The 144,179-nt window shown below is 42.2% G+C and overlaps 1 long non-coding RNA gene across 1 annotated transcript; it reads left to right on the top strand.

Moving 5' to 3' along the window:
* The first annotated feature begins 34,824 nt into the window (after positions 1-34,824).
* On the top strand, positions 34,825-107,804 carry LOC133398017 (uncharacterized). The gene is made up of 4 exons (XR_009767738.1): positions 34,825-34,968; positions 35,076-35,186; positions 35,268-35,307; positions 107,776-107,804. It is a non-coding gene; the product is annotated as an uncharacterized LOC133398017 (long non-coding RNA).
* Positions 107,805-144,179: the final 36,375 nt, after the last annotated feature.

The following is a 144,179-nucleotide window of genomic DNA, read 5'->3' as shown; positions in this document are numbered from 1 at the left end:
TTTAACCAGCCACAAAAGCTCCGAAATAGTGACAGACAAGTGACCTTGGACGAAGCCCAACAGTCCTTTGGGAGTGCTCTCAATTACTGCAAAAAGAACAGAGGAATCCAGGTGTTGACCATGTAGAAAATCTCATGCAAAAGGTGGAGTAGCTTCACCTTTTGGGGACAAAAAATAAGGCAGGATTTTAAAAGGTGACCTTTTTTGAAGGCCTGTGGCGAGAGAAACGCCCGTCATTCGCTGGCTTTTAAGTCAATTATTATACACGGCGCCTGGAAGTGTTCCTCAGACGGCTTGCCGTTTTAGAGCATTTTGACAGATTTTTCAAGACTTAACGAATATATACGTAGGTGGCAGTAAACGGTTGTATTCCAGTTGACAAACATAAACATCCGCGGGAGAGAACGAGTTAATCACAATACACTGCACTGGCAATTGGTTGTGATGTCGTTCAGTCTTTATCCAAACCTCTGCCAGTCTCCATGTCATAAGTTGAAGCCCCTCGGTCCGACCAGCGCTACATTAAGTGCTTCGATTTTTAAGTGAAACACATACATAGGCAATATCAGCGTTCCTTTAATTAGACAGAGCTGTAATCGTACAGACGGAGGCAATGTGTACTTCGCTAACTTACGTGAAAATTCCCATGGGGACGCGCTCGTCGACTGCAAGGAACGGCGACACTAATTACATGAAACTATAAGACTAATTCCATTCCTGCGGGTGGCTTGGAATGGTTGGATGTCATTTGACAGTAACATCCAATACTCGTCAATATGAGATGCGTTTGCGTCACTGTCACACTGACTGTTTCCGTGCTCCTCTTTAGAAATGGATTGAGCAAAATGCTAGCTGACGTCTGTTGTGTGCGCGTCGCAGACAAGCAGATCATCCACCCGGAGTGATGTTGACGCCCGCGCTGTTTGTTCATCCATCGCATAGGAAAATGGGGAGTTGGGGGAGGGAGGGGCTGGGATCGTTTTCGCTTTCATTTTCCGCAGTGAGGGCCTTTATTATACCGGTTCTGCTGCATGACACTTTTGGGTTGCGTCCCGGTGGAGATCCTCGCAGAAACTGGGTCGAATGTTAAATCGGCTGTTGAATCAAGAGAAGAGCGGGAGGGTCTCAAAAGGAGGCTTCATGTTTTCCAAGCAAAAAAAAAAAAAAAGACATGGAAACAGCATTTCCTCCTCTTTTATTGACGCAGTCGAGTTGTCTTATGCCCACAGCTGACTTTTGAAACATGCTTATGTAAGAGCATTTGTCTTTAAATAATCCAGTGTACACATTTGACGGCAATGTTTTAATCGTAGTTTGGTTTTGATTGTTATAAAATTGGCTCGTGTTCCATTGCTTTTATTGTTGTTTTTGTTGTCGTCGTAAATTAGCGCGATTATGTCAAAGCAAAAATCTTCATTTGGATGTGGATACAGGATAAATGTTTCACTTTTGTAAATAATTCGTTTTTTTTTTTTTTTTACATTTTGCAAGTAATTCTCTTAGTTTTGTTTATATGTGCCCCGCGATAGGCGGGCGACCAGTTCAGGGTGTACCCCGCCTCCTGCCTGCAGTTAGCTGGGATAGGCTCCAGCATACCTGCGACCCTAGTGAGGATATGTGTAGAAAAGTGTAGAAAATGGATGGATATTTTTGGGGAATACCATTTTTGAGTTTTTTTGCTTAAAAAAATAAGACAAAATAAATAAAAAATAAATTTAAAAAAATCGCAGATGCCGTGGAATTGCTCTGCAAATTGTGAATTGTGTTGCTTTTTTATATTTAGCTATTGGTCACACCTTGGTCAATCTCTTTTTTTTTTTTTTTTTTTTTAATTAAATTATATACATCTTATTACATACTTCATGTACAGTATATATAAACAGCATTCTTTTTTAGTATTGTTTTCATTCTATGGAATGTCCATTATACCAAGTGTGTTTCAAGCAGGCTGTTTGATCATGAAAGCCCGAATTGATCCAGTGAATTAGCCAGCGAGGGCAGATCAAAGATTCCTGGCCAGATCCATCGGCAATTAGCTGGGAACATTCCTCCCTTCCCCACTCATTTTGCCGCACGCCTGGTGACGGAAGCGCTTACGCACGGCTTTATCGTACATCGGTGGGCTACAAAAACAACCCAAAATCGAACTTCGTCAGAGAAAAACGAGCTCCATTTCTTTGATTGTACCTATTTCGCTGCGCCGGCGAATCGCAGTTTGACCCATGCAAACGAACCTTCAGAGACGCGGCGTATCATTTTTTTCCCCCCCAAGCCACTTCAATTGGGACCATTTGGAAGTCTGGTTTAGGTTGCGGTGGGCTACTGATTGTGAAAGTGTCTTGCGTGGCAATCAGGCCGCATACCTCGCAACTCAGTATGTTGATATTTAGCCATAATAATAGTCACACTGAGGTTGGAACGCCGTCTGCCATCTGTCTCGTGTTTGGTATACACTTCCCATTCAAAGTGGGAAACGACTTGGAATCCACGCTTCACTCTTGGTATGGAGGCTGATGTTGTTTTGACACTCGCATTCCACAAACAATAGCCGGGGGCTGAAAAAAAATAGCATCTTCCCCGAGGATCGCTGGGGCTGATTGTGACACTGAGACGACGCCTATATTCGGTTGTCAAGCTGAAATTTACAAAAACAGCACTTGGTAATGCAAAAATAATCAGAATTTAAGAAAACATTTAAGACATAAATGGGCATTTTTAAGGCAAAAAGATGAGATGTGTTGAGGTTTGAGATGTGTTGAGGTTTGAGATGTGTTTTGGTTTGAGATGTGTTTTGGTTTGAGATGTGTTGAGGTTTGAGATGTGTTTTGGTTTGAGATGTGTTTGAGGTTTGAGATGTGTTTTGGTTTGAGATGTGTTTTGGTTTGAGATGTGTTTTGGTTTGAGATGTGTTGAGGTTTGAGATGTGTTGAGGTTTGAGATGTGTTGAGGTTTGAGATGTGTTGAGGTTTGTGATGTGTTTTGGTTTGAGATGTGTTTTGGTTTGAGATGTGTTTTGGTTTGAGATGTGTTTAGGTTTGAGATTTCACTCTACAACTTTTACTCCTGTTTTGCCTTTGCTTTTTTCCCCCTTGCAGCATTCTAGCCCTATGCTGGAAAAGCTTGTTTTTCCTTCTGAAGAAAGGAAGCGCTCGTAATAAACAACCTTTTTTCTTGTAATATTACAGCTTTATTTTTCATAGAATTACATCCTCATACTTGGAAAAATACTTTATTTTCCTTTTTTTTTTAAACTTTTTTCTTTTTTTAATTGAAAAATATAACTTTTTTCCATCTTGTCTTGAAAGTTTTTTTTTCCCCAGAAGGGGGGAAAAATGTGCAGAAAATGTACATCTTTTTTTTAATGTTACAGCTATATTCTTGGAAAATTAATATTTTAGACTCATAAAAATACTGCTTTCTGTTTTGAATTTTTTTTCTTTTTTTTCTTTTTTCCGGCTTCAAAAAGCCAGAAAGAAATCTTTATTTTCCGTGTGATATTACAGCTTTATTCTTCGAAAATGATGGAGTCACTCATAAAAAATTGCAACTTTATTCTCCCAAGATGACAACTTGTTTAGATTTTGAGATTTTCCCCAAAATAATAGTAATAATAATAATGTTTTTTTTCCCCTTTGAAAATTCTACATTCTGCACTCTGAAAGGTAAGAACCAGCTTGTTCGCCATTTCCCCACGCAACACAGGGACTACAAAGCAACTACGTCAGCAAGAAAAAAGGACCAACTCCAGGTGGGATATATAGGCGGGGAAAGGGGAAGGGGGTGAGTGGGGGCGCGGTGCAGATGCTAAGAAAAGAGACAGCGGTGGAAAGTGCTAATGAATGACTATTGCTGCGTTGAAATGCTTACTCGTCTGTGATTAATGACTACAAGGCTGCTATAATGGGGACCGCCGGGACCTCAGTCACTGGAACCTTGAATAGACTAGTCCCCAAAAGAAAGAAAGAAAGAAGAAAAAAAATAAAAAATAATAAAAAACATGAAGTCCCCACGACTGCGCCGCGGCGGTCGTATCCACAATGGATCTTTTCTTAACACAGCAAAGGGCTTCGGCAAAGCAATGGAACGGATGACGTTCGTGTCGCTTGTGTAAGCCTCTTAACCCTCCTGTTAGGTTTGCTTCTTTGGTACGCCCAAAATTTGATTTCTGCAAAATGAGACTCTTATGAGGTTTAGCGGAAGATACAATAAGCTAGCTAATTCGTATGTCGTATGATTTTTTTTTTTTTTTTTTAAAAACAATTTTAATTGTAGCATTATAGCTTTTTTTTTCTTTTCTAAATCTTCGGACTTTATTTAAGGCAGAAAAAATGTTTTACCCCCAAAAAATTAAGCAAACATTTGTTTTTTTTTTTCCCCTCTCATTAAGCCCATTTTAACTCGTGGGGTTCAATGAGGGCCTTTAAAACCTTTAATGCGCGGTGCTGAGCGAAGGCTCCCGACTGGCTTGACTTTGAAATCCTAACAATGTTTTGGTACAATTGTTTTTCTTATTATGTAACGTAATAATGCTGATAATGTACCATTGTATTTTTATTTTTTTTTACAAATGATAATGTAATGGTGTTTTTCTTGTAATGAAGCTTTGTTTGTCAAAAAAACCCCAAAAAACAAACAAACAAAAAAACCTTGCTTTTTTTCTGAATCAAATCAATCAAAAATAATCTTATATTCTCAGAAATGGTTTTGTTCAAGAACAAATCAGTTGTAGGACAAGTTGTTGTATCTAAAAATGCTAAGTCTAATTAACAGGCAACATAACGGAATGTTATGTTCCTAGAGCGATCCAGAAAGTAACCGCAGCGGATCAATTATTCATCTGCTCTTTTGTTCTACACGTGACCTCATCGGCGGCAACAGAGCGCAGGCTTCCGATTACAAACCATTTGACTTTAAAACAACTTTGACCCGCCACAGCGAGGGTGCAGGTACAAACCGCACAGGCTGAGTTACAGTGCTGTAAAAAAGTATTGGCCACCTTCTCAAATTCTTATATTTAAGACCATCAAACAAATGTAAATATCAGACAAATAGAACCCAGGTGAACTTAAAATGCTGTTTTTAAATGGTGATTTCATTTATTAAGAAAAAAAAAAAAAAACTATTCAAAGTTACCTGGCCCTGTGTGGAAAAAGTAATTACCCCCCCCCCCCCTTGTTAAATCATGAATTAATTGTGGCTAATCAAGATTTTTGGTTAATTTTCACTGATCACCTCCAAAACAAAGGACATTTGAATTGGATTCTTGACTTTGACAAGGCCGCTCCAAAACCTTCATTCTTAATTAGATTTTTTAAGCCATTCTTGACTTGCTGGTGTGTTTTGGATTGTTATCCTGGTGCACAACTCAAGTGGGCTTCAGCTTGAGGTCACAAACTGATGGCTGAAAATTGTCCTTCAGCATTTTCCGTTAAAGAGCAGAATTCCCGGTTCCATCAATCACAGCGAGTTGTCCAGCTCCTGAAGGAGCACAGCACACTACCACCACCATGTTGGACTTGTGGTGTTCTTTTTCGGAAATGCAGAGCTCCATTTATGCCAGAAGTCAAAAGACGCACACCTTCCCAAAAGCTAGGTAGGCCTGCGATTCTTTACAAGTTGTCCCGAGTTCTTTTGTGGCCTCCTGGATGAGTCGTTGCTGTTCTCTTGGGGTAATATTCATAGTCCGGTCACTCCTGGAAAGGTTCACTCACCACTGTTCCATGTTTTCCCCATGTGAGGATAATGGCTCTCCTGATGGTTCGCTGTAATCCTAAAGCTATAGAAATGGCTTTTTGTAACCCTTTCCAGACGGATAGATATAGATATTTCTTTGGATCGTGTCATTTTCTTGCAGCTTTTCTAGATCTTTTGTCCGACTTGATTTTGTCAGGACAGATTCTGCTCAAGTGATCTCTTGACTGAACAGGTTTGGAGGTGATCAGTGAAAATAAACCAAAAATCTTGATTAGCCACAATTAATTCATGATTTAACAAGGGGGGGGGGGGGGGGGTAATTACTTTTTCCACACAGGGCCAGGTAACTTTGAATAGTTTTTTTTTTCCTTAATAAATGAAATCACCATTTAAAAACAGCATTTTAAGTTCACCTGGGTTCTAGTTGGCTGATATTTACATTTGTTTGATGATCTTAAACATTAAAGTGGGGAAACTGCAAAAATCTAAAAATTTGAGAAGGGGGCCAATACATTTTCAGGGCACTGTATATTACTAACATTATGGTGTGTTTTTTTTTTTTTTTTTTCTGAACAAACATTCATCTTTGTGATTCTGCAAAATGTATAATTAATCTCCCCACCGTTTGCCGCATGCAGTCAGGCACAGAAATGAATTAATCACATGCGTGCATCTCCCAAGGTCGTTTCCAACTGAGGACTATTCCTTTTTTGAAAGCCAACTTTGAGCCAGGAAGTTTGAACTGAGTCGTGTTTTGCGATCATAAACAAGATTTTATTTCATTCCTTAATTTTAACTGTTTTGAACTTGACTTTTATTAACCTTGAGTTCATAAAACACTTGAAGTGAATCAAATTAAATTGAAATTCCAGCGTTATTCTGGTAAATTCTTTATTTATTTATTTATTTTTTCCCCCTAAAACACATATTTCTGTTAATGTTAATTTTTTTTTGTCTCGCAACATTACAACTACAGTATACACTATACACTCATTGATGTTATTTTTGGGGGGATTTTTATGAAAATAAATGTTACGACGCACAAAAGTTGTGAAGAGTTGGGGAAAAAACGTCAGAATTTGCAGTAAAAAAAAAAAAAAAAAAAAGTCATACGTTTCTCATAAAAAATAGGGACCAAATAAATAAAAAAAATGTAATAAAAAAATTATAAAAAAATAATAAAAAGTCCATCAGTCAAGAAGAATAAAGTTTGAATTTTAGGAGAACAATGCTGTAATTACTTTCAGTAAAATATGTATTTTTGCCTGTAAAAAGTCGTAAGATTACGAGAAAAAGAAGCATTTGGAGAAAAGAGAAAATTTCACATAAATAAAGCTATAATGTTACCATTAAAAGGTCATATGATCGCAAGTGGGAATGTTTTTTCCTGATAAAAATCTAAATCATCCGAGAATAACGTGTATGAATTGTCTCATAACGTAACATCATTTTGCATTTCAACGATAGTTAACGGTGGCTATTTGGGATTTCCAAAAAAGAATTTGAAGTAAATGACAAAAAAAAAAAAAAAGAGAGAAAAATCTTGACATGGAGGTCTTGTGTAGACATAATCAAGGTCTATTGTGCCTTGCACAAATAAGTTTCCACGAAGGCCTTTTCATCCTCAGCCGGCGAAGAAAGCAACCCAGTTGGAAAGCTTCTTTGAGCTCACTTTTAATGCGTTCCGTACACACACAAAAAAAAAAAAAAAAAAAAAAAAAGACTTCCTCCTCCAAGATTAATTGGAAAGGGACCTGAGCAAGAAATGAGCGAGTCACACTGCGATTGTCCGGAATGGGAGCCAGTTAATGGCATCTTGGCCGCGCCGATCCTCGGGAGGTGTCGCTAAGCCGCAAACAATGGGGGAGGAATCATCTTGCGTCGTCCCATCTTGACATCGGGCCCGCCCAGCACACATTGGCACCATTGTGCCACCGAGGCCATTCTAATTTATCTGGGTGTTGCTATCCAGACCATCGTATTGATCTTGCTCTTTTGTCTGTCTACTATTGGTTCAAGAAAAGACGCCGTTGGAGGTCACCCGGCCGTGAAAACGACCTTTTTTTTTTATTTTATTATTATTATTTTTTTTGCTTAACTCTACCTGTCTGTACGTCTACAGTTAACCCTTGCATATTCGTGGCCTATTTGCATGTTTTTTCAAAACTCGCATAGTCATCATATTTGTGCCCTGTCTCAAATAACACTATTGCTTTGGTGCCACCTGGTGGCATCTTGGTGCCAAGCATTTATGTTGAACAAAAGGGAGGAGCTTCATTTCGTCAGGCCACAGCTTTGTCTAATAGAAAGAACATGCTTTGCTGCCATCTTGTGGCGGTTCGCCGGGGTTCACTGCATTCACTTTGCATTTTGGTCGGCATGTCTATAAGGAGTAGAACCACGAAAAAGCCTTTCGAAACCATTGCTGAAAAACAGTATTTTTGCCATTTTAGTTTGAAAATGAGATTTTCTTTCCTCACTGCTACCAAATTTAAACCACACATACCAGAAGGACGACAATAAAGAATTTGAATTTAATGAAGGTCCATAAATTAGCGTCCAATTTAGCATTCTTAATTTTTTATTTGTCTGCATCTTAGCTATATATGAGCTTCTCAGCCAATCAGCTCTTTCCCCGCCCTTGTGTTCTGTTAATCAGTCCACGCCCATGTTTCCTTCAGTCTTAGATTTTGTGTGTTCTTGTATTCACGTGTACTATGTGCATGTCTACTAGGGAACAAGCCTGCCGTAAATAGCGAAAAGTAATGGACGCCCCCTAAAAAAACGTTTCACAATTGCCCATTTAATAGTTTAAGCCGTAAATATACCCTGAACTTGGATGCCAGAACAATTTATCTTTTTCTAGGTTACCTCACAACATTAGTCTCAGAAATAAATAGCCACTGAATGGTTTAAGTCCTGAATACATCAGAATCGTCTTGATTTGCCAAGTGTGTCAGAAACACACAAGGAATTTGTCTCCGGTAGTTGGAGGCACTCTTGTCCGACAAACAGACAGCCATTGTGACAAAGCATACTTTTGGGACCCAAGAACACACCACGGAGAGTCACTTAGCAATGAAGGGTTGCCAGTTACGTGGTAATGCTGATACAATGGACAATTGCACAAATGATGCAGAGTCCTCGAGCAATTTAGAGCAGTTTGAAATGACTAATAGAGCAATAATCTGGTCCAGTGTCAATCGTGGAAGTGACGTAGAGTTCTCAAGCAATACTAGAGCAGTTTGAAATGACGAACAGTGCGATAATCTGGCGCAGATACTTCTCAAGTATTGGTCAACAACAGATACACAAAGTGAGTGCGCGAATAATGTGTCCCAACAGAGATGTGCAAAATTGGCAGCATGTTACAATAAAATTGTCAGTTAAATGTTTAAGAAGTTCATGGCAAGAGGGTTTGGGTTTGCAATGCGCCTACCTGAGAGAGGGAGCTTGGACGAGGTGGTGACCAGGATGTGGAGGGTCAAAGAAGATTTTGCATGCACTTGTTCTAGTTCTCGCAGCGTGCAAGTCCTCAAAAGAGGGTAGGGGGTTACCACCGATTTTCTTCGGCACTCCTGACATGTCCGTTACAGGTCGGATTTTGTCCTTCTTTGTACCCGCACCAAACCAGACTGTGATGGATGAACACCTGATGAACTGAATCAATGACTGCTGTGTGGAACTGCTTCAATAGCTCCTGTGGCAGGCCACGCTTCCTCAGAAGCTACGTGAAGTACATTCTATGCTGGGCCTTTTTGAGGATGGAATTGATGTTGGTCTTCCCACTTCAGGTCTTGAACGACTGTAATTCCCAGGATCTTGAAGGTCTTGATGGTTGACACAGGGCAGTTGAGCTGCCTGAGTGGCAGCTCTGGCGAAGGATGCTTCCTGAAGTCCATGATCATTTCCACAGTCATGAGCGTGTTCAGCTCCAGGTTACGTGGGCCGCACCAAAACTCCAGTCGCTCCACTTCCTGTTGGTACGCAGACTCGTCACCGTCTTTGATGAGGCTGTTGACTGTGGCGTCGTCTGCAAACTTCAAGAATGTCGCAAAGTTTGACAAGTTTGCGTTGAAGTGCAGGCGCTTGGGGGGGGGGATGGTCGCTTGTAGTTAGTTAGCAATTGTAGACCACGCCAGACTGACGTAGAGTCATTTGCATTAAACTGGTTCTTCAGCTTTTCTCCATAATTTCTCTTTGCAATGTTAATTTCCTTTGTCAGGCTGTTTCGAGCCCAATTGTGCAGGGATAGGCTCTAATGCCGGGCGAAGTTGTCGAAGTTTGGTGGTGAACCAACGCTTGTTGTTACTGAACGTGCGAAATGCCTTTGTTGGTACACACACGTCTTCACAGAAGCTGATGCAGGATGTAATGGTATCCGTATCTTCATATACATTCAGTTGAAGTTTCAAAGACACTGCAATCTGTGCAGTCTGAACAGTCTTCGAGGTCCCTCTTTGCTTCATTGGTCCACTTCCCTGTTTTCACCACAGCCTTCGCATGACATTACTACGTTAAAGAAATGCTAATGGTTTGGAACCCCGTCTGACTCTGAGATCTGCAGACTCAGGTCAGGTAGTGGATTGTGTTCTGCCCGCCAGTCCACTCCAGTTTTCCTTACTTCTCACTTTCCATGTCCTTTAACTTTGTTTTTTTAAAGGTTATTTTATGTGCAAACCAGTACGCCGGTACCATGACAACCACTTCCTTCGGGCTAAACTGACTTTCCCGGAGTTCTTGCTTCAACATTTCCTTTTTCCACGCAGACTTCTTGAACAGCGTCTCACACTGAGATTTCAAGGTGGCCGTGTAATCCGAACTCAAGGCCGTAAGTCACGCCGCCGTGCATTTATTCCGTCTGCACCATCCCTCGTGGATCACGGGTCCTGTCATACATTCTTTATGATGCTCTGATAACCCGGCACAGGATTGGTCAGAAAATTGGGCTTGGAAGGGAAGGGAGCGGAGACAATCGCCGTCGATACATCACAGGGTGGCAGGGACGGATCTGACAACGGCGGCCTGACTGAGACGGCGTTAAGCGGCGGCATCAGCAATCTGTTCGCGGTGATCGTGACAGATAAGCAATCAGCCTGTAGGCCGAATGTGATTTGGCTTCAACGACACGTCAAACAGCAGCGTGAAGTGGGGGCAAGATGAAATCCATTTAGTCCGAGGGGATTTCCTGGGAGTGTGCATTCCCAGCTCTTTTGAGTATTCTGTAATAGAAACAGTGTAAATCAGGTGTTCCCAAACTGTTTTGGTTCAGGGACTCCTTACAGGGGGAAAGTTGTTCCGAAGACCTCCTCATGCAGTATTTCTGACAGCAATTAAACATAACTACCATGTATACTCCTAGTACAGGGGATGTCAAACCTATTTTTGTCACGGGCCACATTGAATTTATGGTTTCCGTCAGAGGGGCGTTATGACTTTGGAACTCTATAAATGTTGGCCTCATTATAATTAGTTTTGAAATCAGAATGCAATGTTATTTCAAAAAGATGTGGTAACAAAAAAGCTTGTAAAATACTGCATAATCTGCAATTTTGGTACAGAAAAAGATGAGGTAGATTTCGCAAACCATATGAAATAATGTGGCGGGCCAGATCTGGACCCCAGGCCTTGTGTTTGACATGTGTACCCTCGTCAGAGGAGTTAAAAATACAAAAACGCTACGCTTAAAAAAAAATGCATATTTCTTCGAAAAAATAGTTGTAATCTTACGAGAAGTTGTATTTTGTCCCCAAAAATAGAAAGATGTCATCGTTATAAGAACACAGATTGTCAGGATAGAAAGTAATGAGCTTACGAGAATAAAGTGGATTATTATTTTTTTTTTTTTTTATGAGATAAAGCCGTAATATTACGCTATTAAAGTCAGTAACCCTATCCCGGTAAAAATCATATCAGAACTTGTAACTCATTCACTGCAATAAAACCTTTATATTCGTAAATGTTTAATGCCACCGACAGATACATATCCTGTACGTCAAGTATCTTTTTCAATGACGAGTTGAGGAAGAAGGTCTCGCATAGCTAGTCTGTGAAATGCAGGTTCGTAAAAACCACTGTAAGAATGAACAGATCCCTGCAGATGGCGGCGTGGCATCGCTTTGGATCGAGATCAGGACAGCTTTTGAGTCGAAGATAAAGATTAGGGGACGAATCTCGGCTTGTCGTGGCAATTGAGAGAAATAGCAGATGGGAAGTCGGGAAAGTTTAGGCACCTGACACTTGAACAGTGTTTGTATACGTATGGTACAAACAGAAGACGTGTCAGAGTAGGTGGTCGGAGGTTTGTGTCGCGATCGCGGTCCCTGGACTCGAGTTTCACAAGCGCTGGTATGAAATCACACAAGGTCATGTTTCATCTTGGAAGTTTTTCCCGCAAAGCATCGGTCAGAGAGAGCGAGAGAGAGAGAGAGAGAGAGAGAGAGAGAGAGAGAGAGAGCTTTCAGTGTTACAGCCTCCTCTCCCCCGCTTCCCGTGTCCGCAGCTGCAGCGTGGCTCATGGCAGCTGTATGCTAATGTCCTCTTCTGAGTCAGCAAACGCCTTCCCAGGCCATGGCCCGGCGCCACGGCCCCTTCGCCGCCGACCCAAAATCGGGATGGTGCTGAATAGCTGGCAAGATTTCACTTGGATTGGGGGTGGGGGGGGGGGGGGGGGGGGGGGCATTGCGGATTTAGATGCGTAGAGGTATCAGTTTAAGGGCCTTTTCGAAAAACCACAGGCTTCTGGCGTTCAAAAATTCTCTGTCTAATGGAAAAAAAAAAAAAACCATTCAGTTAAGGTATAATTTTTCACGTGTTATCGCTGGCTAATTTACTATTTTTCTGTTTGGCGGCTCCAAACAGTGTGACTAAAATAGAAAAGCTAAGCGCGATAGAAGACGGATGGAAGAAAGCAAGTCATAAAATATAAAATTACAAGCAGTCAAAAAGAAACTGAACAAAGTTGCAATCTTAAAATAAAAAAAAGTCATAAAAATTACATGCACATAAAAACACACATATATATATATATATATATATATATTTTTTTTTTTTACAAGAATAATGCTGTGATGCTACAAGTAAAATAAAAGGTTACTCGAAAAAAAAGGAAGAAATAAGGATGGATGAAATTGAGCTAAGTTTTAGACACAGTCACCAGACGCATTTTTGTGCCTCTTTAATGAGCGACGCATTCGCAGGGGCTTGTAAAAGTTGCATGGGCGACCTTGTTATTCCTGCACAGAGTGTGCTTGTTTGCCCGAGGACGAGAAGACTTTGGGGTATTACTCTTAATCTGCCTGTCATGTCTGTTCAGCGCTACAGACGAGAGGCAGAATTAAAGCGTGCTCTAATTGAGCTCATTCAATTATGGAGACGAAACGTACACAGATCGTTGTTGGATATGACTAATTGTTAAGATAATACTACGCAGCGTGAAACACTGCGGGCTACTTGCGCTGAGTGGATTTAATTGCATTTTAAAGATTTCATGGCTTTATAAATAGCTCCGTTGTTTAATTGACACCCTGTAGTAACTTTCAATTGGGATTTGACATATGAGTGGACCTACTGTTGAGGATCTTTTTTTTTTTTTTTTTTTTCCCCTTCAATGTAGGCTTATTTTCAAATCTGCCAAGAACCTCACTGTGAAGCAGAGAGTGTCTGGAAATAGAAAGAAAAGGAAGCAGCACGTTTTTTTACCCGCTGTAGGAGCAAAAGTCCTCTCCTTATCCTCCTTCTTCCTCTGCTTGTTCTTCTTCTATGCGCCTTGAACATGACCGTCTCCGTTGTGTAATGGCATGGAGTCATTGCGCAATCGCGGGGAAAAAAAATTCTAAAAAATTGCGGCAGAAAAATTCCCTCTCCCGAGCGCCGCTCTAACAAACATCAAAATTTAAACTGTTTATATTTAGCTGCTTCATGACTGAATAATGCGCCCAACCCGCCTTTGCCTTGCATGCCAAAACCACTGCAGGGCGTCCGCCATGATAAAAAATAGATACACGTTCCATTCAAGAGTCCGCCCCACACCCCCCGTACCACAAAAAGAATGAAAAACAAAAGTACCTTTCGGGGAACAATGGCTTGTCCTTGGAGTGGTACCATCAAAAGTCTAGCTTCAGTCACTTAGTCAAGTTTTAGACCTCCTGTTGCTCATATAAAGACATTTTGATTATATTGCTGGTCAAATTCTGAAGTGAGATCACTGCCAGAGTACCAAATAGAGTCTTCAATCCTCAACACTACATTTATTTGTTAGCGTCCAATGAACCGATGGTAAAAGTATGTATTGCTATGAAATGCGCCACCACCAGATCTGAAAACTTGGCAAATTGCAAAATAGCTAAGCGATCTTGTGATTGGATGTCATTGTTGGACAGATCGTCCAATTAGACTCCATTCAAAAGATTTTCTGAGTCTTCTAATGTTTTCAAGCACTGAAAAATTCAGCGGGCTAATATGTTGGGAGTCAAGGAAGAGTAAAAACAAAAGTACCTTGCAACTTGTCATTATGGTTGTACCACCAAAAGTCAAGTTTCTGTCATTGACTTTTGAGCATATAAAGACATTTCAGGACTGCCTGACTATTCCCAGAGCGACAAATAGAATCTTTTTCTAGCAAAACTAGAGCTGCTTAGCTGTTGTTGGTTGTTTTTGTGAAATTGACAATAAAAACAGTTTGGGGAAATACCTGGACTTTTTTTTTTTTTTTTGCCCTTGGAAGCACCACCAAATCCAATATTTTGCTATATTTGGTACATTTGGACTACCAGCTAAATTCATTAGTAAACGCCAGAGGAGGGAGACTCGAGTCACGTGACTTGACTTGAGTCAGACTTAAGTCACAAACTGTATTATTAGGACTTGCTTGGCTAAAATGTATGAACGACTCGACTTGGCTTAGTCTGGCACTCCAAATCCCACAAAGACTGGTAAGCTACCAGTACGTCAATTTCACAATTTCGCTAAGATCTGGTCAAACATTGCCTTGGCAGATATACCAAAGAAACTTCATGTCGACCATTTAATTGAGAAGAAGCAATAGATAATCCAGAGACTATTAAAACTACGACTGTTGAACGTGTTATTACAGCTAACTGATACTGATATTGTGTAACTTGCTTAACTCGACGACATTCGCTCGCCGTCAAGTAGGGTCTCGACTTGCTTGAAACTTGACGGTTGGGACTTGAGGTTTATGAATTGCACGTGTGACTTACTCCCCCCTTTTGAAAAATTTGGGATGTGAAACAGCATCTTGAGCCAAGGCAAGTGACTTCTACTGGAAGCCCATTCCTCTAAATCCATCATTAGCCGCATAAAATCCATGAGACGTCAAACTAAATCCGCTTGCAATGATTCACGGATTCTTAATTAGCATCGAAAGGGATCGATGACAATAACGCTGTCCCCCGCTGAGCTAATCGGTTTAGCCGCACGTGTAAACAACACGGCAGCAAAGACAAAAGCATCGAGTTCTTTGCCCGACGTCTGTATACGTATTTGTATTGATAATCAGATTTGGGATTTATGTTAAACCTGCATCAGTCTGCGGTAGAGCAAACAGATAATATGTGCCACTCTCCCTCGGCGAGATAACGAGCAAGTGGTTGCCGGCATCTTAAGTCCCTCCTGATTGACACGCCGTCACAACTGGAGGTCTCGAGGTAGAAATACGATTGCGTGTCCTAGTTCCCTCCCTTAATTACCGGCCAAAATAATCTCAATCTGATCCGCCGACTCATTTTCCAGATTGACGTTCGTATGTTACCCAACGGCAGCTGTCTGCATTTACATATCACACGCAGTGTGATGTTGGTGTACAAGATGGAAGGCTGTTCGTTAAAACTTGGGTTTTTCCTACATTTTGACGGTGAACTGTTTTTGGGCCCCCAAATAACAAATGATAAGGCTCAAGGAGGGGTTCGACGTTTCACTGTCGAACAAATCTTTTTTTTAACACTTTTGCGATAGGTTTTTGCACCTTGAAATCATTAAAAATGGCAACCGCGCAACGGAAGCCAAGTTATTTCTGTTGGATATTGTACATTATGGTGCATGCAAGCGTCCTGGTTGGTCCACAGATTTCATAGACCCTATGAAAGCAGGCGAGCTGGGTCCACGCAAAGCAAGCATTTTGATCGGGATCCGACTCCATTCTGTGTCTTTAAACAGTGCAAGCTAAGCGGCCAGCAAAAACAAACAGACAGCACAATAAATTCTCACTTTGTTTTAAAAGGACTCTATGCACTCAATACCAACACATCAGCGTGAGCTGTGAAGGCGGCAGCACATTGAAGGTCACAACATGGGAGCCGAGGCTCCTCGGAGAGTTGAAAACGGGCACTCTTAGCATCCCTTGTCGGGTTCATTTGCCACAAACACAAGTGGCCACGTTGATGGCCTTCACTCATCGGCGCTTTCGCAGACCGCCGGCCGAGAGCAACGGGAAAATCAATAATCGGCTTCAAAAACCTCCAGAGCACGTGGTGGCGGGGAGGCGCCGTAATGTTTACCGCGCAGCAATGAAAACACAATCCATCATGGATTGTTCCAGCTGTCCCCTTCGACGCCTCTTGTGTTAAAGCAGCAGTAAGGTACAATTAGCCACTGGAAATATGGCAACAATGCACACAAAAACAGCACATACGTTGATAAACATGAAATTCACATCATTAAAAAAAAGTATTGATTCGATTCGGCGCTCGAGGAGTGTTCGACCTTGGCGGCTGAATACAGTTTTGTTGTCAATGTTACAAAAGCAAGACAAGACAGACATTTAGCAGCTGCAGCTGATTGGCAAAGATTGTATTCAGTGCTCAAGTGGTTCTCAAATTGGAGCTTCATTGAAAAAGATACGGTAAATATGGAGACAAAGTGAAAAAAAAATTAAAAGTATCTCTTCAAAATCCGGATGATATTTACATCGGAACTGTCGGAAAGTTTGCGCTATTTCTTACTTTTACACTTGTAGGACCGTTCAGAAAATGTAAATGATTATGGTTAACAAAGGTTTTACAATTCGGCGCTCGAGCAGTATTGGAATTCAAGGGGCAGGTTATCAGGTGCAGTTTTGAAAGAAGAGAATAAACACTATATATACAGTATCGGAAACATCCAATCATTTCTCAAGATTTATATGACTCATTTTTACACTTTGCTAAGAATTCTAAGCTAAGAATGTGAACGTAACTATTGAAGGTTTTGCGATTGGTTCTTTTCAGCGCTCGAGCAATGTTTGACCAAGTGTGGCAAAGAAAGCTTTATTGTCATTGTTACAAAGGCAACAAAAGGACAGGTCAGCAGCTGCTGTTTCGATAGAAAAAGAGTCTATCCGTCGCTCGTGCACTGTTCGACCTTGGAGGTCAGTGTCAACGTGACAAAAGCAGCTGTGTTTTGCTGTGAGCCCGTGTGAGATAACATTTCGTAATGGCGCCGATCTCAAAGCAAAGATGCGTCCCATTAGAGGCGATGTTCTCAAAGTTTGCTAGCCAGCGCCACTGAGCTTCGTGTATGGGTGGCGTTCGAGTTGTGGGGGAAGAGGAAGGGCGGGGGGTTCTGAGGGGGGATTGAAACGTAAGGAGCTGCCGCGGTGGCGCCACCGTGATCTGAGGGGTACCATGGAGACGCCTGTCATGAGAGCGGCGGTGAGGGAGGTGAGGGGTGGCAAGACTCCTGTGATGCCGATGCCGTGCTTCTTTCTGTTTGAGAAGTCTTCTGACGGGATGAATACCTTATGCACGACCTTGTTTATGCATTTTTATTTTTAGGGTGGGTAATTTGATGTGATTCACACAAAGGAGCTTTGCACCGCAGTGACTGGTTCAAAGGCATTCCACCCAATTAGGACAGGAAATGAAAAATTCTCGAGAAAAAGGAGTCCCAACGCATTAGCACAGTCAGCTTGCCAGTGCTTGAAAACAACATGACACTCGGAAAAGTGTGTTTACAGAGTCTAGCGAGCACAAATTGCTCGTTCCGCAGCATGTTGAGTATCTGTACAGTGATGACATTCAGCCACTCGATGGTAGTTAGTTTTCAAATGGACTATGAAGTAAGGCTGTCACAATCAAATCTTTTTACAATCGATTATCCTATCGGTATTTCGTCGAGTACAAAAAAACAAAACAAAAAAAAAACCCTGCTATTAATCTTTTTGTTTTTTTAAACAACTAACATGCATTCTATTCTCATTTCTAAGTGCTGGACTTCTATTCTTAAACTGCATATGTTGGTACTGAGTGTATGGTATAAACTCTGTTAAAAGTTAGCATTCACGATTAGCACTAGTGTGCTAGCAATTACCATTTTAGGTAAAAAAAAAAAAAAAAAAGCTAACTTCCAGTCCGCTCCCTCATACATCGTTTTACGGTATATTGTACATTACACATCTTATAGTGTCTTAAAATCACTTGCAGACATGACATTTTTGGCAAAGTTTATCAGTGGCCCAACACTGCGGTCGTCTGCAGTAAATGTCCATCTGAAACATAGGTTCTGGCGGTGCAAAAATGGTTTCGGGAGGAACTTTATTTTCTTTGGGTCCCGGCAGAGCTTCGAGACAAAAATTCCGCGCTGACCTATTTTTGGAGTCGACTTACCAGAGTTATCCCATTTTTTTCCCCCCAGCCATATTATGAATGCAGCGTTAGGGGTAAGAAGGCATGTCAACGTCCCGTTGCCAGGCAAACCTGTTGCAAACTCAAAACCGCACACCGCAGTGTTGGTTGGATGAGCAAACCTTTCGTTTTTAAAATGTAAAAAAACTGAAAAGTACCAACAACGGACTATTCCACATACCTATTCCACAACCCCCCTTTTATCACATATTCAATGAATGAGGTCAGGTGGCTCCCACTAGCTTGAAACATTTCGACAGCAGAAACGGGACCACCTCCTCACCTTATCACCGGAATGCTTCATGTGTTGCCGTGCGTATGATTCATTAGCAAAGTTTCCGCCTTTTAAAAGCTTGCCTAAAAGACCTCAAGCTTGTTTTTAAAACTTTACTGTCCCGATTCCGATCCCTTCGCACCCAGTCACTACTAAATATTGAAACAGCCGGCGATGGCATATTTATGAATGCACTGTAGCAACTCATTTTGATTGTAGCACAAGATAACATATGACAGCCCAATGTGGCCCACAAGTGACTTGCTTGCGTCACGCATTTGAATACGCTGCCATCCCTGGGATACGGCAAATGCAAAGCGCATAGAGTGTGTCTCTTATTAGTATTTACATTTTTTATGGTGGTGATGCCGAGTTTGTAAATATTTTTAAACTACAGTTGAAATTACATTGGAGTATGTGGTAATGTATGGGATTTAACTGGTCATTTCGGGTAAACAATACAAACTATGTATGAACATTTTGTTTCGTTAAAATTAAACATCCACTCAAACTATGATGAATTTCCCCAAAAATACATAACATTTATAAACAATGAAATGAATAACAACCACAGTTAAACCAATCAACAGAGAAAAAAACAACAACAACCAAACAGACCAACAAAAACAAGCCAATCAATCAACAAACTGCCAGACAAACCAAACAACTAACCGACAAATGAACCAATCCAAATTCATAAAAATTGAACGAATGGACCAGCTGATCAAAACAAACCAGTTAGCAGACAAACCGACCAACTGAAACAAACCAATCAACAACCAAGCTGGCAGACAAAGCAAACAACTAACGTAAAAACCAACCGAAAAAACTGGCAATTAAACAATTAAAAAAATGAAAAGGTAAACAATTAATGTACAAACCAAACAACATACATCCAAGCAAACCATTAACACATTCACTGCCATTGACGGCTTTAGAAGTCAAATATTCATGTTAACTGGGAAGGATGGCAGTGAATGTGTTAATGAAAAAACAACAACTAGCGTATTAAAGCAAACGTTAATGGCATGGCTTAATTGACAGTTGCAGCTTTTCAAAAAGATTCCCTGCTCTTCCCATTCATTTGGATGAATTGCCCACCCCAAATTGAGTCAATTTCCCCGGACCATTTCCAACTTTGATTATTCCAGACTTTTGCAACCCTACAAGAGCCAGTGTCGACCGTGTATGCAAACAATCCGTCCGACTTTCCGGAGATAACTTCATCAGGCTTTGATATGGAAGTCGCGTCTCCGCAAATAAACTCCAAACAGGTTCTTGGCGGCACGGTGTCAAATGCTAAAAAATTCTGAGGGCCTGACAAATCTGTACATCGCACGGGTGACGCACTCATCTGCATCTGTCAAAACCCTATGTTTACACACCCCGCGGCCATGTCACGCAGTCGTGTGAAATATTGCAGAGGAAAGAAGCGAGGCGGGAGAAAACTCCAACCTGCTGATGGAATGAAAAGAAGGCAGGAGGGAGAGGAAGTGTGTGTGTGTGTGTGTGTGTGTGTGTGGGGGGGGGGGCTAAACAAGGAGCAAAACAAAGAGAGCGGAAAAACAAAAGTCAGGTGGGGAGGCTGGAAAATAGAAGCGAGGAAAGACTGGAATTGTCATCTCACGGTTGTATAACTCCGCCGGTGTGAAGCACTGAAGTGTAATTCCACATACTCCGCATTCAAGACCCTTATCGTACAATGTTGTTCAAATTAAAATTTCAGAACTTGAGCAAAAAAAATTAAATGTGCCTTACATATACACCTTATGAGACAAGCTTCAATGTTAAATTAAACATTATACAATTCGGAATTCGTGTAAAACAAACAAATAAAAAAAAAAACACGTTTTTTAAAGTCATGCAACATTATTTTTCGATTCATTCAAAAACATGATTAAAACACAACGTCCCTTTTGATAACAAACACTTCTTTGGACGTCGGACAGCAACTGTATCATTAGCCATGTTGGTGTATCAATCAGGTATCGTTAGCGACAACATCAATATTGCGCAACACCTCTAATTCATATGCACATGACTCTTTCCAGGGGATTACTGCCGCTGATACTAATGATGATAAACCCAGAATCACCTCAGGATAAAGCCAGACTGTGCGCATGAAAGATTAAAAGAGTTCTCATTCATGATAAAAACATCAACACATAACAACGTGAGGTAACGTAAAAGCATAACAACATGGATTAGAATGCATGTATGTGCCTTTGATGGGGCAAAAAAAAAAACGAGATCTTTACAAGTTCAGAGTAGGAACGCAGTTAAGCAAGTCACAGAGGGAAATTTTCTTGTGTATAAAAAGTTTGTGCTAAGCATCATGTCACATAGATAAGTGCATCCAGCCCCCAAGGAGGGGATAAAAACGGGGCAAAATAAATTCTAATAAATCTCTGAACGTGACATGTCGGACACCCAGGGAAAGAAATAAATAGCATGCAAATACTGATACTGATGCCTTCCCTAGTGTGATGCATTTTCAAAATCAGTCTCCGCGTCTCCCAATAGTCTAGCGCTGCCGATAAAAGCAGATTAAATAGAATTTTACTGACAGTCCTTGGCTAATGAGACCATTATGTCACTGCTTCAAATGTGTACACTGGGGAGATCATTTTTTCCCCCCCCCAAGGTAAGAGAGAGAGAAATTTTGTGCTTATGTAAGATTGCGCTTGACTTTGCGAGTCATACAAGTTGTATATATTATATATGCTGTACAGTGGACCCCTACGAATAGTGAAAATCCGCGGATAATTGGCGGCCATTATCATTGCATTGTTGTTGTTTATTTTGAAACACAGAATTCGAGAATTAGTGGGGATAAACCGCCACGGTGTTTTTTGGTGTTGGCTCGCCCGAAAAAACAAACAAAAAGAAAGAGAAACAAAGATGTGATCGCATGAAGCAATGTGTTTGGTGAATTTCCATTCCATCATATTAATAGAAAATACTGGTCTTGGGATTCATGTCGCTTTTATGGAAACCATCAATACAGTATAATCCCATGGAAGGCAGCCGGATCGGACAACATTCCTGCAAAGCGTTGGAAGGAGTTGCCATGAATCCCAACCCATCTTGCAACAATGCTCATGATAAAACCCTCAAAATCACATGAAAAAAATCCTGAAAAAGTGAATAAAAATACATCAGACTTACCAGCGAAGCTAATAATTAGATGGATTCGCATGTGCTGATTGCTACAGATGTGTTTTGCTAGTTGAACAGTTTTGCTCTGACCGACCAATCAGACGTCAGAAAAATGTGGACATAATTGAGGGAAACACTACGAAATGAAGAAAACACCTCTAGACTATTGGGGATAAATTAATACAATTTCATGAAAGAAATATTAGAATTTAGCTTGTAAATGTAGATCAGTGCCTCGGGTTGCAGAGAAGTCCCTGACAGTCCGCCACTGGGTTTTAAGAGCAGGTATAAGCAAACAGGCCATGCCAGGCCATCATTGCTCTGCCACTTGAGAACACCTTTACAGAATGACTATGTTTAACCCTGGAGCGCAAATAATACATGCAACGCCCCGCATATGATAATCTCCCACCGACGGATAAAATGCTAATGCGACACATGCGTTTTTAAAATGTTTTTTTTTTTTTTTTTTTTTAAACAGTGCTCCGTTGTGCATACATAAAGAGTCGGGAGCTTAAGGTCAGATGGAGCCAGTAAAACGAGGCGGCATTGCCACAATAAACTTAATCCAATTCCACAGCTAAATGCACTGAGACAGCTTGGATGCTGACCCGGGGAGCGACGGTGCAATTTATCACATGCGCAAGAGCTCACGGACCTCTGCATTAACTTCAAATTAAGCATTTAAAATCCACCGATTTGCTCCGCAATGCAGAGACAAAAAGACAAGGGAAAAGCGGACCCAGGAACGTGCTGTTAAAAATAGCCCCAAGCTGAGCCCACAAGTATCCTCCTACTTGTAGACATGCACTTGCTGCAACTGACAAATAAAATAGAATACAATCAAGGACAAATATTTGGACATTATTTTATGCACTCTTTCGTCCTCTCTTTCTCTCTCTCTTTCTCACCCAGACAGGCATTGGGAGAACATACAAACTCCACACAGGCTAGGATTTGAACCCTGGTCCCGAGAACTGTGAGACAGATGTGCTAACCAGTTGTGACTTCAATCCTTAAACTGCATATGTTTGGTACCAAGTGTATGGCATTAAATTTGGTGTAAAGAATTTGCGATGTTAAATCCTAAATGGTTAGCAATCGCGATTAGCTTTAGCATGCTAGCGGTTACCATTTTAGGTAAAAAAAAAAAAAAGAAACGCTAACTACCATTGAGCTTATTTATACTTAGCATGTTAAATGTACGTTACATATCTAACACTGTCTTAAAAATCACTTAAAGATGTTCCTTTGTCGTTTTTGGCTAAGTTTATCATTGGCCCAACACTGCGTGTATCTGCAATAAATGTCCGTGTGAAACATGGATTCCTGCGGCGCAAACATGGTTCCGGGCGGAACCTTTTTTTGGGGGGTCTCGGCGGAGCTTCGAGGCAAATATTTTGTGCCAACCTATATTTAAAGTCAACTCGATTTTTTTCCCACCTTCAGGCCTAAGTGTGTCTAGCTCCGCCCATTTGGTACATTGTTGCCAAATGTGATGTGGACCTCGGTATCTGTGACAATTTGCGACAGAATAAAAAAGGCTTACTTCATTTTACTGACTTTCTTTCTTGAACACTAAAGTGGGCAATCCGGAGTCACCATGGCAACAGCAGAGCCACGATTCTCTTCATTACAAGCGTTGCATTGCAGCGTGGTCTTTCATGACCTAGATCAACTTCGACATTCTTCCTCTATACTTTCCCAAGTTTCCATCTCTCAAGTCAGCCGTTTCCCAAACACATGCCGACCCAGGGACATAGACCGTCTCGTTGACGCAGTTCTTCACGAGGCCACTCGGAGCCTAACATTTTCTCTCATAGTTCAGTGCGTGCCGTTCCCGAAGGGATCTATTAAGTTGCGGTAGTCGGCGGGCCAAGCAGAAGAAAGCGTAAGCTTCCAAATGGATGAGTTAGTCAATAAAATGGAGGGGAAGGCATTGATTCAATTCTATAGAATGGGAACATTCACGACTCTCCCCAAGGGTGGGTGGAATCGTTTTGCATGTTTTTTTTTTAAATGTTCTTGTTAAGTATTTTCTGAAGACCCCTTTAAAAAAATGTCTCCAGCTGTGATTTGTATACATTAACATTTTCCTGAGAACTTCATAAAAATGCACACAGATGCAGGAGTTTTGGACAGTACACTTAGATTAGCCTTAAGAACCCATTCAGAATGGTAGCAGATCTGGTATTTTAGCACATTGGCTTTAGATTTTCCCTAAAAACCAATCAAAATTGGTCCCAGACCCCAGATTTATATCTTTTTTTGCACTACCCGAATTGCATTAAGAACGGCTTAATAATGGCAGAAGTTACAATGTTTAAAAAAAAAAAATAAGTTTTTTAATTACACTAACCTTCCTTAACAACCCATTGGTCGTTAGTTGCCGATCCTGAGATCTTCCTTCAGACACAATCAATAACGTGCACAGATCTAGTACTTTTGGACAGTATCCTTAGATTTTCATGAATAACCCCCCCAAAATGGCTGCAGAGCCAATATTTCTTTTCTTTGTTTTACACTATCCTTATAGTTTTCTTTATAACCCCTTAAAATGACTCTATTATATCCTTAACAAGGCATTCAAAAAGGTTCCAGAGCCAATTTTTAAAATATTTGTTTTAATGATATCCTTATAGTTCCCTTAAGAAGCCATTCAAGATAGTCGTGGATCCATAATTTCCGGACGTTAACCTTTTTTTTTTTTTTTTTTTTTTTACACTAACCGTCGATTTTCCAAAAGAACCCTATTACAATCGGCGAAGAGCCATGATTTTTTTTTTTTTTTAACGTTACTCTTATGGTTTCCTTAAGAACCCTTACAAATGCACGATGAGTCGACATTTTTTGCCGTCATTATTTTTTCAGCAGTAACTCAACGGTCATTAAGAGCGCAATGACCACCAATCAGTTTTTTGTCCTCATGAAAATGATCCTTCCTTTAAGTCTCAAAGGAGCAAAATAAGAACCTGAGCTCGTTATTATGCAACTTTGCAGGCTTACTGCACCTAAGAACTAATTTTCTACCTTGGCGGAACAGCGGTACTTTGTACAGCCCGCACTTGTCCGACTCAACAAAAAGTCTCAAGGGAAGCTTAACAGCCCCTCAACTGGGACTACCCAAAAACGAGAGCTAAAATGACCTGATTTTATCAACTATTAAAAGAGACTAAATGCTTGTGACTTTATATACAGATAAACCAAAGTCCTGTATAAAAATGAATAAAACTACAAATCTCTAAAAGCAAAGAGGACACAAATGCTAAAGTGGCCTCTGTGATTATTTGTTTTTCTTTGTGTCCGGGCTATTTTAGACGCTCCACCTTTCGGGAGATTCAATAAACAGATATGAGAAGAAAGATGTAGTACAATAAAATAAAAGCGGATACTAAGAACTCGCAAATAAAACTCCCAAATAAATCCCCCCATCTGTCAAGCGTACTTGCTGTTTTCCTCTCTCTGGAATCATAATGACGCGCGCTGAAAAGTGGCGGCGACAAATATTTGTATGCTAATGCCTGCGTCCATCTGCTGCTTGAATGAAAGGTGGCCAGCGCTCATCTTCTCACAAGGCAAAGAACCGCAATAACCCATAAGCAGGGATGATAATACAAACAGACTCCCCAAATAACCTGCCAATGGAAAGCTCTCAGGCAACCTATTATTTAAAAAATTACAGCGACTCTGGTCTTTCAATAAATATAGTGCTTAGATTTTTCCTTCCTTTACCGAAACCCCTGATACATGTTGTTCGGTCCCTGTAGGACCAGTGTCAGTGTTGGTCCGCATTGCTGGCAGTAAGTCGGACTCGTTTCCGGTGTGGGTTGGACTCCGTCAAGGCTGCCCTGTGTCACCGATTCTGTTAATAACTTTTATGGACAGAATTTCTAGGTACAGCCGTGGCGTAGAGGGGGTCCGGTTTGGCGGCCTCGGTATTGCATCTCTGATTTTTGCAGACGATATGGTTCTGTTGGCGTCATCAAGCCGTGACCTCCAACTCTCACTGGAGCGGCTGGGATTAGAATCAGCACATCTAAATTTGAGACCATGGTCCTCAGTCGGAAAGGGCGGCGTGCCCTCTCTGGCTCGGGGATAAGATCCTGCCCCAAGTGGAGGAGTTCAAGTATCTTGGGGTCTTGTTCACGAGTGAGGGAAGAATGGAACAGGAGATCGACAGGCGGATCAGTGGAGCGTCTGCAGTGATTCGGACTTTGTATCGGTCCGTTGTGGTGAAGAAGGAGCCAAGCCAAAAGGCGAAGCGCTCAATTTACCGCTCGATCTACGTTCCTACCCTCACCTATGGTCACGAGCTGTGGGTCGTGACCAAAAGAACAAGATACAGATGACAAACGGCTGAAATTAGCTTTCTCCGCAGGGTATCCGAGGTCTCCCTTAGAGATAGGGTGAGAAGCTCGATCATCCGGGAGGGGTTCAGAGTAGAGCCGCTGCTCCTCCACATTGAGAGGAGCCAGATGAGGTGGCTCGGGCATCTGATTATGATGCCTTCTGTAGGCCTCCTGGTGGAAAAAAGTTAAACATACTTTCCTGTCAAAATCACCTTATTTAGCCTCCCCCAACCCTTGTCAAACCCACAGGCTATTCTATTTTTGTGTATTTTTTGGGGGAAAATATCCAGGCTAGTCACTGGCGATGGTATTGACATTTCTAATTTAGTTCACACTTGAGAAAGTGTGCCGTGCGGAGTATGTTTAGCGACACACACGCAGGCACGCACACACACACATGGTGTGAGGAGAAAAAAGAGGTATAATATGATCACTATTAGAGGAAACTGTTCGTATTTCGCCTCTCAGGTCTGCTCCAGTGGATCGTGAAAGCCGACAGATCGGACAGAGTGGGATGTTATTGAATTTTGGAAGACGGTAGCGGCTGCGCGGGAGTTATTGCTCGGACCAACACGGGGAAGCAACGGAAAGACAAAAAACAGAAAGACTGTTTCGACCGGAAAAGAAATCAAATGAAACTGGCTCGAATGTTCGATTTACCTCTGCCAAGGACATTTTTGTTAGCTTTTCGTGGGGTAGATTATTACAACAACTTCACTGGTTTTCAACCGTTATTTCAGTGCAGACTAATTAAAATGGAAAACACAGGTGCTTTAACATCCGGGTATACATCCCTGGGAAGAACTCCAACACTTTTTGTGTCAATATCACGGTCAAAGTTTCCAAACAACACTGGACAACGTGCGGACGCTGATGCTAAAGGACAACATAGCCGCTATCGACACTGTAAATTAGCCGAGTGTCTACTTACTTCTCCGGGGAATCCATAATGTCGACAGAAAAGGTGTCGCTGTTGTTAGGCTAGGTCAATCAGAAACACAGGCACAAAAGCTCATCACAAACTTTCAAACTCTAAAATATATTTTTTATACACATATACAACTATTGATCTTAATTTGATTTAGGTTCATTCTTGACGTGCTTAGATTTTCTTAGCAATCCTTCAAAAATTGTGCAGACCTGACATTATTTGACGCTATCCTTACATTTTTCTTTAGAACGCCTTAAAAAGTCCACACGTGCACTTGGCAGTAGGACACCCTAGGTCGCCGTTCGATTATCGACTTTGTGGTCGTGTCATCGGACTTGCGGCCGCATGTTTGGACACTCAGGTGAAGATAGGGGCGGAGCTATCAACTGATCACCACCAGGTGGTGGGGGAAGATGCAAGCCCAAACGTATTGTGAGGATCTGCTGGGGAACGTCTGGCAGAATCCCCTGTCAGAAGGAGTTTCAACTCCCACCTCCGGCAGAACTTCATCATCCACGTCTCAGGGGAGGCGGGGGACATTGAGTTCAAGTGGACCATGTTCCGCGCCTCTATTGCCGTAAGGTCGTCGGTGCCTGTCGTGGCGGTAATCCCCGAACCCGTTGGTGGACACCAGCGGTGTGGGATGCCGTCAAGCTGAAGAAGGAGTCCTATCGGGCCTTTTTGGCCTGTGGGACTCCTGAGGCAGCTGATGGGTACCGGCTGGCCAAGCGGAATTCAGCTTTGGTGGTCGCTGAGGCAAAAACTCGAGCATGGGAGGAGTTCGGTGAGGCCATGGAGAACGACTTCCGGATGGCTTTGGGAAAATTCTGGTCCACCATCCGGCGTCTCAGGAGGGGGAAGCAGTGCACCATCAACACTGTGTATAGTGGGGATGGGGTGCTGCTGCCCTCGACTCGGGACGTTGTGAGTCGGTGGAGAGAGTACTTCGAAAGTTGGGGTTGAGGTCATTGAGGTGGTTGAAAAGCTCCTCAGTGACAAGGCCCTGGATGATATTCGCCCGGAGTTCCTAAAGGCTCTGGTTGTTGTGGGGCTCTGCGACATCGCATGGACATCGGGGACAGTGCCTCTAGATTGGCAGACTCGGGTGGTGGGCCCCCTTTTTGAGAAGGGGGACCGGAGGATGTGTTCCAACTACAGGAGGATCACACTCCTCAGCCTCCCTGGTAAGGTCTATTCAGGGGTGATGGAGAGGAGGGTCCGTCGGGAAGTCGAATCTCAGATTCAGGAGGAGCAGTGTGGTTTTCGTCCTGGCCGTGGAACAGTGGACCAGCTCTTAACCCTCGGCAGGGTCCTCGAGCGTGCATGGGAGTTTGCCCAACCAGTCTACATGTGTTTTGTGGACTTGTAGAGCACGTTCGTGTCCCCCGTGGAGTCCTGTGGGGGTTGCTTCGGGAGTATGGGGTACCGAACCCCCTGATATGGGCTGTTGGGTTCCTGTACGACCAGTGTCAGAGTTTTGTCTGCATTGCCGGCAGTAAGTCGGACTCCTTTCCGGTTAGGTTTGGACTCCGCCAAGACTCCCCTTTGTCACCGACCCTGTTCATAACTTTTATGGACAGAATTTCTAGGCACAGCCGAGGCGTAGAGGGGATCCGGTTTGGTGGCCTCAGTATTGCATCTTTGCTTTTTGCAAATGATGTGGTTCTGTTGGTTTCATCAGGCCGTGATCTCCAACTCTCACTGGAGCGGTTCACAGTCGAGTGTGAAGCGGATGGGATGAGAATCAGCACCTGCAGATTTTGGTAAGGTCTATTCAGGGGTGATGGAGAGGAGGGTCCGTCGGGAAGTCGAATATCAGATTCAGGAGGAGCAGTGTGGTTTTCGTCCTGGCCGTGGAACAGTGGACCAGCTCTTCACCCTCGGCAGGGTCCTCGAGCGTGCATGGGAGTTCGCCCAACCAGTCTACATGTGTTTTGTGGACTTGTAGAGCACGTTCGTGTCCCCCGTGGAGTCCTGTGGGGGTTGCTTCGGGAGTATGGGGTACCGAACCCCCTGATATGGGCTGTTGGGTTCCTGTACGACCAGTGTCAGAGTTTGGTCTGCATTGCCGGCAGTAAGTCGGACTTCTTTCCGGTTAGGTTTGGACTCCGCCAAGACTCCCCTTTGTCACCGACCCTGTTCATAACTTTTATGGACAGAATTTCTAGGCACAGCCGAGGCGTAGAGGGGATCCGGTTTGGTGGCCTCAGTATTGCATCTTTGCTTTTTGCAAATGATGTGGTTCTGTTGGTTTCATCAGGCCGTGATCTCCAACTCTCACTGGAGCGGTTCACAGTCGAGTGTGAAGCGGATGGGATGAGAATCAGCACCTGCAGATTTTCTTTAAGTAATACTTGAAGGGGCATGGTTTCAGGACCTTCTGACCTTATCCTTGACACTTTCCTGAAGAATCCTCATATATTTTTTTTATTTTTTCACTGTGCTTAGACTTACAACGTCCGCCACAGTCAACCTGCGCCGGTGGAAATTCAACTAGTGTGGGTCGAAGTCGGAGAAGAAGAACAGGTGGAAAGCGGGTTCTTCGGCACAAAGACAAGAGGAAAGCACAGAGCCTAGAACTGAATGTGGGGACTTTGAATGTTGGGACTATGACAGGAAAATCTCAGGAGTTGGTTGACATGATGATTAGGAGAAAGGTTGATATATTGTGTGTCCAGGAGACCAGGTGGACAGGCAGTAAGGCTAGAAGTTTAGGGGCAGGGTTTAAATTATTTTACCATGGTGTAGATGGGAAGAGAAATGGAGTCGGGGCTATTTTAAAAGAAGAGTTGGCTAAGAATGTCTTGGAGGTGAAAAGAGTATCAGATCGAGTGATGAGGCTGAAACTTGAAATTGAGGGTGTTATGTATAATGTGATTAGTGGCTATGCCCCACAGGTAGAATGTGACCGAGAGGTGAAAGAGAAGTTCTGGAAGGCCTTGAGGATGTAGATGGAGTACAGAGAAGGTCAGAAGCAGCTACATTGTGTCTTTGTAGATCTAGAGAAAGCCTATGACAGAGTACCCAGAGAGGAACTGTGGTACTGGATGCGGAGGTCTGGAGTGGCAGAGAAGTATGTTAGAATAATACAGGACATATACGAGGGCAGCAGAACAGCGGTGAGGTGTGCTGTAGGTGTGACAGACGAATTTAAGGTGGAGGTGGGACTGCATCAGGGATCAGCCCTGAGCCCCCTTCCTGATGGATAGGCTGACAGATGAGGTGAGACTGGAATCCCCGTGGACCCTGATGTTTGCAGATGACATTGTGATCTGCAGTGAAAGCAGGGAGCAGGTGGAGGAACAGTTAGAAAGATGGAGGCATGCACTGGAAAGCAGAGGAATGAAGATTAGCCGAAGTCAAACAGAATATATGTGCATGAATGAGAGCCAAGGTGCAATGTTTTGGAGACAAAGTTAGAGAGAGCAGACGTCGATGGTTTGTTCCTCCCATGGCAGAACAAAAAAACGGTGCAGCCCAGTTGTCAACAATGGCGGAGGTCGGCATTCTTTTGATATGTTTGCGCATTGGATCCCATTAGATTCCGCCATTGTACTTAATGAAGTGTTTTTGTATGTACATAACTCATTCGATTTCTTTCACATTCCACCCCGTTTGGGATTAATTAGGAGCTAATCAAAGTGAAAAGGCCATTTTAGTGCACATTTTCCCTCTCTAACATCCACTCATGTAGATTTCCTTTAATGATCAGAGAGTTTTTCTTCAGATTCTTGTATCTTCACACTGATGCATATGTGAGTGCGGATTTAAAATTCACCTCATTCCATGCGGGCCTCTGTGGTATTTAAAGTTACAGGCAGTCGCCATCAAGCTTTCGTGCGAGCCAAGACATGAGGGGGTTTGGAACCATTTGGGTCCTGTTCCCAGTCATTTCCAGATAGAAACTCTCAGGACAGGACTCCATCAGTCCAACGTGATTGTTTGTGACAGGCTGCTTGGTGAAAACAACATGCTGTAAGGAGGGATTTTCACTGTGTTGCTCCATGTAATCTCTCCGCTTCTCTTTCTCATTTTGGCTCCAGGCAAGGTCTGCGTGAGGTTAGCCCGCCAATCTAAAGATAGCTTGCATCCCGGACCTCCTACTCCATTCACTCGCTCATGCTACAGCTGCCGCTGTTTATCATTTAAATTCAGTCCGACTCCTCGCTGATTATGTAACGACTGAAGAAGTGGGTCGCACTACTTTCGGAGCAAGTAGCCCCCCACCAACCCCCTAAAATAAAAATGACTCACAAATATCACCTCATCTCCAGTTTTATTTCAATTGCTCACTTGGCGGATATCCAGTGGTAGCTTTGCCTAATCCGTAATGGAGAGTTATGCAACATAGTCCATCATCAAGTGGAATAATAATAACTGTGTCAGAATTCCTGGAGTCACGAAAAGGTGTGCTGAAGTCCCGTCTCCGAAGGAATAGATGTCAATCCTTATCGCGGCACCACAGAGTGGCAGCAATGCCATGACAGGTTCAATACGTATGCTGAAATACTATTTTTTAATTGTTCTTTTTCGAGATTTGTGTTCATAAATAATCATTCAAGAGCAGCAACATAAGGTGCTGATTCAGGATTGTTTTGAGTTCATCCTGATCATTTTCTCAGGAACCCCTGAAAAACAGGCCAACAGTCTGGATTTACTTTTTTTTTTTTTTTTTTTTTTTTTATAAAGGGAACGTTTGCAATGTTCAACATTAGCACCTTTTATGGCTCAAAACTGTCAAGTATTAACATGACAGTACTACAGTGATCTATGAAATAAATCTCTCTGGCCCCATCACGTACCTCTAGATCAGTGGTGTCAAACTCATCTTTGTCACATCGTAGTTATGACTTCCGCCGGAGGGCCGCTACGACTGTGAACTCATATGAACGAAACACAACACATTCATGAATAACCAGTTTTGTGCTTGCGTGCCGACTGTGTGGCGCCTCAGCCTTCCCTCCTGCATAAACAACAAATTATAAACTGATCAAAATCATTTTCATGACTTCTAAAAATCATGTTCCAAATGCCGATTGACCACACATCTGGGTGTGAGGTTCATGAGCTCGTTATCCTCCGGGGGACCGAGTGGCCAGCTGCTCGCGAGCTCAGTGTTTGGTCCGAAAATGGCGAGATTATGGGGACAAATGGAACATTTTGCAACATTAATAGAGGCTCGACCGCTTGGCCCGCGGCGCAGAGGCTGCGATACATGTTGCACAACATTCCCCCGCCCGCCTTCGTGCGTGAGCTGCGACTTGGCGGCATGTCCGAGTTGGAGTGGATGTTGAAATGTGTTAGCCCTTTTCTCACTTGTCATGCAAAGCAGGTCTGGAAGCTCTCAATTTGTTGATTTCCAATGGGCGAAGATTGCAAAACCCAATTTGGCAAAGACACAAAAAAAGCTTCTTTAGCTAAGTTTGCAATCGTGGCATGGTTAGGATCGTATCCCAAGCAGGGAATCGGAAATAACCTTTTTGCGCAGTTTGGATTAAAAATAAAATAAAAATACTAAATAAGCACCAACAAGGCTAGCTTGTGTCAGTAACTAGCTGAAGGAGGAGATGAAGTAGGCTTGGAGGTTATTGTCGTCAATTTAATGCGAACTGAAATCTATTAAAAGGGCTTAATTTCTGCATCATTCATCGCACTAAACGCAACCTCCAGGGACAGCACTCATGGCCCGTCTTGGCTATAAGCGAGTTAGATGCAAAAGCAAATGATGACCCAATTTTTATTCATTTATTAATTTATTTTGGGAAATATTATGATTATTTTTTTTAAATAAAACGTAACACTGTGTGAGGACATACGGTACCATCCATCCATTTACAATATGGCTTGTCCGAATTAGGGTCAAGCCTCTCCCAGCTGACTTTGAGCTGATGGAAATTTGCACAATTACAATTTTAGTTACATTTGAAAAATACCCGCAAAACCTCAGATTTTTTTTTTTTTTTTTTTTTTTCATATCATATCACATCCTCCTTCTAAAGCCGACACCTGTGATTGGCTCTCTCGGGTAATGTACCAGTCTGCATGACATAATTTTCCAAATATGACCTCAATGTGCCTCTTTGTGTGTTGTCAGTTTATTTGTGTAAAGAGCAATGGTGTGTTATTTCAAAATAATGATTTATGATTTCCTTTTTTAGAGGAAACATCCAAGGGGCCCTGTTGATGCATTCATTCAAAATGAAGAAAATTAATCAAAATGTCATCAAATATAATTAGTTATATTACTTTGAGAAAATAATTTAAACAGAATACTATAACATACATACATACATTGAAGCATCATTTCATATTTCATGCAGAATAGTGATTTAAGGTCCCATTCCCGAAAGTGAACTCTGCCTAGCAACAACAAAATGGGTACTGATGCTTTTTGCCGTCCAAACAGTGCCCAAAATGTGTGAATGCGGACAAATAACGCCAGAAATCCACAATCAAGAACGATATATTTAAAAAAATACAACAGCGTACAACAAAGAGCAAGAAGATGAGAAGCTGTGCACACCTGTGTGTAATTGCTGATCCAAGCCTCCATACCGGTTCTTCCCTCTGATTTGCCGCTGGCCGGTTACGGTTTTTGTTTGCTGCAGGTGAGTGACACAAAGCCAATGATGTCTTTGTGTTAAATTAAAATAGACAGTATACATATTTACATTGTGGGCGCTTTTGTTACAGTCCCTCTTTTTTGTTTACTGACACAGCATGCTAGCCCTCAGTGCTTATTAAAACTACTGTAGCTGTATACAGATTTGAGGGGCCTGGAATAGGCCAGCAAGACAAATTATTTGACGCATTTTATATTTATTATCATCCGACTTGCGCAATAATACAAAATTGCACGCCTTTGTTGGATTTTGTGCTGTTTTGTTCGTTTTATTTTTTTTTTCTAGTGCCATTCAGAGACTGCGCTGTAGGTGGCACTCGCGATCCGGAAGTAACCCACACTGCGCATGCCCCACACATCAACGTTAACGTAAGTTTACAGACTTTAATTACTTACTTTACGCACTTTAATTACTTTACGTACTTTAATGATACAGTTGTGTAAAATAAATTTTACTATTTAGCACAATAATGTCAGCAGATGATTATATTCACCTGTGCTCTTGTTATTCGTCTTCTTCTTGCTTGTATACCATTAGTCGAATGATTGGCTTTCAGTTGGAATGTTTCTTTCATTAATTATATCGGACGTCACCTGGCTGTGACCATAGGATTTAATTTTATTTTTTTTTAATCCTGAGAAGGTAGAACCCGACAGTGCTGTGCAAAAGTCACCACTTAGCTTTTATTTGATGTTTTAAATTTTTTATATTGACCCTGTTTCACTGTAGTCAGTAACTAATGGGGACACAGAGTAATATTGCACAAATTAAGAATTAATTACAATGCTGCAACCAATTATGTTTCAAACCATCTTGGTGAGTGCGTTGTTTTATTTTTACCGCGTGAGTCTATATGTTACCATTGGAGCCCTCCAACCCACACAATCACGTAAGCATCCATGTCTGTTCTTTTGGTTTTCGTGAACCAGCAAGTCGCATGCTAACTCACAAACACAGTAATATTCAAGAAGCAGTGAGCATAAGATATTAATAAATTTTTAAGTGTGCCGCATTAGCTTGCCCTCGTGTGGCTGGAGTGGGGAAAAGCAATACACGCTCTCTCTCCTCACAACCCCCCACCCCCCCAACACACACACACACACACACACACACACACACACATACACACACACACACATCCTCTTTCTCTCTCCCTCCAAACTCAGGAGCTGTGTGAGTGCATGTCTGTGTTTGTGTGTGCGCGCCGGTGTAAATCTGGCAGCGCGCAGTGGTTGCATTTCCTCGGGAAAAAGCGTGTTTTGCTCTCTGCCCGTCTTCTTCTCGGCGCTCTCATCCAGGCAGCGCTAAAGAGAAGCAGGTACCATGTGTCCGATCCACCCATGCATATAAATATTCTTACTTTCCCCCCTGCTCTTCCCAGGTGTTGGACTTTTGATGATGGCTAATGGAATTCTTCTCTTACAGTTTAAAAACAACAACAACTCATTTTTGGAATAAGAAACGCATTGCTGTTTTCTGACTTGGATGAAAGGGACTCCTCTCGAATTTCCTTAGGAATTAAATCTTAAAGCCCTGGTAAGTAAGACCTCTGGATGCGTTCATTATGAGAGAATTCCAGCATTGATTGTGCCCCCCCCCCCCTCTTTTTAAATGCAGTTACCGAGTGCTTTACCGTTCAACCGCCACGGCGTGTATAGTAAGTGAACACTTTTCTCTGCATCTTGCATCTCGTGTGCGGTGAAGTTGGGACGGGCAATGTTTTGTCCCTCATCACTTATACATCACTTATACCACATGCTATGCACCGTCAACTGCCGATGAATTAAAAGAACAAAGCAGGATGCAGCAAGTGCAACATCTTAACAGGACATGCTGAGAAAAGTTTTTGGACGTTTAAAGAGCGTTTTTTTTTTTATACTGTATGTAGAGCCAATGGCTTGTTATTTACGGCTTCTGAAGAGTAGCGATGGTGTTGAAAGCTGAGATCGGAACAGAAATGTTGGGCAAAGTTGATGGGGAAAGCAGCGAATATAGCGGGGGCAAGTTGTGACAGGGGTGCGAATGAAAAGTGGGCTCCGCTGGTCAACAAAGACCCCCCCCCCCCCACCCCCACCCCGCTGACACTTGAGGTGGCCTTTCACCCTTTAATGTGGCACCCATTTGCTGCCTTGTATGGTGTGAAAATAACCAAGGAGGACAAAACAGTCTTTTTTTTTTTTTCAATTGTGCCTTTCGGGGAACTTTTATCACACCGGGGGGGGGGGGGGGAAGTACCTTGACACAAGACGCAGCAGTATTTGTCAGCTGTGAGAATGGTGACATCATTATGGTACTCACTGATTTCAGAAAAGGGACATAATTCTGTACAGCAGTCAACAGAATCCAATATCCCCCGCCCCCATAATGGAATAATAATAATAACAATAATAGAAAAAAAACCCTCGAATGTCATGATACATTGTTGAATCATGGAATCATTTCCTGGCTTAATCTGTTTCTGGGTCAAACTGTGGCCGATGTGGACACTGCCATGCAAGTGTAAACATAAGTGAAAGACCATATAAAGTTAATTTTAGAGGTGCAACAAGTAATTAATTTATTTAATTAATTAATGGTGATTAATGGATGGTCAAATTAATCAACAACTACTCTGATCGATTAATCCTTTCGAGGCCTTGTGTGACTTAAAATTGTCCAAATTGTCAAAATGTCAGCCTCTCAACAGTAAATATTCTCAGATTTCTGTAGCCCTTCATGAAAGCAGACTGATTATTTTTGTGTTGAATCAAAATAAAACATGTTCAAACATCTGCTTTTACTTCGGAAAACAATGACATTTTTGTCAGTTTTCTGATATGTTCCAGACCAAACCAGGAACTGAATCACAATAATTTTTTTTTGCATTCTATGCAATCAATTTGAAATAATATCCTGTTTTTAAATGGATGGAAATATATATATATTTTTTTTAGATTTTTCAAATAAGTATAATCTTAAATTGCAGCCCCAGTGAATCCAGTAATTTATTTCTAAATACACTAGTGTACATGTTTGAAGATAATTGCTAAAAACATGCAAAGACTGAAAACTACTAATTTGTGGCTTTAAGTTTTTCAGGTTTTGGGGCATGGCTAAAACAGGGCCCAGTGATGCACTTGGGCCCCTGGCACCAGTCGCCCCTCCCCCACTACATAAGAACTTTGATTGCCTATGTTTGCATCGGCGGTTATCCGGCACAATTGCGATGTGACATTATCTAGCTGGCTAGCTATGCCTGCACCCTGAAAATGCTGGCGCCTCGTTGTCTGCCGTAAGTACGCGCACGTCACGCGGAGAAAGGCGAAAGAGATTTTTTATAATTATTATTATTATTTTTTTAAAAGCCCGACATGACAACCAGTGTGTGGAGGGGGCTTCGGGCTGGGGTGATTGCTTTAGAGCGCCTCGTTGTTGCGGCGTGGAAAAGCCCCACGACGACCCAGTGGGAAATATTCCAGCCAGCATTGCATTGTTTCAGTGTATTCAGCGGCCACGCCCAAAGCGGAACATACCTGATGCATAACCTGAAAAACCTTTTACCTCATTTGCCGTATGGAGTCCATTTTAGTTGACCATAAAACTCCAAGTTCTTACTTTGAACAATGTACCCGTAAGAACCACCTTGAAGGCGGTCCAAAGCTCAGGGAGCCAAGCATCCCGGCTGGGATGCTTTTATAACGAGGTTGCGCAGTCAGATAATTAGATCAACCTGGCACGGGGTTTTTTTTTTTTTTTTTTTTTTTCTTTCCCCCCTTTTCTCCCAGGAAACAGTTGATCTGTCCCAAAATAAAGTGTCTGTGTTTGCCAACGTGAAAAAACAAAACAAAACTAAAAAAAAAAATCCTGCTGTCACACCGCTGCTCATTTAGCCAACATATGTGGCTGCCAAATTTAACGCCTCCCTCCAATTTTTTGAAAAAAAAAACCCAACAAAAAAAACAGTGCTCCAGAGTCTGCCTAGCAACAAGTTGCCATGGGAAAGGCTTGTCTTGGAAATTCTGGAAAGTGATTAAATGCAGGGAACAAGTGGCAGTCCCCCTAGACGTGTTTATATTTAATACAGAGCAGTGGTTGTGAAGTGCAAATTAATATATTTGCCCCTGCATTCAGTTTTTTTATAATTTTAAACGTCAGACCAGGAGGGTTAGCCCCTAGTTTGCGCCAAGTGTTTCATAGTTAATACAGAGTCATGTTATGGTATGTTACAAATGACTAAATTTGTCGAATCCGTTCCTGAGCTCCTGCTCGTGATCCCCTTCTATACCCTTTGCCACAAATTCTACCGAGCAACATGTTCAAATTCAAGCAACTGAGTATATGTTACACACAAAAGAAGTATCCTGCCTAACTGATAGGCAGGTCCCTAAGTGCCGCCTGCTGATTTTATTTTTTATTCCCATCTAAATACGCTGACGATGAATATCATCCAGTATTTAACAACCGGATGGTTCCTTGTTTAGTGTGACAAATGTGCAGGCAAAGTTTACCCCCCCCCCCCCACCACCCACCGCCCTCCCGAGTCTCCGAAAATGCTGCGCCCAACGAAAGCGTCACACCTATGCGCGGTTTACGGGTCCGCTCGTAAATCAGACGCTTGTTAAGTTGCGCTACGACAATGTTTGCCTTCCGCAGTAGACATGAACGCTATTACGCGTGATCTATGTGATCCAGCCGCCGAGTGCTCCCCAATTAAAGGATCCGGCCAGTGCATACGCTGCTTCTCTCTCGCTATATAAATTCTGCCGCTGCCGTGACGGGTATGAAGGCAGCGAGGAGTAAGGACTCTCTGCGCACAGCTCGATGCTTGGAACCGAACAAGAGAAATCAATTAGACCCTACTCAGTTGGCGTTCAAGGGAATTGCAGTATGGAAAAGGCTGCAGCGAATCTGAGCATTCTGGGGGAATGAAAGAGTCGTAAGCATACGGGAAAGTGAGTGTGTGCACAGTCGGGTAAAGCAGTGTCTGGAATGTCCATTTTAAATCAATACACCGTTTCTTCCTTGGAAGATCATGGCAAAATGTATTACTGGGAAATTAGGGCATTGCTGTTTATTACAGTAATCCCCTGATATTTACAGGATAGAGGGCCGTATTCTCCTCTTCGCCCGTTCTTTTTTACATGCTTGGGCTTGCGCACTTTTCATCGACTGATTTTTATTTTTTAAAAATGTTTTTATTTTTAATTTTTTCTCTTCTCCATCCAGACGTATGACAAATCTACCGCACGTAAGATGGAAATGAATGCGATAACACCAAGAGGCATGAGTCACTGACAGCTGAGGCTGGCTCCAAATCATGTATACATGGATCTTTCCTGAGACTTGTGAATGTCTTTTAAATCCATGAAAAAGTTGAAGCACACGTTCACTTGGAAAATACCTTGGAAAATGGAGCAGATGTTTAGTTGGCCAGTTGGGATGTGCAGACCGCTCCGACTACACTTAAACTTCTAAGAAGACTTTTTTCTTCTGTAGGAAAAAAATCCAATACAAGTAATTTAATAATATTGAGCACATGAGTGAATGCATGTTTGAAAGTCTATCAATATAAAAGGGAGTGTACCTACCATGCTCGATATCAGTGGTCCCCAACTATTAAATATGCAACTTACAATTATGCCATTACGATGAATGTAATTGTTGTAATTAGTTGGCGTTTCTCTTTAATGGGACGTTCACATCTAAAAGACTCCAAAGGCTGGAAACTTGTCCGCCATAGCTGCACTTTTATGGTGGTTGTCAAGGTTTTTGTCGGCGTGTTAATGCTGACAAGTTGTGATGGATAACAAATTGAGGGATTAATGTTGATGATGAACTTTTTATTGCCATCTGAGTATGACAGAAAATGTAAAGATTGATTGTGGAGTGACAGTGGTGGAAGATGGGATTTATATTTTTCTAAGGCTTAGAACATTGCAATCCCTGCCTAATCCTATGTGTACAGTGAGCTGAAAGGGAGCACACATGTAAACACCCCCATCCCTCGCTCAGCCAGCCCAGCCGGAGCTTCGACGCTCGGCATCATGGGAGAATAACAATGAGGGATTGTGGGAGAGCGGGGATCAGTCTCCCCCGCGACGCTCAGGCCATACTGGGCTCGTCTTTATCTAAGACCCTGGCTTACGCAGCTCAGTTCTGCTAGTTTGGAGATGACAAACCAACGGTACTGAGGAGGAGCGTCTTGGTTCTCCAAACACCCTCCCCTCTGGTCCTGTTACATGGCAGGCCTTGTGATCTCATGTGCACATTTTCACACCACTTGCCGACTTCACAGCATGGCCGTCTTCCTCTTCATGTTCCAACAAGGGGCAGGCTGCGATCTGTCAAAACCTTTGAGCACGCCGTGGAAAGGCCCTCTCGAAATTGCTTAGTTTCGTCGTCTTCCCATTATTCCGGCTAGTAAATCCCTTTTTTGAGGACTCAACTCCTCAGCAAATGTCACGGGTATGCGTATCCTGGTGAAATTAATCGTCTTTTAAGACTTTGGCCGTTTCCAGGCATTCTTAAAAGCAAACTTGTCCTAAAGTATTCCTCCCATTGCGTCGAGATTTGAACGAACGTACTTGACAGATGGGCAGTGCTAAATTGTAAAGATTATGAATTTTTACCACAGCGTGTGGCCGTATCATGAGGACATTTTTGGCGCGCAAAAAAAATAAAAAGAATAAGAAAACTCTACACAGCACCAACTAATGGTGAGAAGCAATATCTCAAAATTACAGGTTTTCTGCAAATGTAGATCCACTCCTTCAAGCAGGTGCAAAATTGATATTCTGGATGAAAAACTCCCAAATAGTCCCCAAATAGCTGTCTGTATTTTGTAAGTTTAAAGAGAGAGCACACCCTTCCATTGTAAGGCTTATACATGCAGTTACATCGACATCACCGCAACCCTGGAAAAGGCCTCAAAAGAGAGTTCTAGAAAGATCAGGTCCCCCCCCAAGGAATATTGTTGTGGGAATACCCAAGATGATAGCAACAGAATACCCAAATAAACTGACAGGGGAAAGAGAGGGGGCAGAAATAAGATGAATGGGGCGCAGCATTCCTGTAGCAATAACTTGGATCGATGTTAAAATTAAATTTGACGCAAAGAGCCTTTAGGCAAAGTGCAATTCATGTCTCTGAGTTTCCCCCCTGGGCATGCCATTCGGGTTAGCAGGAGATGGACAGACGACCAAGCGTTATGGAAAAAGGTAGCGCCTCCAGGGATGGGGAACACCTTCCCTTCACTCCTAATGTACCTCTCCCCTTTGATTGGCTAATATGGTTAGCGCCATGCGTCCCTTATTGGATCATATCAAAGGTCAGAGGAGTCCTGCAGACAAATCAATCTCTCCGTCTGAGGAAGCGTGGAATTGAGGGCGAGACGATCCATCTAGTCGGAATGAAAGTGGGTGAGGATATGGGTTGGGGCGGGGGGTGATGGCAGTGGGCGAGGAAGGTGAGATTGAGCTGTTGACTTGGGGAATGTGATATCCTTCGAGACTTGGTGTTATTTCTTGCAAGTCCGGGGAACGATTCGGTTTATTAAGGTGGCACCAGGCAGACATGATCTGTTCATGTGGTGAATCAAAGTTTAAAGGCAAAAGTTAGGCCAGAACAAGTATTCGTTCAGAGTACTTTTCTATGTGTCAACGCGTAGAACCCAAGTGGTTTTGAAAGCTATCGCAGAGAAGGTGGGATTGGAGCCGACGTCCTTACAGCAAGAACCTCATTGACTTTCGATTCTACCGAATTTGGGGGATGACTGTTGTTCTCCAGATGCAAGAACCCGCTCGATTTGGTGAAGGTAACTGTTCCGTGTCAAAGCCAGTAGCGTATACTCCTCTGGTCGCCTTGCATTCAATAAAAACCAACAGTATCTTTACTCCATTCCGTCACCCCATTTGGATTTGAATGGCCGTTTCCAGAATTCTTCAAAAAAAAAAAAAAAAAACCTTGTCCCTAGAATATTTTTCCCATCGCTGCCAGCATTGAATTACATACTGTAGATTAGTGGTTTCCAAACACTGTGCCGCAGGAAATAATCCAGTTTCTCTTAATTGGGCTGGAAATTGCAATTTATGCACTACAAATAATGCATCTTTGTTCATCTACCAATGCCAGCAACATATAGTGACAGGCAGAACGAAATGCTATTCCACTCGATTGCAGCGCTGTTGGAGATTGCTGTTTTGTTTTTCAATTCCTGTGAGCGTATCAGTTTTGTGGCTAACAGACCCAGATTTCAAGGAGTAGGGAGTGGCAGCGAGAGAGAACACCTCTTCTAGTGGACAATGAGCTCACACTTCAGTTGAAGATGATCAAAAGGTCTTTCGACTCCAACATCCGCTCGCCCGCTCCCGTGCTAATTGCAGACAGTCAGTGAAACATATCTGGCATGGAGAGAGACCGAGAGAGGGGGCGTGGGGGGAGGGGGGGCTGCAGTGGGAGTCAAAGCCGCCTAAGGCCTGAGCCAAAGTGTTTTAAATGGATTACACCAGTGTGTCATTGTGATTACAAGCTCCTCGCAGGGACCACCGCGACATGAATTGAAGTTTATGGCGTTGCAGTGCATCGTTCCCTTCATTTTTTTCCTCCCCCTCTAATCTGCAATAAGTCAAAAAATAAATAAAAAAATGGAAATAAACACAGCATATACTCTCTCCGGTAAGGTTGTCGGTTGTCATTGATTGTGCGAAATTAGTCTGTGATTGATAGTGTCTTAAAGTGATTTTGGAGCGCACTGCTCTGGGTGGAGCAAAAAATGTGGCGTTCCCAGTCAAATCTTGCCTTTCACGCATTCTCCCGTCAGCTTAAGCATATTTCCTCATACGAGGCTAAGAGGCTGTCGTAAGTCACTTGAAGTTTGGATGCAGTTACTATATACCTACATGTACTGATAATATTACAAAAGAGACTTCCTGAAAGTGCGATTAACTGCCACTTTGAGGAAGCTTTTTTTCTTTTTGCTTTCCGCGCGTCCCGACTGGCTGACGACACATCCGCTACATAAGGTATTTTCAAAATTTAAGTGTGCTTAATCTTTTTCACTGATTTCAATGACATTCACAAGTAAGTTTTAGGAAAACCCCCTGTTTCTCCAATTTGAAGCCAGACTCCGCTGTCAATAAATCACACCTCTTTGGTGATTCTTTGTTTGTTCCCAGCTTTCGTGCGGAAAGTCCGCAAAGCCTAGTCACGTAAAAAAGGACTTTCAAGTGTACGTGAGAATATGGCCCATAGCACAAATGTGCTACCGTTGAATCCACGGCCATCCCTGAACTTCTCCTCCTCAAGAGCCAGCTGGATATTAAAGGCTTTTCCGGGCTTCGATATCAGCCAACACGATGCTAATCACTGCACTTGGACCGATGAAAATATGATCTTAACACAATGACCATTATGAGCCCAGCGCAAATTAGCCTTAGCTGGTGGGCAGCGGGGTGACAATGTATTTGCGCTCTCCTTATCCTGCCCCGCCTCGGGTGGCTATTAATCTTCTAGACCGAAAGAAATGAATTCATGCACAGAGGGATTTGTAGGGCTACGGATATGGATTACATTGTCTAACGTTTGAATTGGAGTCTGACTGTAATTCCAGTGGCGTGAGATTAAATTGATGTGATGAACATATCTTCATTGCTCTTATCACAATGACGCGTATATTCCAATAGGAACCCCATAATTCAGTGCAAATTCCGATAAAAATGTGGATAGTCATGCGTTTGAGTCACAATGGAACTCTGACTACAGTGTCTGGCTGTGTCCCACGTGGAACAACAGTGTTTTTCTATTGTTTCTATTAGACTTTACGCCGATTTTATTGGTCTGATCGGTATCTGCCGATAATTAGCATTTTATGCTGATCGGCTTTAATGTCATAATTCGATCAATGACGCAAAAGACATTTACTCAGCGTCGCCATCGTGCACAGTATATTTGAATCCAAAAGCTAGTTTATTTTTAGCCTTGTCGCGTTTCTTTTGACGTAGTACTGTAAATATATGATGACCAATGAAGTTATTTAAAAAAAACAAAATAAATAAATACGTCAGCGGTGTGGAACAGACAACACGTCTGAGACAGACAACACGTAATGCCCAGATCCGACTACAAGACAAATTTGCTCTTTCACGATTGCACTACGTCAGACTACTGCAATAAAATCTTGTATTCCGATACCACCGCATCCGTTTTTTTACGATAATTGGGCTTCATCTTGTCAAATCAAATGTGACTGGATACACTCGTTACCGTGGCGATGACAACAAGAGTGGATCGCGCCGACTGTATTATAAGGACAAAATGGGGGAAAATGTGTTGGGTGTCACCGTTGCTCAGGACAGGAGAGGACGTTCGTTTAAGGCTTGCTTGAGGTATGTTCACGTACTTTGAATACGATACAGCTCGCGAGCAGGCCACAAAACGTTACGTAGCCCAGCAAGCTAGTGGTAACACTGACGGTTGTACCGGCGTTCTGTCGAATCATGCTCTAAAGTTTCACTGTGGGTGAAGTAATTTAATTACAGTAAGTTGGCACCCATTATTTCTCGTCATGTAATGTCGGTTTGACCTCACTGATTAGAATACACGATCTGACTAGAGCAGATGGAGCCGAGGAACATATTTTACAATTAAAAATTCTCACGGCGCACCAGCAAACAAAAATGTCACAAAAAGTGGATACATTAATTACTGTATCTGCTTCCTGCCATCTAATAGAAGACCATTCATTTGTTCTGTCTGTCACTATGCCTCACTGGCATACATAGAGGAACAAAGATACATTATTGTGTACTTAATTGCTCAAAAAAAATATATTTACAAGTATATAGAGTAAATGATCTTGTGATCGGATCGATGATCGGTTATAATTTTTTTTAAAATCGCTTATCGCCCCCAAAAATCCTGATCGTGTAAAGCCTAGTTATATATGTATATGTATATGTGTCCATGGGGTGGAAAAACTGAAGCATTTTCACAATTTCCTTTGAAGACACCTACAACAATGCTAAAAGGAGCTGTAGAAATTTCTGGAAGCATACCTGAATATTGCTTGAAGCACATGTTACTGTTGTATTTATTTGAATTCTTTGTACATTATTGCATTCGTTCAAAAGTGGTTGTACTACCCGACATTTTGAATGGCATTTATTTGGCCGCTGGATATTTGGTTGATTATATTTTTAAAAAATGTATTATATTATCTGTGTAAGACGTTTTTATCAAAAAATAAAGTGAAAATACTATATCAGGATATATATTGTTATCGCAATATAAGCTAGTATGGTCCATCATCTTATGTCCAGTGGCCTGCCCCCCTCCTCCTTTCTCAGTTTCTCAGCAATTTCTGGCAAGTTCTTGCAGTGCCCTACATGTGACAGCAATCTCCCGTATTCTTCATTTTGATGGGGTAGAATTAGTGAATTTCCATTGTAGTGGTAATTAACCACAAAGAAACCTGCACACTACCAAAAGGGCCAATGGAGCATAAATCCGGCACTTGCCTTCCCCTTTATTTTCTTTCGGAGTTGTCCAACTTAGAGAATTTCAAAGCCAAAGAAGAAAATACATGGAGCTCCGCAAGCTGCTCTCCCTGTCGCGTCAGAGAAGACGTGCGAATCTCTCGCTGCATATTCACGCTGCGTCACTTCCACACTCGTCTTTCTCTCCGAAGCGCCTCGTTTGGCTCGAGCACATGACATACGGCAAGCGTCGTGACGTAAGGGGCGGGGAGTAACATCCGGTGTTCAGCGTGGAGCTCACCGTTTATCCCACTGGGCGAATGAATTTTTCATAAACTGGCCCCGGGAGCTTCATAAACGGCGAGTGGGAACGAGTGAGGCGACGGGATGAGATTGCGGCTGTTGTGTGCCGCCCAGGATGCGGAGACACCTGGCGAACAGCAAGCGGCTGCTGCCCTGCCTCGTTCATGTCTGACCCCACTATCCATTTAGCCCTACTTTATGATTACCATAAAACTGTGTTTGAAAAATGTTTTTAAAAAAAATGGCTCCACGGGCCTCCACTTCCATTAGTGGCCTGTTTTCACTGGAAGGGCCCAAGTGTGTCCCCCGGGTGGGGCCCAAACGCTCCCCTTGTCCTCCATAGTCTCTATGCAATCAAGGACTGCGCCAAGTGGACGGCTACACTGATGCTGTTGTTGGCCAAATGGTTATTCATGGCGGCACTGGCGAGATAATAGAAGTGTGAGTATGAGTATTTCCTCACAGAGAGAGCATCCTTGAGAGGTAAAAGCTTTGTGCTGTTGCCGATTTTCACCAGGGCGAAAGGCGCGTGACACCGTTTCCATGGTTCTAGTCAGTGCTCGAGCCGTCGCCGTTCAAAATCGATCTTCAAATGTGATAGATGTGCGTGACAAAACAATTACAACAATAAAGACCTCTGTGTTAAAGTGTGCTCGAGTGTATTGTAATTGTATTTATTTATTTTTCTTTTGGGGTGGTAAATCAACCCTGAAAATGCTTGGTGACGGTTTATCCCCACTTATCCAAGATATTTTTTTGGTTTTAAAAAAAATTTAGTTTTTTTCCTCAATGCCATTATCTGCAGAGTTTCGCTGTTCGTGGTCAGGCCCGGTTCCTATCTGCCGTGCATAGCAGGGGTCCAATGTAATTTGTAGGTTGTTCTTGTTGTGACTTCATGAAGCTATTGGTTTTTGTTTTTGTTTTGTTTTTTAATAAATCTGTTTCACATCCAACCCAGATGTCAACTTATCCTTGGATGCCAGTGAATAGTCATTTCTTTCAATTTACTTCAAACTTTTAAATGATTGAACTGAATCCTGTTGATTTTAATGAATGGGATGCAGAAAAGCAAAATCATTCTGTCAGTTGTAAAGCTTGACTTAGGGGAAAAAGAAAAAGCTTTGTTTTCGGGTCATTTAATCATTTGGGAATGTCGGGCTAATGTCATTTGAATGTTGTCAATTGTGTGGAATTGTTTGGGGCTTTGAAGTCTTGCCCAGGTAGCACGAGAAATAATCAACGAAACACTTTCTTATTCCGGGTGAACTTTTTTTTGAGTCTCAGTTTATGTTTCGAGAAAGTAAAAAGTAAGTCCGACAAATACATTTCCCGCAATCTGCGACCCGACTGATGTTGGCAGCAGTCCTGATTAGCTGCCTGTGATGAACTGCCTTCAAGTGTGGAAATTAGAACGTAAAAGCTACTCCCACAGGAACTTGCGGAAGGTGGGGTGGGAGGGGTGTCATAATATCTCCAGGGTAGGGGGGATAAATCTATTAGAAGCATTATGACAAGCAATCAATGTTGCTTCTTTATTCCCTGTGACGCTCTGTAACGAATACACTCATTAGCGTTAATGCCACCCTGATCTAAATTGAAAGGGCTTTATTTTTAGCCCTGCTGTTCACTGACTCGATATAGTGGCAGGAAAAACAACTATGTGGGATTTGGGGGGGGGGGGGGGGGGACTATTTAATCAATTACCCCCTTGACATTTAAGGCTGTGTCGTTGGTGGGAACTGTACTCGCAGGAGATGCTTTTCCGCAGGCTGACAATAATTGCACAGCAGCGTGACAGCAAATGTGAGCGAGCACCTAAACCCCCCCCCCCAAAAAAAAAAACCAACCAAACAAAAAAAAAACCCTTGCTTGGCTCCCATGACAAATGGTCTGACGCCGCACCTTCCGACTGGGGAAAAAGCACGGGACAACATTCTGCTGCCGGTTGGGTTACACGGCACAGCTTTCCAGATCGATATCAGTCTGCCGATGGCGATGTCTTTGTTCATGCCTCAATCGCCCGCTGCAGTCTCGCACTTCCCGATCCCTTGGCCTAATTGGGGGAATGCTATGCCAGTAATGATTGACCTGACGACTGACCAATGCGCATAAGCCGGGTTTACATGCACACTTTGTTTTTGGTCATTCCGATTTAATTCATTCCAATTGACAAGCTGTGGTCAACTTGTTTACATGTGACGTAATTTATTCCAACACGGTGTGCGCACATCGATGTAAACGTCTCGTCATTTATCAAGATGGAGGTCAGTAGTCTCTTTAGCACAGTAGCTGATATTTCTTTTCACTTTTATCAAAGCAACAGCATGATAAAAACATGTTAGGGCTGCACAATTTATCGAATTTTGATGAATCGAATCGTGATCGATTTTTGGTTGCCACGATTAAATGACCCTGATCGTCTGTGATTTCGTTACATTTAAAATGCGTGCAAATGAAACACTTTTCATATACAGCAGTGCCCGCAACCTAGCCAGCCACCAGGGGGGCGAACACATGGTTAAGGCTGCATTAAGCTCCGGCACTGTAACCCGCTGCCAACTTCAAAATAAAAGTCTAAAATGGCATTGATGTCCAAAGTAGTAATATATGAAGCTTTTATTTTGAAGTTGGATCTCTCAGCCCGTTGGTGGAGAGGTTGGCATGTCACGGCAGGACACTATTAACAGTCGTTGTAGTGGCTGCCTTTACTTCAACATTTCAGCAGTGGTTCGTCAGTCATATGAATGTATTTTATGTATTCCTATTCAGATTTGAAGTATTTAATACAATCCGTGTTAGAGAGTCTCATCATTTGAACAGTGTTGAAAGGAATTTTTGTAGTTGTTAATGCGCTCTGCCCCCCCCCCACCCCTCAACAGCCCCATTATAAAAATGGTTCTGACTGGCTAAGAGTGCCTCGCTGTGCTAATGTTAGCATTATTCTTGTGCGACCGTGCTCGACGTGGCACGCCATCAGATGCCGGTCGGGGATGCGGAGGCTGAAATTAAGCAGAAAGAAAGAGCCATTAGTTGAGAAACGGGAGCAAAGAGGAAGGAATATATTTCAGTGGGGTATGAATTATTCAGCTCTCTCCCAAGACGAGTATGCAAACACATTATTGATGCTTTTGTGCTCTCGTGTCCTCAGTCTAGACATTTTCTCCCAATGTTTCACTTGCATTTGCGCGATGATCATCTCCTCTCTCTCTGTTTTTTTTTTTTTTTTTTTTTTTGTATAACCGACTGCTGATGACCTGGAACACAGAACGAGTGCCAAACTCTGGCGCGGCGATCAAAAAAGAAACGCATGCAACCGTAATGGTTTTGGTTAACATTTAAAATGTGAACTCCTTGGCATGGAGATTCGTCGCGAACTCTACCCATACTTGGAACGAGGCCTCACCTTCAACTGTGGAGCGGTTTTGTGAGTTATGCTGATTGTGTTTGTCGTTATACAGTAATTTCATTGGATATTAAGCGTCTTATAACCCTTAGAAACGTTAATTTAAGAAACACCTCTCTGTACGATACATGTGTTAAATGTAAAAATAGTAAATTAATCCAGTGTTTCCTCGCTATATCGTGGTTCACCTATTGCGGATTCAGTGCATTGCTGGTGAACCTAATGAAGTTTCCTCCTGACGCAACACCAATGATTGATTGGTCATGACTCTTTCATTCTCGCGTCGGTTAGTCAATTATCCGGTCAGTATTCCCTCAGGAGAATATTTGCACATATTACAGCTAATAAAATAAAACAAGCTTTTGGGGAACGCATAATGCAGCAGTACAAATAGCAAAATTAATCAGCCAAAGACAACAAATACACAAAGTACCTTTTTTTTTTGTTTTGTTTTGGGTTTTTTTCTTCCCCCCCCCCCCCCCCCCCCCCACCGCCTCACTGAAGAAACGTTATCATTCAAATGTTTTAGGGAGCGCTTGTGAAGTGCTGTATACTCCAATCAAGGCTAAATATGTACACAGGGCATAGCATTTGTGGACTCCTGTTTTCTGATCTGATTTCAAATTTACATAACAATCGGAGCATAACTACAAAACGGTGGGTTCCAGCCCCTCCTGGCACAGAATATCTTTTTTTTTTTTTTTTTTTTTTTTTTTTTTTTTTTACCCGATTTCAGCGGCATTTGAGGTTATTGCACCAGGAGAAAAGCCGGTGGCGCTGTGATCACGAGCTTTAATGCCACCTCTCCCTGTGAGCCCTATGGGGTCCCAATTTCATCAGCTATATTACACCCCTCATTACCTTCGGAAGAAAGGGGGGGGAAACCGATGGAAGACATTGCTCTTTATGAACTTTTTTTGGCCCTGAGCATGAATATCGTGTGTTTTTTTAAAAAAAAAATATTTTGGGGGATTTTTACTGTCAATCCCTCTCCCAGTCATATGAATTGGAAGGCTTGAACATTAATGGCGTATTGGATATGCGAGCATGAATTAATAATGTAATTTCACTGGGCAAATCTGGTGTTTTATTTTTGAAATGCATATCACCCACCATGTTGGAAGTGTGCTTTAATAACTGTAATGGGGGTGGCAAGGGTTGCAGAGTGGTTTTGTCTTCAAAAGATGAGTTTATCTGATCCTGTATGATGAAAACTACAATTATCTCTTCAAGCAATTTCAGAGCATTTTACTGATCTTTTAAGACCCACAGATTATTGTTTTGTGAAAGTATCAGCCACCAAAAGAAAGAGTAGACTCTCCTCTTTCACGCCCCCCCCCCCCAAAAAAAAAAATAAAAAATAAAAATAAAAATGTTTGGTTCAAGCTTTTTTTTTTCAGTTTGTAATTGGCAGTAGAACATGGATCGGTTTCACCAAAAACAGCAGTTTCTGACCAAACCAGAAACATTGGACTTTTTCACTGCCGTCAGAAACGGTGACTCACTCGAGTTAAATGTCAGCGGCTTTTTTTTACATGCCGTTCTCTATCCATGAACTGCGTCACCTTTGCCCACATACTGTAGCTGCGTAACAACTATACATTACTGCCATCTTTTTTTCCTCCCCGTCAGTCATTCCCACTAGTTGTTATTCACATTGTCACACAAGCTTCGAAACACGTGATTAATTGTAGAACTCCAAATGCTAATTATCCTTGCTCAGTTCCTGGGGTGGCGCCATTCAAACAAATCCGCAGAAAATACGCAAAACAAACACGTAGAGAATAATTTTCTTTGCTATTTTTGGCACCGAGGCGCATTTGTTGGAGTGGCGTCGCTGTCCCGGGTGCTGAAATTCCCTTCTTCGCTTTCCATAGCACCACCTTGCTCACTCGTGACCCTATGAAGCATTGGTTATACAGTGGAATATGACACCCATGAGAATTACATTTGAATTATAATTTCTTTTATTATTATTATTTTTTTTAAATCCCATAAATTCGTAAATAAGCAAGAATAAACCACCAATAAACATTTTCGGGATTGGGTCCCACCCAAAAAAGAAAAAACAAAAAGAAAAAGGAAAAAAAAAAAAAAGGGAAAACATTTGAATAACAAATGAAAAAAATCTGCGAATAGATGAATCCGCAGCTGCTGAACCGTGAGTATGGGGGGGGGTTCAGTCTACATGTTCAGTCTGCATGTCAATCATTACACAGCACTCCAATAATAATTTATCACACGTCTGGCAAAGACTGATTGGTCACATGACCCAGATTTAACATGATTCTAACCATCATCAGCCTCACAACCTCTTGACCCTGTCACTCTGCACTGATTAGCCACTGACACGCTCGTTAGCTTTTGCACAGAGCCCATTTTTTTTCCCCTCCTCCAAGCGATTGTGCTCTTTGGGCCGCAAAAATAAAATGCTGAATGGGCGGCGGGCTAATCCTCCCACCCTCCAGCACAAACTGTTCCCAGCATTCCCGGCGTGCCCGCTCACTTCTCATTCCCGCCGAGCCACAAACCGATCAATGCCCGCTACGGCCTGACTGATGCGAGGCAAAATATCCCTGCCTTGCCTCATTATGCATCGGATTCTTCACGAGCCCTCGCTAGGATTAGGTGCACGTGATGGTGTAAGCAGGAAAGCACAGCTGGAAAAATCGCAAGGTCTATGTCTGCATATCTTATGTTTCCCCATCAAGCCAACATACTGCATTATGTATGAAACTTTAAGTACCATCACAGCTTAGGCATGTTGTAGTCAGCGATAAAGCCTTTGGGATTTGAAATATATTTGTACACCAAAATGCATCACTTGCTTGTTTTGAACAGGAGCCCTCATTGCTCATCACTAAGGTAAAGTGGATGATCACTGGAATATTATTTTTTTTTTTCCCCAAATCAGAGCATGAACATCAAATAAAAATAAAAAATAGTATATGGGAGTTGACACACACATGCCACCATTAAAGTTTTTAACTGCCCAAAAACCAACAACACGTACATTGGGCCCTACCAGAAACATTATTTGCTTTATTCATGTAAATTACTTGATGAAGAAGCTTTATTGATTGTGTGAGCGTGTGCGACACCATAGGATAGTGCTAATGTTGCCATATCCACTGCCCAAACAACAATGGAAAGATCTGCAACTTTATGCAAGGTGTTTTCTCAAGTTAGAAGTGGGGTGAAATATCCAAGTTTGGCAGTCGCAATTTAAGAGCTGCATGACAAAGCTGTTGTAAAAGTCTGTAAAATAAACACACTCGGGTGGCTGTCCCCCCCCACCCCCCAAATGAGTCATTTTGATTGGCTCGCGAAGGCTACGTGCACGGTCATGTGACTGCCTTGTGTCATCTGACTGGTAAATTGGAGTCAAATGACATTAGTGATCCCGTTTGATTGGCGCAACGGGCACCCTATGCGGAAGTCGTAGATGGAGCCTAAAAATAGACGCGCACATGCAAGAATTAATAAATAAAAGTCGCGAACGGCATGTCGATCATTGTAACAGAGTAAAAGTATCGATCCTTCTTTACAGAAATACTCAAGTAAAAGTAAAAAGTATGGTGCATTTAAAGTACTTTGACAACTTCAGTTTATGAAAAAGGTTATTTGAGTAAATGCAACGGAGTAAATGTAGTCTGCTACGACCCACCTCTGGTTGTTTGTTTATATGTGCCCTGCAATTAACTGGCGTCCAGTTCAGGGTGTACCCCGACTCTCGCCCGCAGATAGCTGGGGTAGGCTCTAGCACGCCGGCGACCCTAGTGAGGATAAGCGATACGGAAAATGAATGGATTGATCAAGATTATTTAGCTGTAAGCCACTGCCATTTTGTCAAACTTCTTGTTTGGTTGTCGGTCAAATTGACCCATTCAAAAGAGAGTCAAAAGAGGTTAAATATTTTTTAAATGACTAAAAACAAATTTTTTTTGAATGATTAAACATTGAGTCGGTCATCTTGACTCATGGACATTTTTGGTGTACCAAAGAAACCGACACAAGGGAAGGCCATTTATGTAGTATTATAAAGTTACCCACAATACAATACTGTATGTAGAGTGTGTATTAGCCCAAAAAATCCTGGAAAGCAAAAACGGCTTTTTTTTTTTTTGGGAAAAGTGCGTCCAGCTTTAGCGTTTACGCCCTCATTACCGCATTGATGACGTCTCACCCGCGCCCCCACTGCCCCGCCCACCTCCTTGTGACTGCGAGTTCTCACAGTGAGATGTCATTAAATGTTGCCGTCTAATTACCAAGGTGTCTGAATTTGATTAACGCTAAAAGACACGGAAAAAGAGAGGCGCGACGAGAAACGGAACTTGTGGTTTCTGGAAATATATACACACACACACACACACACACACACACACACACACACACATATATATATATATATATATATATATATATATATATATATATATATATATATATATATATATATGTGTATGGATGTATATGAATTATGAATGTAAATAATAAAATAATAAGCGCCCTGGCGCTATATAGACAATTTAAAATTGAGTTGAACAAGGCAAGCAGAAGGAGTTTTGCCATAACATGTTTATCCATTGATTAAAGTTTGAAACTTTTCAATGGGTCAATTTCACCCACCAACATAACAGGAGGGTTAAGCTTGAAAAGTTCCGGAAATCTTTGCCGCCGGCGTCCAGGTGGATGCTGGCATTGGCGACGAATCCATCGAAGCAAAACCCCTGTGCATATCACACAAAACCTTGAGGGGTCGGCATTCGGCACGGAAATGACACACATGGGCGGCTAAAGCGAGACTTTCGCCGTCCTCGCCCGCTCCCGGAGCATTAAAGCGTAGACGAGCGCCCAAGTCAAGTGAAGCGCGGCGCTCGGGCCGGGCTGCCTTTGATGTTTCCAAAGAAGCACAAATGGGAGAAAGAGAGGGAGGGAAAAGGAGGCATCGGCTGCCCGAGCGCAGCTGCTCTGGCCTTCCCCCGCTGAGGCAGCTGGCACAGAGTTCCAAAAACAAGCCATTCAAAATGGATCATTCCGCCTTTACAAAGACTCTCCTTTTGGGCTTGTCATGTGAATCGTTTCTCATGCAAACACAAACAGTGACGCAACACATGGAGACAGACAATATAACAATACTCACAAGCATATATTCTTTATCCTCTGCGTTAGCTTCGTTTGCTTCGGCTATTGACTTGAGGCTAACCCAGATTCATGGGCGTTTATCCGGGCAAGCATGTGTCGGTTGCAGCATCCTGCCTTGTCCTGTCAAACTGAAAATGTAATTTGAGCTGAGCGGGCCAGCGTCGATACGTAGGTGGTGGCCCGACACGGCGGCGTACTGGGCCCGGGCCACAGGGCCACCGTTAATGTCGGACCCTGTTGCCAATCATTACGTGCATCACTTGTGATGGGTCGGTCATTCTTTATACAAGCATTAGTTGGTTTTCAAGATGCTCCACATTTATTTCAGTATCACAAACTAACATACTTTCATCCAGTTATTACATATTCTTGCTTTAAGCTGGGCCCCCGAAAATGGGCACACGTCATACTGTGGAAGCCTCTTAAAAACATGACCCCTCGCTATGCAGAACAGCGCAGCGGCGCCTTGGCTTCCGATCGATTCCGTTTTGATATGATGCTCTCGGAACGCTTTTTCCCCTCTGTACAGCGTTGAGACGCCACGTTGGTATTCAAGCCAAGATTCTCTCCATCCGCCATCCCACGCAGAGGCTCATGCATAATGGATTAATTGTTCCTCACATCTATGTAGCCCCCACCAAGTTAGTATTCCACGAGTCAACACTGCTCAATAGGTCACACAATTTGCCTGGCAATCGCGCTGCAAAATGTATGGAAATGGTTTCATTTAAGGGCTCAAATGGGTGCAAATATTTTAATAATGGACACATGCTTGCGCCGTGTTTTACAAATAGACACTCGTGTACGTAAGGCCCGGCTCCCTTCTCCAATGTCACTTTGACGCCTTGTTGACAGGCAGCCACGTCAGAAGCAAAATGGGCCCAATCTCGAGTGGGATGGAAAGACTCCTGAAAACGATTGGAGTCAAATATGGGCTGGCATCCACTTTGCGGTGACATTCTGAGGATGGCTGACAGGCGGGACTCTTTCAGAAAGGGTGCCCTCTCCTTTTTTTTCCCCCTTGGAAATATATACCCCGCATTTCTATTGACGCCGTCTCCCGTGTGGACAACTCGGGATATTGGTTCCTGTCTGAGTGAGACTTTCCATGTAATAGCCGTGTTGTCGGCGTATGCCATTCATTTGCAGCAGCACTTTGGGAGTCGAAAAAGCCATGTTTAAACAACACCGAGTCTTTCACGTCCTGACTTGCTGGCGGAAAACCTCTGTACCTTGGATACCATTCACAATCAACAGGGTTCTTGCTTTGCCGTACCCAAATAATCAAGTAGTTTAAAGAGGCAATGGTTGAAAAAAGCACGGACACCGATGTGTACTGATTTGACTTTTCTATTTTGGTCTTAAAAATCTTAAAAGAAATTAAAAAAGTCTTTAAATTCAATGGGTTTTTTTCTTCGGAGTAGACTGATCAAATAGTTTGAGGAGCAATGGTTGGAAAAAATGTCTAACCGAGCACTGAAACCGATGTGTCCTGATTTGACTTTTCGCTTCGGCTATCTCAGACACCTTGTTGGGATTTAAGGTTTGTAGTCGTGCAGCTGCGGGATAAATCCCTACCGCTGAATTGCAGTGTTCCGGAAAATTAACAAGCTCCTTTTCCAGTGGTTCCACGAGCAGAACTCTGTGGGGAAGATCAAAGATGGCCATTGTTTCTGGCAAGGACATCTTATCAGTTATCTATTTTGGGGATCTTTTAATTGCCGAAGTCCTCATTCACACACTGAAACAACAGAAGTGAACCATTTGCAAAATATCCGGCCCATGTATCCGTTTTTGCAATTCTCCAACTTTCCCCCCCATCTTTATTCCATTGGGGATTTTTTTCGGGAGGGGTGGGGGTGACATCATATGTTACCATGCTCCAATTAGGGCTAAATAACATTTGAGTGATGATGGGACTTTTTCTCCACGTTGCCAGGGCTTTCATCCTAATTAATACTAGCGTGCAAACTTTTGTTTGCAGTGCCATAAGCTGCCATGTAATTTCCTCTCAAATCAACTGGGTTCTTGGTTTCTCTTGAGTAATCGTCACTAATTAGTCATGTTCAATCCCGAGAGGAGTAATTGTTAAAAACGGACGACCCGAGTATGGGTGCGAATGCGTACGCATTTAATTTTTGTCTGCGACTACTTCACCCCTTTGGATTTTCTGACAATATAGACAAATAACATTTTCTTGGTGGTTGTGGTTCCAATTGAGGCACGGCTGTTGTTTGTAACCATTTAAGTGCTCCACTTTCCTCCATTTTCAGGAGGGACAATTTCTGTCAATTGAATTTATCAACAATCTGGCCTCGGCTCTCAGGTTGCATACAAGTTCCATTATAAAGCGGCGTTCGCAGTTTGAGTGACACCGCTGATGTATTTAGCTCGGAGGCTGTCAGACGGCTCCTCTGCTTAGGAATTGTGACACAATGAAAGATGTTATATTTTCTTGTCAGCGCGGGTATTAGAGATGGGGCGTCATGATTGTGTACTGATAGGAACAAGACATCTGCAAATGATACGCTCGCTTGCTACACCACTGACAGACAGGCTTTTGGTGCGATTTCCAATTTGTAGTCTGATAAATGCATAATACTGTAAACCCCTGCCCATTTGTGGCTTTCTACTCACCAATTCACCTTTTTTTTTTTTTTTTTCTGTGTGTATCTTATACCGAACTATTTACTAGAAAGCTCCCATATTCCTTATTCAAGTCCCTGGATAATCGGAAAGTACCAATTGCTGTCAAGGAAGTAAGTTGAACAAATAGATCTCGACTGTTCTAAAATATGTGCATGTCAAGAAGGAGCTAAGTTTAGCCTGGGTTGCAACGGACGCTGTAGATAGTCTTCACCGCATGTGTATGCTTTTGCTTAAAAAGCAGAATGAAGTCATCCATTGACTTTTAAGGGTCATGTTGGGATGGGCTCCAGCACGCCCGCGACCCGAGTGAGGATAAGTGGTGCGGAAAATGGATGGATGCTGTAACATGAGTTACAAAATGATTATAAAGTGCTTTGGAATCATAGTTAAGAGTATATTTAAGCTATTAGTTAATGGCAGCTATCTATAAAAAAAAAAAAAAATGGGGTCAATTACCAATGGGTTTTCATTATTCACAGCAGGGCTTGGTTTACTGTACATAGATATGAAGTACTGATCCTTTGGATGACAAAGGTCGAATGCCTGTCTTTTTATTGTTAAACATGCCGTGGGTCACATTGAATCATGGGCATGTTTGGAAACAAACAGAGGAGAGTTAAAAACATTCTGTAAAAACGTGAACTCTATATATGCTGCAGAAATGTACTGCAGCTATTCCACAGCTCCTCCTTCACTTCCCAGACAAACCCGCAAACTAGTCCCTGCTAACTGGAGTGTACTGAGAAGTGAACCTACCCAACGAGTAGCAGTAGCTGTTTGTCCCTCCGACTGCTGCGTATACGGTGCACCGCGGGTGTTCCCAGAGTCGACCGCTCTCGCGTTCCCCAACGGAACATAACGAGACTCGACACGCCATTTACCGGTGAGGAGTAGACCGGCAATGAGTGCGCTCGAGAACTGCGTGGCAACAAAACCGCGCTCCCACAACACCCAAACTGTTCTGGGGGCGAATTGAAAGCTGGAGCGCCTCTAAAGCCTCATTAAATTTGCACTCGTGGACTTGAAGTGACAGCCCCCAGTAGAGGCGGAAAGTCTCTGGTAATTTTTTTCCACCGGATCATGGCGGTTTTGCAAAGAGGGATGGGATTTGCCATGCAACATTTGAAGGAAAACAGTTCTAAAATTGGACAGAAGTGTTAGTATTGGGGTTGTATTTGAGTATGAAATATAATTTTAAAGTTTATACATATATTGAATCCACAAGGCAAATCCAGTCCTCAAAGACAGTACAGCAGTTTGAAAAGTGTCCTGAACTGTTCATGTGCAGCTTAAAATAAAATGCTGGCTTGGGTCTTACAATGGCATACATATTCAGAATAATGAAAGCAAATTATTAATTGCATGATTGCTTTATTTACATGATACACATCTATATAAAAAAATTCACAATTTGTCTGATAATTATAGTCATTGATTTCCCAAATTATTAAGAATTTTAACAGTGCAATCATTAGTTCCCTTCCGATTGCTACTAATTGCCTTCAGCCTTATTTTTGCACAAGCAGCATAGCAGACACCCCAAGGAAATAGATCCTGGGAAATATCACAATTTAATTTACCACCTGTGCGCTGACAATTGTCATTCTTCAGATCGTGTGGGGAACAAAAAATGAAAAAAAAAAACTGAGTTCATAGTTGATTATCTCTGGTTTTCACCAGGAGTACGGTTAAGTTTTCTTGCGGCGGTGCGTAATTTGACACTTGACAAAGTGCAGTGAGCTTCATGGATGGATGACTATATCTACGGGGTCTGCCAGCAGGGGTATTCATTGAACCCAAACCCCCCCCCACTCACACGCATCAATATGCGATCTTTCTCCTTCAGTTATAACACGTTTTCCAGTTTGGAAGTCCACCCTGCCCAGTGAGAGTGAGAAACACATAAGAGTCGTATGAATTGTGAATGGACTGATTGTCTTATCCGGAATCACTCCTTGGTGTCGTGGGTTTTAGCAATCATCTTGTCGTGGCTCCAAAATTAGGACAGGGCAATGTGGTGTTGATAGAATCAACTGTATAGTAAACCTAATTCTGACATTCCATCGCTGGTGCTAAATCTCCCGTCCCTCCCTCTTTCTTCTTGCCAACGTCTGTCATCGTAGAGAGTTCAAGTCAGTCCACAATCTCGTTGACATTTGAAACAAATCTTCTTTGAAGGGTCGGGATCTCCTTTGAATTGCCACCCCCACACAGAGGTCAATCACGAGGATGAATGGTTTGTCTCAGGCGGGATAAAGTGTTCACTTCCGACTGAGAGAAGCGCTACGCTAGAATCATCCCGGACTTAACAATCACTCCATGGCCTTACATTGGGCCACACTGTCAAAGTCGAAGGTATTTTTGGAAGGTCACCTGCATGCATCCTGACTTCCCAATGGATAAACATTGCTCCGTGCAGCCAAGCGTGCTTGAATGTGCTCCGTGGCTGAAAAAAACTCGTCATCAAGCTAATCATTTCACCCTCAGTGCAGTACATGTTCTAACCTGCTTGTCTGGCAACTCTTCACGCCACCTGTTGATGGAAAAAGCTGCATGATAATATGTACTTTTTTTGGGTCCATTATGCGTCAGCTGGCGTGGGAATTCTCCAAATACAGCTTGTAGCATTTACGGAGTTCATGCCCTCTTTTGCCATCTGTCTTCATACTCCAGTCTGCTTCCTTAACCCTATTAGTGCGGCGACTTGACATCTGCTCTGACCATTTTATATCATACCTGGACAGATGGGAAGCATCGCACAAGCAATGTCAACATTAGCTTAGCATCTTCATGGAGATTATTAGGAGGGATAAAATTCATGGAGACTAAGGCAAATGTAGTTTATAAGGCTCAAACTGGATCATGTTTGGGAGAAGCAGGACTTTAAATTGAAACCTATATAGTCAACCAACAATACTTTTACCACTCTCTCAAAAAAAAAAAACAACCACACTAAGCTCCTGATACTGGGTGGATGCTGCTTACAAACTGCATTGCCGACATGCATATTTCTTAGCCACAAAGCTTTTTTTTTTGTATATCTATTTTGACGGGAATTGGCAGCTGTTTTTGGAAATTGGGGCCAAAGAGGAAAAGAACCATCCGGACTGTTATGGACGCAAAGTTCAAAAGCCAGCATCTGTGATGGTATGGGGCTATGTTAGTGCCAATGTCATGGGTAACTTACAAATCTGTGACGGCACCATTAATGCTGAAAGCTACATACAAGTTTTGGAGAAACATATGCTGCCATCCAAGCAACGTCTTTTTCATGGACGCCCCTGCTTATTTCAGCAAGACAATGCCAAACCACATACTGCAGTGTGGCTTCGTAGTAAAAGAGTGCGGGTACTAGACTGGCCTGCCTGCAGTCCAGACCTGTCTCCCATTGAAAAGGTGTGGCACATTATGAAGCGTAAAATACGACAACGGAGAACCTGGACTGTTGAACAGTTGAAGCTGTACATCAAGCAGAATGGGAAAGAATTCCACCTCCAAAGCTTCAACAATTAGTGTCCTTAGTTCCCAAAGTTTTATTGAATGTAGTTAAAAGAAAAGGTGATGTAACACAGTGGTAAACATGACCCTGTCCCAGCTTTTTTGGAACGTGTTGCAGCCATAAAATTCTAAGTTAACGATTATTTGCTAAAAACAATTTAGTTTATCAATTTGAACATTAAATATCTTGTCTTTGTAGTGTATTCAATTAAATATAGGTTGAACAGGATTTCCAAATCATTGTATTCCGTTTTTATTTATGTTTAACACAACGTCCCAACTTCATTGGAATTGGGGTTGTATATATTTTGACGGGAATCGGCAGCTGCTAAATGTCACCATTGACCAAACCATCATAATGTCTTTTCAGTAGGCGAGTGTTGACAGCACAAAGACTGGTCTTTTATTCTCAACTACTCCTCTACAAAATACCCAAACGGTCTGTCGACACAAATTGATGTGAGACCTTTTCTATTTAGAACATCATAAACCTCATCTGACAAGAATCTGTCACCAATAAAAGCCTGACAAGCTGCGGATTGCTCAGGTCAAAACACCCCTCGGTTGCAATAACAGGAGGTGAAGCATGTCATCTTCATCCTCCTCCACTTCTCCTCCTCTATGTCCTCTCACCACAAGTGTTCCTGAAAGAAAGCAATCAATACAGAGTTCACACCCAAAAGGTTGTTATTCTGTAATAGCTCTCGTGACAAGCCCTTGCGGGTAATCGGTCAAATATATTGATTTGATCAGTTCATAAACACGCTTTCCGACAGCTCCCAGCAAGATATTAAGATTTTAATAACTTCTTGGCTTTAATTCTACAGGAAATGCAGCTCTGAGAGGTTTGCTGGCTGCGGAAATAGCTCTCGCATGAATCTTGTTCAGCCCACTCCAAGTGTCTGGAGTTATAAAGTGCCTCCTCAGCCAAACTGCCATGCAAGGAACTTGATCAAAACGCCACAGCACATGCTACTGCATTGTCTCACCTCGGCTGTCACAATGTTGGTGGGGTATTTTTGAGCATGAACCATCACCTCGAGTGGCACTTTAATATTGAAATGTTGGGGGCGTAATGCAAACGGACACGGACTCCTCCTTTCGTGTTGAGAATGGGCAACGGTTTGGGGTTGAGTGACCGAGGCCATGTGGCACGCCGCTCAAAGGTTTAACTAACCAACCAACTGACGTTGCTCATGATTGATAGAAAATGAGACCAAAGCATTGGATATTCTCAGTGCAGAATTCTCATCTCGAGGAGACGGTGCCCTTCATCAAACCGATATTGAGATGATGCAATCGTGCGCTGTCTCTCTCTCTTACTAATAAGCAGTGCTGTCTTCTTCATGCATGAGGGACCTGCGATCACCTCCCTCCCTCCCTCAGACAGACACTGCAGGGAAGATGGATGTGTCAGTCAGTGTCGTCTCATCTCGGAGCACAGTCATGGGCCCTCCCAAGATTGTTCCCACAAAGGCAGAAACCTAGAATGGTCCAAAATATCTTGGTAGGCTGAGGAATTGACATTTAGAGGTTGCAAAGGGGTACTGCCCAACCTATGATTTGTCTAACAATAGAGCCAAAAGGCGTAGTTAAAATCTGACAGGAAAAGCTAGAGACAAGCTATGAATAAATGTTTTTCAGGTGTACGCACTTTAACCTTGCCTTATCCCTAACTGTAATTCTAACCCCAACTTGTTTCCTAACCCAAACACAGAAAGCTAACCCTAATCCAAACCTCATAAATCTAATAGTATGACTGTTCGACTCTAGTCATTTTGGTCGTGGCGTAGCGTCACAAGGCTCCTACCCTTGGAGAAAAACAGAAATCGGAACAGTTGGTTCAGCGCGTCTCCATCTGCCCCACCTGTGTGTTGTCATGTCAATGAATAACAAGCAACCCAGGCCCCGATATCCAATTATGCTAATCAATGGCAGGGTGCAGATATAGTTGTGGCAGGTTGGAATATGCACTGATACTTCTGGCACTCAATCGCATTCCAGTCAGGGATGAAGGACAAGGTGTCCAGGATGCGTCGGTCAGAGCTGACAGAATCTATTGCTCAGTGAGGTTTTTAAGGGGGCATAAAGGTCTGACAAGTTTCTTTTTTTCCTGTCTAATTTCCATCAAATTATCTTGCCGGATTATGATCCTGATGGTACATGGTGTCCGAAAAATGTCCTCACTTTTTAACTGAACATTATTCAAATGTTTCATTTTAATTTAGTCGTTTATTGACATAGACATAGGAAAACTAGTGACATAGGAAAACTAGACAAAAAGTCAACAAACTCATGGCTCGTTACAGTTACAGAACCAGTGGGTTCCACAACATTGCAGAAGATGTCATTTGAAATAGTGAGACATTGTCTGTCAATTTCTTTTTTCAACCGATCGACTGTCTCTGGATTTACTGTGTAAACTATGTAGAGGTGTGAGGTCTGGAGAACTTGCAGGCATTTCAACTCTGCCTCGTTACAAGCCCAACTTCGCTCCGTCTTCCAGTGGTACTGAACGAAAAATGTTCTTTCTTCCGTAAGTAATTGTACATTTGCCATAATTTGGGGGTTATTTGCGCCTGAAAATGTAAGAGTGATTGGCTGTCAATGAGTGACTACAATTTTGTGGAACACGCTGTATATTGGAACCCTTAGCCAAATCACAAAGTCAAAAGAGTAGAACAAAAAGAAATGACGTCTTTCTCGTCTGGTTCATACATTTATGGTGCTCATCGGGCGGAGGCGTCATCTCACAAATGGCGCGTGCGCCCAATTCGCAAAGTGCAAAGTTGTGTTATTTGTATGCCGATTTGAAGGCGGCGAACAGCATTTCTTACTTTCACACCCAAGCGTCAGACTCTTTCAATTCAGGTCAGAGCTCTTCTGCAATCACAGGCAGAGTGATAAAGTGATCCCACTTAATACAGCCTCGCCTCAAGTGCCCTATGGATCTACAAAGGAGTTAGGGAGCTGAGCGTGGTGTGGACTGGAGGCTAAACGCAGCCTGTGCTTTCCTAAAGAGCGCCACAATAAGAGACAAAGCAGCCCCATCTGCTCATCTTATTTCTTCTCACATTTGGGTCGCGGTAATAGCCACGTTCTACTCCCTTTGTAGTTCATTTAATTGGCGAGGGCTTCATCACGCTGCATAATTTGGGACTTTGTGTTCAAAGTAGGCTGGGCTTTAACTTAATCAGTCCAGTCTGCGGCTGTCAAAAAAAGAAAATCGGAACAATTGCCGGTAGCATTTAATCTGACGCAATTTTGTCAGACAAATTTCGGCGTTGTGAGGTGAGCTGGACCTGTATTGCTACTATTGCACTCAATAGTAATTTAAATTGTAAATATACCACAAACTGTCATCTCAAAACAGTATATCATTTCTAACTTGTCTAAATAAATGGCTTACAAATGATTTGATTGGGAAAAAACAAAAAAGTGCCGGAAGTGCGCATGCACATGCAAAGATTCGCTGTAACTTCCATGACAACCCAGGCTAAACCTAGCTCCTCCCAGACATTCAAAGGTTATCTCAGTCGAGATGTACAGTATCACTTTGACATACTTCCTTGTATGAACCCAATTACTCGACTACTTTCCTCTTTAGACAGGGCTTTGGCGGCATCTCGTGGCATCTCAGAAAGAGCTAAAAACTGTGAAGAGAGAGATGATAGATCACCCAAAAATGCAAATAGGTGACTTCAACAATTCAACACTCTTTGGCAAGACTCCACCCTATCTCTGCTCTTGGCTCACCATCCATACCACCATTATTAACCTCTTGGTTCCCAAACTCTCCACTACATTTGGTTTGGTCTTCTTTTCAATGTTCTGCCTCAAAGGACTGGAGCATTCTGCAACAAGTATTGAAACTCACCTCATTCATCCCAGCATCATCATTTAAAATGTTAGTGAAGGATACTGTTCATGACCGCTTTTTTTTTTTTTTTTTTTTTTAGCCTCTTTTGAACCTATTTTCTGTGCTATTACATAATGTAATGTATTATGCAATCATATCAAACGTGACGGTTTGTTGTCTACGTATTTGCTTTTATTCTGCTTTGTTTTCCTCTGCTGCCTGCTGCCAGTCGACATTGCAAATGAGAATCTGTTCTCAATTGCCTCACCTGGATAAATAAAGGTTACAAAAAAATTGTGACTCGTGATACGCAGATATGCGCTGGATTACTGTATTTTCCAACATGATCCAGCAAATTACGAATCTCCTCGTTTTAGGGCAAATTGTTCCATACAAAGCAACAATAAAGATTTCATTAAATTTTTGGCTTGCTCCCCAAGTTGAGATCAACTCAAATCAGTACCCCTGCAGGCACAATTATGTATTTTTACAGAGCGTGAGGGCTAAAACAAATGTTTGTCATCATCCTTCACGCCCACCTCCCTCGCTACTTCTCGACTCCTCCTACCCGGCTATATATAGACACCCTCTGATTAAACGTCGAGGCTGTTGCTGCGTGAGAGGTGGCGAGCGAAAAATAACACCTGTGTGCGTGGAAGTTAAACGCTGCATCAAACACCTTGAACACATGCTCCAGCAAGATGGAAGGGGGAAGGCGGTGGGGGGAGTGCGATGCTACACGGCCTCACGCTTGCGAGCAGCTGTTTGGGGTACGGGGGACCTGGCAGGTACAGATCGCAGGGGAGCTCAACGCGACACCGCCACCTCCCCCCGCTCCGTTGGCCTCATTTATTTGCCTCCTCCTACTTCTTCCACTCTAGACGCATCTTTGTCTAACACGCCCCTCCTGAGCCAAAACGACTGTCGTCCATTTTTGTTTTTGTTCTCAATTACTTTGATACCATACCTGCATAATGTATCTTGATATTGATAAATATAAAAATGGATTCGCAGAAGAAATAGTTTTCTTCACAAAATTTGGAAAACCTGTACAAATTTAGCTCCCCCCTCCCGTAGTCACTACAATTAAATTTTTATTTTTGGGGGGGGCTGGAACATATGAATGGCATTTGAATCCGTTTCAATGGGAAAACTTGTTTTGATGAATTAAATTTTGTAACAAGGTTGGTCAGGGAGCAAATTCAATTTGTAAGTCAAGGTACCACTGTACTGGTATACCATGCCAGGCCTCTTCCCACAATCTTTACAAGTTGAAAGGCCGAAGTCACAAATGTCGACGTTTTCACCCTGAGAATCGGCAGGCGGCGGGGTGGAGGTGGGGGATGGAGGAGCCAGGCAGGTGTTTGGCAAAGCGTTGGGGGAATAAAGCAGCTCAACGGCACGTTGGCGGATCACAGGCGGCTTCAGATGCAAGCTGGTTGTGCGCCAAAGCCCAGCGTCCCCCCGCAATCTGGCCCGTTCTGTCCCCCCCCCGCCCGGTGGCAGACGCGCCGCTGACGAATGCTTGTTCGCTCCTTCCCACGCACGAAGGGCTCGAATCGAGATGGACCGCGTCGGATGTACTTTGCGTGCTATTCTCGCGTGCGTGTGTACCGGCTTCGCGGCCTGGCATTAATGCCATTTTAATGTATGAGTAATTCTGAAGGTGAGATGAATGCACCATTTGCAAGGCGCGACAACAACATTAGGCACACCTGCATGGTCTTATCTGATCCACCATAATTAATTCATGCCCCCCTAAAATGTTTACTTCCTATATTAATAGTTAAAACTGTAAATATAACACAAACTTTAAACCCAAAAACATGTCAGTATCATTTTAAAATCATGTTTCAACATTACCGTAAAAAATAAATGATTACAGATTATTTGGTTTTGAATAAATCACTGCACGTTCGGCCAAGACTCTCCGAAACCTCAGCTAACAACCCCGGCTAAACTTGGCTAAACTCCTTTCCGACGTACAAAGACTTTAGTATCTCAGTCGAGATGTATCACATCAACACACTTCTTTGACACGAGTTACTACTTTCCAAGCAGCCAGGGCTTTGGCGCCATCTTGTGGCATTGGAGAAATTTGAAATTGTAAATAGCAAAACCGCGTGTTATCCTCAACCTTTTGTGAGCTTGGATCTTCTCAGGTGGTCTCCCTAATGAAGTGTCCACAAAGCCATAGGGAATGACATGAAATACAGTACAGTATTAAGCAGACACGGCAGCATTTATTGTTGACGACGCACCCGGTGACAATAAGACGCAGGGAAATACAGCTATAATCCTAACAAATGTTCATTATTTTATAGATTTTATTGCGTATGCTCGGCCCAAAGAGATCTATTTACTGTATTTTGCTGGTCTGGAAAAAAAGATTTAAAGTCCTCCTTTCACTGGAGGGAGAAAAAAAGAAAATGCAGTCTACTTCAATGTCTATCCATATCCAGCTGAGTTCTTGCAGTGTTTAATGAAGTTGCGGGATGCGCTGGATCCTGACTGTGACGTATGTTCGTTTCCTCCCCAGCAGTGATGGACAGCACCTGTCATTTGAAAGGCGTCATCCGAATGAAGCAAAAATAAAAAATAAACTAACAAAAGGAACTATTGTTTCATTTTCAAAGTAGACTCCCCCCCCCCCCCCCCAAAAAAAAAAAGACTTATTTGATTATCATTGTAATGTGAGCCACAGAGCAATGACTTAACAACTGTAATTACTCAGTCGACGCATGCGTTTAATTACAGGGGTATAAACCAAAAAAATAATCCCTCACTTGGAATGAGGATTTGGCGAGGAGCAGGGATATGATTACCCCCCTGAAAATCTATAGCCATAAAATTGAGGTGGGGGGAGAGGGGGTGCAATTATGTTGCTAATGGCTTGTTTAACAAACCTCCAAATGCATGCATAATTTTACACTTGATTACTGGAGGTCATGTGGGCACGAGAGGTGCTTAAGGAATCAACGTTGATTGGATTGTGTTTCTTTTTTTTTTTTTGCGGCTCTAAATGGAACAACAATGAAAATGACACGTCCGCTGATGTCGATTGAGGCCACGGTAATTGCTGCGCACGGCAAATTGTTCTCGCTGTACACCACGATGGCGTCTGAAAAAGACCACAATGTAATGCTGACTGAATAATTGACACACCCCCTAAAATCTTTTTTACAAATATCTATATTAGTTGTGGTCTTTTTTTGTTTTTTTGTAAAGAGCAGCAAAGTTTCCACATTTTCACAGGAAAAACACAGATTATTACTCTGTTTTATAAGGTACAGTATGACAGTGCTATTTTCCTCGTTTTAATATATAATATAATTTTTCATATTCATTAAAAAAAAAAAAATCAAGCTACTCAACTAACTTCAACATAGTTCCTTGGCTCTAAAATGCCACAATACGGCGCCAAAGCAAGACTTTATTTGCGGTTTGGCCCGAGCACAGAAACAGGAATAGCAAATAATGGCGGATAGGATTGTGAATGCTGGGCCACGACTACGCGGAAGTGAATTTATAAATAGTGAACCGCGAATAGCAGAAGATTACTCTACTTTAGTCACCCGAGTTACGAGTGAACATTTGTTACAAGATTGAAACCAGAACAACAAAAAAAAAGAATGTCCTGGCTGGTCCCCCTTTATCAATAACACTTTGTGGGGTTGCCATGGCAACGAGAGACCCTCTTATTATAATTACGAGCCAGTCCACCACACACACTCATGATGTATCGGTAAGTTTTAAGTTATGACATCCTGTTGTATAAAATGTGCATCCAGACCTATTTTAAGACAGAATTCATCCAAATTGGCTACCGCGACCCGCTTCGTCCTCTCGCTTGTTCACGCTGATAGCATGTGACATCACACACAGCGCAGCGGGCGGTCACCGGGAACCTTGATGTCTCCAATGTGAGCGGCCTCTGGGCTGCCGCTGACCTTGTAATACACACACACACACACACACACACACATAGCTACCAACCACCCGGCGTGTCAGGCGTGACGGCTTAGCAACGAACAGAGCTTGTCCCGACACGCTGAGTCGACATCTAGGCGAGCTCCAGTAGTGGGAAGGACAGGATCCTTGGGGCTATACGGAGTTAGCTATACGCTCAACGGCCGCAATATTAGGCACAGCAGACTCATTTTGGCCATTTCCAGAGCTCCTGGACTCTGGCTCCTGGAATAGAAAACTGTATATTTGATATTTTACAGATGATTTTAGAGTTTTTGTACCTTTTAATTGTGGATCACAACAGTTACTTGAATTAAAATACACAAGAAGTGACTCTAATCTGTCTGCTCAAAATCAATAGCGAAAGGCGGAAGTGTGAAGCCGACCGACTGCGTGCCTTTCCACGGTGCGAAACATCTGAGTGCTCGTCATTGCGTGTGGGTGTATTGCTTTTGTATGACAGGCAACAGGTGTAGGTTAACTGTACCGTTCTGTCATCTAGTTGAAGAGAATTTGTTTTGCCCGTCACTGTATGTCGCCGGCATATATCGATAAACAAAGATACATTACTTGTAGTCAATAATCTTGTGACCAACCTGTAAAATGAAATACAAAATGTCATAAATTTGACACACCGCAGGGAAGACTGTTAACCACCCAGCCAAATTTGAATGATTAAACAATTGCCAAATATTTAAAATGAGGCTTCAAAATCACGAGAAATCAGTGCGTGTTCGTGCGAATGCTCTGAAACCACACCCTGCTCGACTGTCAACTGTCAATCAAATACTTCTTCTCCAACCTGGAAAAATTATTGCTTGTCTAGCATCTTTCTTATGCCTACACATAACCATGTTTGAGCCGTAAAAATATGCCCGCTGGAATCCTCCAGTGGCCGGAATCTGTCCCATCGGGTCGTCGCGGGGCTTTTCCACGTCGCGACATTGAGGCATTGTAAAGCGGCCACGCCAGCGCAAAGGCGCACACACTGGTCAAGTCGGGAAATAAAAAATAAATAAATAAACTTCCGTCCTTCGATCTTCCTCTGCGTGAGGTGTGCACTCAGGGCCGACAACGAGGCGCTCTAAAACGGCCACACTGACGAACCGTGGAAAGAGAAGATGTGTTTTCGGGGTCCAGGCATCGCTAGCTAGCTCAATGCACATAGCATTTGCGCTGGGTAATCGTTGATGCGTACGAAGGCGCTCAAGTTCATAGATTGTTCCGGGAGTGCCGACTCATGCCGGACACCCACTGGGCTACGAAATCAGGAAAATTGAAATGGTTAAAAACAGTTTGACGTTATATCGCCACAACTGAGTCCTACAAAACTCAGTCTTTGCACGTTTTCAGCAATTAAAACGTCAATGTAGAATGTATTTAGAAAAAAATGTCTGAAATTCACTTTCCTGTGGCGCATTAGTGCTTGTGAATCACCGTTTTGTACAGCGTGTATGAAAGTATTCATAATATTGAAGTGAACATAGATGACATTTAATGGTGACATGAAAACTGCACATCAAATGCCATTGCGATTTTAGACGAACTCAAGTGAGAGCTCTAAAAATAACAGGCTGACTTGAAGAGGGTAGGAGTGTCGTGAATCAACATTCCAGTCCACTGGCAGTCATTTGTCTTCCATCAAATTTGATGTTGAAGCCGCCTTCCTGTTCTTATCGCGCTTGGCAGGCCGTCTGACGTTTATATGCAGTTTTTTTTACAGCAAGCGCCCTGAAGGAGGGAGGAAAACGTTCCAGCCGCCCTTTCTCCCGCTCGCAGACTGACGGGAGAAACTTGGGCATCCAAGCGTCTTTATGATAATTTGGAAAGAAAACAACAACAACGAAAAAGAAAACTTCTATTTCACTGTGGCGGGACCTTGAACCACGTGGCCGCCGTGCAGCAATGTACAGTTCAGCTCTCGCTTTGGAATGATAAACCCTGATCTGCTTTGCATTTCCATCTGTGGTGTGTAGGTGGGCTGCAACGTAAGAACATGTCAACAAAGAACAACGATGAAGAAATTCCATTGTTTTGTTTCCCCATTAGAGTCTGCTTGCATTGGGGCCAAACGGTGGCATGACTAAAAGACGACGCCACTGATTTTCATGAAACCTTAGCCGCTGACTCACCACATGGCTTGCGTTAAACATCAGTGACTTTATTTACATGGCGTTTGCCATTCACTCCCTGAACTCCATCTTTTCTCACCATCGCGCCACACACTTTCTACTACCTACCGCGCACATACTTTGTCTACACCATACTCGACATATACATACTCTGTTGAGATGTGGGGTGCCAAAGCTTGTCTTACAACCCCAACTCCAATGAAGTTGGGACGTTGTGTTAAACATAAATAAAAACAGAATACAATGGTTTGCAAATCATGTTTGACCTATATTTAATGTTCAAACTGAAAATTGTTTTCGTTTTTAGAAAGAAATCATTAACTTGGAATTTTATGGCTGCAACACGTTCCAAAAAAGCTAGGGCAGGGTCATGTTTACCACTGTGTTACATCACATTTTCTTTTAACAACATTCAATAAACGTTTGGGAACTGAGGACTCTTATTGTTGAAGCTTTGAAGGTGGAATTCTTTCCAATTCTTGCTCGATGTACAGCTTTAGCTGTTCAACAGTCTGGGGTCTCCGTTGTCGTATTTTACGCTTTATAATGCGCCACACATTTTCAATGGGAGACAGTGGCAGGCCAGTCTAGGACCTGCACTTTTTTACTCCGAAGCCACGCTGTTGTAACACGTGCAGAATGTGGGGGCGTCCATGAACCATATGTTTCTCCAAAACCTTTATTTACTTTTCAGCATTGATGGTGCCTTCACAGATGTGTAAGTTACCCATGCCATTGGCACTAACACAGCCCCATAGCATCACAGATGCTGGCTTTTGAACTTTGCGTCCATAACAGTCCGGATGGTTCTTTTCCTCTTTGGCCTGGAGGACATGACGTCCACAATTTCCAAAAACAATTTGAAATGTGGACTCGTCGGACCACAGAACACTTTTCCACTTTGCATCAGTCCATCTTAGATGAGCTCGGTCCCAGAGAAGCCGGCGGCGTTTCTGGGTGTTGTTGATATATGGCTTTTGCTTTGCATAGTAGAGTTTCAAATTGCACTTACGGATGTAGCGCCAAATTGTATTTACTGACATTGGTTTTCTGAAGTGTTCCTGAGCCCATGTGGTGATATCCTTTACACATTGATGTCGGTTTTTGATGTAGTGCCGCCTGAGGGCTCGAAGGTCACGGGCATTCCATGTCGGTTTTCGGCCTAGCCGCTTGCATGAAGTGATTTCTCCAGATTCTCTGAACCTTTTGATGATGATATGGACCGTAGATGATGAAATCCCTAAATTCCTTGCAATTGTACATTGAGGAACATTGTCCTTTAAACTGTTCGACTATTTTCTCACGCACTTGTTCACAAAGAGGTGAACCTCGCCCCATCTTTGCTTGTGAATGACTGAGCAATTCAGGGAAGCTTCTTTTATACCCAATCATGGCACCCACCTATTCCCAATGAGCATGTTCACCTGTGGGATGTTCCAAACAGGTGTTTGATGAGCATTCCTCAACTTACTCAGTCTTTTTTGCCACCTGTCCCAGCTTTTTTGGAACGTGTTGCAGCCATAAAATTTTAAGTTAATGATTATTTGCTAAAAACAATAGTTGATCAACTTGAACATTAAATATCTTGTCTTTGTAGTGTATTCAATTAAATATAGGATCAACATGATTTGCAAATCATTGTATTCTGTTTGATTTATGTTTAACACAACGTCCCAACTTCATTGTACTTCCACTGTGTTGGCATTTCTCGCCCTCATAATTGACATGACAAGCCGAGATTCACCTCTCAATCTTTAACTTCAAATCAAAAGCTGTGCTGATCTGAAAACCAGAGCGATGCAACGCCGCCATCTATAGGGATCTCTCAGTCATTAGAGTGGTTTACAAATCTGAATTTCACAGACAAGCTGGGCAAGACCCTCTTCTACTGCCTGCTTGCTGAAAAACATATACGTATATATTTGGTTGCATTCCAGTTGACGAATATACACGTCCATGGCAGTGAATGCGGTAATTTTCAGCTATTTCAGCTGGATATTGAATGTATCCCGCTGCGATAAACGAGAGTTCACTGATCTCTGTTTCAGCAGATAGTGGTACCAAAGTATGATTGAGATGCTCTGATGCAGTGACTAAAGACTTGCGATTACCTGCACTCAATTATTCATCACAGGATGACTACCCGTGGCGTTTTCAGGGGTAAGAGTGTGCATTACTCGTCGTTCAAGCCATTTCCTGTTCTTAAGAGGAAGCCTTCCCCGTCCGGACGCATTCGATAATAGGTGGGATCGATGCGCTCTCGCCTTGTCGAGCTGAGCCGCTTGCGCGGGATCTTGCAGTGATTCACAATTAAGAGTGGGCAGTCACTTTGCGGAAGGCCAAGTGAAAAAGGTGGGGAGATCTTTAAGGAAGAGTGCATGGCGGTATTCCATCTCCTAAATGGAGCACTCGGGTGGGGATAAAAAAACGAAACAAAAAAAAACCACACAAAGCAATATGTTCCATCAGCTTGTGGGCTATACATTTCTCCCTAGGTCAAGGTACGCTAACATCTTTATTTATCGTTATGACTCAGTGCCCGCCGGTGTCTGGCCAAGGCTGCCTGTTGCAATCGCTTGCAAATTATGCATATTCTGCAACGCCTGGCTGCTTTTAAGTGCATCTGATTGCAGATGAACAGTTTATTGTTCATATTGTTTTCAAATCTATTTTATTTATTTATTTAAACAATACATGCTGTGCTAATTGCAAACAGGATGGATTTCGGCCTTGAAGGAGGCCCAAAAGGAATTTGAATGAAGGAACATCCATTATTTATTGAGGTACTGATCATTTTATTGTAAAAATAGTTTTTTAATGTAAAAAAAAAAAAGAAAAAAAAAAAAAGTCCATCCATACATCCATTTTCTACCGCTTATCCGGGTCGGGTCGCGGGGGCAGTAGCTTTAGCAGGGACGCCCAGACTTCCCTCTCCCCAGCCACTTCATCCAGCTCTTCCGGAGGGATCCCGAGGCGTTCCCAGGCCAGCCGAAGGACGTAGTCTCTCCAGCGTGTCCTGGGTCGTCCCCGGGGTCTCCTCCCGGTGGGACGTGCCCGGAACACTTCACCAGGGAGGCGTCCGGGAGGCATCCGAATCAGATGCCCCAGCCACCTCATCTGGCTCCTCTCAATGCGGAGGAGCAGCGGCTCTACTCTGAGATCCTCCCGGATGACCGAGCTTCTCACCCTATCTCTAAGGGAGAGCCCCGACACAAACTCATTTCGGCCGCTTGTATCCGGGATCTCGTTCTTTCGGTCACGACCCACAGCTCGTGACCATAGGTGAGGGTAGGAACGAAGATCGACCGGTAAATTGAGAGCTTCGCTTTTCGGCTTAGCTCCTTCTTTACCACAACGGACCAATACAAAGTCTGCATCACTCCAGACGCTGCACCGATCCGTCTGTCGATCTCCCGTTCCATTCTTCCCTCACTCATGCACAAGACCCCAAGATACTTGAACTCCCCCACTTGGGGCAGGATCTCATCCCCGACCCCGAGAGGGCATGCCACCCTTTTCCGACTGAGGACCATGGTCTCAGATTTGGAGGTGCTGATTCTCAACCCAGCCGCTTCACACTCTGCTGCAAACTGCTCGAGTGAGAGTTGGAGCTCACGGCTTGATAAAGCCAACAGAACCACATCATCAGCAAAAAGCAGAGATGCAATACTGAGGCCACCAAACCGGACCCCCTCTTCGCCTTGGCTGTGCCTAGAAATTCTGTCCATAAAAGTTATGAACAGAGTCGGCGACAAAGGGCAGCCTTGGCGGAGTCCAACCCACACCGGGAACGAGTCCGACTTACTGCCGGATATGCGGACCAAACTCTGACTCCGGTCGTACAGGAACCGAACAGCCCGTATCGGGGTTCGGTACCCCATACTCCTGAAGCACCCTCCACAAGACTCCCCGAGGGACACGGTCGAACGCCTTCTCCAAGTCCACAAAACACATGTAGACTGGTTGGGCGAACTCCCATGCACCCTCGAGGACCCTGCCGAGGGTGTAGAGCTGGTCCACTGTTCCACGGCCAGGACGAAAACCACACTGCTCCTCCTGAATCTGAGATTCGACTTCCCGACGGACCCTCCTCTCCAGCACCCCTGAATAGAGGCTGAGCAGTGTGATCCCCCTGTAGTTGGAACACACCCTCCGGTCCCCCTTCTTAAAAAGGGGGACCACCACCCCAGTCTGCCAAAAAAAAAAAAAGAGTAAAATATCCAAACATTTTTTCATATTTTAAATACATGTGCACCAAATTATTCTGATTCAGAATTAAACTTTTGTGGAAAATATATATCTATAAAAAAACAAAAACATTTAAAATTATAAAAAACGGTTTTGAATAAAATGTGCACAAATCTATGTTAAATACACTCCAAATTGTAAAATAATTCTGAATTTGTAAAATTTAAATATGCTGAAATTTATAAAACAATGAAAGGTGGACAAAAGTCTGAAAAAAGGTCAATTGTGCTCAATTATTTTTTTTAAATAAAATGCACACAAAGCTGTTTTTATGTGCAAAGACATTTAATACACACAAAATTATAAAGTAATGAAAAATATATACAACAAAAAGCTGTAAAAATCAAACCTGCATAAAGCTATTCAAAATATAAAGTATGCAAAAAGAATTATTTTTTTAAAATGTGTATAAAGCATCCTCTTATTGTAATGTGCAAAAATATATCTACTTAAATACACTCAAAAATATATAAAATAGAATTACACATGAAAAAAGCTATGAAAAAAATCAAACAAATTTAAAGAATAAAAAGAATCTAAATATTTACAAAGCAATTAAAAAATTAGATGTCAACAAAGCTGTGAACAAATGTAAAACTATTTTTAAAACTTAAAAAAAAAAAAAAAAAAATGTACCTATCGCTATGAAAAAATACATTTCTGATTAAAAATTAAATACAATTAAATAATGAATTCAAATTAAATGCGGATATCAGCACAACATGGAGGCATTCGGCGCAGTAGGCGCGAGGAAAAAAAGAAATACCTGAGGTGTGATCATACCACGTTCCCGTCAAACACGGTAGTAACAGACGGAGATAGTAATCCCCATTTTGTTTTAGAGGGTAAATCTCATATTATCGTCCGGGGCAGATTTTGGAACAAAGTCTCGAGATGCCCGAATGGATCGTTTTCCACCTGGCAACTCAGCACCTTTTACCTGATCCTGCTCACAGGCATCAGATGGGTGCATTCTGAATCAATGAGGACTCTCACATTGTAAACCAGCCACCATATTTCCAATCATTCGTCGTTTGACCTTATAATTTTGCCCTGGTGTTTGTACAGCGACTTGGTTTTTTTTGTACAATAAAATGTATTGTTTGGTCATTCATTACCTGGAATCGACGCGCGTATATTTCGTAAGATGTGTGGAAAGGGTTGAATTGACAGCAAGGCGCTTTCTCGGGCATGGTGTCTTATTTAACTGTTACACTCAATACAAAAAGTGGCCATAGGACCAGATAAAGTTTGATGAAGCTGTTATACTGGCGTGCTTTTAGTTCGAAGGCTTTACTTTTTGGCAGGATGTTGGCCCAATTTGTGTACCCAAGCAGACTGGGAGACTTGTTGTAAAGGTAAACATGAGTTTAAATGTTCATTTACACACTTTATTAGCCATATAAAATTATTTCACACTGGCTTTGTATGTAAAACGATAGTTATTCTCTAGAAAAGTTATTTTTTGTTCATGTTTATGTGTGTATGGACTGGATTAATTGGATTTACATTATTTCCAATGGGAAATGTTGATTTGGATTTCAAACAATTCAGACTTTCTTGAATGGATTAATCATGAAAATCGAGGTTTCACTGCTATTTGCGGGGGCTAGCCACCACAAATAGCGAAAATCAGCGAATAATAGATGCCCATTATAAATGCGGGCTTTCGGATGGAATGCATATATTCCATGTATGCACACCATCCACAAGCACCGAATCTGTGGAATTGTAATATAACGTTGGTTCAGCTTCTACGCCCTGTTTTCTTGCTTGGTTTATAAGTCCCTGGCATGTGTGGGAAAGAGATCATAGCATCATTCCTAAAACCTGCAGGGGGGTGGAAAAGATTTAAGCACTCCATCAGTGAATTATGAAGTCATACAATGGAGGATCAACTGGATTAGGAAAAAAAAACAAAAACGCTTGAGCCCCCTTGAAGGTCACTGTGATAATGACCCTAGGATTTCAAAATCCAGTGCAATCAGATGACATCAATGCATTTACGCATTGGTGGAAGGTGTCAGATCTCCCTTGCGGGGGGACGGACGGAGAGGAGATACACTCCCTGTTTTACTCCGTCCTTTTTATATGCAGGGTGGCCGAGGGTTAAAGACGCACACACGCCTGCGAGGATTTTTGGCTCCTACAAAGACGCTGTGGAAGGCAAATAATTGTCTTAAGGTGGATAACAGCAGCATGTTATCCCAGCAATGTGGCTTTAATGCAAACCAAATCAGGTTTTTCCTTATATTTTCACCCACCCATGTTTCATTTATAAGATTCTCATATGAAGTCTGGCTTTATATTCATGGTTTTGGTGCCGAATTGTGAGGTAGGGGGCTTTAGTGGCGCACATGAAGAAATGAACACTGGTTGCGGGGCTGCTATGATGATGATGATATGCTGCAAACACTCTTCCCCTGTAGACACTTTTGATTTTATGGAATGAAACCCGTCCTTATCTCTCCAGCTCCACATCAGTAAAAGAAAATTCTTTTTTGGTTGAAATCACTTTGACAAACAGAAATACACGTTGGCGTCATCTTAAAGCCCGACAGCACAAGTGGGATTGGGAAAAAAAAAAATCTGTGGCTAATTGAAATTTATGTGTACAGATAATTGTGTAAAAAGGACAAAAAAGTAGAAGCACTGATTCAACTCTGTTATTGCAATCAATCCAAGATCTCAAAAGCCGTGGCCTTTACGTCTATGGTATTTCTGTCTTGTCGTCATTCGTGGAGGTTGAAAAATGTAGCGAGCCTATTTTGACAAAGTAAAGCTGTCTTAGAGTGTAGAGAGTCAAAGTAAAAAGTCAGTTGGTGGCGTTCATGTGCCATTAAGCTGGTTTGCCAACCGGCAAAAAACGATACATTTGGTACAGTCGTGTTTCGTGCTTGCGTTTTTTATGTTTGGAGGTTATGTGGAGTGCGAATCTTAGTACTGTGTGTTTTTATACAATTCAAGAATACTGTTGAGTGCAATTTATTTCATGAAAAAAACGTTACAAAGGACATATTTTGGTGTTTTTTTTTGGGGGGGGGGGGGGGCCTAGAATGGATTCTTCATATTATACGAGGATTTTCGATTTAAGAAAGTAGGGTGTGTGAAATGCTCCCAGTCAATAAAATTAGATATAATCCTCGATTCTGGCTAGCGCTAATTTGTGCAATTACTAATGCTCGGGTATCTTCTCCATTGAACACTAATTACAGCACGTGGCCATTAGTGCCGGGCGTAGTTGAGAAGGGGATTAACCCAAGCATACTAAAAGCTGCGGTGAAACTATAAATGCAAAAAAAAAAAGAGCGAGAGGAAAAAGACACAAATTGAACCCTCTCATTAAAAAAACTATTCTGCATTGGCTTTTTCAGCATTTACTTCTACCTCATGCTCCAGTTTTACTACTTGGGAAAAAGGGGGTCAATTGAAGAAAATTGCAATTTAAATATTCATAAGTCTCTTTGTCTTGTGAGATGTCATGAGCTATTCCATGGTGGATTTTGTCAATTACCTCTCATTGTAACCTCTCCGCGTCCGCAGTCGCCACCGCCCCCGCTGCTCTCGAGACGCCCTCGCAACCTTAACGTAATTAGGTTGCGAGAGGACACCAACAGATGGCAATCATGTACGAAACGGAACCGTGCCAGTGTTCTTGAACGGGAGCGCGCAAATGAAGCCTGATGCCGTGCCAAGAGCAGCCAGAGGATGATTGCATTGTGTAATTGGATTCCGGCTTTGGGCAAAATGAGCAATTGTATTATTATTATTATTTTTTTTGCAAACTTAGTTTTTTGCTGTTGTTTTTGTCAAATTGAATCCAAATCAAGTTTTGTGAAGTTTGTACTTGCTCTGAGACCCCAACATCAGTGGCGCTTCTGAAGCGCAACACAGGTGGTGTTTGGTCTTGTTCACCAGTATTACAGCCATAGCCGAGAAGTAAAACGTGTTGGCATTTCTCTCTCTCGAAGTTGACATGACAAACTGAAATTTGCCTCCTAATCTTGATTTTCTACTCAAAAGCAGTGCTGTCAAATCCAAAGTGATGCAACACCACCATCTACAGGGATCTGTTAGTCTTTGCAGTGGTTTACAAACCAGAATTTCACAGACGAGCTGGGTGAGGCCCTCTTTCATGCCTCCACGTGGAAAAACATAGCAAATACATATGGCAGTGGCAGTAAACAGTTGAATTCCAGTTGATGAATACAAAAGTCCACGGCAGTAAATGAGTTAAGTTGAACTGGGGAATTTTTGACATACTCCAAATTGGAAATATTGAAAAATATATTTTCCCCCAATGATATTTTAATTCCCCATGAAGAACCAACTTTCACATTTTGAAATTCCTGGTTTGTTTCCAGAGACATTTTCCAACTTTACATTTTTTTTGCAACCATGTTGTCCAGTCAGGTTATACCAAATGGGAATTGATTTCCTCACTTAGAAGTAAAAAAAATTCCCAGCATGCTAACCACTCTTCGCCTCTCCTTTTAATCAGCCCTTCCTTTATTTGCATCCTTCCTCCAGCTCTTTGCCACTGTTGCACAGCTGAGTGGGCTGCCAGTTCGGGGCCACAAAGCCCCTCTCAGTCCTTGACATCGCACTTCCTGTCAGACCGGTTGTGGGACTGTTTAATCCTATTGCCTCCTGTACACACACACACTGGAACTGGAAGTAAAGCCACTAGGATAGATTCAGATGTAGTCGGTAGATCGCGGAAAAGGTACCTTAGGTGTACAATGGCTTGTTACTGAAGTTTGGTTCCCTTAATAATTGACGTTTACAGCTTGGAAAAGGTACAAAAAAATATTTGTTTTAAAATTAGCTCTCTGGGATATATATATATATATATATATATATATATATATATGGATATATATATATATAAAGATATATATATTTGAATCCAAAAGCTAGTTTATTTTTAGCCTTGTCGCATGTTTTTTGACGTAGACCTGTAAATATCTGACGGCCAATAAAGTTAGTTTTAAAAAAAAAAAAAAAAAACATGTCGGCGGTGTGGAACAAACAACACGTAATGGCCGGATCAGACTACAAGACAAATGTACTCTTTCAGGCTTGCATTATGTCAGACTACTGCAATAAAACCTTGTATTCCGATACCACCGCATCCCGTTTTTTACGTTCAGTGGGCTTTATCTTGTCAACTCAAATGTGACTGAATACACTCGTTACCGTGGCGACGACAACAAGAGTGGATCGTGCCGACTATATTATGAGGACAAAATGGGGGAAAAAGTGTCTCGGTGGTCACCGGTGCCCAGGACAGGAGAGGACGTTCGTTCGTTTAAGGCTTGCTTGAGCTATATTCCCGTACTTTGAATACGATACGGCTCGCAAGCAGGCAACAAAACGTTATGTAGCCTAGCAAGCTACTGCTAGAACGAACGGTTGGATGTAAACATGGCGCCGTTCTGTCGAATCATGCTGTAAAGTTTCAGACAAAAGAACGAGCAAATTCTTGATTTGCGATATTTAACCTTGGTTAGATGTGAGCTTTTGTGGTATAGTAGTGTCTCATTTGGAAGCAATCCTCACGTGGACTATAGGAAAGTGATTGGTTTCACATATTCGGCAGTCACCTCTGTGTGAGGTCTGCTGGGCTGCACGTGTGGAAATGACTTCTTTTGTGGTGATCCCCCTCCCCATAACTTGGCTGACCTTTCTCCCTGATGCATTTCTCTCTCCGAGGAGAGAAAATGACACTCTCCTGCCAAAAAAAAAGCGTATTAATGTCTTTCGATTAGAAACCTGCCACTCTGTCTTTTGTTTTATGATGACTGACTATCTCTGTTCACATTTAAGAGTCTGTTGTTGTTTTTTTATTTAGCCAAGACGACGCAGTTACATAGGGTGGATTGGCTTCTGAATCCAAAATGTGACGGTCTATTTGTCTTAGCAGCAATAAGCGCTGAATCGGGAGCCCGATGAGCGTTTTCAGTCAATTATTTTGAACAATAAGGAGAAAAAAATAATTAAACAAACAAAAACAAAAAAACAGTATCCCGTGGATTCGGCTGAATTGTCTAGTTCAAAGGCGGAGGAGTTCCTTGCCTGGCGTCCACTTTTCACTCGATCAAGCCTCCGAATTCAATCGCCTCCCAATTCAATCGCTGCAATGAAGTGTAATGCAGTGCAGGTAGCTCGACGAGGTTGTGATTAAACATTTAACAACAGCATGACAGGGAAATCAAATCAGGAACATGGCTGCCTCGCTCGATGGAGTACTCAGTGGTGGAAAGACGTCACTGAGGGGGAGTGAGGGTGCTGGCACTCCCTCTCAGTCCGCTAGATATTCCGCATCCCAATCTGCAGTCTTCCAGAACACTGCCGACGGTAATTAGAAATTAGGATAGCTCTCAGATCAGGGTCTCCCGTGCTTCCCCCTCCCCCAGCTCGGACCGGAACATAACATCGCTCTGAGCCTGTTGGGGCAAACCCAACAGGATTAGTTTTATATCATGATCGTCATCTGTCAGATGCCATTCAGACTCACAACGTTTGGGCCAACCGCACTGTCATCAGACATATGGAATGGCACACGTTTGTGTTCCAAAAAATATTAGTAGGTTTGAAAACATGACTAAAGCTCCAAAAACATTACACTGCCAAGTCAAATTTCCCTGTCCAATTGTTAGATAATCTTTCTTAAATTAAGATCGATAGTCCAGTGGCTTGGCTTTCTTCACTCAGCAGGAATGCACTACTTCAAACTACACGCTTTAGCCGAGCAATCATGCACTTTACCAACTGGCACGGTGGTTCTGGCACTCTGCACTTTTATAGGCCCATTTGCTGTATGAATATTAAATTACCTGTCGTTTATTGTTGTGTATTTATTGTCACCTGCCAAGGGACTACGAATGGAAGCTAGCACGAGCAATTTAAGCACAAAGATTTTCATTGTGTAAAGTCCCCTTTAAATTATTTCTTTGACATTTTACTCGTCATTTTTCTGTGTGGATGCAACTGATCTTATCCGCAGTCATTTAAATAAGTGCAAAAACTGGGCTTGGAAAAAAAAAAACAAGAAAACGAGCAACAACAGGCAATTTTGCCTTGATTTGAAATATTTAATCTTGGTTAGATTTGAGCTTTTACAGTGTAGTTAGCCAGGATGTTGTGGTGAAAAGCAAAAACGAAATAACCTGCGTCCACCAAATTTGGTAGAGGGGTCGTGTCTTGTTTAATACATCCATCTGTTTATTAGCCTTCTATTTTTGTCGTCGTCTTGGGAACAGTCCTTGACACGCAAGTTGACTGGGGCTACTTCGCCATCGGGCGTCCGACTTGTAGTTGGCAGTGAGTGAGAGTGACGTGACGTGCTTACACCAATTTTGTCATTTTACGAGGGGCGAGTGAGCGAGTGCGATTATCGAGCTCGGCGGCATGGCATGCGTATTGGCCCCGCCGCCGCGGCTCGACGATGTGTTCAAGGTGGCACGCCGAGCTAAGCGGCACACCAGCCATCAAGACTTTCCAGCTCATGAAGTGTGCAAATCTGGTGGGTAAGGGACGGCGATGAGAAGGAAATTGAATACCCAGGCCAGGGCCAGACCACTTATTGTGGGGGGGGGGGGAGGTGAGTAAATTCGAAGGACTGTGACGGGAGCTTAAAATATAAATGAGAGATGGCTATTAAAATGATATAGTACGGGGAACCCGTTTATTGCCAGAAAACTCTATGGCTCTTCTTTCCCACGTGCAAGGGAACAAGGTTATCAAACTCCCACTCTGCTTTTGTCCGAGTACATTATTCGCGTCAGCTCGTTAGAGCATGAACCAACAACAGCGCCCCGGCAAACATGATGCATTATACATTGGACCCTCGCCTCGTCAGCCAGTGCATGTCTTCCTTGTTTTAATCATGCTATAATGTATGGCTTGACAATTTCTGATGAATGCTGTTCATATTTGTGAGGCTCCACTACCTACTTTGTTAATATGAATGCGGGACTAAATAGGCCGAGTGACTGATGTGATTTTATCAGGCCAAGGGAGTTACAGTATGTGTGTGCACGCGTGTGTGTGTGTTTTGCGATGGCTTGGTGTAATGGCGCTCCTCTCTATTAGATAGCATGATGTAATCCATCTTGTGGCTAATTAGCGACAGGGGGATAGAAGGGAGGAGGTGGAGGAGCTGGCACACGCGGTAATACACGAAGGCTGTTTTGCTGTGGGTGTTTTGTGGGAGGGCGCTGTCCTTTGTGAACAACTACATATGGTTGCATCAAACCAAAATAGCCTACTTCCTGTGTGTTTTCGGGCGTGAATTCTTCAGACCTTTTTGTGGTTCTTCTCATGACAGGCATGCTGACCAAATTACAGGTTGTTCATTGAAACTGCCTTGGGGGCTGAATAATTGTACATTTAATGGCACGTACATTGTCACCAGGATGAACACGCCTGAGAGTTTTGTGTTTGCCGTTCGATGTGGTGAAGCAGCATCTGGCTCCTGGCCCAAGATTATTCTGGTATGTTCTGTTTCTAGTTAACAATTGTGTGTTTCTCAGCTAGTGTGGGATCGATTGATATAGTCCGTCTTTTGTGCCCGAGTCTAAAGAACGGCACCAACAGAACTTTATCTTTGGGAAACAAATGACACAGACGAATGACAGAGTTGATATTAAACTATTGTGTGTGTATAGGCAATGTGATTTTTACTTGCGGTAATGTTAAAGTTTGATATCTTGAGAAGGATTTAGAGACCGGCGTCAAAGGGAGCGCTCGTTAATCAAGACGGACAGGAACAGCACCCCAACCCGGCTCGTTTTGCCAGGGCGACGGTGGCGTGGCTGGGAGCTCCCTCGGCTTGGATCCTGCTCTGGATCCAGGGCACAATGAAGTATGAGTGCCCCTCACCACAACCTTTCGTTCCCCTGGCCTGACATTGCACTCGGAGCTAATAAATAAATAAATCGGGTGCATCTGCCTGTGCCTCTGTACACGAATCGCAGCGCTCATATACTGTAGGTATATGATACATTAGTAAAAAAAAAAAAAAAAGTCCACAAGTAAGCAAAATTAGTAAAAAAATAAATAAAAATATGGTCTTTGATGAGCTTCTTCTGAAATGGGAAAAGGCTGAATGATGAGACAGAAGAAGCAGCCTTCAAACTGCCAAGAAAAAGAGAGCTGCATTTAAGAGACAATGTAAGCTGTCCTACTTAAAATTCGGGTTTATCGCTGCAGGTGACTGTCATGCACCAAGTCCGTCCTACGTAATATGTGGCGATAAGCTCGCAAATGAAACAATGAAGCCTTCAAAATTGCCCAAAAAGCACCAATACCTTTCTTCCATTTCTGAAGAGGGATTTGCTGTCATGATGGCAACCAAAACCAAATTATACAGGACATACAGTAGGTAACACACTTCGGGTGTCATTGTCTCTCATTACCCCGAGATGGCACCGGCTCGTTGAATAGAACAGGGGCAGGGACAGCGTTCAACTCCTACGGCCGTGATGTAACTCGAATTTGTCACTAGAATGTGGTGCATTTTAACAAAGGGCGAGTGTGACTTTGGACTGAAATGCAGCACACAGGCAACGTTGGAAAGGATTTTAATAATCAATTTGAGATCAAGCCGGCATACAGTTCAGTTGAGGGCAGTCAAGCTGATCAGGCTTTCAAGATCGGTCAAAGTGATGCAAGACTTTGAATCCACAGATGCTCAGTTTTCACTGGTGTCTTCATCCACAATTCACAAAACGCAGAATGTGGAACTCACACTCCTAGCAGAATCCCCAAGAGTCACGAGGACAGGAATAGGTAAACGTCAAAAGGCAGAACTCTCACGCACAAATAGAACTAAAATGTATTCAACCATTTAAATTGTTGTTTCTGGTTCCACGGCCTTGACGCACCATAATCGGAATAAGGTCACTTGAACCATGGAAATGCATTTATCTTCTTTACCGTTCATTCTGTTTTTTTTCGTTTTTTAAAAAAATATTTATTTCTTTTGTTAAACCTTCTCCTTCAATCGTTCATGTACACTCAGGTAGGATTTTCTCAATGGATAATTGGAGCTCTTTTATTCCGCTCTCGCCTCCCCCCCCCGTGATGGACCCACGTGTGGTGCATCATTCCGAGCTTCCTGCTGCTGATGTGATTAGTTGTCATTAGCCAGCTCAGCTCTTCAAGCTCGCCCGTGAAGCAGCAAGGGAAGTTCACCGTATCGATTGCCTCCACTTTCAGGACCCCTCAAATTTTCCGACCTTGTTTCAACCCTGGCCGCGAGCTAAACCTGAGATAAAGTGCTGTGTATCGATGAACTATATATCCACCTATGTATCAATCCACTGATGCCCTGCAGCCTCCACCTGAAGATGGAAGTTCACTTAAGGATATGAAAGACAACCCCCTTGGAACTAAAAGTCCACTATCTATAGCTTTTCCGAGCCCTATTTCAGGAGGTGATCACATTCCATGAGGTGGAGCGGGCAAGAGGAATATATGTACGATACTTGCACACGCTGATATGTTTATACGTGTGCATTAGTGCTATTACTTTACACTAAATCACATTTAAAATGGGCTCTTATGTCAGGACATGTGTCTGCAAATGAAGTGAAATTGCTTTATGCCAGCAATGGGTTGCACTTGAGAGACAGACGCCAAGTGTCAATTTATACCCACACCTGACAAGTGTGTCCACATTGCTTTGGACCTGGTACCAGGTCCTTAGAGTACTAAGTTTGACCCGGCCTGCATTGGTCAGCTTGGATCCGAGTCTGTTCGAAATCGACTGCGACCCTTTCACCAAGATCAAAAACCTCTGCAGACACTGATGTGGTGGATGCCCAATTCCTTTGTCATTCCATGCCATAAGCAGAGACTCAAATCAAGACCATTAAGTACTTTTGAACACAGACAGACATTGAGACAGTGGATTCAGCTGTCACAACCACGAGTGCAGTCTATAAATGATAGTTTGTTGTCATCAATTTGTGTTTATTGGGAGGCGCTCACGCATGCCAACATGCATAATGGATGATGTGAAAAGATCATTACATTGCATTTATATGATGCCTATGATGAGGGTAATATAATTAGCTGTATGTTTGATGTACATCTACGTCAAGCCTTCTCTTAAAGCTCGCCTCAGTTTCATTCTGATTGAATATTGAGCCAGCGTGTCCCCGACAATCACAAGTGAGCTCCATTCGACTACTCAGTCCGGCGTAATCAAGGTAAGCACTTTATCCAGGGGTCTGTTAAAAGTCAAAAAGGCGGGGGTAGCGAGTACGGGCATTTGCGAGCACGCCCAGAGCATCGCTTTGACGCTGCGCGGCAGCTTAACAGGCTTATAACGGAGCCCGAGAGCGAGTCAATCACTCGCTATTCAGTGACTCTAATGGCCGGCAGGGCCTCACACCCCAGCCCTTTTGCTGAGAGCCCCTTTTTGTTTTCCATTAAGAATGTTGCTGGCAAAGACAATTCCAAAAGCCAAGACCACCTAAAACCATACCCTCCGTGATTAACATATGCATTTTAATCAAGCGGTGTTCCACTAGTGATTAAAAGAAAGTCTCAGACATGCGCCCAATCCTGCAAGCATCCCGACACACACGTCTGACTTTCTCTTAATTAGGCGACAGAAACAATTAGCATTAGCCACTATGTGTGACTTCGAGCAGCGGTCCCCAACCTTTATTTGCTCCAGGAACCAGTTTCACATGAAGCAATATTTTGATGGAACGGCGTAGAAACTAACAAAAACAATCGATTGAAAATACAACCCACTATTATGCTGAAATGTAGTAGTTGTAATTAGTGGGGCCCTGCGCTTGTGTCCTTTTAGGAAGCCAGTCCCATTTTGAGATCATGGGAGACAGTGACACCTGAATGTATTATGACAGAAAATTCTACCTCACAACGATAGGCTGTTGGAAATGGAAGCAAGTGCTTTCTTGGCAGTTGTGAAGGCTTCTTTGCTGCATTTTTAAGACTGTCGCCACATATTACACAGAGCGGACTTGGTGCGTGACAGTCACCAGCAGAAATAACCCCTTATTTTAAGTAAGACAGCTGATATTGTCAGCTTTCTTTTTCTTGGAAGTTGTGGGCTCTTCTTCTTCTTCTGTCTCATCATTTGGCCTTTTCCCCTTCGGGAAGAAGCTCGGCAAAGACATTTGTTTTTGTTTTTTTACTCAGTGTTTCTTGCTTGTGGGCTTAATTTTTCATTACCTTGTCACGCAACTGATATGAGCGGTTTGACATGTTTACAGAGATGTGGATGCACTCGGATTTTCAACATTTTTGTTCAGCCCCTCTGTGAGGCCCACTACCAAATGTTAGCGAACACTGACTAGAGGCCTCAAAATCAGACCTTCTGAACCATTTTTTTCCCTGTTTAAATCAAGTGGAGATAATAGTTTGGAGGTTGTCCTGAATTTGCACTCAATATTATCCTGCACTAATTTCTTTCTCTCTTCTGCCTCCTCTACTACGTCGCTAATAACGAGGTTGCTGTCTAATTGCCAGAACATCTGGTGTTGCTCAATGCGTGTTTTTGCCAAAAAAAGCAAAGAACGTTCTGACCCTTGAGGTTTGCACATCCTGTTTCGAGAAGTACGCGGTGGAGAAGGTCAACTGGCGGCTGTTTGTAAGTGATCATTTGACTTTGAGTAGCAGTAAGGAGAGACCTTGAATAGCATCAAGAAAGGGGCTGTTAATGGTCCTATGAAATCCACCGGGAAAGTTACCGTACATTTTCGTTGAATGGTACTTGGAGAATCGTTTGAGATCAGTTGTTTTCCATTCCTGTCGAATAAACTCGTCAATAAACAAATCCATTTACCGTACACCTGCAGTTGCTACGGCAACACTGGACTGTCAAATATGTTGAACGACAGAAGCGGAACTGTGCTGACTGGTGGAAAACGGGCCTCCAAAAAACTTTGTTGCAACTGGAAGTGGCTTTCTTGAGTCACCCGAGACTTGTTTGCGTCCCAAATAATTTAGAACACTCAGAGAGGTATTCCGCTGTAACAGTTAATGGATTCCTTGATTGTTATTTCTGTAAGGATATTTATTCCAATACCCAGTCCTAATCAAGGGTACAAAAAACATTGGACACCGAAAGCTGCCTTTCGCCAAATGCTGTCTTTCATAAAAGTGAGACAAAAGGACCTGCGTTTTTCGAAATGCTTCAGTCGCTTCCGTCGACAACCTCGGGTCCATTAATTCTCTCTACCGTGACTTTGTAGCATTACCATACTGTACATCAGCTCATCTGGCTTGCAAGCTGCGAAAAGCTCAAGATTCCACAGTCTCATCAGGTCTCTGACGGATTGCTCCGTCTGCTGCGGTGTCAGGAGATGGATGAGGTAGCCCGAGAGTGACTGACAAACATGACGGCGCTCGGGCAGCCGCCGCCGCCGCTGCTGTCGCTGATGCTTTTCTTTAAAGACGCCTTGGTAATTGGGATGCGGGTGCTGTTTTGTTAATGATCACATCACTTTGAAAGACGACGGCTCCCTTGCGCTGCCAGGCATCTTCGTCGTACCGTGCATAGCAAGTTATGCATCCACACTGTTGGGATTTTTATGCATTTTTCCGGATATCATTGAAATTAATAACTGGAATTGGAACTGATTCCATTTTATTGTCCATGAATTAAAACTTACAGTGAAGATGTGATCCCGCGTTGTTGGCTTATTTTGATATTTCATTGATGCCATGAAAGGTGCCAAAAGCAAAAAGAATGAGTCTCTAAATACAATTATTTTTGAATGAATAAATACATTTGTCAGATTAGTTTTCACGTTTTAATTCATCACTGGAGGAATTATATGTATTCTTCCTTTGTATTTATTTAATAATAATAATTTAAAAAAAAACAAAAAACTAAATATTTTAGCGTGGACGAGACGGGCACTGGATGGATCATACGCTTCCAATACAGGCGTTCATCCAGTCTGAACAACGCAAAAAAGGATATCAGGAAATCAATACTACCTTCTCGCATGTGTGTCTGCGCTAGGCGAGCCTAATTGAAATGTATGAGGCAGCCTACCAAATGATCTGCGGCGGCCAGGGAGCAAACGTGATTGCAAACATATGGAACGGTTTTTAGACAAGAGAAACATTTGCGCGCCAGAACATCTTGGAGATGTTCATGGGACTGGACAAGTTTTTTTTTTTTTTTTTTTTTTTTTTTTTTGGTGTCAGGTTTTCATGTGCCTGCCTGTGTTCAGTTGAGAGCGCAACAAAGGCGGGAAGGAGTTCGCAAAGAAGCAGCACGTCATTAAAAACAGTGGTGCGCTCGTTGTTGTCACTGGCGCGAACATTAAAGATCCCGAGACGCCTTTGAAGACGGATACGAAAATAGTCGTCTTCAGTGCTCGCAACAGCCTTCGCATTTCCGCATAAATTGGGGAGAAAATAAAGTTCTAACCATTCCCGGTTCCTTTTTTCACTCTTACCTACCTTCACGTTTACCGCCCCCGCACCATCCGTCTTTCTTGCCACGTCTCCATAATAAGATATTGACATTTTGCATAGTAATGACTGCAGGAATGGCCCTCGTACTGTATCGTGTGGAATGAGCAATGAGTGGACGTGGCGTTTTCGAACCTCCGCCATAAAGGGATCACTCAGTCCCACTCGAAATTAAGGCTTGTGCGCGAGCTGATGAACCGGCCAGCTCGCCTTCCACTAGCAGATTCACCTATCCACTGATTTAAAAAAAATAAAACTATAATAATTACAAATAAATAAAATAATAAGTTTCCCAATTAGATTTTTTTTTTTTCTTTTTGGGGGGTGGCGGAACCTGACCCGGAAACGCTTATTAGTGGTCTGTTGCTTATTCAAGAATTTTTGGGGGTTTTAAAAAAAAAAAAAAAAAAAAAAAAAAAAAAAAAGTGTAATTACTGTATAATGGTCATCATTTACCTGCTAACTTTTGCTATTCAGGGCAGGACTTTTGTCGCACCAACCACTTGGGTTGAGTCAGGAAAATCCATTAAAACCCACAAATGTATGTGACCACCCAAAAAATTGCAAGCACAAAATCTACAGAAAATATTGTACGTATTGTAGTACCTGTGTGTTGTATGTGCCTTTTAGAGGCGGAGCCTGGTGGTGTGACATCAGCGTGTGAGTTGCATTGCATGAGTTGTGACCAACAGCAGCTTCTGAATGAGTCTACCCGTTGTGCTTGTGCTCTACTCTACACCCAGCATTTAAGAAACACCCGAATAGTACATTGGCAACTGCGGCTCTCCTTTCCCGCACGTGAGGGCATTACAGCGAGTAAAAACATTATTCATTGCAGATTTCCTTGATACATAAGTAGAAGCGCTCCACAAATGAACCTGCAATGTCGTGTGGACACAGGAGGTTAACCGCTTCCGAACTCGAGGACCCAGTACTCTTGAAGCACAATGATGGCATTGATGTGCCATTATGACATATTGTCGTTCACGTCTCCAGGATAGCTCATTCGCACTCCCGTTCCATCCTAGTGTGTACAGATGTTGTAATCCATTTGTTTAAATACATCCGACACGTTCATTAAGCTGCTAAGCCACGCGCGCGCTTCGGTTTTGTTTCAGTCCCGTCAACGGAAAGCCGCTTCTTCCCGACAACAATTACCATGCAGTCAAAATAGCAGGCAACGCCGGTGGCCGCCTGCCAGCCGAGCGACTTACACCGTGCAGGGACTGACTGGCAGCCAAGGAGGACAAATTGCTGGAGGGACAAACTTGTGAGAAAGTCCGGCTCAGCGAGCTACTGAACATCGCTTGTTTTGGCTGATTATTCGGCACCTGAACAAAATAGTGAAAATGAAAGACGATCCCAATCCTTGCAAATATGCCCCCTGAGTGGTTGTGGACAAATATGAACAAAAAGAAATCCCAACAATGCCGTGTTCATCTTTCCAAGTCTGTTTGGTTAGATAGTAGGCTACTTCCTGGTTTACAATGAGGATGCGCTAAATTGACACGACTGTATCATTTCTTTTGGGGGTGCAAAGGAATGCCGGAGAATGGAATGTGTGTTGATTCTGTCCGAGTTGGAACAGTCCCAATTGGACTGGGTGCTTCCTGCTCCTCCATCTTTGTGATTGCCATGACGCTAGGGTCACTAAGGGTCTCACATTGCCACCCCAAGTGGCAAACACCCGGAATGTGGCTTTGCGCAAAGCTCAGCCCTGACGCACATTCTTATTTGGGGGATTTTATTGATTTAATTTTTCCCCCCCACTGGCTACTTCGCTCGCCCCCCCCCCCAAGTCGCACACAAGTGATGAAGCATTGTGCTGTCCGCCGCGGGTGGCATTTTCCACAATCATACGGCATTCTACGGCTCGACCCGCTAATAAGCCGAAATGGCCGCCGGCGACTGAAGGACGTATTGTGTTTTTAATGCAGCATGTTCCCATGCATCGTTAGTTCAAATGTCGTTACCCGGGAGAGGTGCCCATCGGGTCCTCGAACAAAGTGGTGTCAATTCTACGGCCCAGGGGCCAAAACTGGCCTGCGAGAGGGTGCAATCTGGCCTGCAGGATGAATTTGAAAATGGAAAAAGAAATACACAAGACTTTGTGGTGGTGGGAAATAGGGATAATTTTGAGAATTTTTTTGTAGAAAATGGAATAGTAATAATTCCTAGGTCTGAATAAGTTAATTTTAAAGTGCAATACTATATTTTTCAGTTTAAAATACCTGTGACTTAGTTTTGTGCCTTAAAATACAATCACTGTCATCCGTTTTTACACACACATGTACATGACAAACTGAAGCAAACATGTTTAAAGAACTCTGAGGTTGTCTTGTAATTAAAAAAATAATAATAATGTCATTAAGTCGAAAGATTTTCTTAATGTACTTTATTTGGGGTTTTGCATTAAAGCAAAGGGGATAACTCGTTATTTATGATTAGATTAATTATGGTATGATTTTAGTGGTCCAACTCCTTTGACATCCAGCTAGGTTGTACAGGTTATGTCCTTTTGGAACCAGCAAGCCAACATTGTAGTTAACGTTCTCCAGCAATGTGTCAACTAAAGTATATGCATCAGGCCCCTGCATAACCTTGTTGCATTCCTTTGGTGTCATAAATGGTCTGACTTTGTATTCCGCTCTCAAAGTCCTCCGCTATGGAGAAAACAACTGGCGTCCTTGCCAATGAATTTTCATGACAGCGTCATCATTTTACAGCACGCTGCCACAATCCTCTTGACCTTTGTCCGCCAGATTTCATCGCCTGTGATCATACTTTTTTTCCACTTTTTTTTTTCCCCCCCTGCTACTTGCTGTAAAGTCTTAAAGCTCCGTCAACTGACTGCGAGGACGCCGCCGCTGCCCCCCCCCCCCCCCCCCCCCCCCGCCCCTCTGCCTTTCGTCCTAAGAGATGGCCGACTGCTTAAGTCGCCTTCTGCCGTGTATGCAGTCACTGGATTACGACTGGATCACGCCAGTTTGGTTCTAAATTTAAAAAAAAAATAAATAAATAAAAAAAGTGTAAATTGATTGATACTGTAGAGAGATATACAAGAGGCTACTTATAATATAGATGCTGTATACCCGTATATGATAGCTACTATACTGTTGATACTGCAGATGAATTGACTATACTGTCGATAGATACTATCAGTACAGTATTGCTCTGTCAAAAGATATTATAGCTAGTCTACCTTAGATACTACTGATGTGCGATACCACTTTTTTTGATACCAGTAAGCGTATTCTAGTCACTCTTGAGTACTCACCGATACTATACAGAGTACCGATACCACGAGTACTTTTGATACAGAAAACTTCACTGACAGATAATTGCGAGACATGGACATTATGATTTGCAGAGGTGTCAAACCGTTGCAGTATAGCGCCGACTACTGGCAAGGAGGACTTGCTTAAAGTCTTTTTTTTTTTTTTTTCCTTAAGCATTGGTGGCTAGTATCAGCAGCCTTCACGTGTACCCGATACTTTGAAATAAGGCCGGTATTGGCCCGATACTGGTACCTGGTATCAGGACTCGCCCATCACTACCACATACCTTAGATTGCGTAATACTGTAGTGTAGACAGATACGTAAGATAATACGTAGATACTCTCAATATATAGTCTTCGAAAGAGAGGCTTCAAGTTGTTTATTGCCATTCTCAGCTCAGGGTCATCGTTCGAGCTGAGTCTCGAGGGCACTATATCCTTAAGTCTATCAAATACCGCCCCCAGGTGGTCAAGGGACACACGCCAGAATGAAGAGCACAATTTGCATTCAATTCTTTTCAAATCTATTATACCAGTTATATCTCCACTGTAGCTATATGTACTATGGCTATACAATATATTGTAGATATCTGGTGCCTCGTGGCTAATGAGGCGCAAGAATCGAACCACCCCCTGATTGTTTGTTACTATTTGCTAATTAGCGAGCATGCGGGGGTTGTTAGCGGGAGAAAAGTCCACTGGTTATATGCGCTTATGTAACCAATCAATGGCTTTAATTAAGACTCTTAGGTTACCTTGGCTCCCCGCAGACTTCAAAATTGCTGTGTAATTCAATTAAATTCAATTTTATTTCAAACCCCCGAATTGCAGAAGTCTCCAAGGGCTTCATGGTAACTAATATCAAAATCACAACAACAAAGCATCCAGCTAACATTCTTTGTATACACGTATATAACATAATCTAACAAAACTTCCATTTAACATCAATTCTCTTGTCAACATCAACTATCTTTTATTTGTTTTTCATGATCATTATTATGAATACTTGTAATCATGATATGAGTGGAATACCTTAATTGTTAATACATATAGTAAAAATATAATTTTATTATTATTCATCCATCCATCCATCAATTTCTTTCATTAGTTAGCTATCTAATGGCTAGCTAGCGGTCTCGCTAGATAGATACCTAAAGAAAGCGAGACAGATTGATTGATTGTTTAGGTAATACAGAATTAGGATACCAGAAAGGCAGCATTTGTGATAACCAACGAGGTGTTGCAGCCTCACCTCCATTACACCCGACCATCCCTCCACATCCCTTCAGGCATCCGTTGAAGTGTGTGTGCTGACGTGTGTGGAGGTGTCAAGAAAGGTGAACGAGAGGATGCGCACAGTCTTGCATTTACAGTACGGTATAGTGAAGTTTGCGTGTGTGTGTGTTTCCTCAGGGAGATTATCAGTAATGCATAATACATGGCGCCATATTTCCAACTCTTAACGTGCTGAGTTGATGAAGAGGAGATCAGGTGGCGGGGAAAGTGATTACAGGGCATAAACATTGCGGCTGATATTGCTTTATTGTCACCAGCGGAGAAAATGGCAGCGAGATGACAGTCGCCGCAGACGAGTGCCAGCGTCAATGTTAATCAAGTGCGCTGATTGTCGGCAGTGGCGGCCGCAAATCAAAGCAAGTGTCGAGTCGGGAGGCAAAACGCTTCCAAATGTGCGCCGATTAATTCACCTCTCGCATTCATATCAGACTGCACTCCTGGAAATGATGACACTGTGCAAAAACATCAAGAAATGTTTGGTTTTTTTTAATCACAAACCTCATATATTTGGTTTCAGCTGTGATGAGATTAGTGCATAGCACGAGGGTGGGGAACATGCGGCACTTGAACGCATTTTAATTTGGTCGAAACAAAATTCAAGCTGCAAGCGCCCACATTAAATGGTTGAGATGATTTTGGGTCTCTCTGTCTCGATAGCTGCTGTCGATTGGGACTAATTGGGCCAAATTCCCTTGCAGAAATTGGTCAAAGTCCAAGCCCAGAAAATTGCCCAAAATGTCTGTTTCAGTCCAACAATTTTAATTCAATTTTGTTCAGTTTTGGACATGGCTCTTTGGCACTTTGCCACACATCCGGTTGTGATAGGTGCCCGATTTCATGTTGATCAGAGAAGTTGGTATCAGGGGCGCATTTTCTTCTAACTTTCCAGGTGGCGCTAATGAAGGAGTTTTGGGGTGTCATTTTCGGGACCACTTAAATAACACATAGATTTGAACCAGGATACAACCTTGAGCGCACCCCGACTCCCAAGTGTAGGTACTAGTACTTACGGAACCCTCTGAACTTTTGCAAAATTCAGCCCTGAAATCCAGTTTTGCTTTGTAGCCTGAAATTTGGAAGTCATATTTATCAAAATTCTAAAGAACCTATCCCCGAAAGGACACAGTAATTGTACCACTTTGGTTTAAAGCTGCCATTTTTGGCAAGAGACGACCTGCCATGAAACACAAAACCTCAGCTTCACAAGATCAGATCTTGTTATTCATTGGAATTGTTAATGCGTCCGATTCATCGGCGTTAGAACCAAGAACTCTTGAGTTCTTGTTAAGTGTTTGTTATTCCGGTGGTAATTACATTCTCACTTGACACAAAATATTGTTTGTAGCATTTTAATTAGACCTCGAAGGGGTTGTCCTGTATTTTGGTCTGGTTATGCTGATGTAACGCTTTCTGTTTGTCTCTCAAATTTGAACACAAAGCACAATCCCAGCCTGTATGTTATTCCAGAATCTTATTTTGAATCTTCGCATGAGTAATAAATAGAAAGTTCAAAGCTGCCATATCAGTCTCCTCTGCGTCCGGGGGCTTGCCCGCATGCTTTTGCCCATGTTGGAATTTTCATCTTCCCACATTCCCCCCAGCTGCTGGCCTTGCTGAGCGCACAGATGGCGGTGGGGTCGAAGTATTTTAATTTATTCTCAAAGAAAGCAATATTAAAAGGAGTCCCCCCTGAACGTCACCATGTGACATTAGAGCTTCCGTTCACTCTATTACACAAGAAAAGATGCATGCCACACCCCACATCACAGTGCTTACGTGTTGTCATTTAACTCCATCCGAATGGCAGACATTCTCCGAACGGTGAATGTTTGTAATTAATGATGAGCCCACATATGGAGGGAACACCGAGCGCCACTTGTGCCGATCCATCTGTCCTGCGGTAATGGCTGCACCTGGCCGAGTTCGCACTGGTCGGAATGATCTCAGAGCGGGTTTGGCACGGTGGAGGTGGGGGGTGGGATGAGAAAGCAATGTCAATGTCTCCAAGCTGCGCTGTTTCCACATCATGCCCAATTATCTACAACCCCAGTTCCAATGACGTTGGGACGTTGTGTTAAACATAAATAAAAACAGAATACAATGATTTGCACATCATGCTCAACCTATATTTAATTGAATACACTACAAAGACAAGATATTTAATGTTGAAACTGATAAACTTGATTGTTTTTAGCAAATAATCATTAACTTAGAATTTTATGGCTGCAACACATTCCATAAAAGCTGGGACAGGTGGCAAAAAAAGACTGAGAAAGTTGAGGAATTCTCATCAAATACCTGTTTGGAACCACCCACAGGTGAACAAGCTAATTGGGCACAGGTGGGTGCCATGATTGGGTAGAAAAGGAGCTTCCCTGAATTGCTCAGTCATTCACAAGCAACGATAGGGCGAGGTTCACCTCTTTGTGAACAAGTGCGTGAGAAAATAGTCGAACAGTTTAAGGACAATGTTCCTCAATGTACAATTACAAGGAATTTAGGGATTTCATCATCTACGGTCCATAATATCATCAAAAGGTTCAGAGAATCTGGAGAAATCCAAAAACCAACATTGTATGCCCGTGACCTTCGATCCCTCATGCGGCGCTGCATCAAAAACTGACATCAATGTGTAAAAGGTATCGCCACACGGGCTCAGGAACACTTCAGAAAACCAATGTCAGTAAATACAGTTTGGTGCTACATCCGTAAGTGCAACTTGAAACTCGACTATGCAAAGCAAAAGCCATGATAACAACAACACCCAGAAACGCCGCCGGCTTCTCTGGGCCCGAGCTGATCTAAGATGGACTGATGCAAAGTGGAAAAATGTTCTGTGGTGCGACGAGTCCGCATTCCAAATTGTTTTTGGAAATTGTGGACGTCATGTCCTCCAGGCCAAAGAGGAAAAGAACCATCCGGACTGTTATGGACGCAAAGTTCAAAAGCCAGCATCTGTGATGCTATGGGGCTGTGTTAGTGCCAATGGCATGGGTGACTTACACATCTGTGAAGGCACCATTAATGCTGAAAGGTACATACAGGTTTTGGAGAAACATATGCTGCCATCTAAGCAATGTCTTTTTCATGGACGCCCCTGCTTATTTCAGCAAGACAATGCCAAACCGCATTCTGCACGTGTTACAACAGCGTGGCTTCGTCGTAAAAGAGTGCGGGTACTAGACTGGCCTGCCTGCAGTCCAGACCTGTCTCCCATTGAAAATGTGTGGCGCATTATATATATATAATATAATATGACAACGGAGACCCCGGACTGTTGAACAGCTGAAGCTGTACATCAAGCAAGAATGGGAAAGAATGCCACCGACAAAGCTTCAACAATTAGTGTCCTCAGTTCCCAAACGTTTATTGAATGTTGTTAAAAGAAAAAGGTGATGTAACACAGTGGTAAACATGACCCTGTCCCAGCTTTTTTTGGAACGTGTTGTAGCCATAAAATTCTAAGTTAATGATTATTTGCTCAAAACAATAAAGCTTATCAGTTTGAACATTAAATATCTTGTCTTTGTATTGTAGTCAATGAAATCTTGGTTGAAGATGATTTTCAAATCATTATATTCTGTTTGTATTTGTGTTTAACACAATGTCCCAACTCCATTGGAACTGGGCTTGTATTTGAGTGTTTAAACAACTCCTTAAAATTTATGATAGAGTCCTGTGGTTTTGTGAAGCTAATATTTAAGAAGTTAATTTGGGAGGGAGTGTCAAATGTCATTATTGCCTTAAAGCCTGGAGCGACATCTCATCAATCAATCTTTTGCAGCCCTCATGGGTTCCCTTGTGTCTGCAGGCTTTTCAAAGATTCACATTGGCTGCCCAATTTTCACATCTTATTTAACTTCACTCAAGGCCAGTGAGGCTTGACGAAGCTGAACTTGGGGTCGCAATCAAGTAGTGTCAGATCTTTCTGGCCTGTGATCACTATCAAGGTATGCAAGAATGAGTACCAGAAGACTGTCTTTTGTTCAAAAGAACGTGACGAAACCTAGGAACAGATGGATAAAACTGGGTTCAGAACTGGAGGATAGTGGTGAAACATCATTTTTGAGCAGGTCAGTCTCACCTCAAGGCATTAAGGACTATATAGTTGTATAAAGATGGGATTATATTGCCTGATTGTACTCTGAACCAATGAAAAGTGATGTGGTCCGACAAGACCGAAGTGATCTGGAACAGGAACAAGAGGCAACACTGTCAGTGACAACAGCAACTGAATCCAGAACTGATGTGACAGCAGTTGCAACACCTTCTGAAAGAACAACAGAACCTACAACTGAGGCAAGTGACTACACTTGCTAAAACATTTGTCACAACAACAGAATCTACGACTAATGCAACTACACCTGGCACAACAATTGTTGCCACGAACGGTGTCTATAACAACTGAGACAACAACTGTCTCATCCAACTAAGGTGACGACTGTAGTGACAGCACCTTCTAGAACAACAACGCTATCAACAACATTGTACATTATATATAACAACTAAAGCAACTACAACTGAAGCGACACCTGCTGTGAAAACAGCCGGAGCAACAACAACATTTACAACAATTGAGGCAACTTGCAATTGAGTCGATAAATGCAGTGAAAACAATCCTACCCACAAGAACAGAATTGACAACAACTCAGACAACCGCAGCCAATGGAGGTGAGAACTGCAGTGATAACAGCTTCTGGAACGACGACGGTAGCCTCAAAAACGAAATCGACAGCAATTAACAGCAACTGGAACTGATGCGACAACTGCAGTGATGACTGTTGTAGCCACAAGAACAGACTTTACAACAACCGAGGCAACTGCAGTACAACCAACTGAGGCCCCAACCGTAGTGATGACAGCTATTGAAACAAACAAATTAGCATAATCTTCCACAACCGAAGCAACACATGCTGAAACAACCGCAGGGACAAAGACTTTAGTAGCAACCACAGAATGTACAATAATTGAGGCAAAGACAGCAGTGACAACACCTGCTTTTGTCCAGAACAATTTGAGAATCTTTGAGATGATGCCTGAGGATGAGGATTTTGTTCCTGGTATTTCTTTAACAGTCGACTGAGCAATATGCAGTGAAGTCAAACGAGAGGCAGCTGCAGCGGGAAACGGGAACATCTGCTGAAGAAGAAGCGTCTCTTCAACACCCTTTGAAGCCTGTCTGATCAAGTTTTTTTCCCCCCGCAACTGTGCTCCAAAATCACTTGCAAAGAAAGATCTGAAAATAAGTGAGCAATATACACTAACTCGCAAAAAGTGAAGGATACTGGGCTTTCGGGTGAAATTTTCGGATGAACTTAAAATGTATGCCCGACTGTTTCTGTACTTTGTGACTGATGAAGAGTAACATGGCCTTACACACCTACTGTTCCAAATTCAATACCGTGCATCGGGACCGGGGTGGGCTTCGAATTGCAAACCTCTGTGGATGATTGACGCCCATTGAAATTGGTGGGAATAAACCACTTAAGAGTTTTCAGCGTTGCCGCCCCAAAAAAATCTGCGGCTAGGTTGAATCCGGGGGTGCCGAGCCGTGAGAATGCGGGCGTCCACAGGGCACACTTTTTAAACATAGTTTTCCCAAAAAATATGCAATGGTACCTTGACTAAATAGTTTAATTGGTCCGTGACCACGCTCAGATCAACATTCCACATTGAAATGAATGAAAATGCCATTAATCCGTTCCAGCCTCAGCACTGTTTGTATTTCAATATCAGTTGTGTAAGGGTAGTTCGAGGCTAGTTTCGTTAGCCTGTTGCATTAATGCTTTAGCATTAAGCCTTTCTTAAGACAAAGTTATGTGGTTTTGGTTAAACACACAATAAGTAATTCATGAAATTACTGCCCTCACAATGCATGTATATCAGAGAAGACATCTGGTTTTCAAAGAAAACAAAATATCACACTAATCATGTGATACTTTTGGCATTATAGGGAAGCGTTCACCGGGAAAGGGTCATCCCGAAATATCCCTAAGCTTTTGTGAGTAGTGTCAATGTTTTGGAATTTGACATCCCCGAAGTTTTGTAGCCGATCTGGCGCCTCGTCCGACTCGTGCATACTTCACGCCGTAGTCTGTGTGATCCCAGGCCATCTGTAGCCTCCGTCAGAGTCCTTGCTAATTTCTCGCAGCTCAGATGGAAAGATGCAAGCCCTCTGTGGCTGTCTTCCTGTTGCGCTCATTCCACTCGTTCTCTGTCCTCGCCGACGTCTGCTTCACACCTTCCTTCTCCTCGCACTCTCCTTTTCCAGCTTTCTGGCCATTTTCTTTGCCTTATGTGGCACTGTAATCACAGCTGTCCTCGTTCCACACTGGCGATCAGGTTGAATGCCGACTCGAGGAATTGAGGCCTTTCTTGTCATGATCTGAATTGACCAATTGTTCCTTCCATCCGGCACTGTCGCTTCTGGTTTCCAAATAAGTGAATTCTCTATTTCCTCTTGGAAATAGCTAGAAGAAAGTGCAAACCCAGATGGTCTGACATAAATAAACCAGTAGGAGTTAGCAGTGGTTGTCAAGCCAGCAACAGGATTTGGTGCGCGATGTCCTGAGAGGTTTCCTGTCAGTCTGTATCATCGCCAAAACCGTCAGATATTAGACCATGTCGATGCAAGAACATGATTTTTCATCATATCTGACGGTCAAAGGTCAAAGGTGGACTCTCCCAGGTACAAATTTCACCCCCTCATAAAAAAAACAGAGTATTTCTCCTCAATTGGCTATGAAAGATGGTGTCAATAATGTACATTTTCTTTACGAGTCACATTTTTGTATCTTTTTTTTTTTTTCCTGACGATCTTTTTAGCACATAACCAGTGTCCACTTTCATCTGCTCGTTATTTTTCTTTTTAGAACTAAATTGGAGTCCGTACATATTGAGGGGTTGTTTCGATACATAATGGATTGTTTAGCACGCAGTCTGTAACAAATTAAATGTGCGAGTAGCATTCAGGGAACTTTAGAATAAAAGATAAACGATCCCTGTAGTTTTTTAAAAACTAATATGGGCTGAGGAAGTTGGTGCTTTTTATTTTTATTTTATTTTTCCAGCATGAACCCTGTTGAAATTGACCGGGGTCAAATTTCTCTGCTATTTCTCGGACCTAAATTGGGCTGAGAAAGTTTTAGTCGGTACACATTTTCTTATCGACGCTCAACTTTTTCTTCTGCTCTCCAAATATTGAGGGATTCTTTCTTCCGATTTTGAAGTATCGGCTACAGCGATACATGAAATCAGATCATTTTCCTTTTCTGCCCTCTACTAATCTCAGTTTCTATTTGTTCATTAAATATTCTGACGGTTAACCGCTTCAAGCCAAAACACAAAGCTCTGTGTTTTATTTTACTTCATTATTATTATTTTTTTTTTGCTCTACTCCTACTGGCCGGTCAAATGTAAGCGCTACGCTTTAACACTGAACCTTTTCCTTTTATAATAGCACTGACCACTTTAAACCTCCCAAGTTCCCACTTGTCAATATAGAAAAGACAAGGCGAGGAATGGACGCCGCAGCCTTTCTTCGCCTTGTCAGAAGTTTCCATGTCGGCATGGCTGCAGGTTCCACACGGCGTAACGAAGACCCTTGGAAGGAGCTTATCTGCTTAAAACAGGAGGGCGATAGAGGGTAAAAAAAAAAAAAGGTCTTCCACTTCCATCTTCTTCTTGAGTTTTTTTCGAAGGCACCAGGGCTTCGCATTCATTCTCCCGTGAGGGTTTCCTTCTCCCGTCGTCTCGCTGCTTTAATCCACTTTCGCTTCTTAAGCCTACCTGCACTTGACTTGATTGGCCACATTTGCAAATTTACCCCAATCAATAAGCTTGTGGACTGGATAACTTTTCTCTTCGTGGCTTCTTCTTGGCGGATGAGCCATGGCAACTTTTCGATTCGATGCTTTAGCCCGCTTAACGTACGGAAAGATGGGTCGACAAATGTTTCACGTCCACACACACGCGCATACACACTTCAAGGAATTTATTTTCTCTTTGAACGCATCGCAATTCAAGGTCGCATCAGAAGCAACTGTGCTCTTCGCAGAAACCGACGAACAGGATACATTTTTAGTTATTTGATCCTTGTATAACTACAACTTTTTGCTCACGATTATACTTTTATTTCTTCACATAAAACATAATTATACTTACAAGCTAAAGTTCCAAATGGATCTTATCATTTCTGGTACCTTTGTCCTCATAATTTTACCTACTTTAACATATATATTTTTTAAATTGCATTAAAAAGGAGGAATTTTGATATTTACATGCTAAAATTCTACAAATGTTCCTACCTTACTAACAATTTATTCTTGGAAAATTTTACCTTTTTCTGCATGATTGTATTTTAATATTTAATGGTTTCAAATTCTAATGTTACAACAGTTTCAAGTATTTTTTGTAAAACAAAACGATATATAATTCTAACTAACTGTACGGGTTTTTTTCTATGATTAATTAAAAAACAGAAGCGAGGAATTTTTACTAAAATGCAATGTTTTCCTACATTTACAAAAAAAGTATCTTGCAAAATTATACCTTTTTCCTCATGATTTTATTCTTATTTTAAGATTTGCCAGCTAAAAATTCCAAATGTATTCCTCGAAAGTATTTTTTGTAAAACAACGACGACAAAAAAAACAAAAACAAATTCTCATTATTTCAACTACTTTGACAATTAAATAAAAGATTTATTAAGAGGAGATGAATTTTGACATTTACCTGCTAACATTTTGAAATGTTTCCCTCATTTTAAAATTGTATTCTTGGAAAATGACACCTTGTTCCTCATGGTTTTGCTGTTATTTTAACATTTGCTAGCTAAAATTCAAATTATATTTCTGTAACTTCAGGTATATTTTTTCAATCAAAAATGAAATCAAACTTTCCTCACTTTATCTTTGACTTTTAAAAAATTCCTCTCGTTAAAAAACAAGAATTTATTTACTTTATTTCCTATTTACTAGACGTGATAAGCAAAAAGAGTCAACCACGGAGGTCTATTGTGCTTGTCATTTTGCTGCCATCGATTTTTATTATTTTCTTAGTCCCGCACGGTGGTCTTACAGAAAGGCAGAAAGCCCAGGTGCTCGCCGGTGCCTCTTGAAGTCTGACACAAGTCCCTGCTGCCGACCTCCCTTGGGTCCAATTTTCCCCGGCGCTGAGCTTCAAGGGCCTGGGCTGAGATGGGCTGCGTTTAGTTACATTACACTGGTAGCAGCGGGTGTGTGTGTGTGTCCAAGCTGAATGGTAATGAGCGAGGAGCCAACTCCCCCACGCTCCCCGTCGCTTTTTTTTTTTTTTTTTTTTTTTTTTTTTTTACTCGGCTGAAAATAGATTTGTTTGCACGCGCTGAACAGATATTGTAATCACGCTCTTCCCCCCACCTTTGGGGGGTTCACTGGGTGCGCGGCAAAAAATGCAAATGAATGCCGTGCGATGATGTTACCTACAGTGGGTACAGAAAGTATTCAGACCCCCTTAAATTTTCACTCTTTTTTTTTTTTTTTCTTTTTTTTTTAATATTGCAGCGATTTGCTCCAATCATTTAAGGTCATTTTTTCCCCACATTAATGGACACACAGCACCCCATATTGACAGAAAAAAAACGGTATTGTTGAAATTTTATTATTTTTTTATTTTATTAAAAAATAAAAAATGAAATATCACACAGCCATATGTATTCAGACCCTTTGCTCAGTATTTAGTAGAAGCACCCTTTTGAGCTAATACAGCCATTTGGGAATGATGCAACAAGTTTTTCACACCTGGATTTGGGGATTCTCTGCCATTCCTCCTTTCAGATCCTCTCCAGCTCTGTCAGGTTGGATGGTGAACATTGGTGGGCAGCCATTTCCAGGTCTTTCCAGAGATGCTCAATTGGGTTGAAGTCAGGGCTCTGGCTGGGCCATTCAAAAACAGTCACGGAGTTGTTCTGAAGCTACTCCTTCGGTATTTTAGCTGTGTGCTTAGGGCCATTGCCTTTTTTTTTTTAAGGTGAACCTTCGGCCCAGTCTGAGGTTCGGAGCACTCTGGAGAAGGTTTTCGTCCAGGGTATCCCTGTACTTGGCTGCATTCATATTTCCTGCAGTTGAAAAACACCCCCACACCATGATGCTGCCATCACCATGCTTCACTGTTGGGACTGTATTGGACAGGTGATGAGCAGTGCCTGGTTTTCTCCATACATGCCACCTTAGAACCCAAATTCCAATGAAGTTTGGACATTGTGTTAAACATAAATAAAAACAGAATCCAATGATTTGTAAACCATGTTCAACCTATATTTAATTTAATACACTACAAAGACAATATATTTAATGTTCAAACTGATGAACTTTATTGTTTTTAGCAAATAATCATTAACTTAGAATTTTATGGCTGCAACACGTTCCAAAAAAGCTGTGACAGGTGGCAAAAAAGACTGAGAAAGTTGAGGAATGCTGATCAAACACCTGTTCGGAGCATCCCACAGGTGAACGGGCAAATTGGGAACAGGTGGGTGCCATGATTGGATATAAAAGGAGCTTCCCTGAATTGCTCAGTCATTCACAAGCGAAGATGGGACGAGGTTCACCTCTTTGTGAACAAGTGCGTGAGAAAAAAGTCGAACAGTTTAAGGACAATGTTCCTCAACGTACAATTGCAAGGAATTTCGGGATTTCATCATCTACGGTCCATAATATCATCAAAAGGTTCAGAGAATCTCGAGAAATCACTACACGTAAGCGGCAAGGCCGAAAACCAAAATTGGATGCCCGTGACCTTTGATCCCTCAGGCGGCACTGCATCAAAAACCGAGATCAACGTGTAGAGGATATCACCACGTGAGCTCAGGAACACTTCAGAAAACCAATTTCAGTAAATACAGTTCGGCGCTAGATCCGTAAGTGCAACTTGAACCTCTATTTTCAAAGCAAAACCCATTTATCAATAACACCCAGAAACGCCGCCGGCTTCTCTGGTCCCGAGCTCATCTAATGCAAAGTGGAAAAGTGTTCTGTGGTCCGACGAGTCCACATTTCAAATTGTTTTGGGAAATTCTGGACGTCGTGTGCTCCGGGCCAATGAGGAAAAGAACCATCCGGAATGTTATGGACGCAAAGTTCAAAAGCCAGCATCTGTATGGGGCTGTGTTAGTGCCAATGGCATGGGTAACATCTGTGAAGGCACCATTAATGCTGAAGGGGGTACATACATGGGCGGCACGGTGCCGTCTGGTTAGAGCGTCTGCCTCACAGTTCTGAGGACTGGGGTTCAATCCCCGGCTCCGCCTGTGTGGAGTTTGCATGTTCTCCCCGTCCCTGCATGGGATTTCTCCGGGCACTGCGGTTTCCTCCCACATCCCAAAAACATGCATGGTTGGTTAATTGAAGACCCTAAATTGCCCGTAGGTGTGAATGTGAGTGCAAATGGTTGTTTGTTTATATGTGCCCTGCAATTGGCTGGCAACCAGTTCAGGGTGTACCCCGCCCCCTGCCCGATGATAGCTGGGATACAGGCTCCAGCGCTCCTGCGACCCTTGTGAGTTTTTGTAGAAACATATGCTGCCATCCAAGCAACGTCTTTTTCATGGACACCTCTGCTTATTTCAGCAAGACAATGCCAAACCACATTCTGCACGTGTTACAACAGCGTGGCTTCGTCGTAAAAGAGTGCGGGTACTAGACTGGCCTGCCTGCAGTCCAGACCTGTCTCCCAATGAAAATGCATGGCGCATTATGAAGCGTAAAATACGACAACGGAGACCCCGGACTGTTGAACAGCTGAAGCTGCACATCAAGCAAAAATGGGAAAGAATGCCACCGACAAAGCTTCAACAATTAGTGTCCTCAGTTCCCAAACGTTTATTGAATGTTGTTAAAAGAAAAAGGTGATGTAACACAGTGGTAAACATGACCCTGTCCCAGCTTTTATGGAACGTGTTGCAGCCATAAAATTCTAAGTTAATGATTATTTGCTAAAAACAATAAAGTATATCAGTGTGAAGATTAAATATCTTGTCTATGTAGTGTATTCAATTAAATATAGGTTGACAATTGATTTGCAAATCATTGTATTCTGTTTTTATTTATGTTTAACACAACGTCCCAACTTCATTGGAATTGGGGTTGTAGAATTAAGGCCAACAATTTCTATCTTGGTCTCATCAGACCAGAGATTCTTATTTCTCACCATCTTGGAGTCCTTCAGGTTTTTTTTTTTTTTTTTTTTTAGGAAACTCCATACAGGCTTTCATGTGTCTTGCACTGAGGAGAGGCATCCGTCAGGCCACTCTGCCTTACAGCCCCGACTGGTGGAGGTATAGCTGACCTTCTAGAACTTTCTCCCATCTCCCGACTGCATCTCTGGAGCTCAGCCACAGTGATCTTTGGTTTCTTCTTTACCTCTCTCACCAAGGCTCTTCTCCCCCGATTGCTCAGTTTGGCTGGACGGCCAGCCCTAGGAAGGGTTCTGGTCATCCCAAACGTCTTCCGTTTCAGGATTATGGAGGCCACTGTGCTCTTAGGAACCTTAAATGCAGAAGAATGTTTTTTGTAACCTTGGCCAGATCTGTGCCTTGCCACAATTCTGTCTCTGAGCTCTTCAGGCAGTTCCTTTGACCTCATGATTCTCATTTGCCCTGACATGCACTGTGAGCTGTAAGGTCTGATGTCGACAACTGTGTGGCTTTCCTAATCAAGTCCGATCAGTATAATCAAACTCAGCGGGACTCCAATGAAGGTGTAGAACCATCTCAAGGATGATCAGAAGAAATGGACAGCACCCGAGTGCCACAGCAAATGGTCTGAATACTTATGGCTGTGTGATATTTCCTTTTTTAATAAATCAGCCAAAATGTCAACAATTAAGTTTTTTTTGTCTGTCAATATGGGGTGCTGTGTGGAAAAAAATAACTTAAATGATTTGAGCAAATGGCTCCAATATGACAAAGAAAAAAACAAAAATTTAAGGGGGTCTGAAAACTTTCCCTACCCACTGTACGTACGGAGAACAGGCAGCCACGGCCACCGTTCGCTTCAAACAACTCTGGAAGTCGCTAAGATGCCTGTCCAAAGTACGACGAGGGTGCGAGATTTGATGGCTCTCAAAAATGTATTGGATGAAACTTCCGTTCGAAAATGAACATCATCTCATCATCATCTGCTATTGTATGACATGACCCGGCTGGATATCTTGAAAGGGGAGTTTTGACATATACTCGAGAAAAACAAATTATAAAGCAAAAATAAATTACCGTCATTTTGTATTTGTTTGTAATTACTGTATCTTTCCAAAGTTGTGCAATTATTTTTGGTACATTCGTTTTCATTTCTTTGTTAAAAAAAACCAAAAAAAACCTGAAATGATTTACTCAGTAAAATTCATTTAAATTTGTTTGGTTTTTTTGGTTAAAAAAATAAATAAATAATGTAAACGCAAAAGACATTTTGTTTTTAGTTTTACTGAACTGAAAAAAAAGTTCACTCCTAAAGAGAAAAAGAAAATATCACCAGATTTCCCAAATTATTCCTGTGATTTAATTTTTATTTCTATAATAGATTAATTCTTGAAAAAAAAAACTTTTTCTCCCAATTGTTTTTTTTTTTTACATATGCTTTCATAAAAAAATATATTTGCTAAAATCCTGAATATGTTTGCATAATTCAAGGTATTTTTAAGTAAAATGACAACTTTCTATCATTTCGACTATTTCCTTCAAAAAAAAAATAGAAATTTCACAAAAATTGTATTCCTGTATTGTATTCTTGTGATTTTATTTATATTACTATATTATTTCACCCTTGTTAAAAAAAAGGTTTCTCCAAATTTTGTATTTTCACATTCCATAAAAAAGATGGACATTTTGACATTTCCTTGCTAAAATCCTGAATACATTCCAATAATTTAAGGTATTTTTAAAAAAAAATTAAAAAGCAAGCTTTTTTCCTCATTTCCAAAACATTTTTACTAAATTCTATAATTACTGTAACTGCATGTATTTTTTTATGTTTAGAAATGAGCTTAAAATGTAGGAACGTGGCAGGGAATACAGTGTGTTGTCGTGACGTAATGACGCAGCGCCGTCCAATGTGGAGCGTGGAACTACTTTTTGTGCGCGTGTGTGCGCCTGCGTCTATATTTAAGCATGAAAGAGGACTTGCGTGGAATAAACGAGCTTCCTCCGCCAATAACTTGACAAATATTAATGCAAGTTGTGCAAACTTTGTATCTCGGGAGACGTCACGGAAGATGTTTCATGTCCTCTCGATTAATAAATGATACAGCAGCCATGTTGAAATGGGTTATTCTTAACCAGCAAGCGTGCACAATAGTGGGACACCATCATTTTTCACGTGGAACTTTTCTGTACATGCAACTTGCTGACATTTCTTTTCTCTATTTCTCTCTCTCTCTCTCTCTCTCTGCAGATGTGAGCGACTTTCGCACACTAGGTAAGAGGCATTTCATTTTTCATAGTACTCAGGAGTGCGTGTGTCTGTGCGCCTTGTCAGGCGTCTTTGGGAGTCGGTGCATAAATATGGATGACGCCTCAGATGTGCGGGGTCGAGGCACTCGGAGCGCCGTCGACATGCCAACGCGTGTCGCAATTTCAAATGTATTCAAATCAGCGCCACGTAGCCCACATTGTTGTGACAACAAGCGTCCAGGGGCAAATTGACCCATTTTTTAAGGGAATATGACTGGCTTAAATTGCATATTTATTCCTCTAACTTCAATATGAATAAAATAACTTTCTTAGAAAATTACTTTTTTCTTATGACTGTACTTTTTAAAAATGAATTCTTTATTGAAAAACCCACCAAATGAACGCTTGTATGATTGTGAAATACTGTAAAAATAGTCTCAGATGTTAACTGATTTTGACATTTTTGATTGCTTTGCAAAAAAACTGACATTTTCTCGCTAACAGTGCAATTTCTTTTTCCCCCCCAAAAATATTTGTTTTTAACTTTTTTATTGATATTGTATTATTTAAAAAAAATACAATGATTCCTTTGTTTAAAAAAATATTTTAACAAATAAACGTTTCTACTACGCCCCCCCCCCCAAAAAAAAACGGCCTCTCTCTCATCTGAGCGCACACTGCTCATTAATTGCTAAAGCCAATGGATTTCTTAATTGAAATAAAAAAATATACCCTTTATAATTTTAATTGGTGTTGTAAAATTTTATTTTTGTGAAAAAGAAAAAAGAAAAAAATAATGTACCTTTGTACAATATCCCTTTAAATTATTGTATTTACCGTCCAAAAATATCACAAAAATACACCACTTTTCAAACGATTTATTTATTCAACCCCTCCCCCACTAAAAAAGCAAATTTGTTTTTTTCGTCAGACCCCTTTTCACTCTTTATGAATTGTAGCTTTTTACTTTATCCTCGTCAAATTGCAACTTTTTTTCTCATGATTTTCTCATTATTCTGAGAAATTTGTATTTTCTCCTCCTCATTTTCCGTTTTACAATTTTCATTTTGAAATGACTTTTATTCATTCCTTAGCTTTTTTCCCCTCCTTTGTAAGTCAGGTTTGCAGATGGATTACATCCAGTCTTAAAGAGAAAAAACTAATAATTTAAATATATATATGTTTTGCGTGGAACGGTGTCCTCTTGTCTAAATATTCCGAGAGGAGAAATAATGGAGGATGAGTGAATCCGACTGTCATTGAGTCCAGCGTACAGCACGGCCCAGGTCCAGGCCAGACCAGGTCAGGACAGGATAGCACAGGACAGGACAGGACAGCAGCATCTCTCAGGGCTGCACCAAGGCATCTTTCCAAGAGGAGGTGGGGCTGGCCAATCATCAATCATCTTGGCCCCTGGTGTGGTGATAGTGCAGTGAATAAATCAGGAAAGTGGCACACCTTCACGTTCCTTGTTTTGCCTGGGTCGTAAATAACGTAACTTTTCTTTTTGGGGGGGCGGTCCGAGCTGGTGGCGCAGCCGTTCGGGTTCGACTTTGACTGACTTGACTGCTCGGGAAAAGCGAAAACCCCTGGCTGGCTGGCCGAGAATAATAAGTGCCCATGGGAGGCCGCCAGATGGACGTTTACTGTGAGCCTAGCGGGAGAGAGAGAGCGATCTGTCAAACATCACACTGGGCGTGTGTGTGTGTGTGTGTGTGTATGTGTGAGAAGCGCTGCAGGTTCATGTCCGCTGTGTCCATTAAGAGACTTGAAACATACGACAATCAGCCGACGTACACTTGCAAGGTCAACAATCCTTGGTGTATTCCAGCGGGCACTAACGAGACCGACCTCTGCCAAGGCCAAACATATCCGTCTTGACAGGAAAAATAAAATATTTTTTTTTTTTTTTTAAAAAGCGTGGGCTACTTTTTTCCACTAATCTCGTTGGCCCCGATGTTAGTGGACTGTAACACTTCCTCATTTGACACTTTACTAGGGTTCTGTACTGAAAAATCTGAATTTACACAGGCAAAGCTATTCCACTCCAGTCCTGATGGTGGCCGTTGCAAGCATTTATCGCTAAATGGATTTTTTTTTTTTTTTTTTGCGCATCGTAACAGGATAGCGGTGGTCTTATTGCATTTTTTTCTGACAGCTCGGTGCTCAGACGGGAGCCGAGCGAGCACGAGGGAGCAGTCGCTGGCTTACGCCGCTAAGCAAATAGCATTATAGCGCTTCAAGTCTAAAAGTAGATGCTGCGCTTTGTACTGCTCAGGAGTGGAAACATGGGCAATGATTTATTCAGCTTTTTTTATTTTATTTTATTTTATTTATTTATTTATTTATTTTTTATTATTCATCAGCGAGCCTTTCAAGTCTCCATCTGGGCACTGTAAAAAAAAATGCTGAAAAATACCCATTAGAATCCTATGGCTCAGTTCATTAGCTGTTGCTAATGCTCGTTGTCGTTTAGCTGTGGTCTTTAATCGATTGTCCAGGCTGATCCAATGTGACTGTATGACTTTTCACTTGAGTGGTGACTTCAAATATACTGCTTTGGTTCCATATTATAATGTGACATGTTTTTAAAAAAAATATATATTTAAAGTGGCTTCAAGTTGTCATTAGCTTCGCTCGACATGCTCAGAAACATTTTCAATGCAGTAATCCACCTGGTCTGCTCTGCAACAGTCAGGCAACGTCGGTTTAATACAGTGTGTCAAACGTCAGGCCTTCAAAATAAAAGCACACAGTATAAAAACATAGTTTCACCACACTTATTTGAGTGTGACTGCTAAATAAGCCACCACTGTGCCAAACAAATTGTGGTGAAACTGAAACTTATTTTGAAGGCCTGATTTTTGAATGGATGTTATGCCCCGACTTGTCCGAGTGTTTCCGAGCAGATCGGGAGGCTTGTTGTGTGGAATACGCCTTGCTGTCTGTCGAACCCTTTTTACACAATTTACAACAGAAAGCCGATCGTTTGATAAAGAAGGCGAGAAACACAAAATTCAACAAAGGACTCTTGATCCCTCTCTCCCCTCCTTGCTATATACACCATCAAGTCTTCAGTGCACACTGCTTTTGCATGTAAATCTATAGTTATTCTCTATAAAAAAAATACAAACAATTGTTAATATTTTTGGGTGTCTGGAATGCATTAATTAGATTTACATTATATCCCATGGGAAATATTGCTTTGGATTTTGTACGATTCGATTTTAGTCAGACTTCCTGGAACAGATTGATTGTGAACATTGAGGTTCCACTGTAGTAGCTTTAGGGTCATTAACTTTGCTAGACATGCTTAGAATAAGCACATATTGTACATTTATGGGTACAATAATAAAATGAATCATAATACTGCACCTTGGCTTCGTACAGCGCCTATTAATGGTCCCAAGGACACTTAACAGTAATTCTTGGGGGGGTATTTAAAATGTTGAGCATGTCATTTTACATGACAGTGGCCAGGTACTTGGGTGATACCTTCCAGCCACTTAGTGTCGTGTAACATGATTATTATTTTTAATATTGTGGCTGTAAGGGAAATAACATTTCCTGTCCACTCGGAAAAAGTACACAAGTACTTCCCCCACCCCCCTCCGCACTCCCCCAGGGGAGCACGGCATATGGCGGAGGCACATTGAGGTGTCCTCTGCGTGCCGGACCGTTGTGAAGCCAAGCGTCAGATGCTCACTTCACAGGACAACGGTGCACTTTGAGGCGGGCGCGCTGGGTATCCATGAGAGGCATTCTGCGTCCAACATGCTTGCCCACACACGCTATTATTAGCCCTTCCTTTCCGGTTTCCTGTTTAGTGCGGCTCTGGACAAAGGCGCCAGTCGAGGAATGAAACGTTTGTAAAAATGACATCGTTGGATAATAAAAAATATATCTATATCATGCACAGTTTGAAAATGACCACTGCGCAATAAAAAACGAAAACAAACAAAACCTGGATAGTGTTGTCGCGGTTCACATATTGCGCATAATTTTCCATATTGCAGGATTCTGACTGTATGCTGTATTATTTTTATTTTTTGGGAGGGGGGGGGGGGGGGGGATTTTTTTAACGAATTCTTCCCAGCCCAAAACATTAAAACTTTCAAAAATGAAAGAACATTTTATTCAAACAAATATTACACGGAATAAAATGTACATAGCGTACAGTGCTACTGTGCCTTACTGTATGTTTAAGAGTTTAAAAAGTGTTTAAGACTATAAGGAATTTTCTTTTTTTAAAAGTACGGTAGCGGTGAAAAGAAGTGTGGGAATGATTAATAAGAATATGGAGAGCTTTGACGTATGTATAAATAATGAAAAAAATGTGGTCACTCCTTCACGGAATTCATACATTGCGGGGGTGGTCCATAACTTAACCCCCTGCTAAACGAGGGATTATTGTACATGAAATAATGATTTAGTTTAAACATCTAGTTTAAAAATAGTTTAAGAATCTTCACATACCACTAGAGGGAGTCCACTTTGAAAATCACTGTTTAAAAGCAAAGCGGGAACGCGATGTCATTGTCATCGCCCCCATTTTGTTTTAATTGGCACTTCCTTTTGTTTTTCAAGCCGCATCGTCTCTTTTAAGTGCACGCGCCGCCGCTCTCGTCCCACCCGAACCCCTTAAGGCGCTCCTCTTCCCCCTCATTTCCCCGTCGACCTATCTCTAATAAGCGGCGCTAATTAGCCGGGCTACAAAACAATCAAATTTGCTGTTTTGCTGTCAGGCTTTGGTGCTATGAAAGTGACATCGTAGGCCGAGCAGCCATTAAAAAGAGTGGTTGGAACAGCCTGTCATCTCTTTGTGATAACATTTCCGCAAGCGGATACTACTTGACACTTATTATAGTGTGACATTGCGTTAATGTTACACTGTAATAAGTGGCCCAAGCTGGATATTGGATATAATGCGGGTGCGAATGGTTGGTTGTTTATATGTGCCCTGCGATTGGCTGGAGATCATTTCAGGGTGTACCCCGCCTCTCGCCCGAAGATAGCTGGGATAGGCTCCGGCGTGCCCGCGGCATTAGTGAGGATAAAGCGGTACGGAAAATGGATGGATGGATAACTGAACAGTTTCCCTCACAGCAGTACAAGACATGACCCATTGCAATATAATTTGATCAAGAACAGTAGAGACAAACAAAAATGTTTTAAAATTTCGCAATGTTTTATGCCGCGTTGGTTTTATATGGGTAAAAATGTCTGTCATGTTGAAACAGCCACACAAAGGTACTGATGATTTAAAATGTTAGGCATTCATCGTAAAGCTATTCCTTATTGACAAAAGCAAATGGTGACGGATAAAAGTGCATAACGGTCAAGACAGAAACGGCTTCATAAAAAGGGAGGTGCACAATTTACGTGTTGCCCTTCAAACCGTGCCAATACAAGTGCATAAATGATCCTGACTAATCGTTAAACCCATTACACTTGTGTCTTTATAAAATCGTAATAACAGTAAATAAGTGCAGTGGCGCCAACACGTTCACAAATTCATACATGTAGTCATCCCTCTGTGTTAGTTTTCATGGAAAAAAGGATATGAAGCAATAGCAGAAAAATCCGGGATATCCCAAAATGTCATTAGCATCTTCAGAAAACAAATTGCGTTTCAATAATAAATTGCAAAGTATAAAACTTCATTTCGGACACCTAACGTTAAACGCATTAAATGTTGGAAAAAGTATTGCTTTAGAATATGTTTTTTTTTTTTTTTCTTTCTGACCTTTTGGTGAACAACAACTGCCAATAATCTAAATAGGGCCTACTCATATCAGTAATATGTATTGATTTTCAAAAGGAAACTGAATAAAAATGTATACTGTTCATTTTGGCATTATGAATCCCACTTGAGTTCAAAGTAGTCCTTGCCTCTTTGCAGCAGCTAATCATATCGCTGCTGACGTCTCCTGCCTCGTCGGGTTCATAATAACATTTTAACTACTACCTGACCTCATAAGAATGGCACTAATGTTAGCCGTTCCACACAAAGGACAAAGAGTACACGACATTGAGTACTGTTATATTGTCCGTCTCCCAGTGTTCGGAGCGATAAACCGATGCGACCGGATATCCGTTCGTAACGACTCCGTCGTTAGCAGACCCCATTATCGATACAAAATCCGCCAGGAATCCTCAGATGCATCGGTTGTAGGGCCGTGGAGCAAACAAGCGCGAGAGCTCTTGTGCTGTGCTCCACCGATGTAATGTTTTGCTTACAACCAAAAACAGCAGTGGTGGGCACTAGTGACACTCCCAGTTTAACTACATTTCTCCGTAGCGTCACAATTTCAACATCAAATGGCTTTTCAGTCAGCTTTTCAGATGTATTGTGATCCATCTAAGTAATTCATTTGATAATTGAAAATGATAGATACATATTTTGTTATTGACTTTTTTTCTTTTTGTTTTTTTACAGTGCCATAAACTAGCAATTCTTAGACAAATGTCATTTTATAGAATTTGGTGAAGTCAGGCGGCACGGTGGCCGACTGGTTAGAGCGTCAGCCTCACAGTTCTGAGGACCCGGGTTCAATCCCCGGCCCCGTCTGTGTGGAGTTTGCATGTTCTCCCCGTGCCTGCGTGGGTTTTCTCCGGGCACTCCGGTTTCCTCCCACATCCCAAAAACATGCATAAATTGGAGACTCTAAATTGCCCGTAGGTGTGACTGTGAGTGCGAATGGTTGTGTGTTTGTATGTGCCCTGCGATTGGCTGGCAACCAGTCCAGGGTGTACCCCGCCTCCTGCCCGATGACAGCTGGGATAGGCTCCAGCACGCCCGCGACCCTAGTGAGGAGAAGCGGCTCAGAAAATGGATTCACGGATGGGTGAAGTCAAGTCAAATCAAGGGTCTTTATGATTAACGTCTACATCAACAAGTGTTAACTGTCACATTGTTTTCGCACCAAATCGAATCGTATCGCTCCGCCCATAAAGATATCGTTTTTGTTCATCGAATCTTAACCCGTTTATCTAGATATGTATCGAATTGGCCTCAGGCCAGAGCTTCCCAACCCAATTTGTGCTTAATCCCTTGCTAATACAGATGAGTGGATGTCATCTTTAAGTAGCACAATTTCCTTTAAGACAATATCTGGCCTGAATTAGCCCGAGTGTCTTGGCTGGCTTTTTGGCTGACGGTTTGAGGAGGACGACGAGGATGATTACGATGATGATGAAAACTGGATGGAATCCACGGCCTCGGTTCTTGGAAGGTCGCGTGTCAAAGTTCGCCGGGGGGTCGGCCCATCTGCTGCGCTGGCACCGCTCGCTCCGTTGCAAGGCGCTAGTTAGTGAGGACGCTAACGGTTATTGTCTATGGTAAATGGACTGGTGGTGATGGTTTTGTGATGAGCGCTATAAATAGCTCCTTTGCAGCTTTGTTCACGCTGAATCACAGGTAGATATTATATGTGGCACACTCTTTGTTGGCGACCACACACACACACACACACACACACACACACACACACACGTACACTTCAGATTGTGCAAGTGTCGTGTTGTGGCCAGTAAATGCTAATAAACCAGAAATGCGTTATTCCCGTTTTACTTGTTAATTTTGATACAAAGTAATTGCAGCGACTGCTTGACTTAGTATCTCTCTCTGTGTCTCTCTCTCTCTCTCTCTCCCTCTCTCTCTCTCTCTCTCTCTCTCTCTCTGTCTCTCTCTCTCTCTCTCTCCCTCTGTCTCTCTGTCTGTCTGTCTGTCTGCCCGTCCCGATAAGGCAACTGAGACCAAATTGTCATTTGCGATCCCGACCTGGCTACAGACAACGGAGTTAAACAAAGCAAAATAAAAGCAAATACAAATAAATACGAGAACCCCCATTTACAATACAAGACCTACAATTTACATAATACAATACCGCATAGCATATGAGGAATAAAAGGTTCATAGCAGCCTAAAAAGAGGTACAGTGATCATTTACAGTATCCCTCACTAACATTTTAAAGGATTATGTTGGTATAAATGAGATGAGCTTTGCTAGTTTGTTGTAAAGTGTTCCAGTGGTTTTGGGCAAAACAAATAGCTCCATTCTCCATTGAAATCAATGGAAATGTCAATCTGTTTGGGTCTCCGCAGAAACCCCGGCAAAATGTTATTTGTGTTTTTTGATGAGGAAAAATAACACACTATAATATTGTGCCTGATAAAAACAGAGTAATATGATAATTAAATGGAACGGAACAAATTAAACGCGGTTTTGCATCATGAAATAATACTGCAATCCAATTCATTGTGTTACTCGTTGCGGTGTACCCGCCTTGGCCACCGGGAGCCAGTAATGCATAATACAGTCATGCAGACACAAAGGATGAAGAATCTTCTACTACTGTAACTCAGAAAGATGCTGTAGTACGAATTTTTTTTTTTTTGGGGGGCGGGGGGGGTAAATTATGAAGAATATAGACCTGTGAGTGTTGTTATAGTATCTGTCTACATGTGTTGCTCCCTCTTTTGTGTTGAAATATGCATTGCTTCTAAAACCGAGACTATGCTGTGAACCATTAGCAAGACAATGACGTGTTGCATTGTTTGTTGTCATTAAGCTATGCGGATTAAGGCAAAGCTATGTTGTTGTTTTCAATACCAACGTGTGATTCCTGGGAGGTTTGGAGTTTTTTATTTATTTTTTTATTTTTTTTTTAATGTTTTTCATGGTTTCTTCAGAGGTTTGTCAGGATTTCAAGTCCAAGTGGAAAGCTTGGGATAAGAATGTTCAGCGAAGCAGGATTCGCCATGAGCTTATTTTTGTAAACCCGGCGAGGAAGACAGCAGGGGTAAACAGGAGGTTTGTGCTTGCGGAGGGGGTGGCAAAAATCGCAATTTTACAGGAGGCATTAAAAAAAAAAAAAAAAAAAAAAAAAAAAAAAAACATCGCCTTCACCAAAGCCACTTCGGGGGGTGCGATGTGCAAAGAGGCAAGAGACTCGCGCTTTCCTCAAGCTGAAAGGTTGTTAATTGGTGTTCATCGCAGTTTCAGGGGGTGTTATCCACCGGTCCAAATTTAAATATATCGATGAAGGTGTTAAATAAGTTGGCGAGGAAAAGTTCTGGTATATTTGACACCTTTTGTGTCGACGGTTGCTGTTGCCTGGCGCTGTGAAACACACAGCAGTCGAAAGGTGCGAGCAGCCACGCGCTCCCAGGAATATCTTCTGACGATATTAATGCAGAGATTGAAAAATGTAAAGTGGGTGATTCACAGCGCCTCTCCCACAGCGTCCAGAGTTATTGGTTTGGGCTTAGATTCTTGTCTGCAGCCCAACTTAGTTAATCACCAACTCTTTTGATTTAGTAGTGTGACCTCAAGCCCGTGCATCCCACTTATTACGGGATGCCGACATATGGAGATTTTGCTTGCAAGCGCTTTTCCTCGAGACCGCCTATGCCAACAAATAATATTCTGGCACTGAACCAAAAAGTCATGTCCCCTTCCATGACATTTTAATGTCCAAATTAAAGCTGAGAGAGTAATGAATGAGGGCACATTCAATAGTTGGGAGTTGCATGAATTATTTGCATCCGTACATTTCTGCCAATAAGGGATGTAGATGAGTCTTATCAGAGTTTGGTGTCTAACAGTGAGTCATCAAACTCTGAAATGGCAAAACTGAAACTTAGCATATATAATAGTATATTATTTGGTATAACCAGGCCCCTGCAAATGGCCAAAATGACCCCAAAATGGTGGACTTCCTGTGTCCAAGAGGGAATGGGTTCTTTTTTTGATCTTACGATAGACCTGCCAACCAAATTTCATGTAGCTAAGGGCTTCCGGGGCTGAATTTTCAGAACATTGCGGGTTGCACAACTGAGACATTTTAAGCAAATTTTGGTATTGAGAAAGAACAAGTTATTAAGTGAAATGTGCCCTGAAATGATCTATACATGGCTGCTGCAGTGAAAGTATGTCATGCTGATGAAGTGATCTCTGTGTCTTGTATTGGAGCATTTTTATATGCACGAATAAAGTTCTGTAGGGTGCATCCCTAGTTAAAAGTGAAGAAAAATAGCAAAATGTTCTGCCAAAGTGAAAAGAAAAAATTCATTGATCGAGAAACATGAATTAATCACATTTTATTTGTTTTTCTGTCGGCCATATAAAGTGACGTGGCGGGCCGGATCTGGCCCAAGGACCTTCAATTTGACACTCATGCACAATGCGTTCCGATGAGCTAATGCAACAGCATATCGCGTCCCAGCTTTGATATAACAATAGTTGTCCTGCATGACGTGCGCTTCGATTGTACCCAAGGAAGTCATTAGCAGTAAACTTCATTGTGTGATGCTTTTGTTCTATTTCCATTCCCTCCTCAACACAAAATGTTTCGCATTCAATTGCAAGCGGGATAAAAATGGCTCCGCGCAAAGACTCGTTGTAAAGGCTTAATTATGTTCCCTTTACTAATACACCCCTTTAACAATAAGGCTCCGAATAAACAGTAATCTCCAATTAATTCAGACGCTTTCCCCCCCCCCCTCGTTATTTCTGGTGGCAGAGCTCGGCTGGCGAAACGGTGCGCCGCCAAGGCTTGTGCGAGCTCGACCCCGACACCTCGTGGGGGCTTTGCGAGAAGTCGAGAGCCCGCCAACTGAGATAATAATGTCGAGGAATGCTGGGAATTGTGCTGGGCCGGCCTGTGTGCACCATAATTGTGTCCTGCTGGGTGGAAAAAAAAACCCATCAATCAGCTTCAATGGTGGGAAATTCAAGCGAGGATTGCGTCGACTAGTGTTTGTTGTTATTTATTTTTACTTCCAGTTATTGTTATTATGCTGTTTTCCACTTATGTTGTTTGGTCTATAACAGTCATACCTAACTAGGGCTGCACGATATTGGGAAAAATTGCACTGCGATGTATATTGCAATGTTAAAAATGACAGGATAACATGCACAGTAACATTACTCTTTTGCTCTCTCTATACAAACAAACATTTGTATGAAGTCTACCTGTATTTAAATGCACTGTAGTATTGAGCAATAGTCCAGCTACATGAAGTTAAAATAATTTCTTTTCATGCCCAGTTATACTGTAGCGTCATTAGCACATTCCTAACACGCATAATTTGTTTTTAATCAGTCCTTATAGTTTACACCGATGTTTTAACATTAGTATTTCTATATTTGATTGCATTAGGTTAAGTAGAACACGCTGTTGTGTGCACCTGAAGTTTGTCGCTTCAATAATGCCGTGGGTTTCCCCCCTCCACTCAGTGTCATCATTTGCGACATGCATTTGTTTGTTACATTCTGAAGAGGGATACAGTCAATGCAGCCAGGTCCCTCTGCTGGTCACTTATTAATATTACAGTTGATTGACTGCATATCAATACACTAACATTGTGCAGGACGATGTGACTATTACACACATTGCGATGACGATGCTCAAACGATATATTGTGCAGCCCTATTCTGAACCCAGGTGCTGTATTGGACTTAATTTCTCAGAAAATTGTTCATCAATTACAAATATATCTTTGGTCGTCTGTCTATGCCAGTGACAACTGGTTAGCACATCTACCTCACAGTTCTGGGGACCGGGGTTCAACCCGCCTGTGTGGAGTTTGCATGTTCTCCCCGTACCTGGATGGGTTTTCTCCGGGCACTCCGGTTTCCTCCCACATCCCAAAAACATGCGTGGTAGGTTGACTGAAGACTCTAAAATTGCCCGTAAGTGTGCGTGTGAGTGCGAATGGTTGCGATTGGCAGGCGACCGGTGCAGGGTCCACCCCGCCTCCCGCCCGAAGATAACTGGGATAGGCTCCAGCGGCCCGCGACCCTAGTGAGGATAAGCGGTAAAGAAAATGGATGGACTGATGGATGTCCTGTACTAAAAAGTTAAATACAAGTGAAATGTACCTTGGCGGTAATTGTTTTGCGTACCATTCGAGGTAGCCTGACTAGCCTCGGAAAATTCCTGCATAGTTCCAAGTCTTCCCAGAGGAGGAGTACACCTCAATGTAGATGTATGGTTGGCTCCTCGATACTTTTGTCTACAGGAGCGTTGCTCTGTACAATTCATGGATGTACTTTGATTTTACCGGTCGCCTTTCTTATCTCAATTACATTTGCTGCCCATTAGTAGCGTGATTCAAGGCCTCTGCGGAACAAACTGCCACCCGATCACACCATTATTATTCCTTGATTAAATTCATGCTTGGGGAAAAAAAAGCTCCCAAGTCACTCACGCCCTATTAAGAAGATTGAGTGTCCATGTTTAACACGATCTAATGGATGGGTGAATTACGCCCCAGCTATTAATGTTTAATGCGTAATTGAATGTTCTACATGGCCAAACTTGTTTACCGGGATAATTGATGCTTATGTTGTGCCATTTGTCTGCAACACACACGCACGCACACAATAAAAAAAAAAAAGGAATAGAAATCCAAGTGATGGGAGTTTGCATAGTTTACTTTGTGGCGTTTGGAGAGCAACCTCCGCAATACTACAGTCAAAAAAGTAGACAGTTTTGACATGTGATGTTCCGAGTCGGAGCTACAACTTCCGGTTCCTCCGGAGACTGTCCGGGAAGGTCGCCGCCGCCGCCACCGTCGCATGCAACCATCTGCAGCTGCAGCCTGCAGGCAAAAGGCAGCATGTGTGTATGTGTGTGTGTGTGTGTGTGTGTGTGTGTGTGTGTGTAAATAAATAGGCACATATCTGGTCTGGCTACCACAGTGTTGGCTGCCTCACCACCCTGCTAGTTCGGGCTGCAACTACGCCACATTATGCAAGACCATGTGAGATTGCACAAAAATTTCAAATTGTGGTGAACAGAGCATGACCGCCACCTACTCGACTGGAGTGGAAATTTGGTGTGTTTGTAGCAGGACTTCACATCTCAACAAGGGCCAAAATCGATGTTGCAGTCTTGAATTGTTAGCAAGTTGTGGCATCACTTACTTATGGAGGGCAACACAGGATGAATCTCAATGATTTGCGTTGGTTTCACAGTCTGCTGTCACCAAAATTGTACTTGTTTTGTGCACAGGTCACTATTTTTGTCATTTTTATAGTAGGACTCCACATCTCGACATGGACCAAAACTGGTGTTGCCGTTGTGAATTCTTAGGAAGGAGTGGCTTTTGTTGGTCATGGAGTCATTCTCGAATTCACAATTTGACCTGATTATTGGGACCCAAACCCCAACTTTTATGGTGCCCCCACATCAAGAGCACCCAACTCATTGAGCAATGCCAGTTTTTTTGGAGTGGTCCATGTATGCCAAAACGGTCCAGCATCTCAACTCTGTGCCCTGACTAACAATGCATGGCAGTTGATCCACTCATACTCTTGGATCCTTGCACGATCAGTAATCAATATGGATGATCTACCAAGAGCTGACACCAATACACACACACTTCCCTCCATCCTCGCCGCTAAGCAAACGCTGTCCTCCCGTCAACTGAGCTTTCCTCCCAGGTGGTTCGCATTTAGTTTGAACTTCAAGGCTGGTTTAAGCTGATGAATAGCTTTTATTGAACATGAATACATTTAAGGATGAGATTAGTCAGCAGTTTCTCTCTGATGAGCTGAATCCGCCGGAGGATGTGCTCGGCGTGTATTAAAAAGAAAAAAAAAAAAAGCACTAAAGGAAACAAAGATTTTAGCTACAGAAAAAGAGACATCACTTATGTCATCAGCAAAATAAAGAAGCATGATGCCCAACTTGGTGAGTTTCCCTTATGAATCTTTCCCTTCCTTTACATGTAGCGGCAATCGAGCATGAGTAGAACCACAAACAAAAAACCCACAAAGACGCAGGAAGTCTGCCACTTTGGTCTGAATGAAAGATTTGTGGCCATTTCAAGGCCTCTTTCGATGGCGAACATGTCCTAGAGATTTCCTCCAATTGCTGGCAAATTTGAACCGCGACAGATGGGCGGCGCTACATCACGAAACGTTTGAGTCATTTCATGAGGGCAGAACCTGGCTCCAAGTCGGATGACGAGCCGTCAAACGCAAAGCTACGAGTAACTTTGCGAAGGTACTACCTTGAAGACACTCCCAAACTTTATCGGCGTACAATTGCCCATTCAAAACTGCTTTGCAGCTGAGTCAATTACACGAGCTGTTATGTGACAAAAGGGCCGTTTTAACTGTGCGTGGTGTCATTTGACATCTTGCGTTGTCTCGATCGTAAATGGCTTTCAGCTGCCGTGTCATACACGTCGGCTCACGCATTGTACCACTGGGAAAACGAACGAGCTTCACACGTGCCTTTAAATTTGCACACATATGCCACTCCGAAGACATGCAATTTACGCGAGTCGACTTTCAAGATGTCATTGTGGAGTTATTACAAAACTTCCGGCGCTCCGGCACGGTGTCACTTTATCGCTCCAATTGCACCTTTCGATGGGCCGTTTAAGAAGTCCTCGCTAAATTAAAGCGTAAATGTGGAAGGAGACACATGGGGACTGTCAGCTTGTCTCGCGTTCTTTTGAAGACGGCTGTTTTCTCTTCCTTCCCTTGGCCCATGCTGCGCACACAATGCTGCCAATTAGTTAATGGGGGGGGGGGGGGGGGACAGCGAGGCGAGGCGAGCCGTTTCCTTGCATGTGCGCTTGCCGCAACGTAGAGCTTCAAAGGCAGCTCGAAAGCTCTTAACAAGCCAAGCGCATACTGTACACGACTGTGTGATGGCCATGGGAGCAGAAGAAACCCACAATAGTGGAATATATGCAGCTTTAAAGTTGTTGAGAGCAGTTGATTGATACAATCCTAAAAAAAAAAAACCCAAAAAACTGTAAACTACGCGTTAGAAAGAAATAGGGCCATTATTGCATCTGTGCATTTTTGTCACTAGGGTTCGCCGAGGAGTCTCTTAAGGACCGGGGCCGTTTGAATAGTGCCGAAGCTGTGTTATTATTAGACTTTTGTGTCTTATATTCATCTTCTCTTACTCACACAATGATGAAAACTACAAATATTTACAATGGAGAATCGCCCATCCGGCTCGTATAGGAGTTTCGAATTTGGTAGCAATCGCAAAGAATTTCTAGGACGGTATCGTGTTTGAGGGACGACTGGAATCGGCCTACCAAATTTCGTATCGCCAAGTCAAAGCGGCGTCGTGGGCTCAATTTCTGAACTCAATTTACGTATTTTCAGTTTTCTAATTTCTTGTACATCGCCGCCACGCTCACGACACACAATGACGAAAACGCAAATGTTTATTAAGAAATGTTTTCATAGATGTAATACTTGCACTTGTGGCTTAAACCAATCCAAAGCAGGTTGCTGCTTTTTCTTGACAACACTGGAGCGAAATGAAGTGCTCAGAATGCTTATTCTTTCCCCATTTTCATTTCATAGCCCGGTCTGGATTTATGGATGCCCATGAATAAAACTGTAGCATCTGATTAAAGTTCTGCGCGCTGCTGATAAAGATGATAAATAAAATGCAGGATAGATGCATACGCCACATCCTTATTCCTCTGTAGTTAGCGGCTCTTATGTATTCTGGTTGAGGTTTTTAAAGGAGCTCACCACTATGGTTGGCAAAGTATGGCCCGCTTGGCCCGTTCCATTCTTGAATCGTGCTGCCCAGCATTTCAAATACTCCTGAAATAATACTGACATTGTTCGCATCTCTTCCTAAAATTGGCTAACCGGTTAAACATGCTGTTACATTGTTGTTCACATTTTTTTCAGTGGGTTTAAACTCCAGAAACAATATTTTAAAATGTGAAAACCTGTAACGTAGGCTAGATGCTAGCCAATACTATCGATGAGCCTCATGTGAAGGTGGTTTATTTGTGTTTAATTATTTAACGACTGAATTCAGCTGTTTATGTAACATGCCTTCGTATTTAGAAGCATGGTGTTGATGGTTTGCCGATTAGTTTTGTGCGTGTTTTTACAGACCACAGTAAATAAATCAATCCAAACGCAATAACAGGCTGTTGGCATCTATGGGCAATTACAAATACAGTGTGTACTGTGTGAGCGCCAGCATGTTGCTTGTGTTTGGATGCATATTCATGGAGCTATGTTAGCTTGTTTTAGGCTACTGTAATTAAAAAAAAAAAAAAAAAAAAAAAAGAGAGAGAGAAGATGGAGGGGGGGTGGCTACATTAACATTTCTGAGTTAATGTGTTGAAAATCTCGCTATTGCACAGCGCAGGGCCCGGTGTGCAGATGGCGGTTTATGCAAGGAGATGGTTCGGACGGGCAAGCGAGCGAACATCAGTGCGAGCGAGCGATCGATACCTCATTAGCGCCGCAGCCTGCCGTCGTTCACGTCTTGTCACTTTGCGCTCGGCTTCTCGGTGCATCGTGCCTCCGTTCGAAAGACAGCCTCTGTATTTCCAGCCGTGCCGTCATCCTCTTTTGCATATTTTTAGATAGGCTGAAGAGGGAATCGGGAGAGTTAGATAGCTTGTGGCGCTGGTACACTTGGAGATAATGCGGGATGAGCCTTGGGTGTAGGGTGGGGGTGGGGGTGGGAGGGGGGGGCGTGCAACATCCCTCTTGTCACTTTAGATAAGAGAAGGGAAATAGGACCGGTTGCCGAGGGACTGGCTAAGTGCTTGTCACTGTCCCTTTCGCGTCTCGACGGCGGGGGCCACTTTGGAGCGTGCTGAGAGGCAGATGCCCATCTCTTGTCCCATCAGTTCACTTCAAAAATGGACAGTCAGGTGCAGGGTCAGTGGAAGCGTGCGTAAATATCGCAGCTTGCACTTGTCACACCCAGAGCGTGATATCTCACGAACCCGGAGTATCCCACCCTCTTGCGTGTCCTCAAACACACCGTCTGTAGCCCAACTTCCTGTCTTTGGGTCAGCATAAGGCCTTGGGAAAGGCTGCAAAACCCCTCCCATATAAATAAAAATCAAACTATTTTATTCCATTTAGTCGTCATTTTCGCATCCACGTAGAGATTTTTCCAAGCTAGTCATCCACACGAAATGATGGAAAGTCAAATAGTTAGCGCTTTGTGCTTGGTATGGTTGGTTCAAATTTGACAAATTAACTCTAAAATGGCCACTTCAAACCAGAATGGCAGACTTCCTGTGTCTATTCGGGTGAGACAAGCATACAAAAAGTTGTGTTCCGAAGGGGAAATAAATGCCTTTGGGGGCTAAATTTAAAAATAAATAAATAAATACATTTTCCTATTTTACGGCAAGTCGTCCAACTTTGTCGCCATGCTCTGCCCCCAACACAATCACAAAAACTCGAATTACTCACAGTTTAGCGTTGTCCATCTGTCTCGTATACATTGTTACAATGACAACAATTGTGTCATTAAAGGATCCGAGGAAATTAATGAAATTGAATTTAAAATTGCTATTTCAAACCAAAATGGCTGACTTCTTTTGCCATTTATCAAATGATTATTATTAATTGTTTTCCCGCCCCCAAACATTATTTATAAATACTCAGTTAACTCGCATGTACGGTATGAATCTAGCATTGTTCCATTTTTCCTTGTTGTTGCTGTGGCTTTTCCGGAAATAACTTTCTTCAGGCTTTCTATTTGCTCCAATGGCCTTCTGGTTAACATCACAGATGTTATTAAACCCACAGCAAATAGTTCTTGCCCTGAACTCTCTTTTTGGGAAAAAAAATAAATAAATAAATACAAATCTAAATATTGGAAGACCCGAAGGATCGGGCCAGACGAGCTGTTTACCTCCCGCTTCCACTTTTTAATGTTAAGCTTGGAGCCTGCTGGCGTTGGCTTCATATTTAATGCGCAGTCGCCGGCGTTCGCCGTCCCTCTCATCTGTCTGGCGGGATATAAGCCAAAGCGTGCGTCCTCTCCCGAACGTCACTCGTCTCCTTTCGCAGACGCTCCGCTCGAATCCTCCCCACACGTGCCTCGTTAAGCACGGTCAGCCTGTTCAAACAGTCTGAGTATAATGTCCTTTCTGCTTAAAGCCCATTGGACCATCAGTGAATGAAAACAAGGTCGGACTTCAGTTCGAACCAGTACAGTCAAGCCCCTGCCTCTTTGCGGTTCGATTTTCAGTTTTTGTGCTCTTTCTCTTAAGCCCAAACGTAACACGAGATGCCACCAAGGCCTTGGCTAATTGGTGTCAAGGAAGTATGTTGAAGTGATGAATATAGACTGAGAAGAATGAATAGCTTTACCAATTCATTTCTAAGGGTAATGTTGTAAAGCGAGTTTGAAGCTGATCATTTGTGGTACATTTATGCATATTCATGTTTTCAGTCGTACGTTTTCAAATTATCAGTATGACGCGTTGATTTTCCGTCTTAAATTAAGAGCGTTTCGTTCGTTGGGTGGTGTCCTGGCTGCCCCACAAATGTGATAAAGCGTGAAAGTTAGGTGGTGGACCGAAACACTGCTGACCCAGTGTACAGTACCATTAAATTGATGCTGAAGCAAGCGTTTTTGATCCAGTTATTACGTTCTTGCTTTAAAATGTTGCCACTGTACTTTAAATGTTTTATATGTTTCATTTTGTTCAGTATAGCATGATAGCATGGTTGCTTCATCAGTAGTTCACAGGATGCTAGCTAGCATTGTCGCTAGTGCAAACACAGCACAGAAGGTGTCCTGGCTGGTCCACCAATATTACTCTAGATGGCTCAGGTGATCCAGTGTGGCTTTAGTATTTTTAACCAATTTTCTGTAGGCCAAACGTGTTCAAATCTGCATTTTCTGTCTTTAATTCAACATTGCTAACCTCAGTTCATCAGCGGGAAGTGTCCTAGCTGATCCGTAGAAGTGATATTGGTTTGACCGACATTTAGCAATTCGGAGTTGCCATAGCAACGACTGAGCCGCATATTTGATCCTATCTTGATAGATCCGATCTTGATAGATCCTATCTTGATAGGATCAAATATGTGCTGGATTTTGACCAGGAAACGTTTGAAGGCGGTAGGAAGCCAGGAGACGTGACGCACGATAGGTCGGCGCCGGGAACACGAAAAGACGGGCGAGATGCAGGAGGGGGAAAAAAAAAAAAAAAAGAAAAGGTGACAACACCCGTATGGAGTGAAACAGAGATAAAATTCGAAGCAAGGCACTTTTTAATCTCCCCCGACACGTGCCCACTGCACGTTATCACCACTGGCAGGAATAAAATAAAAAAAGCTGAATCGTCGAGAAATGAGATCTGGCACAGGTGAAACACAAGCTGCCCGTTTGTTATTATCTGCATGTGCGTGTCTCCGTTCCAGTCATTGGTTCAGAAATGCCACACCAGGAAGCAAAGGCTAAAGAATTCTTAAAAAATAGGATAGCTTCAATTTACACGATGCAAAGTGTTCAGTTTGGATGAAATAGAGCCATACGCCCACACGTGTCCAAACACGCCACGTGAGGCGTCAGCGTCACTGCTAACGATCTGAATGCTAATATGCTAAAGTACATGACTGTCTATCCAAGTAATATTTTGTATATCCTTGTTTTTGATATTTAATACAGAGCCGCTAACGAAAAGTACAGTATGACGTTCAATGTGACGGACTTCGAGCCCAGTCGTAAACATACTGCTCAATCAAGAGCAATAATGTTTCTCATCGAAAAGTTTGATCCGGCGCCTGGAGACATTTGTCACGTCGTTTGGCCTTTCCAATCCCACCATGACGGCGGGATATTTGTTCTTATTTGCCGGTGACAGCTCAATGTGCACTCTGGTGTGTAACAGACTCATAAAGGCAGCGCGGGAATTTATTTGGCCTTGCTGTCAGGTTTGCTTCCGCTTGGAAAGCTTTGGACAAAAGTGGGGCAATCAGCTCAGTTCCTGGCAGGACATCCACTTCATTCCGTATTATCGCGTTCCTATCATTCTTTGTATTATGTGTGTCCAGGCCGGTCAAACTTTCTCGACAATAGGTGACATGTGGTCTCCATAGCGACAGCTGACAAAAGTCCGCTAACTTTATGCTAACACACAATGCAAAACAGCATAGACAGGCTAACAAAATGAGCATTGATGTCACCACTTATAAACAGTGGATATTTGAACACAAAAGGTGCAGCAACGCGTGCGGACAAAGCATGCAACAATACTCACAGGCAAATATTTTTTTATTCTCTATGAGAAATGACGAGTATTACTGCAGCTTAGTGACATTCGTCTTCATGTTTAATCATCAACCCTATATGTATATGTATGTGTTATAGTGACCCCTGGTGACCAAGTCCTGCCCACTAGGAGAAGCAACGCAATGTCCCCTGAAGCAAAAACAATTACAATTAAACAGAATGTTTAATTGTAATGTAACGTTATTACTGTATGTTTCATACAGTGCAATACTGTACCGCGATATTTATTTAAAATATTTTTTTCATGAGGAAAGTTGATTTCAGATTCATTTACACACACACACAAATGGTTGCGGTTAGGCAGAAGTCTTGTATGTCCAATTATTTTCATTTTCCCAAAAAATCTATTCACTCAAACTCAACTTAAACTCCGCCTCTTGCCTCATTTTGCCGGAGCGGTGCGGCGTTACGTCGCCTCAAGATTGAAAATCTGGACGTTTGCTGTTAGCTTACATAGATTTGAGTCGTCGTTTGAGTTGATTTAAACGTGTGAAATTCGTGATTGAACATGATTTGACGCAGTATGTGAGAGCAATGTATAAGGTATAATACCAACTTGAACAATTAAATGCTTGGTACCTGCTAGCAGGCTAGTAGGCTAGTGGGTGGGGCTGTACCTCAAGCAAGATGCCTTAAAAGTGATTATTTTAGACATTGCGATAGTATAAACTGTATGATGTGTTTTTATCCAACAACGCGGCAGTAAACAATCCCCTCTTACGCCGAAAACAGGGCTTCCGATATAAGGCCCCCTTCCGTGATTACCTTTCTCGCCGTATTTTAATTAAATCCACTCTGTCTCACATTATTAACCGGACTCCTCGGAGACGGCTCCAGCGCTCCTCTGGCCTGAGAAGTGAAAATGAAACGGGCAAGATGGATGGGCGCGCGCGCGGAAAGCGCGGCGCAGCCCTCCCGAGACGCCAGACCGCCGCCCGTCAGAAGCGCCCCCCCCCCCCCCCTCCTTCCCCCATTGTTTGTGGCGCAACTTGACGTGCTCGCCGTTTTCTCCTGTGCTCCTTTAACGCCTCGCTTCCTCCCTCCCTCTGCTCACTCGGCAAACAACCTGGGAAGATGACCCGCACGTATTGGGGGCGGGGCTCCTCCCTTCAAGCCCCCCCCCCCCCCCCCCCCCCCTTACGGCTCTCATGCCCGTTTCTAATTAACAATTCGAGGTGGCGAGGCTCGGGAAGGCGGCACAGGTGAGGGAGGAAAAATGGGTCAGTCGGCACAAAGGGAAGGTTGGGAATGGCGGAGCAATAGCACAGACTAGTGGCTCAGCTCAGGAAGCGCACCCTCCCATGTGGGGACGGAGGAAGTTGCTATGGTATGCTGCGATCAGTGTCGAGCAGTAACGAATTACATGTAACCAGGTTATGTAATTTCATTACAAAATGTATGTAGTTATAATCCATCACATCACTGGGAGAAAATGTGTAGTTAAATTGCAGTTGCTTTTGGAACTTTCCATGAAAACGATTGTAGTAACATTTAAAAAAAGAAATCCTCGCAAAAGCTCAGAATTTTTCTTTTTTTTCTTTTTTCTCCCCTCTTCATATCAGTTCCTTCTTCTGAAGCCCACGCTCGTGATCGGCTCTCTCCGTTCTGCGACAGTGTCAAACATGACATATTTTTCCAAATATGACCTCCAAGCGCCGCCTTGCGGTGTAAACATTTGTTTGAAATTTTGAAAATGTTACATTCATGGTTACACTTTTGAACAGTTTCGGCTTTACAATTTTGGACTTTTAATGGAACATTCGCTTATCTGGTTTGTGATTGGCGGGAATATTGTCGAAATTGTGCACATTTGTCATTAGGGCAACATGGTATCATGTTTTCCACATGCTGTACACACATCATGCAAGAAACACATTTGTAAATTATGCATTTACATTTCATCATGTTTTGTTATCAGTTTATTTGTATATAGTACAAATATGTGTTTAGTTCCAAAATAATGATCTAGGGTTTTAACCCCCTTTTTTTTTTTTTTTTTTTTTTTTTTTTTTTCTTTTAGAGGAAACGTCCAAGGGTCCTGTTGATGCATTCATTCAAACTTAAGACATGTCATCAAAATAGAATCAAATGTAATCAGTGGTGTTACTTTTAGGCTTTACACGATCAGGATTTTTGGGACCGGTCACAGAGTTAAAAAAATAAACGATAACCGATCCAATCACGAGATGGAGGAATGTGTCTATTTAAATGACCTGTTCATTTACTGTATACACCAGTGTACTTAATTGCTCCAAAAAAATGATTTACCATAAATGTAACAAATGGAGAACAAATGAATGGTCTTCTATTCGACGGCAGGAAGTAGATACAGTCATTAATGTATCCACTTTTTGTGACATTTTTGTTTGTTGGTGTGCCGTGAGATTATTTTGCAATTGTAAAATGTGTCCCTTGGGCCCATAAAGGTCGGAGCTCACTGCTCCAGTCAGATCGTGTATTCGAATCATAACTACATAACGTTTTTGTTGCCTCCATGCGAGCCGCATCGTATTAAACGTAACTTGTAATTGCAAACAAATAAGTATTGTTCCCAACACTGGCCGCGATGCACCTTTCTCCAAAACTTTCTCTTTAGTCAGACTCACTTTCACTCCGTAGCGTAATTAATCCTTCAGTATTTGTTTACCTTTAAAAAAAAATTTTAAAAAAATGTTTTATGGTTGTTTAAACATCATTATTGTTGTCTAATGTTGTAATGTGTTAATATATATTTTTTAAAAAAAGAAAGAAAGATAGAAGTCGGCTAAAAATGGTCCGATTGTTGAAAAGGGCTAATATCGGCTGATTGAATCGGTCAGGCCCTAATTATGACCACTAAATGTAGACGGTCTGCGGTTGCCATAACAACAAGAGCTGTTCTGGCGGGTCCACCAATATTCGGGGGAAATAAATTACACCCAACTACCAGTTTGACTGATAGAAACAGAGTAGGCATGTTTGTCAAAACAGGACGCATGAAAAAGTCTCAAGGACCCATGCCCGAACTTGAAGAGGGTACTCAGCCATGAAGAGGAAGCCAGCCATTTTGGGAGAATTCCAGAGCTTGTACTTGACTGACGAATTCCCAATTTAGGGTCTTTGCCCAATCAGAAGCAGCTGTTATAAGCACGTAGAAATTGCAAAGCTGCTTCCATCTTCTTGAAGCTTCCGTCTAATAAGTTTGACGACCATTTTGTGTATTCGTCATGAAAACGGAGGGTGTTAGGCCACTTCTATCCTTTCATCCGATCCGCGCAAACAGTTGAAAATCGATCCAGCAAAAGCTTTTAAGGCCGCCATAGTTACGATGTGAGGTGATACGGTGGCAGGAGAGGCTGTATATTTAAGAAGATCATATTTTCCAGGGGAAGGGGGTGGCGGGCAGGGGGGAAGAAGCGGTGTCGAGTTTCCTGAAAGTGGCGCATGGAGCTCCTCATTTTCACTTTAGCCTTAATGTGTTTTCCCCTCTTCACATCCTCCATCAGCCCATTACCCTCCATGTCTCTCGTGCCATGTCTCCTTGCACATCCGGCCGGGTACGGATGATGAGCAACAGCACCACTTTAAAAAAAAATAAAATAAAATAAAATAAAATTATTTACATTTCAATTAAAAACAATTTTGGGACGCTTCTGCTCTAACGGAGCCCTGTAGATGGCGGAGTTGAGCCTAAAATGCGCAAAATAACAGACCTCTTGTGCATGTGTACGGTATACAAAAATGATGTCTTTCCATCTACTTAAACGAAACAGAATTAGTCTATTTCAAACAGCCAAATAACTGCGTCAAGAAACGCCCTGCTAGCTTAATGCTAATCGGCACCTCTGTTGCAGTGCTGTAGCCCGAGAAGGAAAGGGTCCAACACCGCAGCAACACGTGGAAAGAAAATATCACAACATTCACACTCGTATATTCTTGACTTTTACTCTGCACAGAACGGTTAATATTAGCGCGATACTGATGAGCTCAGAGAAGAGTTGAGATGAGAGTTGTAAAATGACCATATCAAAAATGGGTCAAATTTAGTCCGTATGCATGGTTCAAATTGGCCCACTTCCTGTGTCTTTCTCAGCGTGTTTATTATTATTATTATTATTATTATTTTAGACTTTTTGTTACTGATTTGATGCCTTTGGTGCAAGAATGGCACGCACAGTCCCTAAAATATAGCTGTTCTTCCCCTCCTCCTGTGCAATTTGCACAATTCATGTTGCACATAATGAATATTCTAGTGACGCCAGCCGGTGGGAACAAGGGAAAGAGCCGGAACAGAACCGCCGCCGCCCCGCTTGTGTTCATTTATAGCTGCCTCGTTTGAGCCCGACGAGCTGAGCGGGGACTTTTTCGACACAATGGTGTCAAACTCAAAAGAGGGCTGTGATGTTGGAGTAAGCTCGCTCGCACAAAGCAAACGCCGCCGCACCTGCCGGATGCGCTCGGAACACTTGGCGGGGCAAGCTGGTGACCAATTCGCCACGTCACCGGGGTGGTTTCACTTAAAAGTCACACACAATCCGTTTTCTACCAAGTCTGGAACTAATGGCAAATACAAAATAAATACATCAAAACTCTCATCTTGTCTGTTTGTGTTTCTCCAGGGAAATTCAGGGGAGTTTTGTCTTCTTTCTGGTCTGAAGCAGCAATAGCAACTCTTATTCCAAATAGGTAAGAATACATATATTTTTTTAAGTATATTGAATGTTTTATATAATACATGTTATTTTATGTTTTATGTTATTTTCTGGTTTCTGAACTAATCACAAAATACATTTTCATTTTATATACAATATATAACTGATGCTACTCCGACCCCTGGTGGACATAAGCACTCACTGCTTTTTTGTTGTTGTTTTCAACAACCTCACGCCATCGATTTATTAGTTTCATTTTATTTGGTGAATTTATTCGATTTTATTTTTTTTAATTTATGATTTATTTTACATTTATGTCGATTTTTTTTTATTTTATTCGGAAAGTCTATTCTAATTTTACTCTTACTTCATTTACATTTTTATATTTGAAATTATTTTATTCATACTTCCTAATTATTATATTAAACTTAATAAATATATTAATAGGTAGTATTAATTATTTTATAACTATTTTATTATTACTTCTAGTTATTTTACTGTTTCATCCAAATAACCTGGCCTTCTCATTTGTTTATTCATCAGAACAAAATCTTTACATTTTATTGATTTTATTTTATTTCAGGAATTTCCACATTTTATTTTTATCAATTTTATTTGAATTAATTTAAATTGTATTTTATTGTAATTTTTAATATCCAAATAAGATGGCCACCTTTTTTTCCATTTTAATTGAATTTGATCATTTATTTCATTGGGGGATTCAAACATTTTTGTTGTTTTATTCTGATTCGTTTAATAAAAACTAATATTTAGATGTTTTATTTGATCTGGGAATTTACACTTTCTACTTTTCTAATTTATTTGAGTTCATTCAAATTATTTGTATTTTGTCTTGCAGTACATCATCAGCTTTCATTTTGATCCAGATCAGTGAACCACCTGTTTTTGTAATTTATTATTATTTTTTTCATTTTATTTTATTTGGGGAATTAAAACAAATATTGTTTTTATTGTATTTGTTTTATTCCAAATCATTGCATTATTTTGTTATTTTACATTTCTTTCATTTTAATCCAATGAAGGTGGCCTGTTTTTTTTTTTTTTGTCGACTCCCTGTTCAGCAAAGAAAATAAATGTTTCAGTGCTGAAATAAAAAGAAAATAACACAATGAAAAATTTATATAAACAAATAATTCCAAAATAATAATGGTACCAAATATTTATTAAAGAAAAAGGAAAAGTCGTCATAAAATATAAGAATATTTAATATACCCCTCAAATACACCAGATACACTTGTCTCTTCCAGGTGGGTAAGAGGGTGGGCTTCTGTTGCAGCGGTGTGTCGGCGAGGTGCACCAGCGGCATCGGGACAGCATGTCGGCACCTGCGTGACCCCAGCCTCATTTTCCGGTGAGTAGGCCCACTTTATTGGGTACATTGTGGCTGTCCTTCACAGTGTTAAATGAGCACCTCTCCCATTGGATCCCGCCGGATTGGGCCCGACCGAATCCAGTGGTCTAGATTCTCATTTGCATAAAATAACCATGAAAATTGTTCCAATGTACTATAAAGCTAATCGAACCTTATTTGAATAGAAACTAGGGGGCGGGGGTGTTGAAGTGTGTGTGCGTAGTCTATGACGAGGCCGGTCACATGACAGGAAATGATGCAGCTCTCCGTGCACGTGATGAAACTACCCCCGCCCCTCCCATTCAGCATATGCAAAGGGGGGGGGGAATTTAAGTAAGGACAGCCACAAGATGGCGCCCTGTGCTTATGAAGCCGTCCTCCGAGATAAAGACTTAAGTAAATAATAGAAAACATTTAACTTTGGAACATTTGAATATTCTTAAAAACATGCGACAGTTAGATTAATTGCACACAACATAATTGTCAACGTCTTATAAATGCTCTTTATTGGCCTTGACTTAATTTGCCTCATAAATGCTTTACTTAAAAAATGTCATTTAAAAAAAATAAATTTCTATATATATATATATATATATATATATAAATGTTTTTAAATCTAATTAATTTATTTAATTGTTAAATGTAATACATAAAAAACCTTTTTAAATATAATTTTAAATAAAAAAAACTATCTGTTTAAAACTACATTGAAAATAATTGGGAACATTTTCAAATACACAAAAAAATATATCATTATTACTAACATGCACTTATAAATGAATTTAAATTACCATTGAAGACGGATTGAAAATTACAGTTGCAAAAAAAAATTAAAAAAAATTAAATAAAAAAGAATATTAGTAATTTTGATCATACTATAGTCACCTTTTAAACATTAGCATGCCACACATCGGTTTGAGATGCAAAATGTTACAAATAGTATAATAATAATAATATATTACAAAATCTCAATATGAGCTATCATTGCAAAGACTTTTTTTTTTTTTTTTTTTTTCCCTCCATTCAGAAACGTCCCACTAGATGGCAGTCTCGCAGTAGCTTTACCTTTTGCCACTGAAATTAACTTTTCATTGGGGCGCTAATGAAGTACACAATCTTTTTTTGGAATGCGGCGTTCACGCGTCTGCAGTGTTTTCCGCACACGCGCGCGCGCACGCACACGCCCCTTTACCATCTGCGTGTGCTGTGGCCCGTGTCTGCTGCACTGGGAACAGTTGGGAGCAGGCGAGTGGAAGCACAAGTGTCTGTTTTTTTCTTACCCCCCAATCCCCCCCCCCCCCAACCCCGTGAGTGCTCCTGCTGTCCTTTTGTCAGCCGCCGCATCCCACCCCCCCCCCTTTGTCTCTCTTATTGTCGCAGCCCCTCTCAAAAGAAGATGGAGCGTGTTAGTTCATCAAGCGCACTGAGGTTGCAGACGCAAGTGTGCAAATGGGGCTTTCCGAAAGGAGCTGAACTTTTCCGCCCTTTTCTATTTCCTCCATATCTGCAAAGACCTTCGTGGGCAGCTTAAGTAATTTGAACGGCAAACGCCTTCCATTTTCTCCGCCTCCAAAAGTGCTTTCTTGAGGCGCGCTGATAAGAAATGGCAGCCATCAGCAGGACGCTCCAAGCCGAGTGTATAATTCGTAGTAATAATCATAAAGTGTTACTGTGCGCGTTTGTACAAAACCGGGATTGATTGTGAATCACAACATTCGTCTCCCAAATCATCTTTCCCCATTGAAATGAATGGAAATGCCATGAATGCATTCCAGCCCCCCCCCCCCGCCCCCCCCATAAAACACGAAAATATTTTGTAACGTGTTTATTAATAATCAACAATAGCTACTTAATGTACTATTTGACATGCTTAATCTTGACCGTATTCCCAGTATTTTGGTTACTATTAAGAAAACCAAATGTCTAGAAATCAGCACTTAAATAAACTATTATGAACTCTTGTCTGTTGTCATCATCATATCTGTCCAAACAAATGTGCATTTAGTTCTACCGGGCATTCAAAATGAACAAAACACTGGCGAAAAAAGGGTGGTCTTATCATTTTAAAAAAAGACGGTCGCAGCTGCTCAGTAAACTGCAGTAATATGAGTCGTTTTTCACGGAGGATAAAGAATATATGCCTGTAAGTATGCTGTGTCTCCATGTGTTGCTGCCCTGTTTGTGTTCGCATAGCCGTTGCGAAAAAGGGTGATGACACCGCAACTTTGATGCTAGTTTTTGATGCGAGTGAGCCATGGGGCACGCTCTCTAGCACAGGTGTCAAACTCAAGGCCCGGGGGCCGAATCTGGCCCGCCGAGTCATTTCATGTGGCCCGCGAAAGCAAGTCACCCGCGTCAACTGCCGTGATAATTGCTCAAATTCTCAGAAAATAATAACAGTAAATAGTAGCGTTGAAACATTGCAAGCATTTTCTGTTCATGGTAAGTGGAACAATCGTTGAAGAAACTATTATCCTTGACTTCTGATTTCAAAACGAGGTATCCATCAATTTGTGGTGTGTATGTAATAATGAGGTGACGAAACATTTATATGGTTTCACAGTCAAACGGCCCTCTGAGGGAAACCGGAGGTACGATGTGGCCCACGATAAAAATGAGTTTGACACACCTGCTCTGTAGGGTTGGGGTCTGGGTTGTTAGTGGAAGCTACGGATAGTCTTCTTCACAAGTACTCGTACGGTTTTGTAGCATTAAAAAAAAAAAAAAAAAAAATAGAATCTTGAATGAAATAATTTAAGGGTAACGCTGTAAGATATCTTTAATATGATTTTAGTGTGTTGTATCCTGTTTTAGTTATAGTTACTGTTTAAACTATTAAAATAGGCAATGCTATGCTATGACCAGACTGCTTGGTGGAAATGTGGCTTCTTGTTTTTTTTATTTTATTTTTTATTTTATTTTATTATTATTTTTTTTTTTTGAGACCCTCGGCTTTCCTCTTTGTGCACGGGCACGATCGTTCACTCGCATCGATTGTCGTCCGTGATAATATAATCAGGCGTACGGCCCGACAAGGCTGGCCGGCCCGATAGATCAGCGCTGCTGACAGTGGCGCTATATACAGGTCATAAACCCTCACCTTCGCTGTGTGACCCCGCATCCATTTGCCTCTTTCCACTATGAATGCAAATAACAATGCATTTTTGGTGACATGTTTACGATTGTCTGTGTATCTCCCGCCTCTCCGCCGGCTGCCCCTAAATGTGCTGACAGCGCGCGGCTAATGGCGGCCGGTCCTCGCCGTCGCCATTTGGGGCACGCGTGCCTTCTCCTCCTCCTCGCCCTCCATCCCAGTCACTTGTGTATGCATTGAACTGATAAGTACCGCGCTTCATTTTCCCCATGGTGAGGCACAGTAAAAAAAATGGGGAGTAATAATTGCTTTGGGAGGGGGGAAGGGGTGCGTGCGTGTGAGCGTGTGTGAGAGGAGGACAGCTAAATATGCTTGATTGCCTCCTAAGCTCTGGTGCGATGTAATGAAATATGGCGGCTGCAGAATGAGGGCCGTCGGTGCAATACAGTAATCTCGCGCGTGTTTGCGGTTCACCATTCACAAATTAACCGATTTGTGTTTGGTTTTTTTTTTCCCCCTCGGGGGAACCTACCTTGCAACAGTTGCGTTTATGTATTTATTTATTTTTGCTCTTTCTGAAATGCCCTAAGTTGCCACAAGATGCCGCCACAGCCCTGTCTAAATAGGAATTGGTGTCAAGGAAGTAATCTGACATGACGCATCTCGACTGAGAGACAAGCTTTGTATGTGGCACTCGGCGATGACTTTCCATGACTGGCTGTTTACTTTTTTTTTTTTTTTTAAACAACTAGTATTGAAGTTGAAGTCATGCAAACTGAATTGGATTTACGTCTTCATGGACCTTGGAGATTAGTGTTCTCGTACCATTTAAATTATTATTATTTTTTTTTTTTCTTCAAAGTTGTCCAAAACGTTGCTGCAGAATTCAGATTTAAAGGGAACATCATCTGTAGAATGGACTTTAATTGCTGGTATAAAAATATATGGGTCTCCTTGCTGCCTCTGACGTAACAGTGCAGCTAGTTTACAAGATACCGCCCTCACGCTGAGTGTGTCCGCCCACGACTCGGCGGCTAGGCTTGGTGAAGATCCGCCACGAAGACCCAGGTCAAAGGCAAAAGCTTAGCCAGCTGCTGTTCTAGCATAAACATGTCACAGTTGACGTTATGAAGAGAAATGGTGAAAAAAATCTTAAGAAAAGCTTCCATGCTGTTAGTCTGGGAGTCCAAACTCTGCACAAGAAACTTAATATTCAGCGTGCTTGCATTTTTTTTTCTTTCTTTCTCTCTCTCTCTCTCTCTCTCTCTCTCTCCCCCCCTTTGCGACTTTTCTATCAGCAGATGACATTCACACAGAAAATTGACTCGGAATTAACACTTTGGCCCGGGAATACTAATATCGCCACGTTCATAATCATCTCATTTGACTCTGCTGTTTAAAAAACAAAACATTTTAAACAATAGAGGAGCCAAATTAAAACTCACTCAGTGTGGATTAGAAATGCAAAACAACATGTTTATACTCAATTCCATCAATGCTTTTGCACCCACAGCACATTTGTCCATTTTTAGGTGGAGTCTTTGCTAATCATTTGCTAGAAAATGGTCTAGTGGGGGTGGGTGGATTTAATCATCCAAAGCAAGTCAACTGCTTGAAAGAGACTTTTGCCATCGTACAGTTTGCTGCATAGTTTTTGTGTCAGAATGGAAAGTGATAAAGTGTGTGCGCACGCTTTGCACAGGTAACCACATGGCGCTGATGAAGCCATTCATCTCCATGCTCTTCCCGTCTGTCCCTCTTGTTTACGCAGTTCTCTTTCCTGAGACGTCGGTGACGGCGACACGAGGCCTGTGGCAGGTAAGGACGCCTTCGCTTCAATTTCACGCCGCGCATCAGCTCCTTTTTTTTTTAAGGGTGGAGGAGGGGCCAAGTGAAAAATGTCAAGTGATATCAAATCAAGCGAGTTGAGTCTGGACTACACCGCCGAGTGGGAGTGGGGGGGAAGGGCGATAGACTACATCTGGCAATGTGACTGAGAAGGAGAGAGAGCCTGACTGTCACTGATGGGACCAGACTGGGACTGCGCGGGGCCCCGGCGAGCCTGATTGATAGAGTGTGATGAGACTGTCACGGACCAGCGGCATCGGCAACATAGGCGGGACAGCCTACGAGTGGGAGAAACGCATTGGAGAACATGTGACGGATGAACAGAACTACTAAGAGCCAATTTGTTCATATTTCCTAACCGTCATAAGCCAACGCACATATTTTACATACCAAAATCACCACTGAACAAAAATGTCACAAAAAAGTATAAAGAGTGGGTACCTGACATCTGAGTTTAATTCGTTCCATGACCATGCAGGTCACTTAGCTCAATCGTATCTCAAATCAACTTTCCCCATTGACATGAATTGAAATGCCGTTAATTCGTTCCATCCCCCTAAAAGGCATTTTTTGCAACGTTTTCTTAATGAAAACATTGCACTTTACAGCGTTGTACTGCATAAAAACATACAAAAATAACATAATAAAGTAGGATATGAACTGGGTCACAACTAACAATTATATTAATAATCGATTAATCTGTTGATTATTTCTTCGATTACCGTAATTTCTCATGCATAATACGCAAAGTTGACCTCGGAATTCTGGAAAACCCTTCTACCCATGTATAATGAATTTTTACAATGCATGATTTTGTTTCTACCCATATGATCAAAACATGAATTATCTGTATTTTGTTCATTTTTTCAAATAATTATTCTGAAGCACTTTATTTGAACAGTTAATACTTAATATTTTTATTTACTTGCTCTTATTTTGAAATTCACAGCCCTACTTTTATTTAGTAAATGAGAGAACACACAGTTGTGCTCATACGTTTGATTACCCAGGCAGAATTTGTAAGATGGGTACAATTCTTTAAAGAAAACATGACATTAAACACATTTAATACTTTAATGGGATTCAAATTAAACTGTCAAGCGTTTCAGAAATGCATTATCAAACAAAACATAACCATAAAGAAATTAATCATGGTTGTTGTTCAGTCATCAGTCGTATTAAAAAAAAAAATATATATATATATATATATATTTCACAAATCCTGCCAGGGCATGTAAACTTATGAGCACAACTGTACATATATGCAGTCATACTTACGCCTGTCATATTGGAATTAAAGTGTATGCTACACCTTTTTCATAACCTCTAGGTGGTGGTGGCTTATTGGAATGAAAGTGTACACCATTCTTATAACCTCTAGTTGGCGGTGGCATATTAGAATGCAAGTGTACACCTTTCTCATAACCTCTAGGTGGCGCTGGGATATTGGAATGAAAGTGGACAGCTTTATAACCTGTAGATGGTGGCATACATTTATAAAATGTGAAAGTTTTTTTTCCCAATTTCCCCTATACCTATGTATAATGCGCACTATTGACTTTTGACAATTTTTGGGGAGGAAAAAAAAATGCGCATTATACACGAGAAATGACGGTAATCGGTGAATCAGATAAAAAACGAATTTCCATTTGTTTATTCCAAAGCAGGACATTATTTCAAATTGATAGTGCAGAAAATGCACAGTCATGAATTGATTAGTTACTAGTTATTCAGTTACTGGTTTGCTTTGTAACATCCATCTGAAAATTGTCAAAAATGTTGATAATTGTTTTCCGAAGTAAAAGCAGATGTTTGCAAATGACTTATTTTGATATAACATAAAGATAATTAGTCTGCTTTCATGGTGGACTACATAAATCTATTTACTGTTGAGGGGCTAAAATTCCAAGGATTTGGCCAATATTAAGTTCAACAATGTCTCTAAACATTCATTGATTATCAAAAGTTGTCGACTAATTTGATGATTGATTGTGGTTGTCGGTTAATCGATTAATTGTTGCACCTCTAATGTAACCAAAAACAGTTTTTCCTTAATTGCGCCATTTCTTTTATTCCTTCACGTTTTTTTTTTTTTAATTTATTTTTGTTTTTTTTAGAAATGTTAAACATTGAATAGGACAATTTGACCCACAACCTAACAGCAGGGTTAAGGTTCAGCGGAAATGTAAAAACAAATAGCAGAATCTTAAATTAAATTAAAACTAATGCGGAGAGGCAGCCAGTGTAGGGAGGCCAAGACAGGTGTTGTATGCTCCCTCTTACGTGTTCCAGTTAAGAGTTGAGCAACAGCGTTTTAAAGAAACTGGAGATGTTTAAGGGAGGATAAGATGAAAGTTAAATAAAAAAAAGTACCTCAATACTGTAAGTGTATTAAAAAAAATATACGTTCTTAATATTAAATGGAAATGTAATTAAAAGTGGAATACAACTGAACTGGACTTAAGTGATTCTACCACACTTAGAGAATCTCTGCCCTACTTACTGAATGAAATGGTTCCAATGCTCCGTGTTGGCCACAAATGCCGCGAATACTCCGAGCATCTGTCGGGCACCCAGCTTTAGATGTGGTGGACACATGGCACGCTGGCACTGGCCAAACTGTCAGGAATTCAACACTTGGTGATGTCAGACTCAAAAACGGACGCTCATTTTTTTTCCCGTTTGCGTGTCCTTGACCAACGAAGGGAGAAAGTCCGACTCGCCAAAACAGCGCCGTTTACGATGCGCGTTACACGGAGAGCGAGAGATGTGTCCGATGGCCACACGACTTCAACCGGGTGAAATGAGCAATCCCCATTCAGGGACAGCATGTGTACAAAGATGCTCCCTGTGAAATGGCTGCTCACTTTGGCAGATCAATGCTCTTTTTTTTTTTTTCTTCCCCCCTGAGTGCGCTGCAGGCGAAGTGGCTTCCCGTGTGCGCGCGCGTTTGTGTGTATACACATTTCATATTTGCCACGGCTGCTGCCAGCGCGCGCTCGCTAGAACAAAATAGGCGGACACTTTGCATAAACTCAAAAGACAGAGCAATGTCATTCCCCCACTCCCACCGGATATGAAACTGTTCAGCCAATGAAGTGCACAATACGGACGATATTAGTCATATTCAAATGCATGTAGCTCATATCGACATAGCGGGGGGCGGGGCGCTCACTTTATAGTCCATTCAAGAAGGACAATAGAAATCTGACTCATTTCTTAAAGGAGAATTATACAACATATAAAGCCAATAACCCACCATGATGTAATGATGATGATTTTGTGCCTGAGCAACCTTCAGTTTTTGCAAGGGTGTGGATCCTAATGAAAATGTGTTTTAGCTTTTTCCCCCAAAATGAACCCCCCCCACGCCCCGAAACCCATTCAGTAGTGCCCCCCTGAAAAGTAAAATAAATAACTAAATAACCCTCCACACCAGTTTCACCGATCAACACAAAATTGGGTAGACATCTCCATTATACCAGGACCCGTGGAAACGTCTTGAGAACCCATGCCTGAAATTGAACCGGAAGTCGCCCATTTGGCTTAGAAGCAGCCATTTTGGGCGAATTCCAGGGCTCATACAAGGGAATTCATACAAATGAGCCCCAGTTGGAAGCCGGTATCCAAGACCTGTGTTCCCTAACAGTTATTGAGCCAAGGTACATAATTCATATTGGAAAAATGTCAAGACACACTGCCACAAAAATTCCCAAAACTTATAATTGGCTTAGTGTGAAATTTGGGCCTGTTTAGTTGAACACAAAGCTATTAGTTGTGCCTTCTGCTATCTATTGGACAAGCCTTCAAATGTTCTGCCTGGCACTATATGTCACTGGTATAGATAGATGGGCAAAGATGCATTTGTAGTCAATAAATAATGTTGAAAGCAATCAAGTGACATCGGATTAACCTCTGGTGACACAGTGGTTGTGAATTTATGCTAAGCCACACTAAGCACTGGCAGTTGGTTGAACTATACCCATCACAACCACCATAGAGGGAATAGAGATTAGGAAATATGTCATAAACTCTTCAACCTACCAAGTAACTCTGAATTTTTCAATTCGTGTACAATGGAATCATTCGCAGCAAAAATGGTCAAGTGAAAGTGGACTGCAGACCGCTCGTCACACGAATGAATGCGCAGTAAGCATTCCCGCTGTGAAATGTCAAAAGTATCAATTTTCTCCGAGCTGGTACAAAGCGCCACGGCTGGTGCCATAGACAACTGTAAAAGACAGTCAGCGAGTTGGTAACCACCCATTTTTTTTTTTTTTTTTTTCTCCCTTTCACACATTACAGTTGGAGAAGTGGCTAAAGAGTGTCTGGAGGTCGTCCAGTCGAGGAAAAATAGGAACACGACAACAACAAAATGAATTCCACTTTGGCAGACAAATAACAACAGTTCTTAAACGCAGGTGAAGTGCAGGGAGCTTGAGTGCCAGGCACAAACACGGAGCCAACAAAATAGGCGGGCAAACCGACGACTGCTGTTGCATTACCTGGTGAAAAAAAATTGCAATGTTATGCTCACACAATAGGAGCTAGCCCTCGCAAATTATAAACGCGTCAAAAACAGCGACCTCTTTGAGCGCGTATGCATGCAAAAAAAAAAAAAAAAAAAAAGCTGAACTGAGAAAAAATACATTCTGTTCAAATTGGACGCCACGAAGGAATTAAACAAGGACAAGATCTTTGATGAGGCTAAGAAACTAGTGTGCGCTACTCTGACGCTTGCATATAATAAATTGAGAAAATGAAATTCAATACCCATAAAGTGTATCGTAAAATAATAAATAAATAAAACATACATTTGGATAGTTTATGTCAAAATAAATAAACAAGAGAAACACAATGATAAGGGTCGACCTGATATGGAGCCTTGTGGCACTCCTTTGTTATATACAGTAACCTGAAAATCAAATAATCTACAAAAGCAATTTCACGTCTGTCTCATGCATTAGCGGGCCAGTAACAGTAACAACCTAACTCAAAAGACAATTAAAAGTCACAAAATTGTAACCGTGCAGAATATTTCGGAGAGTCGGGTCTCGACAGAAGAGAATACCGATTTGATTTGATTTGATTCCGAAATAAAAACAAATGAGCACGGAGATGCGTCAGGGACTTTTGCGTCCCCAGTTGGATTTGGAGCTCAAACTCCCGCATGATAACGCCTTGGCCCGACTCCTATTAAACAACAGGGAGAAGCGGGCTTAATAAAATGACGAGAAGCTGTGAAATGTAATTCCGAGGGGGCCTGGAACCACCGGCGAATCAGCTGTCTCGGAGCTGTGCTTTTTCATTCGGATGTTCTCATTTGTATCCGCACCTGTGTCATTCACGGCCTTACGTCTTAACCTAATTTCATGGTCTGCGGGTCTGGATGGATG

This window comes from Phycodurus eques, chromosome 23 (assembly GCF_024500275.1).
Source record: "Phycodurus eques isolate BA_2022a chromosome 23, UOR_Pequ_1.1, whole genome shotgun sequence".
Classification (NCBI taxonomy): Eukaryota; Metazoa; Chordata; class Actinopteri; order Syngnathiformes; family Syngnathidae; genus Phycodurus; species Phycodurus eques.
Note: the sequence above shows the minus strand (reverse complement) of the source record. Positions and strands in the feature narration are given on the sequence as shown.